This window comes from Podarcis erhardii (assembly GCF_964252035.2).
Source record: "Podarcis erhardii genome assembly, chromosome: 2".
NCBI lineage: Eukaryota > Metazoa > Chordata > Lepidosauria > Squamata > Lacertidae > Podarcis > Podarcis erhardii.
In genome coordinates this window covers 93,372,480-93,516,658 of record NC_138498.1, presented here as the reverse complement: position 1 = coordinate 93,516,658, position 144,179 = coordinate 93,372,480, and the positions used below count along the sequence as shown (strand labels likewise).

The window sequence follows — 144,179 nt, the reverse complement described above, 5'->3', positions numbered from 1 at the left end:
TGTTAGCCGCCATCTATTATTATTGTTGTTGTTGTTGTTGTTGTTGTTGTTGTTGTTGTTGTTGTAAGAAACTGTACTTCTGCAAAACTCTGGGTTCCTCTGAGTCCAATACACCCCTGGCTGCTGTCGTTTTGGCTGCATGAGTTATGGCACTCTGAAAATTTAATAAGAATTACAATATAGGGTGGTTGCCAGCTCTCAAGGACCAAAAGCGTAAACCACTGCAGCAGCCTTATGTCATTCCTCCTTCTCTCGTACTAACATTTTGCAATACAAAATGTTTGAAATGACATCCTCACCTTATGAGTTTTCCCACTCTGTGAGCATCAGCCAAGGAAATGGAGAAGGACGGGGAAGTTGGCTGTGTAACAATATCACTTTTCTGGGAGAGACAAGAGGAAATGATATGGTGCTACTGTATTTAGCAGTTGCCAGGAATCTCCCACAATGTTAAGTTATTTGGGACATGGAGTCCTAACCCCCCAGCTGTACCTTTCCATACTATCTGACTCAGGTGAAACTATGCAGATGCTGAACCAGCACCTGAAGGCAGAAACAGATGATGGCTAAAAACTAAAGGTGAATCCCAACAAAATAGATGCAGGATCTAGGAGTCTTGGTTGACCACAAACTTGACATGAGCCAACAGTGTGACGCGGCAGCTAAAAAAGCCAATGCAATTCTGGGCTGCATCAATAGGAGTATAGCATCTAGATCAAGGGAAGTAATAGTGCCACTGTATTCTGCTCTGGTCAGACCTCACCTGGAGTACTATGTCCAGTTCTGGGCACCACAGTTCAAGAAGGACACTGACAAACTGGAACGTGTCCAGAGGAGGGCAACCAAAATGGTCAAAGGCCTGGAAACGATGCCTTATGAGGAACGGCTAAGGGAGCTGGGCATGTTTAGCCTGGAGAAGAGGTGGTTAAGGGGTGATATGATAGCCATGTTCAAATATATTAAAGGATGTCACATAGAGGAGGGAGAAAGGTTGTTTTCTGCTGCTCCAGAGAAGCAGAACCGGAGCAATGGTTCCAAACTACAAGAAAAAAGATTCCACCTAAACATTAGGAAGAACTTCCTGACAGTAAGAGCTGTTTGACAGTGGAATTTGCTGCCAAGGAGTGTGGTGGAGTCTCCTTCTTTGGAGGTCTTTAAGCAGAGGCTTGACAACCATATGTCAGGAGTGCTCTGATGGTGTTTCCTGCTTGGCAGGGGGTTGGACTCGATGGCCCTTGTGGTCTCTTCCAACTCTATGATTCTATGATTCTATGATTTTTGGGTGGCCTGTGTTAGGAAACTGGGGAGCCTGAAGACAGTGGAGTCTCACTGTCCCTGAAAACAGATCTGTTGCTTCAAATTATTTCTGCATTCAATCACTGGCAAGTCATTGGCAAGTAGTCTCAATTTCCAACTCTGACTGGCATGATTGCTGCAGCTGCTCCTGGGCCAGGATATCCTTCCATCAGTGATCCACCCTCAAAATTAGATTACTGTAATGTGCTTTATATGGGTTTCTCCTTGAAGATGGTCTGGCATTGCAGCTAGTGCAGAATGCAGCTGCCAGAGTGCTGCATGATGATACGACTATCCAGAATCATATTAAACCAATTCGGCTCAAGTTGCACTGGCTGTTCATATGCTAGTGGGCCCGATACAAGGTTTTGATATTAACCTATAAAACCCTAAATGATATAAAATCCCAACGCCTGGATAAGTGCCTCTCTCTGAACCTACTATTCTGAGCTTTAAGATCTGTTGAAGGAGGGGCTCTGCTGGTGTTCCTGTCAAAAGGGAAAGGCCTTTTGTCAGGTGATGCAATGTAGGGCCTTCTCTGTGGTGGCACCCCACCTCTGGAACACTCTCCCTCAGGAAATTCAGTTGGCCTCCCCACTGATGAGTTTTCAACAAAGCCTTAAGATGCACCTCTTCCTTTGTGCCTTTGTGAATGCTTGATGTGGTTCAACATCAAATGTACTGATATGGTTCGCCTGTTGCAACACTGGTTTTTTTTAATGTTTTGCTTGATGTTTATGTGGTTTCATAGCATCTATTGTTTTAGCTGTTGCCTTTTTTTTTTTTTTTTTTGCCAATCATTTTTATTGATTTTCCAATATAAACCCAATTACACAAATTAGTTCCAAATTAATACAATTTTGTTAAGAGGCTTCCCGAGTACCATTCTTGATGGCTCTTTATAATCTAACATTACTGCATTTCATATTCTTATTTATTTCTATTACATTCCATTTTTCAAAATTATCACATAATTAACAGCTGTATTCTTAATGATTTCTATTTGTGTTATTATATTATTTAACTTCTTTTTTAAAAAAGGCTTGTGGTGAGGAACCATAGCTTTACCTTTTAATCCTGCATGTGCCACATCCCAAAGTCAGTTGTTAGTCTCTTGGCCTTATATGTCCCTCTGATGTTTTCCTCTTTCCTGCGGCATTTGGGACTATTGCCTTACTCCGACTGTTGCTGTATTCCAGCCTGCTTGGGGCAGAGCTGCAATTTCTTATTTCTCCAGCTCATCTCCTTCCCATAATACTCAAGCAGCTCCAAATCAACAACAACAGATCCCTCCCTTCCACTGGCAGAATCAACAAGTTCCAGAGATTTGCCATTTCTTCCTCTGGCTGGGAAGGGAGGAGAAAGGCAGTGCCATTCCTCTTCCAGCATCCAAAAAGCCCTCGCGGCACTTTTCCTTTTGCTGCTACCATTGCATTTATGTTGGTTATATCTCAACATCTCCATGATCTGTTTCAGTCTTTTTTAGGGGTGGTATGCCCAGCAACACCCTTCCAAACAAAACAAAAAGGCTCTCCCTTACTCCTTTCAAGCCTCATGATTGAAATACATCTTCTCTTGAATCTCAATGTTACATTGCACATCAAACCATCCTCACTTGTACGTATATCTCAAAATTCAGTATTAGGAGAGGGTTGCCAAATCATAAATGCAAAAACTTCCATAAAATATAGCAGAGAGCCCCTACTCTCCTCCATCAACCTCCAGCACAAAATAGAATCTTCTCCCAATTTCAAACCTCAGTTCCATGCAGCCGATTGTTCACAGTTATAATGTCCATCTGCTCCTGTGCCTATTCTTAATGCCAATTAAAACCCAATTATAAGGAGAACATCCACATCATTTGGGGGTTTTGCATCAGGTGAAGTGCATAGCATCCGTCCCTGCTTATCCATGTGGGGACAAACCGTTGTACCTCCCAAGAGGTTTATAGAGGATAGTTTAACCCCTCCCATCCCCTTTTTCAGCCTGTGCCTCTCTCCAATGTTGAAAGAGCCATCACAATGGCAGGACAGGAACCAGAAGCCTGTTTTAGCTGTTGTTCGCCACCCTGAGATCCTGATCAATGAAGGGTCGGCTAAATAAATGTTTTCATAAATGGTATGGGCATGTTTGTGGGACCCTTCTCGTCACACCTCACCAACCTTCTTTCTTTTTATGCACAAATCCCTTTGCTGCTGATGAGGAGATTTCACCCCTCCCATATCCAAGAATCTCCTGATGAGTCTGCTGATTCTCCAGAGGGGGGGGGGCGGTGTTCTGCTCTCTACTTATTCTGCTCCAGCACCAAATCAAAGAAGAGTCAGTCAGTCAGTCAGTGTGTCGGGGAGAGAGAGAGAGACTGAGTGTTACAGATTGTGTGTAGAGATAAGGTTGCTGCTAAGAGCAGCTGCAGACACTCAGTGTAGTGCAGCATTCATTTATGCTTAGACCTCATTAAGCTCTGTATATAGTTGTATAACAGTTGTAGATAGAATAAAGAAGATATTCTACAGAGCTGCTCTCCGAGTCGTTTATACTCTGCTATACTCTGCTGTGCGACGACTGTATTCTTGTGGAAGTGAATCCGGTGCTCACAACTCTAAGCTGTGAGTCCACAGCACTTTGACCTGTTCCTGTGCAGAAGGTGGTCTCTGGAAGTGCTACCCAGCTCGCCTAGCCCAGTCGGGGCTGAAGTGGATGAGTCCAGTTCGTGGCACTGGCTCAAGGGCGATGCTGACAGCTGAGCCACAACCTGCCAAAGGAGCATTTGATGGTTACACAGAAATGAAAATAATTGGGAATCTTGAAAAGGAATTGAAGCTAAACTGAAACACTTCTTCCTCTCCCTGCCAGTAGCATTATTCCTTTGACCAGTGCAGCCTAGTGAGTAAGATAATGGGCAGTGCGGAGTTCATCCCATTAATCACTAAGACACGACTAAGGGATAATTGGTTTAATATATGGGCCTAGCCTTCAGTATAGTCATGCAAAGCAGGATCTGAATCTCTCTCTCTGGTTTTTCAACAGAGAAGTCATCCTACAGCTCAATCCTATTACTTTCTTCCTCACCTATTGAAAAATCATTTCTTGAAAAACAATTTCAGCTAATGATTCCCAAAATCCAGGAATGAAAAGCCTGAAGAGCAAGCCATGGTTCTTTTCAGCTTGCCCATTGCACACAATAGCTCAGCAGGGGTTGGCTAATAGCCTTTTCCACCTAAAGGTAAACTGCTGCATATTGTGCTAGAAAATCTCTTTGCTTTGTGCTAGGAGAGTGAAGTTGAGGTGAAATATAAGCCACTTAGAGTGCATATAAAAATGAAGGATATTTAAGCAGTCATGGTTTAGGACCTGCTTTTAAGTTTCTCTCCTGCCTCTTTCCACCCACCCTCTCTTCTTCAGGATTTTGGATTTGCTGAAGTGTGTTAAGACGTAGTGGTAATATCAAATATTGTCTATAAAGTAAGCAAATTAGCTGACATGTAAGGGATATGAGAACAGAATTTGTTTGATGGTTTTAGAAGGTACTGAAAAGAGTGCCCTGAAGGCACCTGCTTAATAATAATAATAATAATAATAATAATAATAATAATAATAATAATAATAATTTATTATTTATACCCCGCCCATCTGGCTGGGCCTCCCCAGCCACTCTGGGCGGCTTCCAAAAGAATATTAAAATACTATGATACATCAAACATTAAAAGCATCCCTAAACAGGGCTGCCTTCAGATGTCTTCTAAAAGTCTGGTAGTTGTAGTTCTCTTTGACATCTGGTGGGAGGGTGTTCCACTGGGTGGGTGCCACTACTGAGAAGGCCCTCTGCCTGGTTCCCTGTAACTTGGCTTCTTGCAGTGAGGGTACTGCCAGAGGGCCCTCGGTGCTGGACCTCAGTGTCCGGGCAGAACGATGGGGGTGGAGACGCTCCTTCAGGTATACTGGACCGAGGCCGTTTAGGGCTTTAAAGGTCAGCACCAACACTTCAATAGGCAGGGTGTTCCGAAGTATAGGCACTGCCACACTAAGCAATCAAGTTCTTACAAATGCAGATCAGGTATTCCATCTCACCTGTGATAGTGCCAGTTCCACCAATCAAAGCAGTCAAGTGAGCACATGGAGGGTAAGGTGATTCCGTAGGCCAACTGGTCCCAAGTTGTTAAGGGCTTTATCTACTCCTTCTCTTTTCATTCCATTAGATTAGGGGACCAAGGTTGAAATGGTTCTTCCATCTAACAGCGAGATCGGTGGGGAGGGGTGCAGTTGGAAATGGAGTCAAAATGTGGCCTTAGAGAAACAAGAATAAAGTATCACCATGTCTGGGGAACATCTGCAGAAATTCTGCCCCCTCCCAAAATGAAAATCTTAGGGGGTTACCAAAAACCCAGGAACGTTGAGAAAGTTAAGTGTCAAAAAAGAAAAATGAAAATTGAGGTGGGATGGGTAATGGTCTGCCCTGCTTGAAGGAAATGGTGGGTTGGAACTAATAAGAGGTAAGGAGAGAAGAGAAAAGAGGGAGGAGTTTTGTCACACAAGCAGAATGGTGTCTTTGGACGCAGCCTATTGTGGCTAACGAGAATGTGTCTTATTAGAATAAGGCCACTAGCCAGGAAGAAGTTTATGCAACGTATCTGCTCAAATAAATGTGCAGAGGGGAATTAACAGAGAATTTCAGAATGTATTCTACGTCAATTATATTGGGGATAAATTAGCTTAATTATCCTTAAGGCTGAAATGCTGACCGTTTCACTAAAAATGTAGAAATGGTTGGCTTTCCTCCATGGTAGTTTCCTAGCTTATTAGAGCTCAGCCTTCATGGAAACAGTCGTACAGAGAAACAGATCAGCGGCCAGACACACAAGGAGCGTCCACGTATAGATGCACAGAAGAACGGGAGCTTATTAAGGGAAGTGACATAACTCTAAGCTTATCATGCTAGCCCGTAGCAGAAAACCATAGCTACCATGGTGGGAAGCAGTAATGCTTTCAAATACCAGTTGCTGGAAAACATTCACCACCATCAGGAAATCTGTCTAAAGTCGATTAAAGATGTTTTGAAAACCAGGGGTGAAGAAGATTTGTTGTTGTTTAGCCGTTTAGTCGTGTCCGACTCTTCGTGACCCCATGGACCAGAGCACGCCAGGCACTCCTGTCTTCCACTGCTTGGTCAAACTCATGTTGGTAGCTTCGAGATCACTGTCCAACCATCTCGTCCTCTGTTGTCCCCTTCTCCTTGTGCCCTCCATCTTTCCCAACATCAGGGTCTTTTCCAGGGAGTCTTCTCTTCTCATGAGGTGGCCAAAGTATTGGAGCCTCAGCTTCATGATCTGTCCTTCCAGTGAGCACTCAGGGCTGATTTCCTTAAGAATGGAGAGGTTTGATCTTCTTGCAGTCCATGGGGTTGTTGTTTTGTGTGTGTGTGCCTTCGGCTAAAGCATCACATGCAGGGCCAGTAACCCTAGCCTTATAACCTGTGGGACCAGACCAACCAGCCTCCTGTTTCACCTAGTGGCCAATCGGATGACTATTGGAAGCCCACAAGCAGGACATTAAGGCAATAGCTCTCTCTTTCTCTCTCAGTCCCCAGCTTCTGGTATCTAGAGGTTTGCTGCCTCTGAATCTTGGCGGCAGTTTCTTGCCATCACGGCAAGTAGCTGTAGATAGCCTTATCCTCTAGGAATTCTTCTCATTCCTTTTTAAAGCCACACAGTTACCACAGAGGTTGCCAGCAGCCCTCCTTCTGCCTCTCCTGCTTGCTTAGCTCAGTTCTGCTGAAAATCAAGCTTTTCTATCAAGGAACATTTCTAGAGTGGGGCAGATGGGAATGAGCTGTAAAATGAGGAGAGAGGGAGAGGCAGAGATGACCACAGCTTCTTGCAGATACTGGTTTTGAATTCTATGGTTGTTTGATCATTAAAGGCATGCTCTGCTCAGCATGTATTGACCTTGTGGGCTATTTCTCTGATATGCAGAGAATTCCCAGTGATGTTAAAATACGACCTGATTTGATTTATATTATATCAACCCCATGAAACTCATTGGTTGCGTTTGGATATTTTGCTTAGAGCACTTTAAAAAATCAGTTGTTGGCATCCATGACTTTCCCCATCCAGAGTCTTTGTAATGAATAGAGATTGCCATGAAGGACAAATAAAGGCTTTCATATTTGTGGATATCCAGGTTCTGTTTCACTAGCCCTCGACAGGCAAAAGCCTGAGCACACAAAATCTCAAAGTGTATAGATGGGGGTCAGGAATGTGCAATATCGAGGACTTCCGGGTTAGCGCGAACGCGAATGGCGGATTCCCTCCGAGCTCCGGAGGGAATCGGCTCCGCTGAGGACGGGTCTTGCCGCGCCGGCGACGCGGGGACCCTCAGAAACCGCAGGCGCGGATGCCTGCGGACCTGGTGACTGTGAGGAGAACCTGAGCTTACAGGGTTAAACAGCTCAGAGTGTACGCACTGCCCACTGTTGGGAGGAGGGAGACCCTGCGTCATTTCCGAGTGTCTCCAGTCTTTGTTTTTTTCCTCTACTTTCGCTTTTGAGGAGAGAGGACGTGTTTTTCACGATGCTGTTCGCTGTGATAGATAATGGATAGTCTGCTGTAAATAAACTGCTTCTAGCTGCTAATATCCTGAGTGGACTTTATTTTAGCACACTGAAGAAAGCTCTGAAGAAGCTTTGCAGCTTTCTCTTGCTGCTGCGTAAACTCTGCGTTTTTTTGCTCAGAGCCTTTGGAATGTGGCCTTTGAAGTCCAGCAGAGCTGCGTAGCCGAAGTGGGCTGGACGCCAGGACTTATCTGAGCAATAAATCTATCTTCCAAAGTGACTCGGTGGGCACCTTAAGCGCCCCCCCGACTCATGAAGAGCCTTTTTAAAGGCTACGGAGGGGTACGGAGGGCGGCGTGGTGCTGTGAGTAGATCGCTACCTCAGTGGAGTGAAGCCGCGAGCCATGACCGGAGAGCGCTAACTTTCTTCCTGAAATTTGGACTGTAAAACAAGCTACCTGTGAGTAGAAGGGAATTTGGACTCAAAATTTCTTGGCTTTGAATTTGGTACGACCGGGGGATGTGCTAAAGGGAAGTCCGCACCCCCCCCCTATCTACAAACGATCTAAAGCAAGGATCGGAGAACTAAGGTGGAAAAATTACTGTCTGATCAGGGAAAAAAAGATCTTTCCATGAATCTGACAGGTGAAGATTTTGTGCTGGAGAGAAAGGGAGGAATTTTGGAACTTTTAATGTAAACCCCCTCCCCTGAACCCGGGAGCGTCTTGCCGGAGGGAAAAAGAACAAAGAGTTTGACAGCTGTCAAAGGAGCTGTCAAACGAGCGGCCAAAGTTAAAATCTTGTTATCTAATAACTCTCTCTTTTAAAAGCAATACATTTAAAATGAGATGGTTGGAAACAAAGTAGTAAATAAATGACAAAGTAACAGACGGTTGGAAAGGACTATCGAGCAATTGGAATCCCCCTAGGGGGGACTAGAGGCACTACAATGGCTGCAGAGGGAAAATTACTGGCAGAAATAGAAAAAATGTTTTTTCTCGTGGGAATTTTACAAGAGCAGACTACGGCTATGAGCAAAGTACTCATGACCTTGAACTCCAAAACAAACAATTCTGCCGAATGTACAAACGACACGCCTGAAAAAGAATCTGCAGCCGAGCCACAAGGAGGGATGGAAAGGAAAGGAGGAAGGGAGACAGTTCAAGTGGAAAATATCAACCAACTAAATATTAACCAAAAGCCTATACTGACAGAAAGTAAAGAAGAAGACCTTTGGATTACAACTCTGCAAAAGATGAGAAAGATGAAGAAGGAAGCCCCTGGATTACTTGGAACACTGGAATTTAAAAGAATAAAGAAATATGACCGAGACTTTCTTCTTAAGCATGGGCCTGATCTTCAGAAACAACAGCTTTTAAACTTTTTGGATGGAAGAAAACTTGATGTGACTGTGACAGAACTGTTTCGAGAACCGAAGACCAACAAAAAAGACTACCAACAAAACTGGCAGAGAGAGACTAACAGAGAATTAAGGGCCTCGGATGTGAGGAATCCGGGCTAGGAACTCTTTTTGGGGATGCTTCTCTGGGGACGGAAGCCGGGGTAGGGAGGGAGGGGAGAACAAAAACTTTTAAAACTTTATAATCTTTTATCAGGCCAATTGGATTTATAAGTAATACTAAAGGGAGAAATTCATGGAAGGGAAATGGGGTCGACCTTAGGAAAAAGAGAATTGGAAAGTGAAAAGTTAAATGTTTTTAAGTAAAATGTTTCTTCTTTTTTAAAACAACAGCAATAATAATAATAATATGTGTAAGATAATGGATAGGAACTTGCTGAAATAATTATTGAAATTGGGATGTAGGAAGAGGGGGTGGGGGGAAGTCAGAGAAAGAGGGTAATGAAAGTAAGGGTATGAAATTACATACGTGTTTGTCTGTGTCTTTTTGTGTATGTATGTCTTTATAAAATGTGAAAACCTAATAAAAATTTATATATATAAAAAAGGAATGTGCAATATCAGGCAGGGTATTCAGGTTCTAGGTACACCAATAAAGTAACATTTACTGTGGGTTTACTGTGGGTGATGTTGGCCTGAAGTTAAATCTTTATCTCTAAACAAAACAAATTCCTTCCAGTAGCACCTTAAAGACCAACTAAGTCAGTTCTTGGTATGAGCTTTCGTGTGCATGCACACTTCTTCAGATACACTGTGTATCTGAAGAAGTGTGCATGCACACGAAAGCTCATACCAAGAACTGACTTAGTTGGTCTTTAAGGTGCTACTGGAAGGAATTTGTTTTGTTTTGACTATGGCAGACCAACACGGCTACCTATCTGTAACTTTATCTCTAAGTAGAACATAAACATGCATGGTTTATATTCCATTATATTAAGGCTGCCAAATGCTGTGTTACTGCATAGAATATGCAGGGTGCCCGCATATTCTGCCCACCATAGCTTGCAAAACTCTAAGCACTTCTGGTCCTTAGAAGCAAGGTATATATTTTCACATTTTGCAGACTTTCAGTAACTAGACATCATGGAAGCAGTTTCTCCTTGCAGCCAACTAGAATTGGATACTCCTCAAACTTTGTGGCCCTGCATTGGGCAATTCAGAGAACTGAAGTCAAGGGCAGGGGAGAAAAAGAATGTGACTTCATCAAACATTTTATCAGTGTCAAAAAGAGCAGTCCTTTTGGCAATTTTTCAGTGATTCCTTCAAAAAGATGAAATGTTTCTCCAGTTAGAAAACATTGCCCTCTCCCTCAATATGTTTCATTCACCATCAGATATGTCTGTCTGCAGCCAAATCCTTGTTGAAATCATGTTGCCACCACAATGTTGAAATCATGTTGCCACTACACTAGGGCAGGACAAGGATGTTGTAAGCAGAAGGGGGAATGATGTCACAATAGCCGATAAAGAAAAGAACAACAGTTAATGATGTGCTTTTTTACAACAATAAATTATTAAAGTCACATATTGAAGCAGTTGAGGAAATGTATCTGCTTCCCCAGCATTGTATTTTACAATATTGTATAAATTATACAATTCCAGGTTTGCACTCCTAGGCTAGCCTTCACAAATCTGGTACCCACAGATGCTTTGAACTGCAACTCCTATGGCTGTGCTGGCTGGGGCTGAGAGGAGTTGCAGTCCAAAATGTCTGGAGGCTACCAGGTTGGCAAACCCTGGCTGAGGCTCTCCTTGGTGCAGGTTTTTCAGCATCTTTCAACAAACAGAAACCCTGAAAAAACATTCCCCTGTGAGTCTTAGTGACAGTTTTGAATGTGAATGTCTCAGGTGAGCAGACGATGCCAACTGGAATTATAAGAGCACAAAAGTGGTGCGTGGAAGGAGGTGGTTTAATGAGGTGAGGAGAGCAGTTAATAAGACTTTTTCTACTGTTAAGCATATTTCATCCATGTCTAGACTAAGGCATTGTCAAACTTCTGAGTAGTGTGTGTCTGTGTGTGTGTGTGTGCGCGCGCGCGCGCGCTAAGCTTAGCCCTTTCCAAAGTCTGTGCATTTTCACAGCTTATACTTCAAAATTCATCGGCAAAGATCTTCATAATACAACCAACGTGATAGGTACCTTCTGCTCCTGTTCCATAATGAGCTACTAAGACCCAGTTGGAACTCAAGCTGTAGAGGCTCTTGCTTGGGTAAATGGGTGTCGTCATCCCCAGTTCAATCTTGTTGCAGCAATAGCGGGCAAGACTATGCCTTAAAGTGGTTGCTCTAGTTTTAATGGGATGACATTGTACTTGTATAATACTGAATGGAAGCACACTGGAGAAGAAGGTGCTTTCCCCCAGCAAAGGTGAATGATTTATGGATTGACAGATTCTCTCCAGCTTCCCCCTGTCTAGTCACAGGCAGCAGGTTTTGAAACTGCTTCCGATTAGTGAAATAAATGGGGATAACCAATGGAAATAAATGGAATGAACGAATGAATAAGAAATAAATGGGGATAACCAATGGATAACTGTGGTGACACTATAGGGTGGAATTAGAAGGCCGGAATTGTGGGATGTGAAACACAAGAGCAGTCAAGTACAACATTCCTAGAGTGAACATGTTTACACATGGGGAGGGATGTTTGTCCAGCCAGCAGGTAAACTTCCTGTTTCCTTCTGGGCTGGGACAGACTTCCTCTGCATGTGAATGGAGGTGGGTGTGGCCTCACCTGTGCAGGTAATGACAAAAGCACAGGGCAGGGCAGCCATCTCTCTTTCACCACATGCATCAAAGAAACAACATCTACTGAGCCAAAGATGCCCTCTTGGCTTCCAGCCAAGAGAGGACAAAGGGACTGTCTTCTTATAAGATAGATTCCAAGTGTATGTTACTTCATTAAGCTAAGTCTGCCTTCTGGGATCTGATTGTGAACACAATGTGAGTAAACTCTTTTTATACTTTTATAAAAGTCTGTGTCGTCTCTTATATTTTATGAGGGAATAAGGGGAAAATACCAGAACAGTTATTATAGAGGCTTTAGCAAGCCTGAGCAAACGCAGCCATTGCAAATTTAAAAGAAGGGAATGTTACTCTGCTGAAATTGTGGAACTTGTTAACACAAGTTGAATAAGGATATAATCAGACAATATATCCTCTCCTGCATCCCTGAACATTCCCACAGGAATGTGGTATACATACAACTTCATAACTGCAGTTGTGATATCTTGAGTTTGGGGTATCATTGACATCTTGGTTATAGACCATGCCTTGTATGTTAATACCAGGAGTTAATACTTAGGACCCTTCCTCTTTCAACCTCAGACAGTACAGTGGTACCTCTGGTTATGAATTTAATTTGTTCTGGAGGTCCATTCTTAACCTGAGGTATGACTTTAGCTAATGGGGCCTCCCACTGCTGCTGCTGCTGCCGCCGCGCCGCTGCCACCACACAATTTCTGTACGCATCCTGAGGTAAAGTTCTTAACCTGAGGTACTACTTTCACGTTAGCGGAGTCTGTAACCCGAAGTGTTTGTAATCTGAGGTGTTTGCAACCCGAGGTACCACTGTACTACTTACCTACAAATTCTCTGTATCACTTTTTATTAGTAGTTGTAGTAGTATTTTGGAGCATCCTTGCCTCCGAAGTTTGCCTGCTCCCACCAGCTATGAAATGAATGACTGCATGAATAATCACATCCCCCTGAGGCGTACAGTGTGCAACACTGACACTGCTTAATTGCTTTGTGTGGAATCTTGTCATAAGAATAAATCATGCCAGCATAATTGGTTGCTTAGCAGCACAGCCATCTTTCCTCCAGTATCCTGCACCATCTGCCCTTTTTGTATATGTGTATGCAGTTGAACACAAGGCCCTTAAACGCCAGCATTTCATGCTGAGACAGCACATTTTACTGTGTACCAGTGGAGACCTTGCGGCTACTAACAGCATTCAGGCAACACCAGGCTTTTTGTTCAAATGAAGAAGATTTGCATTGGGAGAAAGGGGCTGTGGGAGGAATTCAACACCACACACTTCTGATTGTTCTGTCAGCACAAAGCATTTCAGCTTGTCAGGTGGCACAATCCCTCCCCTCTTGCATGCTTTTCTAGGAGTCTCTCCTGATCCTCTGGGGTGGTTTTAGGAAAGGTGCAGGAGGAGAAAGCCCCTTTGCACAGCGAGAACCTTTGCAGTGACTTCCACTAGCGTGCGGGGTTAGTTGGATCCTGTATTCCCCACCACCACCCGAAATAAATATTAAGCAGGGGTGTTAGGCAGCATTTTTTTCAATCCCATGATATTGCCTGCTTCTCAATATTGGGACCATTTCTGGGGGGAAATGCATGGTGGATTAAAGTCATACAATAAACAGCTGAGCAATGTTTCAGCAATGTGTATCAACTCCATTCAGTGTTAGAAATCTATCTAAAATTAAATCCTTTTTTGTCACTTTACTCAGGGTTGTACTGTATGTCTCTTGAGAAACACCCACCCATGCATCAGATTTCTATGTAAACTGTCTACTGGGAGTATGACTGTCTAGATGGGAGTTCACATAAGCCTCCACACATTTTTGTGGGATCAAACCAGTCAGTCCTGCCTCCAACAAAGACACGAAGACCAGCTTTATCTCCTGCATGTTCAGGAGCCATGTGAAGCAGCCAAACACACACAAGGGCTCTTCCATGCACTGGAAAATATTGGACCAAGAAGGATTCTCCCTACCACTGATTGTTCCAGGGTATAACTAGAATTATCTACAAGCCCCTCATATAAGTTTTCAACACGTGATGGGATTTTTGTGAGCGCCACTCTAGAAAGCCATAATTCCAGCAGGCATTATGTATAGAACTATTGATGTGGGCAGGGTTGGGGAGGCATAAAAAAGCTGAGATATGAAGTGAGATACCATGCTACAATGAGCCTGGAAGTCTTCCATTAACTATACATTTTCTATATACTCAGTTTGGAAAACTGTGGTTACCAGGTGCAGAATAAGCTTCATTTTGCTCCAAACCTAGTAACCATAGTTTCCTGGTTGAAACATAGTGGGAAGCTATGGTTTCCTGGTTCAAATGAAACTATGGTGAATTAAAGGCTTCTAACGTTTAAACTGGTAGTTTAGCTTGGCAAATTAACTGCTTAATTGTGGCTATACATGTTTGTACTTTGTAGCACAAATTGCCATGGCTTTCTAGATCTTTCCATTTGTTGATTATGGTGAGCCAAGAAAGGAGAAGGGAAAGGGCAGTACATGGTGCCAAAAGGCTAGTTCATATCTTTGCTTATTTAGCTGAGATGCGTATGTCCAAACCAGGCCAAGAATATATATCATTTTAGAGAGCTTTTCCAATAGTGGATGAGATCAATATCCATCACTGAAATACGAACTGCTATTTGTCTATTTGTTCACTTAAGTTCTTTTTTTAATTGTTTTTTTTTTTTTTGTTAAAGCAGAGCAACAAAACAACCTGGGGCTCTTCAGAACTCTGCAGGCAGCATTTTACACATCCTCACATTGTTAAGTCTATTATAGACATGTAAACATGTATTATAGGGACGCGGGTGGCGCTGTGGGTTAAACCACAGAGCCTAGGACTTGCTGATCAGAAGGTCGGCGGTTCGAATCCCCACGACGGGGTTGTTCGGTCCCTGCTCCTGCCCACCAAGCAGTTCAAAAGCACTTCAAAGTGCAAGCAGATAAATAGGTACCGCTGTGGCGGGAAGGTAAACGGCGTTTCTGTGCGCTGCTTTGGTTCGCCAGAAGTGGCTTAGTCATGCTGGCCACATGACCCGGAAGCTGTACGCCAGCTCCCTCGGCCAATAAAGCGAGATGAGCACCACAACCCCAGAGTCGGCCACGACTGGACCTAATGGTCAGGGGTCCCTTTACCTAAACATGTATTAGGATCAGTACTATTTTTCTAGAAAAATTGGTTCCAGAACTCACCATGAACGCCTCCCTTGTTCTCTTATAATGGCAATGGCACCCACCTGAGAGGTGCCAGAACTGATTTCCGGCTTGGAGGGGGGGGGAGCCTTGATTAGGAGACATGTAAAGGCATATTAAGAGGTCTGTAAAGCCTGTCAGAGGGCACAAACAACCATAAGAAAGAGAGTGTGAAACCACTATTTAAAAAAATGCACAAGGCAAGAATTCACAGCATTCAGTCAACTCTTAATTATTTTAAGGTAAGAAAGAAAGAAAGAAAGAAAGAAAGAAAGAAAGGGGGCCACTAGGGGGCGCATCGGAAGATGGCTGACAATAACATCTCTCTGACCCACACGAGGTAATTTGGAAGCTATGATGGGAGTAATTAGCCTCCCTACCCCGCCCCCCAGGATGGTGGTGGGGAGACTGTCTTGCCTGCTGTACCCTTTACCACCCCCGAATTTGTGGGGATGGGGGCACTAGGCACAAAGCCCTCCTGTGGGATTCCAGTGCTCCTGGACGCCGTCCCTGATCCGTGCCACTAGCTGCAAGAACTTCAAAAGAAACAATTTGGATGAAGGAATGCACATATCTCAAGGAAGAAGGGGGAGTAAAGACTGCTAACAGAAGAGATCTCTGATAAAATAAGACAAGTCGGGGGAACAAGAGAAATCATGAGAAGATACGTCAAGACTCGGTATGGCAAATGACTGATGGGGGAGGGGAAAAAATCTTTCCTTTCTTTCCTTATGTGATTAAACAAGAATCCCCTCCCCTCTCAAGTCAGAAATGTCGTTTTAAGGACTTAAGCTGTGGATTTAAGGCTGTGTGGAGATAAACTTTCGAACCAAAGCATGTTTTAAGAAGAGCGTGGAATGTATAAGAGCTTTGGAATGACGCAGTTAAAAATGCCGTTGCCATATTGGGAAGTTCTGTCGGAGGACTTAAGTCTAAGAGGAGAAATAGAGAAATAGAGCTGTTTTTATATTGTGGGTGAAACTCCTCAGTGGGACTTAAGAGTGACAGTTTTGCGAGATTAATGATGGAAAGAGCGATGTTATCTATGAAGGCGATGATATATGGAAACCATCTCGATTTGAGGATTGGAAGAACGGAAAAATTCACACAGGATTATTATTAGTGTTTATTGTCTTAAGGAGACTATCAGAATAGATCATAAAGAAAAAAGAGAAAATATATGAAGAAGATGTGATGTGGAAACAGCAAGATAAGACTGGATAGAATTATGAACTCTGTTTGGACTAATTTGGACATTAACGCAGTAGCAAGAAGATGATCAGAATCCCCTTTGGATCTTGAAATATGGGTCCCCCCAACAAAATTTAAAATTCGGCTTTGTAATTTGGAATTTATGTGATGTGATTTAATTTGATTTGATTGGCTGGTTAATAAAAACTTATTGAAAGAAAGAAAGAAAGAAAGAAAGAAAGAAAGAAAGAAAGAAAGAAAGAAACCCTCGCATCCACTCTGCTTATAAGGGAATATGGAGAAATCACTCTCACACACACAAAAAGCCACCAGACCTATTTGTCTGCTATTTGGCAAGCTTAATCCATTCTGGGAGGGCTCCTTTTCCTGTAAAGTTCATCTATTTTGGCCAAAAAGGAGGGAAGTTATAGACATTTTTAGGTTCCATGTTGTAGTGATTGGAGATCACAGAGCTTCATTTTACACAGAGCAGCTCAGAAACTGAAACACAGATTGAAGCAGAGAAAACACATAGTGACTGGATTTCAAAACGTGTGTGTGTGTGTGTGCACACATGCACATGGAAACAGAGAGAGAGATACAAGGCAAAGCTTGGGAGCCATGCACAGTCCTGGTAAATGTACAAGGAAAACCACATGGGGTGCTCTGCTGGTATATCTACCATAGTGGCAGCAAATAATAGCCTTCCTCTGCGGTAGCAGGGGCTGGCACAAACCCTAAAAGAAAATCCATCAGGATTTCACCCCATAAAGCCTTGTTTTAAAATATCTATAGAAAGATGAAATTCTCTCCTGGGTTGTGGAGTTTGAACCTTTAGTTGGATAAATCAAATAATCATTTAAAAGGCATCCAACCAAATGTTATAGTTTGTTTATAGCTTAGACAAATCAAAACTTCTCCCTAATCAGGGGCAAATTAACCATACAGAAGAACATCCATAATTCATTGCATTTTGCTGTTACTTAGAATGCTGTGAACTTCATTCTGTGTACCTCATGCGGTCCTTGACTCTCTTCCCTAACTGATGCCTCTATCAGCCAAAACAAACAAACACTGCTTTGAAAACCCAAGGGAATTGCAAAAGTGGCTTGCAGTGCAACACAGGGGACTGATATTCAAAAGTAGTGGGGGAAATCAAAAGCTTTGCTCTGTGTCTGAAATTTTAGGGGTGCCTACAAGCATAAATGATGACCTCTAGACTGAGGGGTTTTTCCTTAATACTGTAACATAATATGAGTCCTGCTTAAGCAGACCAAATGCCTATCTAGCCAAGCACCCCAGACCCTCCAAGTGTCCCTATTTTCCAGGGGGCGTCCCTGATTTAGAGAAGCCGTCCCAGTTTCTGATTTGATCCCAGAATGTCCCACTTGTCCTTAGGATGTCCCAATTTTCATTGGAGAAATGTTGGGGGGTATGGAGTTATCCAATCCCTGAGCCATCTGAAGGCAATCCAGTATAGGGAGGTTTTTTTAATGTTTGATGAATTATTATTATTTTTATACCTGTTGGGAACTGCCCAGAGTGGGGTATAAATAGTAAAATGGGGTGTCCCTATTTTCATCGGAGAAATGTTGGAGGCTATGAGCATCCAACCCAATGCCTACAGAAGTAGAGTGCAGATAGTCTTCTCCTAACTGTCCTATGCAACATGTTATTCAGAGGCACTTATAACAACTAGTCATGGATAGCTTTATCCTCCAAGAATTCATACCACCCCCTCTTAAAGCCATCTAAGTTGGTGGCCATCACCATATTCAGTGTGAGCCAAATCCATCATTTTAACTAAGTTTTACTTTGGGGAGAGGAATATCAAATAGATATCGCTGGACTACAAATTCTCCCATCCCTGACCACTGATTGCTGAGGCTGATGGGAGTTCAACAACAACAACCATTTTTTATTTATACCCCATTTATCTGGCTGGGTTGCCACAGTCACTCTGGGTGGCTTTTAACACATATAAAAGCATAATACATCATAAAACATTAAAAGTAACAATCTGATAGAAATAGTAACAACGTCCTGGAGGGTCTGTTTTCAACTACGATGGGAGCTGCAGTTGGAGAGGTCACCACAGCAGAGCCACGGTCAAGCTGAGGTTTGAATGCCGTTCACCTAAGTCCAAGTAGAACACTCTGCCTTGCCCTCCTCTCCAATTTTCTGTGCTATTCCTGGAGCATCTGAGTTGCTCTCTTTCTTTAAAGAGAGTGTTCTTTACAGCAGAGTTAAGTACACCTGTGCTCATTCTGTTGACAGCAGAGAGGAAGTGAAAGGAGGCGAAATAAGGTTCCTTTAACTGGAGTGAGCATTCCTCTGTGTATCTGTACTCCAGGGGACCCTCAAAATTATTGCTGCCTCGGTGCCCCTATCAACTTTAATTTAGCCTTGTTTGACAGCCATACTGGGAGTGAAAAGGTAACTCTGAATGCTTGGCAATTCTGATTTGATCTGAGCTGCAACACCCTTCTTTTGACTGCATTGTGTCTTTCAGCATTTGAAGACAGCGCTTTTTGGTTCCTTAAGTTCCTCCCCACATCATCATCATCACACACACACACACACACACACACACACACACCCAAAGCAGCGTCTGTATATAGGTGCCTTTGTTCTATAACCAGCATGTATCTGCCTCTCTCTTAAATTCCCCACAGTCCAAGACAAGGCTGGCTGAGTCTATTGGAAATTAGCATTGACATGCAAGGAGAAGTGTGACCTTGGTGACTTCTATGCAATTAATGACTACTGTATTCATCTGGGTAAGAAAATGTTTAACCCCTTTTGCACTGGCAGGACTCTTCCCACCCCCCACCCCTTCTTCTCTGCTAGGCAATGACCTATAAATAATGCATTAGCACACTGGGCAACCAAACTACTCTAGTTCTTGGTACCAAGAGGTTAGAGAGCAGATTGTAAGGTAGCATTGATTTTCTAGAGGTTAGTGACTTAATCATTAAGAGGAATCTCCACACTGACAGTATAATGGAGTGCAGAAAGTGGAATGCATCGCAGATTCCTTCATACTGTTTTTCACCTTGCACTGCCAGAAATACAGACCACTGGCTGTTTGTTACTGGAATATTGTAAATTCTGATTTTTTTTAACCTACTTATCCAGCTTCCATGGCTTCATAAATGAATGACTAAAACACAAATTAATACGAAAACAGGGGAACAGCTAAAAAGGAATTTCCAGTTGCTTTTGTTATCCAGCATATATGTGATTCTGAATCAGAATTTTGCAGACTCAGTACTACATATCTATCAATTGTACATATTAATAAAAGACAAAAATTATTTTAGTGAGCAACCTAGAGGGGCATATTAGCTGTGAATGTCTGGCTCTTTGTGTATTTTCAGTGTAGCGTTTGGAATTGAATATCTTTCTAATCCTTCTTTTAAGAAGAAAAGACATTTGCTGGTCAGGTCTTTCTCAAGTTTAATCAAGTTGGATCGCTTCTATACAGATTGTTGATGACACCAAATATATAGTTTGTCATTTAAAAAAGATCAATGTTGGGTATTATTCATTGATGTGGTGCTCTGTCTTTTTTTCAGGCATCCAGCCTGAAAGAAACCATTAAACACCACCAGACTCACAAGCTACTTGACTGATTGATTGTTTGACGTTCAGCGTTGAGTTGGGCATTGAGCCCCTTACACAAAGGCTATCATGCATCATATCAAGGTGAAGGAGGGAAGCCATAATGAACTGCGAGAACCAGTAAATTCAAATGTTAAGCTTGCAAGAAATTTGCTGTAGTGAAACAAGTTGTTTTGAGGGTTCCTATAAGAATGGAATGAGGTTATTTGGCTTAGATGTCCAGATATGATTCAAGTCTTTTGCTGGCAAAATAATCCACTAATAAAGTGGGTATCACATACAGCAAAGAGAAGTCCTGCTTGTGGTAACACAATAAGAGGTCAAATGATTGCTGACAGAGAGAAGGGGGAAACGGCAAAGGAAATTCAGAATACTTTCTCTGAAAACTCAGGGCAACACTTCCATCTCATTTGGACCAAAGGTCCAACTAGGACAAAAGTCCCAAACTTAAACATTTCTCATGAGGCAAAGTAATTTCAGGAACATGGAATCTTGTACCTCTAAAAGTCAATATTAAAGATGGGTTTAGGGGGAATCGTGATGTAATATTCCCTCTGTTTCTGATGTTCAGACTTGCAAGATGAGATCCAAAACAGCCCAGTGAAAACGCAGGGTGTCGACGATTGGGGAGCAGAAAACTGATTGTGGATGGGGAGGAAATGGCTTGGCTGAAATCCTGAAGAGGATACCATTCCACTTCAACATTTTATGGCCGGTTCCACTGATCTGAACATATAAGAAATTCATCAGATGTATACAAGCTTCTCTTGTGATGATGATTAACAATATCTGTATGTTGAATGTTTAGCAGAACACCCACATCTGGCACCTCTAGCTTACAGTTTTGATGGGAGAGGCAATGCTCCTTACCTGACCTCCTGTTACCACCATCGCTATGGTGTACCAGCAGCAGGAGGAGTGAGACTGGAGTGCCAGATTAGCTCCACCGGTGCATTTGAACTTCCCTACCAACTCACATTCCTGGTATGCCACAACACTGGAGGTGACAGGAGGTCAGGTAAGCAGTGCTACCCCTGCCAACTAAGAATCATATGCAGCAAGCGGGCGGGGGTGAGACCTTGGAGACGCAAGCACCAATCAGCACTGACAATAATGGGCTAGGTAGACTCTGTCAGGAGCTCGTCCTACACTCGAGTAGGACCCTGGTAGAGACACATGCCCGACTGGCATGTTCTCTCCCTCCTGGTCATTCATTCGGGAGTTTCAAAAGCTTTCTTCTGCACAAACATCACAGCAACCGATGCCATCAGACACCAGCACACTTAGGGATCTGCAGAGTCTTTGCAGCTTGCGTTACAGACCTCAGCAACTCAGCATTTTGGCTAATCTACTTATTTACATATAAACACACACAGAGCACTGCAGCATGGCTCCCTCTCTCTCTAGCATCAGACAGCAAAGAGAAAAAAGAACAAAGGACAATAGTCCCACTTCATGGAACACAAAACAAATTCCTTCCAGTAGCACCTTAAAGACCAACTAAGTCAGTTCTTGGTATGAGCTTTCGTGTGCATGTACACTTCTTCAGATACACTGAAACAGAAGTCACCAGACCCTTCTATATAGTGAGAAGGTGGGGAGGGGTATTACTCAGAAGGGTGGTGGGAATGGGTGATTGGCAGATAGCTGTGATGAGCCTGTTGACGACTCTTAACGACTGCAATAGGTCTTACATGGAACACAGTAACATAAACATCCTGTCTCCGTCACTTCCCACTCTGTGGAGTCAAAACATACACCATCATGTGATAGACAAATATCCCATGACTGCAATCATGGAGCAGGAATTCTAACAGACTCAGCATAAAGAAGCTTTGTGCATTCATATGAATTCTTCCAAATCTGAAGCATCAGCAAGAGAAAAGCTGCAAATGATCAGTCTGGTGTCCAGGATATGGGATGCAGGAAATACAGGCAGATGATTAATCCAGGAAAAGAAACTAAATTCAAATGTTTAAAAATAGAAAACTCAAGAGCTGTACAAAAAGGATGTTGAAAACTCAGCACAGAAAAAAAAACCTTAACCAAGCGTAAAATTATTCCAAGCAGCAAGAATGCAATCTAAAAGCAAAGTTTACTCTGTGTGTGTATTCCAGAAAAGAAACATTAGAACAATAGCTAAAGCTGCTTGTATAGAAAAAAATGGAGCCACTACTCTCTCTTCTCCAACATCCCACAAACCTTTTCCTGTTCACTGATTGGCTCCTTTCTTAACACACACACACACACACACACACACACACACACACGTATACACTACTATTGGTTCTGTATGGATAAATGACAGGCCACAAATTCAACACCTGCAAAAAAAAGTTTTCCAGTGTTTGGGGTGGGTAATGTGATCTCAAGCCTTATTGGAATATAGGGAGTCTAATGAAGGTGCCAGCAGTGTTAGCCATACGCAGCAACAAATCTATCTTTTTCACACTGATGCATTGTCTTAGCTCGATTAAGGCCTTGTTAGCATTTCTGCTTCTCACACACTCCAGACAGATAAACATTTCTGCCCTCAGGACAGACATTCTGGGCTACTTACGTCATGCACAAGAGTCTCTTGACCAAAGTTTTCTTCCATGCAGAAATACCTCCCCCCCCCCAATTGAGCTTACTGATACATATGATCCTGGGTTCCAGGGCATATCTAGACAGATATGCATTTTTCCCTTTTGCAAAAGAAAATCACTCTGCAAATGCTCAGGATCATTGTTGACCCTTTAGTCTACCTGGATGAAGAAACTCTACATGTGATAGGAAGTGCACAATCTGACAAGTCAGAATTGAGAAAACAGAAGCTGGGATACCTGGGCATCCAAATATCTATAGTACTGTTTTTTTCAGAACCAAAGAAAAGCATGCCTTCCACCAGGTCACAATGAATAATCAGGGTGCCATTTTCTGGGGCTGCACTCCCTGCAAGTCATGCTTTTGGGGGTGAGATCACAGCCCCCAAAATGGCTGCAGTGCTCTTGCAGGACAGATGAACTCTTTCTATGTCTGCCACTGTCCTGACAAAAATCACCCCTCTGAAGCTGCTATTTGGATTTCAAAGAAAGCCACCATTGAGGCCATTAACTTTGGAGAGGCCATTTTTCATTGGGACCAGAACTTGACAGAGAGAGAAAGAGTTAAACTCTGCACATCAACACAAACATTCTGAAGCAGCTGAGATTCCTCTGCAGCTGCTGTTCTCGTTACAAAAAAAGGCTGCACATAAACTGCATTCTTGCAAATAACATCGTGCCTAGTTTGACCCAGAGCCTGGATATTCAGTCCAGGTTACGGGGGCCAGGGGGCGGGGATCACTATTATTTGTATGGTCCAAGTTGAGATTGGCTGGAGAAATGGAGTAGAATTCTGAACTGCAGAAACTTAAACATGTTTGGAATTAGGACAGCTTTTCTCCCCTGAGTATTGGGAGGTTGCCTTTTAACTTGCACATTACAGTGTAACAGACAAGTATTTTGTAATATTACAGTATTTCCAACATTTCCTATGAGTAGGCAAAGTTATTTAGTCTGTCATTAACAGAATGGCTCTTTAAGGACCTCAATAGTTTCAAAAAATGAAATATGAATCCTCATCAGGATTATTCTTTTAAAAAGTCTAACTGAACTCAACAATTAACAGAAGAAACAGTGGGATACTAATCATCCAGAGGAAGAAAACTACATTGCACAGCTGATGAAAACAGTAGGAAAGCACAGGAGAAACAAGAACAATGCATTGCCAATGGCACTCTATCTTTGGGTATCCCAGCACTGTCAAGAGTCTGCCATAGACTAAAAAGAGAATCACTTTACATTGTCTGTCAGAAGGCTGGAATATCTGCCACCTGAGAAATCCTGAGTCTCTGAAAACTAATCATATCCAGCTTAGCACAACAACATTGAGAAAGAGAGATAACAGAGCTTCTAAGAACTCTTAACTTCTTGGGGTCACTGTATCACAGAAGGGCTTAGCCATACTAAAATTCTCATTCCCCAAGCCAGTCTAATGCTTAGCCAGAAGACATACCAGAGCACTTCCAGCAGATGTTACCTAGAAACAATTATATGTGGCTGACAGGTGAGATGCCCCCTTGTAGAATGGGAAGTGTTGCAACTAAGCACAAAGCCCATTGAAAGGTATGTCATGTTAATAAATCCATCACTAGTGACCTATTCAGGGACTAAACTATACTATAGCACACAGGATTTTAAAAAATGCAAATAGTATCAAATGGGGGCAAAGCGTCCTGGAGGTATGAATTAAGAAGTTATTGAGTGGTGAGTTGTTGTCCCTATTTTCAAAAAGGGGAAAAGAGAGGACCCAAATAATTACCGCCCAGTCAGTCTGACATCAATACCAGCAGATCATTAAGCAAACAGTCTGTGAGCACCTAGAAAGTAATGCTGTGATCACCAATAGTCAGCATGGATTTCTGAAAAATAAGTCATGTCAGACTAACCTGATCTCGTTTTTTGACAGAATTACAAGCCTGGTAGATGAAGGGAACGCAGTGGATGTAGCCTACCTTGATTTCAGCAAGGCATTTGACAAGGTGCCCCATGATATTCTTGTAAAGAAGCTGGTAAAATGCGGACTTGACTATGCTACCACTCAGTGGATTTGTAACTGGCTGACTGACCGAACGAACACAAAGGGTGCTCATCAATGGTTCCTCTTCATCCTGGAGAAGAGTGACTAGTGTGGTGCCACAGGGTTCTGTCTTGGGCCCGGTCTTATTCAACATCTTTATCAACGACTTGGATGATGGACTCAAGGGCATCCTGATCAAATTTGCAGATGACACCAAACTGGGAGGGGTGGCTAACACCCCAGAGGACAGGATCACACTTCAAAACGACCTTGACAGATTAGAGAACTGGGCCAAAACAAACAAGATGAATTTTAACAGGGAGAAATGTAAAGTATTGCACTTTGGCAAAAAAAAAAAAAAATGAGAGGCACAAATACAAGATGGGTGACACCTGGCTTGAGAGCAGTACATGTGAAAAGGTTCTAGGAGTCTTGGTTGACCACAAACTTGACATGAGCCAACAGTGTGACACGGCAGCTAAAAAAGCCAATGCAATTCTGGGCTGCATCAATAGGAGTATAGCATCTAGATCAAGGGAAGTAATAGTGCCACTGTATTCTGCTCTGGTCAGACCTCACCTGGAGTACTGTGTCCAGTTCTGGGCACCACAGTTCAAGAAGGACACTGACAAACTGGAACGTGTCCAGAGGAGGGCAACCAAAATGGTCAAAGGCCTGGAAACGATGCCTTATGAGGAACGGCTAAGGGAGCTGGGCATGTTTAGCCTGGAGAAGAGGAGGTTAAGGGGTGATATGATAGCCATGTTTAAATATATAAAAGGATGTCACATAGAGGAGGGAGAAAGGTTGTTTTCTGCTGCTCCAGAGAAGCGGAACCGGAGCAATGGTTCCAAACTACAAGAAAAAAGATTCCACCTAAACATTAGGAAGAACTTCCTGACAGTAAGGGCTGTTCGACAGTGGAATTTGCTGCCAAGGAGTGTGGTGGAGTCTCCTTCTTTGGGGGTCTTTAAGCAGAGGCTTGACAACCATATGTCAGGAGTGCTCTGATGGTGTTTCCTGCTTGGCAGGGGGTTGGACTCGATGGCCCTTGTGGTCTCTTCCAACTCTATGATTCTATGATTCTATGATTCTATGAGTTCATTCTTGATTGTTTCATCAAACATGAATTAGCTTGGGTGACGTTGCATATATTTTAACCCAGTCAGAGACATTCTGGCACACATAAACACCCCTTGGACATCACCGCTTCATTCTCTCTCTCTCCCCCCCCCCCCACTTCACTGACTAAATGTTGGCTTCAAGGAAAAATAAGGGTCTATAAAAGGAGAATTCCTGGATACCAAGATCCAAGTTTGGGGCAAGTACTCTTTGGTGAGAGAAGCCCAGCAGAACTTTTAAATCGCAAGATATGCAGGAAAGTAAAGCTTGGAAATATAGGCTATTAGTCCCTTTTCCAAAAAAAACCCTCCCTCTTCCCCTAACATAGAAAATGACCACATGTTTGGTAAGTTAAACATGGTTTACTTACAACCTCTTCATGTGGGTTTCCATACATCAATCAGAAAAGTTGCACAAACAGTAAAACTTGGCTTAGTTACAGTGATGAAAGTTCCTAAATTATTGGCATAGAAATTCAAGAGTGGCTTGAGTGGCATCTACCAGCTCAGACCTTGTCACATGCTGAACATCTATGAGGGGTGAACAATAGGCTTGATTACCATCCTCTCAGGGTGAGGGGAAGTGACCTAGCTAAGCCTGACAGGACAGCTTACTCTATGGTGTTAACCCCTTCATGCATTAATTAGACTTAAACATATTGGTTATATGAGGCTGGTTAAAGGTAAAGGGACCCCTGACCATTAGGTCCAGTCGTGGCCGACTCTGGGGTTGCAGCGCTCATCTCGCTTTATTGGCCGAGGGAGCTGGCGTACAGCTTCTGGGTTGTGTGGCCAGCATGACTAAGCCACTTCTGGCGAACCAGAGCAGCACACAGAAATGCCGTTTACCTTCCCGCCAGAGCAGTACCTATTTATCTATTTGCACTTTGACATGCTTTCGAACTGCTAGGTTAGCAGGAGCAGGGACTGAGCAACAGGAGCTCACCCTGTCACGGGGATTTGAACCGCCGACCTTCTGATCAGCAAGTCCTAGGCTCTGTGGTTTAACCCACAGCGCCACCCGCATCCCTATGAGGCTGGTTATCCCACACTAAATAGGATACCTGGAAGCATATATGGAACTTTTCACAGCTAAGCAAGGATCTAGATGAAGACAACTTTTTCTATCAAGGGTTGGCTTCCTCTTGGGGAGCAGGGAATATCATCTGTTGCATGGAACCAAAAACCAAAGATCTCTGGAGTATAAACTGCTCTGTTTCAGTTTACATGATGGCCGGCTCCCATTAGAATTCCCAGTCCTATATTTGTCTAGTATAAAAGATATATATAGTGGTACCTCGGGTTAAGTACTTAATTCGTTCTGGAGGTCCGTTCTTAACCTGAAACTGTTCTTAACCTGAAGCACCACTTTAGCTAATGGGGCCTCCTGCTGCTGCCGCGCCACTGCTGCACGATTTCTGTTCTCATCCTGAAGCAAAGTTCTTAACCCGAGGTATTATTTCTGGATTAGCGGAGTCTGTAACCTGAAGTGTATGTAACCTGAAGCATATGTAACCCGAGGTACCACTGTACTAGACTGTATTGGTGTATGGTGACTATTTTGGAAAGCAATTCCTTCCTTTCTATTCCCAAAACATTACAACCAGGGTCTGCAGGGGGAGGGGGTTAGGTCTTCCTTCCAATTGTTCTGAAACTACATAGAAGGGGGTCATTTTAAAAAAGCAAGGAAACATAAGGCAGAAACAGGAAAGAAAGAACTCTGATGGGATGGAAGAATGGGCTGCATAAAATGAAGTTGCAGACCGCATTTGTCTTCTGGGCTTCAGCTTAAGACCAAGTCCACACTGGCTCTCAAGACACCACCTGCCCCATTAGCCCAGTTCATTTCCCAAGCCCATTCTTTTTCATTCATTTTTAACCCCCTTTTCTCATGGTGGTTTATGCAGACCGTAAACCACAATTCTGCAGAATGAGCTCTCAGCTCTGAAGAGCTATTACTAAGAATGATTATTATTAAATTGCTATTGCTAGTATTACTGTTATCAAATTCTGTTAACTATATGGCTGTCTTAAATGAAATTGAAGATGGGGCAGCTCCACTGCACTTGCTGTACTAATAGCTAGGATGCTGACAGCCGGCTAACAAAAGTCCTCCTGGCTATGCTTTTCATCTTGTGTGATCAGCTGTTGGAGTTAGGGGGACAATCTTTCAGAAGTCTGCTTCCAAACGCCTCTTGCCATATTTTCCAGCTGTTCTTTTCTCGTTTTCAGCATTCTAGAAGTTCTACAGAAAGGACTGATCATAACTAAAATCCAGCCTTATCACTACTTGGGGGCAGAATCTTTGTTGACCTCTCATTCCAGAAAGGTCTTATTACTGGGCAGCACCACATCATGTAGAAGAGAGAGTCCCAGCCCTACTCCACACATTGCCAGTGCTTCAGGGAGAATGGTAACAATTTGTTGTGAAGCCTTCTCCTTTTTGCTGGATAGATGCAACTTTACATAAATAGCTTAATGGCTGGAAGTATCAAGGACCACCTCCTGCGTCATGTGGGACATTCAGATTCCCTGTTCCACTCTTCTCATAGGTGGGACACATCAATTTTGATCCCTTCAAGAGCCACCAGTATAGACAAGACTCTAGACTGAGCAAGCACTGGTGGTAATGTTGCAGAACAAATGATTTTCCTGTGGGAAAATTATTGTATGCATTGAATAGCTTGGCTTAGTTAGCAGGGGGGGGCAGAGTTTGGAGATGACAATATTTTTGCCTCTGAGTTGGCATATGCAGGCCACAGTTTGCATGTAATGCAAGTCAAAGCATGGCTTAGCCTTGGGTAGTGCCACGGCAGCAGGACTGAAGGAGTGCCACCACTGCAATCTTTGCTCCAAGAACCTGAGTGTTCCCTCATTCGTGCCAAACCAAGATTTGGTTTAGCATTGCGTGCAAACCAGGGCACAGTCAAATATGTCCTTAATTGCTGAAGGGTTAATTGCCTATGTATATGTTTTCCATTGCTTTCTTGTGCTGTTGGGTCCAAAGACATGTGTGGACTGTATTTCAGCAATTGGAACTTCGGAAAAGCTTGCCTAAAACTAGTATCCTCCTCAATGATGACCAGCAAAGAGGTCCATATCATCAGTATGACTACTAAGAGGACTAAATCAGGCAACAAGATGTTAGCATTGCAAGTCAAGCTGTGTTCTGTCCTGCTGCTTGCTTCTGAATGTGTGGAGTGTGCCCCAAGGTGCTCCTGTAACTGTTTGTCAAATATATATGCACATGTATCATCCATAAAACTTTTGCCTCTAAAACTACTTTACCTTTCATCCGTACTTGTCCCAGCACAGGGCCTTTGAACACCAACATTTTAAAAGTCGTCTTTTTAAGTGGCAATGATTGGTGTGAAAGCCAAGTTGAAGAGTAGGGGGATAAGTGTAATGTGAAGAGAGAAATGGGGACTTAGAACTACGCCTCCTTTGACTTTCCTAAAGCAAATTGCTCTGTGCCAATCAGAAAAACCCAATATGACTTCGAAAGCAGTGGTTCTCAAAGGGTGTGGCAGGAGAGGGTGGCAAGTGTGGCAGGTAAATTTGAGGGCAATCAAAGAAGCATTTAAACATTTCAGTGTAGTATGGTATAGTATGGTTTCATTTTTTATTTGGGGTGGCAGTATATGGATCTTTTCAATATGAGAGCAAGAGCATCAAGTGTGGGGGGAATGATTCTGGTTCTTATGTAGCTGCATTGTTTTGTGCTTTCTGGCTGTCCCATAATCATACTATAGTGTTCTATGTTATAAATCAAACACTGCTAGGAGTTGTTTCTTTCTGTTTTCCAATGTAAAAAGGTAAAGGGACCCCTGACCATCAGGTCCAGTCGTGGCCGACTCTGGGGTTGCAGCGCTCATCTCACTTTATTGGCCGAGGGAGCCGGCATACAGCTTCCAGGTCATGTGGCCAGCATGACTAAGCCGCTTCTGGAGAACCAGAGCAGCGCACGGAAATGCCGTTTACCTTCCCGCCGGAGCGGTACCTATTTATCTACTTGCACTTTGACGTGCTTTCGAACTGCTAGGTTGGCAGGAGCAGGGACCGAGCAACGGGAGCTCACCCCATCCCAGGGATTTGAACAGCCAACCTTCTGATCGGCAAGTCCTAGGCTCTGTGGTTTAGACCACAGCGCCACCCGCGTCCCTTTGCAATGTATTTCTTATCAATAAAAAATTCAATGTGGCACAAGCAAATTTTTTATTCTGAAAGTGTGGGAGCGTACACACAGAGAGAGAGAAAGAGACAGACAGACAGACAGACAGAGAGCCCGGATGTTCTATAAAAGACCTCCGATTAATGCATTATCGTCCCAAATCCTTGTGCAGTTGTACCCAATAAAAAATCAAAAGGGTGGTTGTGGTGTGTTTGGGAAAAGAAAATAATTCCTTTTGCCCATTGAAATATACTCAGAGTCGAGAGTGGATTTCATGCTCTTTATTCAGCTCAGAGTGGGAGGAGGAATGAAAGTTCCCCCAAAGTATCTGCTTTATATACATTATTTACACAATGGGCTGCACGTGATTGGCTAATTCCAGAATTCTCCTGTAGGTCAATCAGGTTGTGGATTCACTTGAATCTGGAGCCGGATTGGGTGGCTCCTGCAGACCAATCATACTGCTGCATTGTTCTAGGACCAATCAGACTGCTGCATTTTGGATCCTATTCAACCCAGTACATAACACCCATTAAAAATGCACAGCCTCTCCAAGGGAAAACACAACAGATTGTGCTCCTTGAGATTTCTTCAGGTTGCCAAATTCTTCTGCATTCTTCCTATTTCCCCCTTATCAGGCTTGTGTGACGTTATCATCCAGAACACAAACTACCTTCAGATTTGCAGCACAGGAGATGCTCTGTGTGGCAAGCAATGGAAGAATTTCCCTTCCAGTCACTCTCTGGGCAAAAAGTATATCCCTTTTGAGCTAAGAAATCTCTTTTCACAGGTACACAGCATATCCCTTTCTCTTTTGTGTAATCTCGTCATTCAATGCTAGTGTCAGTGTGGGTTTTCACTATCCTCTCACAGTCATGCTCTGCCACTGCTTTTAATAACATCTGTCACTTCGTTCTTCTGTCACCTTCTTCCACAAGCATCGGTGCGGAGGAAAGCACTCAAGACGGTGGTGTGCAAATTCGCAGAGGCACAAGCAGCTGTCGGCTGTCACAGAGAAGCAGGGAGAGAACAGTGCTAGCTTAGCACAATTCTCTTCACCCCCTTGCTATGCAGCAGAACTTAAAGTTGCCGTGCTGAGCTGCTGGCTATTTCAGCTCTCCAGGAACTAAAATGTATGCTGCAAAGCATTATCAGCAGAAGATGTTCTTCCATGCACGCGTATATTTCAGGAGGATTTTCCACATGTAGTAACTCAAGCTTCAGGAGATCATGTGCAAAACAGCAGGACTCTCTATTGAAACACAAGGGGGTGTAGTGGTTAGGATGTGCAGTGAAGACAAGAGAAGTCCAGGTTCAAATTCCCACCAAGCCAACCACTTGCACCCAAGTAAACATGCATAGGATTGCACAGTAAGTAACAGACTTATTAAGGCATTAAGAATTTGAGGACTAGTGGTTAGAGTGCTGAACTAGGACTTCGGGGAGCCAAATTCAAATTCCCATTCAGGCATGCAACTTCCTGGGTGACCTTTTGTCTCAGCCTACCCCACAGAGTCATTTCAAGGATGAAATGGTAAGGGACACACCATGGATACTGCTCCTGGCAGAACGGCAGGATATAAATGTAGTAAACGAATGTATGAAATAAGAAGCTTCTTTGTACCAGGTCAGACTATTTGTCCATCCAACTCAGTACTGTCTGCTGTGACCAGCAGTAGCTCTCCAGGCAAAGGTCTTTCACATCACTGGTTATCCTGAGTTCCTTTGTGTGAACTGAAGATACAGGGCAGGATTCAACTAATGAGTCTGCTGCTAGAGAAGGAGCTTTTACAGGCTGAAGTCCTAAAACTTATTTCTCAGATCTTTCTGTCACATATATACACACACAGAGACAGAGACAGAGACAGAGACAGAGACAGAGAGAGAGAGAGAGACAAACAGACAGACAGACAGACAGACAGACAGACAGACAGATGATAGATATAGATGATGATGATGATGATAGATAGATGATAGATAGATAGATAGATAGATAGATAGATAGATAGATAGATAGATGATAGATAGATAGATAGATGATAGATTAGATAGATAGATAGATAGATAGATGATAGATAGATAGATCATAGAATCATAGAATCATAGAGTTGGAAGAGACCACAAGGGCCATCGAGTCCAACCCCCTGCCAAGCAGGAAACACCATCAGAGCACTCCTGACATATGGTTGTCAAGCCTCTGCTTAAAGACCTCCAAAGAAGGAGACTCCACCACACTCCTTGGCAGCAAATTCCACTGTCGAACAGCTCTTACTGTCAGGAAGTTCTTCCTAATGTTTAGGTGGAATCTTTTTTCTTGTAGTTTGGAACCATTGCTCCATGTCCGCTTCTCTGGAGCAGCAGAAAACCTTTCTCCCTCCTCTATGTGACATCCTTTTATGTATTTGAACATGGCTATCATATCACCCCTTAACCTCCTCTTCTCCAGGCTAAACATGCCCAGCTCCCTTAGCCGTTCCTCATAAGGCATCGTTTCCAGGCCTTTGACCATTTTGGTTGCCCTCCTCTGGACACGTTCCAGTTTGTCAGTGTCCTTCTTGAACTGTGGTGCCCAGAACTGGACACAGTACTCCAGGTGAGGTCTGACCAGAGCAGAATACAGTGGCACTATTACTTCCCTTGATCTAGATGCTATACTCCTATTGATGCAGCCCAGAATTGCATTGGCTTTTTAAGCTGCCGCGTCACACTGTTGGCTCATGTCAAGTTTGTGGTCAACCAAGACTCCTAGATCCTTTTCACATGTACTGCTCTCAAGCCAGGTGTCACCCATCTTGTATTTGTGCCTCTCATTTTTTTTTTTGCCAAAGTGCAATACTTTACATTTCTCCCTGTTAAAATTCATCTTGTTTGTTTTGGCCCAGTTCTCCTCTAATCTGTCAAGGTCATTTTGAAGTGTGATCCTGTCCTCTGGGGTGTTAGCCACCCCTCCCAGTTTGGTGTCATCTGCAAATTTGATCAGGATGCCCTTGAGTCCATCATCCAAGTCATTGATAAAGATGTTGAATAAGACCGGGCCCAAGACAGAACCCTGTGGCACCCCACTAGTCACTCTTCTCCAGGATGAAGAGGAACCATTGATGAGCACCCTTTGGGTTCGGTCAGTCAGCCAGTTACAAATCCACTGAGTGGTAGCATAGTCAAGTCCGCATTTTACCAGCTTCTTTACAAGAATATCATGGGGCACCTTGTCAAATGCCTTGCTGAAATCAAGGTAGGCTACATCCACTGCGTTCCCTTCATCTACCAGGCTTGTAATTCTGTCAAAAAACGAGATCAGGTTAGTCTGACATGACTTATTTTTCAGAAATGCATGCTGACTATTGGTGATCACAGTATTCCTTTCTAGGTGCTCACAGACTGTTTGCTTAATGATCTGCTCCAGAATCTTCCCTGGTATTGATGTCAGACTGACTGGGCGGTAATTATTTGGGTCCTCTCTTTTCCCCTTTTTGAAAATAGGGACAACATTTGCCCTCCTCCAGTCTGCCGGGACTTCGCCTGTTCTCCAGGAATTCTCAAAGATGACTGCCAGTGGTTCTGAGATCACATCTGCCAGTTCTTTTAATACTCTTGGATGCAGTTCATCTGGCCCTGGAGACCTGAATACATCTAAACTAGCCAAGTATTCTTTTACTATCTCCTTAGTTATTCTGGGCTGTGTTTCCTCTGCTGAATCATTTGCTCCAAATTCTTCAGGTCGGGCATTGTTTTCTTTATCGGAGAAGACCGAGGCAAAGAAGGCATTGAGGAGTTCAGCCCTTTCTGTGTCCCCTGTTTGCATTTCACCATCTTCTCCTCTGAGTGACCCCACTGTTTCTTTGTTCTTCCTTTTGCTACGAACATACCCATAAAAGCCTTTTTTGTTGCTTTTAACCTCTCTAGCAAGCCTGAGTTCATTCTGTGCTTTAGCTTTTCTGACTTTGTGTCTACACGTGCTGGCTATTTGTTTGAATTCCTCTTTGGTGGTTTCCCCCCTTTTCCATTTTTTGTACACATCCTTTTTTAATCTTAACTCAGTTAAAAGTTCTTTAGATAGCCACCCTGGCTTCTTTAGGCACCTTCCATGTTTCCGTCTCATTGGTATTGCCTGAAGTTGTGCTTTTACTATCTTCCTCTTAACAAAACTCCCAGCCATCATGAACTCCCTTTCCTTTTAGTATTACTGTCCATGGGATCTCACCCAGCACTTCCCTAAGTTTTGTGAAGTCGGCTTTCTTAAAGTCAAGAAATTGAGTCCTAGTATGCTTGGCTGCTCCTTTCCGCTGTATAGTAAACTTCAGAAGAGCATGATCACTCGCGCCTAATGATCCTTCCACTTCTACCCCACTAACCAGGTCATCAACATTGGTTAGGACCAGATCTAAAATGGCTGTTCCTCTTGTCGCTTCTCCCACTTTCTGGACAACGAAGTTGTCTGCAAGGCCAGTGAGGAATCTGTTTGACCTTATGCTCTTGGCTGAGTTTGACATCCAGCAAATATCCGGGTAATTGAAGTCCCCCATTACTACTATCTCCCTTCCTTTTGCATGCTTGGCCATCTGTTCCAGGAAGGCATCATCTATGTCCCCCATTTGGCTTGGGGATCTATAGTAAACTCCCACAATGAGGTCCCTGTTATTCTTCTCTCCCTTAATTTTGACCCAAATGCTCTCACTTTGGCTTTGAGGTTCTAAATCTTGGATCTCTTCACAGGTATACACATCCCTGACATATAACGCCACTCCTCCTCCTTTCTTGTCTGGTCTGTTTCTCTGAAATAGATTGTATCCCTCCATTATTACATTCCAGTCATGGGACTTATCCCACCAGGTTTCAGTGATGCCTATTATGTCATATTTAGTTTGCTGTACCAATAGATAGATAGATAATAGATAGATAGATAGATAGATAGATGATAGATAATGATGATAGATAGATGAGACAGAGAGAGAGAGATATCCTTTGAGGCCTTGTAAGGACTGTCCACTGCACATAAATGTGCAGAGCTTGACAGATTGCCACTGGCCACCAAACAGTCTGACCAGCAGCTCAGCACTGATGACAGACCATTGTCACCTGCTGCACCTGAAGGCAGCAGGCTAGCTTAGTGGGTGCAGGGCAGGCCTTGTGGCACACACAGCTCAGCCCATTCCTTGTCTCCCAGCATATGTTCCCTGAGGGCTGTCTATACCCCAGACACAGGTTTATAATTTCAGTGAGATCAATCTCCTCTTATTCAGCCTAGAAGCAGATAAGAATGGCAGCTTCACAAACTCTCAACTTATTGTAGATGCAGCATAAACTGGAAGCATGGGCAGATAGCCACCCAAAAATGTGTGTACTGACATACCATGATTCCTACTATGTGAATTACATGACGATACTTGTTCTGTGCTTGCTACTGCCCTGGGTTCTGAGGTACCACTGGATTACGGAGATAAGTGGCAGGCAGGCTGAGACTGACAAGGAGAGGAGCAGGAGGATTGTGGGGTGGGAGGATACTGAGGAATAGAGACTGGAGCAAGCAGGTGCTTTGGCCTTCTTGAATCAGGCTGCCCTGGCCAGGGAAGGAGGGCTCTCATCTCCCTTCTTCCTGCCCAGGGATAGGAGTATAGCAACAGAATGCAGAGTGGGGATCAGCCCACCATGGGAAGAAGGGGAGGCACAGCCTGGAGGTCCAGTAGCCTGTGGCACTCCTATCACTCGGAACAGATGCATCCTCTCCAATGCAGCGAATGTCCTCGCAAGGTACAAGAGTCTCATGAGTGAGTGCTCCTTGCACTCGTTTAAAAATATGGTGGGAGGGGATGCTAGCTCATTGGGGCGACTCCTTTACTTCCATGCAGGTCTGACCTCCTTGCCTCCTTAAACTTGGGCCACTGCTTCTAGAGTGGCTAGCCTTGTCTTTCCTGTCATCTAACTTGACCATAGCAGTTTCTGTGACTCATGACTTGCTGCTGAGCCTATATCTCTTCTCTGCCACAATAAAGATTTCTTCCTTACTCTCAGGTCAGAGCCAATGTCTTTATGGGCTTGACAGGTGCCAGAACATCTACCACCAGCAGTAAGGAAGAGTAGGGACAGGCAGGGATTAGGGGAAAGGAGTCTCTGTTACATGCAGACTTCAGTGGATAGATATATGCTGGGTGCACAGTTTCAAATCCACTGTCTGGTGCATCGTTAGATCAGCCATGGTCCATTTTGTCCTTCCTAGTTATATCTGTTGGATATTATAAATGAAAGGGCACATTTCATTCCAGAAACCAGTTGGAAGGGTATGGCCTCATCAGTATGTTTGGTGTCAAGTCACTCTGCAAAAAAAAAAAAAAAAAAGTATGCAGACATAATTGAAAAATCTATAATACGTGTATGAAGACTACAATTATTATTATTTGAATTAAGGATGTTAAAGGTATAGGTTAGCTAGGACACAGTGTGTTGTTTTGTTGGTCCAGTCCTTAAGGATAATTCAGAGACGATGTGAGCATCCTTAATGGCCTTTTAAAAGCCACCAATATAATTATTTAAAAATGATGTCAACACAATTTAAACATGTGCTTGCAAAATCCACATCTCATCAGTTGTTCGAGCAACTTTCCATAAAGGAAATGTGTGCATCAGTAAGAATGAGAAAAATAAATTCAAAGGGAATGTTAATAGTGCCTGGCAGGGTCTCTCTGCATCCCATCTGGAGAACATTGATTCAATGGGCAATAATAGGCATAAATGTTAGAGGAATCCTCATTCTGAGGGTCAATGAAATGCTAAATCATAATAGCATCCTTATCGTTGCATCAAGGAGTCTTGGTCTACCGATTATATCACAGGGGATGTCATTATGTTCAATCATGTCAATGGGAGATGGCACATTTGAAAGAGAGTATACTTGGAATAATCTTGCTCTATGAGCAGAGAGCCAGCCTGCATACTAAAATGCCTAATAGACTAGTTGTTACAGAAAAGGCATCTTAAATCTCAATATTTCCATTACCTTTTGGTTAAAACTAGAGATATACAAACAATAGCAGCAAAGGAACCGAGAACCTTTGCCAGCCTTATCAAATATCCTTGAAATCCTTAAATACGTTTTAAGCAAAATTCCTCCGCATTTAGAAAAATCAGTGCCAAATCTTTTTGTAATCTCAGATTATAGTTTTTCATGGCACACAGATGTAATGGTTCAATAATTCATATGAAAATCAGCACAGGAAATTACTGCAATAAAATGTGCCCCCTCCCCCAATGAACCAGATGCCTGCTTGCTTTCCTTTCTCTGTTTTTAGCACACACACAAACCAAAACCATTCAAGTCTTTGTTGATCTATGGTCTTCAAAATTGCAGAAAATAATTCAGATGAAGAGAAACTGATTGATTCCTGTGGCACATCCCACATTCAGGCAATTTTAAAGGGGGTTCTCCTTATCTAAAACATTCTGTTCAACGCAAGCTTGATTTGCTGGTTCCTTATGCATTTTTCTCAAAGTGAAATGAGCTCTTGTGAAGTTTCACTTGAAACAATTTTGGAGAATTCCTTCTAAAATGCTGTTTTCAACCATGCACAATATGGTTTTGAATATGGAGATAAATTACTTTTCTAAGTAAGCCTCTGATGTACTTGGAGATTGGCTTAAACAGACAGACTTTCAAAAGATGATGAGTGCCTAGGAACCCTCTGAAATGAGTCACCTTCAAAGCATCTCATACTGAAAAAAGTTCCCAGGAACTTCAGTAGGATTTTTGCCAGCTCAAACGCTTTGAGGATTACACTGCCTAACATGACACTCAGAGGTCAGCATTTATGTGATTAAGCCATGGAACATGCCAAATAATGTATTCATAAGTCCCGAAGAACCTTACAAAAACTGCATTGCATGTATAATGTGACTTTAAAATATAGGCAGCATTGCAATATTTTCCTGTTGGATGTAGCAACGATCATTAACTTGAATTATGACTTGATTTTCATATTGTGTGTGATTACTCTTAGCGGTTCATTTAAAAAATTACTTATTTCAAATCTAGTAAAATTACTTGTTTAGGGAATAAAGACTACATAGATTTATTTAGAGTGGAAAAGAGCATTAAGCTGCCAGTGATAGGAAATCATCAGACATCAGGCGTGCCGAGTTGTGCCCAACATTGAGGGCCCCCTTTCCACATGTATGACATCACACACACAATCCACACCAGCCCATCCCCCAGCCAACACCAGCCACCTTACCTTGTACAAGGGACATGCGGGGCGAAGATGCTTCACTCTGCGTGTCCCTGGAGGAAATCACCAGCACGCCTTTGGGAAGGTGCTCAGGTGATCCTCAAAGAGATCTTGCCGGAACCTGCCACTGCCGCTTCACAGCGCCGCACAACCCAAGTAAGGGAAGCTCCTTTCTGTTTTGCCTCAGATGGGCTGCCCCTGCTCATAGTCAAACCTGTTCCCATGTAAATCCATATCCCTAAGAACTTCAGGAATAAAGATTTAAAGGGCTAGTAGTAATATCTCAGCATCTTCTGTATACAAGCTACAAGCTAGCTCTACTAGACAAATTGATCGTTCCCCTAAACATGGTGAAGACTGGGAAGCAGAGTGTATATTTTATAGCCCACCTCTGCTATAAATATACATTTATGCTGGAACATAAGCATGTGAAATCCAGTGCATATAGGCCCAGATAATGCAGCTGGATTTTATCTAGAAAAAATTAGCTGCATGATCTGGGCCCATGTGCATTGGATAAAGTGCAACCATATCATATTAGCTGCATAATTTATAATTCAGTTTAGCGTATAAAAACAGGAGAAGAGCATTGCTATATATCACATTAGAGGATTCTGCAGCTTCTCCTCCTTAAGCAGCAGCTAGAGCTTCACAAATTAGCAGGTGATTGTGCTTATTTCCATGCCTTGAAGAGTTTCACTTGCTAATGTATAGAAGTGAAAAGCGCAGGAACAATGCAAGTCATGAGTTTGCATTTGGCATTTCACCACTTAACTTGGTGCACAAAAGTTAATACATTTCAATGGCAGGTCTCATCTATAGAGTTGCCTCCTTTTCCAGGACATGTCCTCTTTTTCATGGGTATGTAAAATGAGTGTCATCATAGCGATCCACAGCTTCTACAAGGACAGCCATCAAGTGTAGGATTTGGAAAATTCTTTTCTCTCTCTCTCTTTAGTTTGGCTACTGTCTCTGATCTGGGCTTTCATTTTGGTACTACCTATCTTTGCCAGATAGAATTGACAACATGCTTCATCATCACAAATTTGTCTCTTGTTTGTTCACATCACAACCACAATAGCATATGGGCCCTTCTGTTAATTTTCCTTGTGGAGGGAGCACAGGGACTGTTGCTTAGAAACCAGGCATGGAAAATAACAAAATGGTGGACAGGAATGTGTTTGTCTTACCAGCTGCTGTCAGTCCTTCAACTTTCATGTGTATTGTGGTACCTTTTATCAGCTTTGGAAAAATGTTAGGGTATGAATGAATTCACCCATCAGTGTGTATTAGTTGGGCTAAGCAAAATCTTAACTGCCAAAGACTTTGGGATGGGTTTTCTGTAGCCTAGCCTAAGAAACAAGCCATTTTAAAAACACAAACCAGACCTAATTTGAGCACTCCTACGTGAGCATAGGATGACCTCAAAGCCAGAGTCTGCCAAATGTAAGCTTGCAGAGCAGCTAGGGTTTAAAGAGCCATTCCTAAGAACAGGATCTGTGTGGATATCTACCATAAATGTAACAGCCAAAAATTAACTTGTGACTAAAGAAAGTTTAAGGTAAACAAATCAGCCTTCAAGGAAAATAAATTGACTCCAGAGTCAGTTGTTTTCTTTCCCTTTGCAGTCTGTATGAACAAAACAAATTCCTTCCAGTAGCACCTTAAAGACCAACTAAGTCAGTTCTTGGTATGAGCTTTCGTGTGCATGCACACTTCTTCAGATATGGTATCTGAAGAAGTGTGCATGCACACGAAAGCTCATACCAAGAACTGACTTAGTTGGTCTTTAAGGTGCTACTGGAAGGAATTTGTTTTGTTTTGACTATGGCAGACCAACACGGCTACCTATCTGTAACCAGTCTGTATGAGTTGGGTTGCTTCTGATAATCAAATATTAGGGCCTTTTATTATATTCTTAGCATAAGTATCAGAGTAAACAAAACCTATGGCTTATGTCCCAGTACTAAAAATTTGCACTGGCATTGTTTTGTAACACTAGTGTAGCTGTTGCTTCTCAACCACTCTAAGAACTTGCATCAACTGCTGAAGCAGGTATTAGGTCACTGTTTCCCAAACTTGGGTCGCCAGCTGTTTTTGAACTACAATTCCCATCATCCCTGACCACTGGTCCTACTAGCTAAGGATGATGGGAGTTGTAGTCCAAAAACAACTGGAGACCCAAGTTTGGGAAACACTGCATTAGGTGATGGTCTAGGCCAGGTGTGGGGAACGGTTGACCCTCCAGATGTTGCTGAAGAAGAATTTAACTGGGAACTATTATTATCTTGCAGAGCTTGTCAAAAATCCTTAAAAGCTGCTTTAGCATAGAGGACCATGGGACCACATTTCTCATCTAGAAAATAAATAACTATGGCTGAAACAACAAATTTGTAGCCCTTTCTCAGAAGACTCTGGGGAAATAGATAAAAAGTATCGCTAATTGCAAGCTCCATAAGCAGGATTCTGTGAAATACAATGATAAGGTAAGCAGTTGGAAAGACAAAGCAAATGAGTAATCAAAGTATTTGTCCAAGAGGGAAAAACACCAATAAGGTATTTGGGTTTTTCAACTCATTAAACTATAAAACAGGACAATGGAATATTTAACCATCGAAATGCTGCCTTTCACCTTCTCTGCATGGTGTTAGTTGTACTTCAGAACCCCTCTGAGGATTTATTTTCATTTCTTTTACAATTTGGATGCAAGATATATAGCAAAAGACTGACGAAGATAAAAGAAGCCTCATAGCAGCTCTGTAATAGCCATATAACCAGCCTACTCACATGAACAGATAAACCTCTGGCTTGATACTGCTGAAAAATGCTGTGCTGTTCAAATGCCAGTACAATTCTGAAGTTTGTTTTCTTAAAAGAATCAGTTTAAGAGAAGAGTTAAGGCACAAATTAACTCACGTACCAAAAAAAGCAGGGAATTTGTTAAGTTAAGATTAACTCCCCTGCCGTGTAAAGAGCAGTAACACATTATGCAGGCACATATTGTGCTTGCCACTTACAACTCAGTCCCTATTCATTTTTCAAGCCCTGTCATATTCTATTGCAGGTCAAGAGCAACACTGAAGTGGAGAAGGGGCAATAATATGTAAATCTTTAATAAACTTTTCAATACTATTTTTTCCTACTGCCTACTTCTGAGTAAAACTGCATATTCTGCAAGCTTCACTGCTGCAATGCTATGCATTCTTAGTTTGGAGTAAGCCCTGCTGGACTCAGTGGACTCACTGAAGAGAAAAAATGCTTAGGAGTGGGTGGTTTGTCATTCTAGCCTTTTTTAGAGAGAAACTGAGCACTTGGCGTAAGTTCAGCAGTCTACCCAGATCGCCCGCCTACCCTATCCCAAATTCTTCATCACTCAGAGAGAAAACCCCGTTTATACTACAGGCATACCTTGGAGATATTGCGGGCTTGGTTCCAGACCACCGCAATAAAGCGGATATCAAATTGCCAAGACTGGTAAAGTCCATACCATACAGAGTAGTACTGGGAAAAGATGGAAGTGTGGGGAGCGAGAAAACTCTAGAATACACCAAGCTACCAATGAGAGGTGAGAGAGTGCAATGGTGAAACACACAGTCAGAGAGAAAGCAGATGGTAAAGAACAGAGAATGAACAATGAACATTCAGGGAGAAAGAATGAGGAGATGCGAGAGAGAGAGAGAGAGAGAGAGAGAGAGAACACAACAGCAAAACATTCTGAGATAACAAGGAGAAACCTACACAGAGACAATAAATTGGTTTCATCTCAGTTCAAAGCCAAACAATGAAAGTCAGCCACACAATTTACTGTCTACAGAAAGAAAAGACGCTTCAATAGGGGTGACTCCTAGCACTCTGCAATCATTGCTCTTCCTCTTTATGTAAGCTACAATCAGAATTGAAATTTACTTCCCCTGCCCTTGGAAGTGTTGCCCTTTTTCTCTGTGTACATCCATTATGGTCCATTACCCAAGTGGCCATTCGAAGCTCAACATGCATTCACTATTAGGGGCGTGCATAAGATGCAGATGAATCCTGGATGAAGAATGAAAGCTGAGCCACTTCTGACAGAGTCAAGGCTGTCCAAGTGAGATCTATCTGAACCTCCCCCAAACAAAGTGGAGACCTCTGAACTTCTTCAGATGTTGTTGTTTGCAGGCAGGAAAAACATTTCTCCACAACTCAACATATGAGTAAACATTCCAGGGAGGGAGACCTGTTTTGTGACTGATAGATCCAGCTTCTAAACAAAGGAGATGATTTTACCAGTGCTTTGGAAAAAGGGGGTGCTGAGTTCATGTCCTCTTGTTCTTGTTTCTTCCGTGCTCTTTCCTGGTTCTGTTAGCAGTGCTTGTTTGGAAAATGCTAGGCATTCAAAGCCTTCTGCCTTTGTCACATGACCACACATCTACTTTTGTCAAATAAGCTTGGCACTCACTTTATGATGCCATTTGTGGCCCGAAGCTGTAGTTTTTTTTTAAAAAAAAAAAAATCACCACAATTCCCTAGCTGTTCTTCTGAAATTGGATAGGTTACGTTCCTAGGGGCACCCACACTGTGCATTCCATTTTCACAGGGAAACTGTTTTCCACAAAGCATAAGGAGGGAAGCAAATCCCTTTTAAGTCTCTCCTTTATTTAACTTTAAAAGGTGCCCAGCACACACACACACACACACACACACACACACACACCCCAACTGGACCTGTTTGTCTCTAATGAGAAACACTTGGGATATAATATTCCATACCCTCCAAAATCCTTCTGATGAAATTCAGGACCTTACCCTGAATTCAACACACTTGAAATCATGCCTTCTCCCAATGCCTCCCTGCTCCTTCCACAGATACATCCACCCCTCAGTGATGCCCCCCCCCTTCACACAGGACACCTCAACAGAGGCTCCACCTCCTCTCACCCAGGCCCCCTCCTTTCCTCAGAGCTCACCACTCTCCCCCCCCATCCCACTGATGGGCCCCGCCTTTGTGCACTGCTGCCACCACTTCACCACTTCACCTCTCCACCCCAACAGTCTCTCGCCAGCCCCCTCCACCCACCCCACCCCCAACACACCCACACACTCATGCACATGAGGGCCGCAGCAACTCCTACGCCCTCAGTTTGTTTTGTTTTAAGCCAAAGTTCCAGAAGCCAGCACTGTTTGGCACGTGACACAGAGGAGGAGGAGGAGGAGGAGGAAGAGGAGGAGGAGGCAGTGCACGGGCAGGCTCAAACCAAGAGTGTGGCACCCAAAAAGTGTGTCTTTGGGTCCCACACTCTCATGGGAGCCAGCTGACTCATACAAGAGTGCAGGACCCAAAACTGGGACATTCCAGGTTCCCAGCAAAAGCTGGGATGGCTTGTGCAGTTCTGGGATGTCCCAGTCAAATTGGGATGGTTGAGGGGTATGATGTTCTGCACCCCCTCCATTGAAGACTCCAGGTGTAAATATGTGTACAATAAACCAAATTTCTTAACTACACTAGCCTCCCCTGTGCCTTGATTTTCCCAATGGAAACACAACTATGGAACCCCCTTGAATCTTGCTACTGCTTGGCGGAAATTGGGGGTTAACAATATTCTCTGGTACTGCAGTCATATCAGGCACATAGACACCTAGACGTGGTACTATCCTTACAGAATAAAAGACCAGTCTCTATTCTAACAAAAAGATGAGAGGGTGGGGGTGGTTTATGAGCTCTCTCTGCTATCCTTGTTTGGCTTACTGCTCTGCGTCAAAGTCCCCAATTCAATCCAAAAGTCCTGGCCTCACCTTTGTAACAGAGATGGAGATGTCATTATCTTTTATCTGTCCTGTGTTCATGTTCTTTTCCCTCTTCATGGTTATTAAGGGCATGATACGTTTTTGGAGTGGGAAATACCAAGATTATATTAAGGGCCTGTTATACTGAAAGAGCTTTCTGAGAACAAGTTTGTGAATTATTCCCTTGATGTGATAATTGCAGCCAATGGACTCCACTTCAATGTTTTTTTGCGTAGTCAAACAAATCATTCTGTGGAAACAGAGGTCATCTACAGTTGCACATTCCATGCCTCTAAATCAAAAATTATCCAGCAGCCAATTGGCCCTCAACTCAAGCTACTCACACATTTTGGCTGGTTCTGCGGCACACACTGCCCAGAATGGCACAACAGCACTATTAAAAATAAACTGCAACAATGACAAATAATAATGACAATCCATACACTAAGAAGGAAACAGAAACTGTCATGATCAAGCAGGGCAATAATTGTCATCCATAAAAAGGGACTTTGCTCGCACCATTAACATGTTTATACCACTTTAACAGTCATGGCTTCACCCAAAGGCTCCTGGAAACTTTAGTTTACCTCATAGTGTTACAGTTCCCAGCACTCTCAACAAACTACAGTATTATGTGGATGTGACCATAAAAACAAAGGTTTGACTGTGACGATGAACTCACTGCCTGGCCAGAAAACTCAAGTCCAAGACTTGAGGAAAGCAGGAGCATTTTCTAGGATTTCGGCTCAAGAAAATAAAACCAGTTACTCTGCACTTGTCCCTGACCTACATTTCCACACCCATTTGCAGCAGCTGATCATCATGTAACTAGTGAGAAAATAAGGAACATAACCAGTAAATGGTACACAAAGCAGCGGGAGGAGAAAGCTGGATAAAATGCTAGCCACAGATTTGTGGTCTGACCACAATTCCTAGTATCCTGGAATACGCACTCCATGTATAGCTGTGTTTTGTGGCAATTACCTTATGAATATCTGTGTACCCAAAGGAGAGTGACTCCACTCTGACCCACTAGGCTGGAAAATTGGTTTATATTATGTTTGAGTTGAATTTAATAGGATGCAATGGCTTCTAGTTATGTATAATGATGTTTATTAGTTTTCCAGAAGGAATAAGCATCCATATTTTCCAGAACCTTGAAAACGAAGCAGATCTCACGGTGTGAGTGCAACAAGCACCACTTACATTTTGTGAATAAGGCAGACCTATTGCTTGATAAATATTGTAGCAAAGAAACATGCTGAATCTAAATGTAAAAGTGAATATGAAAGTCTTCAAGCAGCAACAAGAACTGCCAAAACACCACCAGTAAGCAGCTGCTAATCAGTCTAAATAAGAGGTCTATTTTAATCTGATGCTTAGTCCTATTTGATGCTTAAAGGTAAAGGGACCCCTGACAGTTAAGTCCAGTCGTGAACGACTCTGGGGTTGCGGTGTTCATCTCACTTTACTGGTCGAGGGACCCGACATTTGTCTGCAGACAGTTTTTTCCAGGTCATGTGGCCAGCATGGCTAAGCCGCTTCTGTCGAAACCAGAGCAGCACATGGAAGGTGTTATGTACTGAAGTTCTCACCCTGGGCCAGCAGGGGGATACTGTAGATAGTTTTCACTCAGGTCCACGGTCAGTTATTTTAAGCGGGAAACCCTGGGTTGTTGTTGCTACAATGTTGACAGCCGGCTGCCTATAAAAACAGGCCGGCTGAGCTGTTTGCTGTTCAGTTCTGCCAGCGTACAAATAAAGAGCTGCTCTGGAGAAATTGCTGTGTTGTCTGCTATGTTCGCCCACAACTTAACAGAAACGCTGTTTACCTTCCCACCAAAGCGGTACCTATATATCTACTTGCACTTTTTTTGGCGTGCTTTTGAACTGCTAGGTTGGCAGGAGTTGGGACCGAGCAACGGGAGCTCACCCCGTCGTGGGGATTCGAACCACCGACCTTCTGATCGGCAAGCCCAAGAGGCTCAGTGGTTTAGACCACAGTGCCACCCGCATCCCTATTTGATGCTTACCTGGCCAATAAAAATCGGGAAATTCTCTACACCAGGTGTAGCTTCTTTTGCCTAGAAATGCTTGTTCAATTCTTTTTCATGATCATGTGGGTTTTTTTTAGCATTATATCTTATAAACTAAGTACATCCTGACCTTGTTGTTGACACATGTCAAGGTAATAGCATTCAGCTGTGGAGACACCTTTTGGCATATTTACAAATTTCTGCTCTGTCAGGAAGCCAGTGCAGTGCAGAGGCTAATGTTCTGTTTGGAGATGATAGATAGATAGATAGATAGATAGATAGATAGATAGATAGATATATGATTGATAGATAGATATATGATAGATAGATATATGACGTGTCCTAACTCCCAGTGACTCATGAAGTTCACTTAACACTGTAATCTTCCTCGTTTCTACTCAAAAGCAATCCCTGAGTTCAATGGGATTTACTGCTGGGTAGGTGTATATAGGATTGCAGCTTGAGTGACATTGGGCAAGTCAATTGGTTGGTCCACACAGTCATCAGTTCTCTTTACCTGAAAGAGGAGACGGTGGGTGTACGTTCCCTCAGTCATGAACATGTGGTGATATGCTAGATAAGAGCTTTGTAGTTGGAGCAGCCCGCTTCTCTGTTTTTCATTTATTTAAAAGAATAGCTGCCGTTTGTCAGAAAATTCCAGGGGGGTGTACAAAAGGGTGAAAAAAATTCAATCCCTCGCCACATTTCTTGGGATGCAAGAAATTCCATGAATCAGACCAGAAGCAGCTCTATGGCAGGGCTACAGAGCTGGCCTTCTGACAGTGCTGGGGCTGCCGCTTACTGGGATGGGGCTATGGCAGGATAGAGCAGAGGCATGGTTGAGGATGCCCAGATTATCTCCACCAGTGTGTGGAGCACCCTGAACATCACCACTGCCTTGCCCTGTCCGAGTAAGCTGCAGTGATGTTGGTGTCTGGAGGGGAACTCTGCCATACCCACATGGGCAGCTACTGACTCAGAGCCATGTCTGTCTGGCTTCACACATAAAGTCCCCAAGTCACACAGTAATGTCCATGCCCTCCCATTTATCTGTCGCACAAAGCAGTCTGAAAGCCGTGTGCTCGTATGGCATGGATTGCCATCCCTTCGTGTGCTTAGTTACAAAGATAAAGTGAAATAAACTTAGCTGTGCCACTGCAAGGTCCCTGGAGGAACACCAGGATGGAAACATAAGAAATGACTTCAAAAAAGAAAAGGATAAAAAGTGGAAGGGAGAGAAAATATGATAATGTATGTGTGGCTATTAATAAAAGTTGCTAATAAATGCATTCATAAAATGAGACGAGCCGCAAAAATGTTTGTTGATGTCACTGACATTTGGGCAGACCTAAAATGATGAACATCAAAGAAGCATGAAGGATGTTCAGGAAAGCAAGGCATAATGAGGCACAGTTTGTTTTGGAGACTGCAGGAAACTGCAAACATTGTTTTGGAGGCCACAAACTCCAGCTCCAGGTTTTAAGAGCAGTGAGCATGTTAAATACTAGAATAACATATTGCCTAGTATGGGCCCCGACTCAGAAATCCAACTAGCTGCAATTAACACATTCAAACTCCAGCATACTATCAAATGTGTTGTAGAAAATTTTCTCAGCAATCATCGTAGGAACATTTGATACTTTCCTGAAAGCCCAATGTGGTGCATTTGACCCCAAAATAAATTTGTGGTTTTTAAAAATTTCATAAAACTTATACACCACTTGATTGTGACTTACAAAGAGAATAAAACAAGAAAATTATCAGTATAAACAATTAAAAACAGCTACTTAAAATATTCAGAAAATAAAATAAATTTGGCAATAACCTAAAAACATACTTATTGAGTTGTCTGTGGCATTTCATGATGTCTTCTTTTAAGTTTGCATTTGTGAGTGTATTCATGAATGCAAACTGCTGCTTGACAGATCCATTTGTTATGACTATACTTTGCCTCAAAGTTCCCTAGGCCAGGTCCCAAGGCCCATTTTTAGAGGAACAGAGGGAAGACAGTGCAAGGGTAATGGTTAATTTTAAAGTCTATATTGAAGGTCACCACAAAGTGAGTGTCAAGAAGCTGTCTAGCTGTTAAGGGAGCCTTTGAAGATTCCCCCCCCCCCCCATTTTTTGTATAAAGAGGTAATATCTCCAGTTGAAAGGAGGCACAGTAAGAGTAGTGATTCATGCATACGCAAACCTCAGTGAAGAGTTTTTAAATCCATATAGGACAAATAGGTCCAAGCACCCTCCACCCTTGAGGTAGAGTAGTCACCATCTGTGATTTTAACTCCCTGCCCAAATGCGCAGACAGTTCAGGCTGACAGTTTACACTTTTAAAGGAGAACAAGGCGCTGTTTTTGCAGGGCTTGCTTCAAAAATCTGTGAAACCACCCTGGTAGGAGCACCAAGAGGTAGTGGTGGGGAGCCAATTCAGCCTAAATAAACAACTGGGGTACCTTCAGAGTCCGATTAAGTACATTTATTTGATAAACAGGAGATTCAGAAATGGGACATTGTTTTCAAAAGAAAATAAAACACAGAAGTAACTAATTGACTGTTTACGTGTAAGGAAACCTTAGAAAAACATAGCAACTCATGTTTCAAAGCAGCTTAAAGGCAGATCATATTTCAGATCAGCTTCCAGGTCTCTTCCAGAGACAGGCAAATCCTGCAGATCCATTCCAGCCTTTTCCTTCTGCCTGTGTATTTTTGTTTCATAGCTCTGTCTTTGTCCAAGCTCTGCTCACCACCTCTTTTGTGAAGAGAGGTCTGTGGGGGTAAGGGGCTGCTTTTGTGACACACAAGCAAGTAGGAGGACCCATCCTGCCCTCGGCCCTCCAGATCCAACCTGCCTCTAATCAGCTTGGTGTGGGTTGTCTTCCCTGCAGGAAAAATCTCCTGTTTTGGCTTCTTGACCACTCTTGTGGTTCTTTTGTTTGCTTTCTGCCTCTTTACTTATTTCTCGTCCTTATTTTTTCCATCCTGTTGATTTCCAGCCTTTCTTCTTCCTTCGTTCATAATTTTGTATGTTGAACAAGAACTGGATTCATCAGCTAATTAAAATGATGTGATTGAGGAATTTTAAGTCCAGAACACCTGGTGAGCAATGTCTCGTTCTCCAGGACAGGAAGATGAAGAAGTATTAATCTAAAACAGATTAACTCATTATCTGCTTAACAATACAGTCAATTTTCATCATCTTTATCTTTGTGTACTCTTTTACAGTGCTGTGCTGTTTTTATTATCTATACTTTAATAGATCTTTTCATATTTTAATTCTATTTCAGTTTAATTACTTTTTAATCTTTTATGTTTTTCTTTAATCTTTTATGTTTTTGCATTTTGTATTTTAACTTTGTTACAATTTGTTGTAAGACACATTGAGTCCCAGTCTAGAAAAAGGCAGGACAAAAATTAATAATATGCCTGGTAAACAAAAAAACAAAAATCCTGGTATTTTGTGTCTCGTTTTTTAAGTTTGCATTTTTTAAGTAAAGTTGTTAATCTGAACAAAGTTAAGTTAATAAATAACAACAGCAGCAACAACAACAGCACATGCAGTGTGTCATTGTCTCCTCATTAAAAACATCAATTATTTTCTTCACATCTATGGGTAAGGGAAAAGAGGTCCAAGTATTATTTGCAGACAAGATTGGCTGCATGCCTCTTAGTTAGAAATTAAGCCATGCCACATGAGAAGTTTTTGAATTCATGCACTGATTATACCTACACATCCACTGCCAAAATTGAAACACAAAAACTTTAAAAATGTGAGGAACACTTCGCTTCCTGTTGCGTGCAGTTTTCCTTCCCACTTCCAGTCCAAAATCAATTTAACTTTTCATTATCCAAAACACCCTTTTCTCTAAATTAAAAGAACAAAGCGTTCCAACTCATAGACAGAAAAAGTCATTAAACATTTTATTGTATTTATTTATTTGCAAGTATGTTCTGTGGTGTTCTGATACGCCTTGGCTCAAATGAAACAGCAGGGTATTTCAGATTTTCATTAGTAGAACAAAAGAGAAACAAATAATAAGGAAGAGGAGGCAAATGAGCTAAGAAATGGTAAGGTGTGGGTAAAGAAAAGAAGCCATAATTTTGTGACAAAATATTGCAAAAGAATGTTGGCAAAACATAACTAACTTGATCTTGGAAGAGAATGAAGCAGTCAAAGAAGGTGGTTGTGAACCATCCAGGAAGTTAATCAGTTTCTTGTAACGAACATGGCTTTACTGCCATCTCTTGGTCAAGTGTTAAGATAGCAAGAGAGGTTGGGAGGTTTATTATGGTTTCTTTTTGTTTTGCTGATACTGCAGTGCTAGAGGCCTTTGGACTGGAAGAAATTGAACTTCTGCTTTGCACAGATGTAAAAATGAGAACTATAGGGATGGATAAAGGAGATGATTAAAATGGCCATTACCTACAAAAGCTGATGTCAGAGTTGCCTCCAGGTCCCAGCTCACAGAGGACCAACGCTAGTCAGTAATAACGTATAAAAGTCTTTATTGAAGATTAGTTTCCATTTCCAAACCGCAGCGTGCAACTCTACGTCTTAGAACTTAGACCGGCGAAGCTCCATCTGAGTCTCCGCCTCCTAGACACCAGTTTAAGACTCTAGCCTTACTCCACCTCTTCCGTTGTTCTTTCCTCCTCTGGGTCCTTCTGCCCCCTGGGGTTTCCTCCTTTCTGGACTCTTCTGACGCTGACCCCCCTGAGTCTTGCCCCTCCTTCCGGCGGGCTTTAGGACCTGGCTCCCTATCCGGGCTACCTGCTGTGCCGCTCGCCTGTGCATTTGAACTTGGCGCGCGCGCCCAGCCGGTAACTTTCCTCTTGACCGTTTCCCCGCTCTCCGATGGAGGCGTGGTCAATCCTGACTCATCTCCTCTCGCTGGTGGTGAGAACCCTGGTCCCAATGCCTGGGACTCCTCCCCCCCACTGTGCTCTGGTGGGGAAGCTGGTCCTGATTTCCAACTGCTGCTCTGGGAGTCCCCGCTGGCCCCTACCTTCTGGGGTTTCCCCCTCGGCACCCCCCTTGCCCTGGCCATCGGCGCTCCCTTCTGTGAATCTTCCGATTCGCTGGAGAGGCTCATGGAATCCCTCTGACCACTGTCACCGCCTACGCTCCCCTCGGATTCCTCCCCCTCGCTCTCCATTTCCTCCCTCTCCTGTGCCTCTGCTCCTGAGCCCCTGACAGCTGATGACAAACATGGAGATGAATGCAATTACAGAAAGCGGAAGCTGTGTACGAACAAATGTTTTTAACAAGCAACAAAATATTTTTAACTAGCTACCACCATGTTAGCAGCAGACCTGTCCAGCAATGGTACATTTACCACTGTATTGGTGTAACAGGTGCAAGGAAAGGCAAACTTCCCTTTTTGGGGGAACAAAACAAAAAGAAACCTTACGGCTCTGCAGTCCTGATCCTATACCCTCAGTAGAGTACTGAAAATGATCAGATAGACAATCACTAGCTTATCAATTTCACTCTTAAAAGTTTTTTAAAAGAGAGTGTTCATGAATTCTATACTGTAGCAATGCCCTAAATCAGTTTATAAAGCTGAAAAGCTTGCTATTGTAACCAGAATTTTAATGAGTTGCAAATTATCCATTTCTACTAGGTGACAGAGTAGAGTAGCAATGTTTACTTCACCTTAGAGTGGTCACTAATGGTTTCTCGTTGTCCTGGTAAACAGTGACAAGTGGGGTGCCACAGGGTTCTGTCCTTGGCCCATTCTTGTTCAAGCCATTATAAATGACTTAGATGAGGGAATTGAGGGAATGCTCATCAAATTAGATGACACTAAAATGGGAGGAGTAGCTAATGCTGCAGAAGACAGAACTGGGATTCAAGATTACCTTCACAGATGGGAGAACTGGGCAAAAATTAACAACATGAATTTCAAATGGACAAATGTAAGGTTCTGCACTTAAGCAGGAAGAACCTGGTGCACAAATATAAGATGAGGGACACAGTTATACTTGTGAAAAGGATCCAGAGGTCTTAGTGCTGACCTTTAAAGCCCTAAACGGCCTCGGTCCTGTATACGTAAAGGAGCGTCTCCACCCCCATCGTTCAGCCCGGACACTGAGATCCAGCGCCAAGGACCTTCTGGCAGTTCCCTCATTGCGAGAAGTGAGGTTACAGGGAACCAGACAGAGGGCCTTCTCGGTAGTGGCGCCCACCCTGGAACACCCTCCCTTCAGATGCGAAGGAAATAAGCAGCTATCCTATCTTTAAAAGACATCTGAAGGCAGCCCTGTTTAGGGAAGTTTTTAATATTAAATGCTGTATTGTTTTTAACACTTGATTGGGAGCTGCCCAGAGTGGCTGGGGAGACTCAGCCAGATGGGCAGGGTATAAATAATAAATTATTATTATTATTAACCACAAATTTAAAAATTTAACATGAGTATTCAAGGAAAGTCACAGTCTCCGCTCTGTTCTGCTTTGGTCAGACCTCACCTGGAGTACTGGGAGCCACAATTTAAGAAGTATATTTACAAGCTGGAACTTGTGCAAAGGAGGATAAGATGATAAAGGATCTGGAAACCAAACCTTAAAGGAATGGTTGAAGGAGCTGGGCATGCTTAGCCTAGAAAAGAAGAGACTGAGAAGAGATACAATAGCCACCTTCGACTATCTTAAGAGCTGTTACATGGAAGATGGAGCAAGCTTGTTTTCTCCTGCTCTTGGGGGGGAGGGGATGGGTAGGACCCAGAGCAATGGCTTCAAGTTACAAGAATGGAAATTCCAACTAAATGTCATGGAAAATAAGATTGATAACCCGAAAGGAAGATAAAAAGATTGATGACCCGAAAGGAATAAGGAAAGGATTTGTGGACTTTTATAGACAATTATACAAGAAGAAGGAGAAAGATAATCTAAAGAAAATAGAAAAATACTTGAAAGAGAAAGGGGTGCAGAAAATTCTGACGAAAGAGAAAAGTAAATTAAATGAAAGAATAGAAATAGAAGAAATAAGAAATGCAATTAAAGAATTAAAAAGTGGAAAGACCCCAGGGCCGGTTGGATTCAGTGCAAGATTTTACAAAGAAATGAAAGACATCCTAGTTGTACCACTGAGAGAAGTAATGAATGATATATTAACAAAAAGAGAGATACCAGAAACCTGGAAAGAAGCATATATTACCTTAATACCCAAGCAAGATTCAGATTTATCTCAAGTTAAGAATTATAGGCCGATTTCGCTTCTAAATAATGATTATAAACTGTTTGCCAATATATTAGCAAATAGGATGAAAAAAGTGTTGAAGGGTTTGATACATGAAGACCAAGCAGGTTTTCTTCCTGGCAGACAAATGAAAGATATTGGGAATGTAATTAAGGTTTTGGAATATTTGAATGCCAGGAATGATAAGCAAGCTATGTTGATATTTGTGGATGCGGAAAAGGCCTTTGATAATATTTCTTGGGAATTTATGTTAAAAAACTTTGAAATGATGGATATTGGACAAGGAATTATGAATGGTATTGGGGCAATATATAGAGACCAAAGAGCAAAATTAATAGTTAACAATGTGGTAACAGAAAACATAAAAATAACTAAAGGAACTAGGCAAGGATGTCCGCTTTCACCACTGTTATTTATCACGGTACTGGAAGTCCTTTTAAGAGCAATAAGAAGCAATGAACAGATAAAAGGGATAACGGTAGGAAATAAACAATATAAGGTTAAGGCCTTTGCCGACAACTTGGTACTAACTTTGGAAAATTCGACAAATACTGTAACAGAAGTTTTGAATGAAATAGAACAGTTTGGCCAATTGGTGGGATTTATTTTGAATAAGAAAAAGACAAAAATGTTTAGTAAAAATATGGATCGAGAAACTACCGATAAAGTGCAGCAACAATTAGAAATAGAAGTGGTAAAGAAAGTTAAATATTTAGGAGTTTGGTTAACCCCCAGAAGTATTGATTTGTATCAGAATAACTATATACCAACTTGGAGTAAGATTAAAAAAGACTTAGAGGTGTGGGAAAGAATGAAATTCTCATTTGGGGGAAGAATTGCAATAATAAAAATGAACGTGCTACCAAAGATGTTATTTTTATTTCAAACTGTTCCAGTAATCAGGGGGGCAGCTATCTTTAAAAATTGGCAAAGAGAAATTTCAAGGTTTATATGGCAGGGTAAGAAGCCAAGAATAAAGTTTAAGCTACTGACTGATTTAAAAGAAAGAGGAGGCTTCGCCCTGCCAGACCTGAAATTATATTATGAAGCATCTTGCCTCTGCTGGTTGAAGGAATGGATGAAAATAGAAAACACTGATTTGCTAGATCTAGAAGGTTTTGATAATAGATTTGGGTGGCATGCTTATTTATGGTATGACAAAAAGCGAGTACATAAAGGTTTCGAAAACCAAACCATAAGAACGTCTTTGACAGAGGTTTGGGAAAAGTATAAAAACTTGTTGGAAGTAAAAACTCCGTATTGGTTGTCACCACTAGAGGCGCTGAGTGTGAAAAAAATCAATATGAAAGGGGGGTGGGCAACATACCAGAATTTAATAATAAAAACAGAAGGTAAATGGAGGTTGAAGTCGTTTGAAGAAGTTAAGGAACATGTTAATAATTGGCTGCATTATTTTCAAATTAATGAAATGTTTAAAAAAGATCTAAAACTAAGAGTTTTTGAGGATAAAGAGTCTAAATTTCAGAAAGAAATAATAAACAGTGATATTAAAGTTTTGGCTAAAATGTATAAGATATTATTAGAATGGTATATAAAAGATGAAGAGGTAAAATCGGTTATGATTGACTGGGCCAAAGATTTTGGATATAATATACAAATGGAGGATTGGAAGAAATTATGGAAAGAAGGTTTAAGATTCACTGCATGTACAACAATAAAAGAAAATGTGATGAAAATGATGTATCGATGGTATGTAACACCAGTGAAGTTAGCAAGGATGTATAAAGGATGTAACAAATGTTGGAAAATATAAAGAAAAAGAGGGTACATTCTATCATATGTGGTGGGAGTGTAAGAAAGTAAAAAGCTTTTGGGAAATGATATATAATGAATTGAAGAAAATGTTTAAGTACACCTTTGTTAAGAAACCAGAAGCGTTTTTACTTGGTATTACAGGGAATGAGATAAATAAGAAAGAAAGGAAACTATTTTTATATGCAGTGACTGCAGCAAGAATACTGATGGCTCAGAAATGGAAGCAAGAGGAGCTACCTACATTAGAAGAATGGAGATTGAAGATGACAGACTTTGCAGAACTTGATAGACTGACGGGAAGGATCCGAAATCGACGAGACCAAAGATTTATAGAAGACTGGGAAAAGTTTACAGAGTATATGCATAAATTAAGTGATAATCAAATAACGCTTGTAAGCTTTAATGAAGCTCTGTAAAAAGAAATGCTAGAATATGAGTAAAATAAGATTTAATTTATAAAAATAATAGAAGTAAAGTTTTAGAAATGTGTAAGAAATCAAGAAGGGAAGGAGTATCAGTCAAGTTGAGGGAAGTCAAAAAAGAGAATGGATATAAAAAAATGTATGAACTGTATAAATTTTATATTGGAAAAAATTGAATAAAAATTATTTTTTTAAAAAATAAATGTCATGGAAAAAGTAATGATGGTAAAAGCTGTTTGACAAAGGAACAAACTCCCTTGGAAGGTAGTGCACTCTTCTTGGAGGTCTTTAAGCGGAAGTTGGATGGCCATCTGTCATGGGTGGTTTAGTTGAGATTCCTGCATTGCAGGGGGCTGGGCTAGATGACCCTCTGGAAACTCCTCCAGCTCTACAATTCTATGGTTCTATGACTTCCTGGCACTCCTGCCAGTGTGTTTGCACAGCACTGTTCTCCCTGTTGCTCCTCCCACCCTCCCTCCCCATAAGTAGCAGTGACTACACTGTGGGGAGGCCAGCTGGATACCACCACCCCATCCAACATTCACTACTGGTATTATTATTAGATTTCTTACCTCCCCTTCATTGTGAGATCCCATGGCAGGTTGTAATAATTTAAAAATGCAATATTAAAATCTGTTAAAATAAATGGGGTTTAATAAGCTTTTCCTTTTCTATGATAGTATTAAACATATAGTACAGTATACAAGCAAACTATGCTGCCAAGCATAACATCTGGTTTCATTCCAGAAACGTCCCTTTGGTGGATGTCTTTTACAAGCCACTTCTTCCTAATAGCTGAACTTGTAACTTGCTAATTTTGCTAAACCGTACCATTAAAAATATGTATTATAGTCCTGCCAAAATTAGCATGGAGCTATAAGACACTATCTATCCATAACTTACTTCACTTTCTTCAGTTGGGTCTAATCAGCTAAGGAATTTGGAAATCAGATACTGTATCTTGTAGATCTCCTACAGCATTCTGATATAATGTACCACATTCATCACTAAACAAAGAAACAAATCAATCAGAGCTGCTATGGGAGGGGGGGAGAAGGCAGGCACGCATTTTATTTATTTATTTATTTAGTCCTGCATGAAGGGCTGATAACAAGATGATATTCAACATCAGCCCAAGAGAAATGTTATCATTTCACATAAGGCAAATAAATTAAAAACTGAAAAGCATAACTGGAAGTTTTTACAGCATATCTGTGCAATGATAGCAAAAATGAGACACCAGGACACAGAATGTCAGCTGTTGAACAGTGCATTAGGAGTATACAGACCCATAGATCTATAGGTTGTGTTTAAAATTCCCAGACAAAATTAGTTATCTACTTCTTTGTTGTGAACTTTATCTAATACTAGAATAACCCAGAGGAGGTCTAGCAAGGCTGGTATCAAGGCCCTTAGACTTGCTTGTACTCTCGCTTATTCACCTGACAGTGAGGAAGAAGATTCATTCAGGGAGCCCCTAAAGGGTTTCTCCCTAACAGCCTTGGAAAATCTGGTGTCCATAATGAGATTAGATTATTTATTAGAGAATAGTTTGTCGGAGGAGGTATGTGAGTTTAGTTTGCATCACATACCACTAAGCTTAGGGGTGTTTTTAAGCCTGGTGTTATGGACTACTTTTGTGATGTTATACAGGATTTTCACTCCCCCCCCCAAAAAAACCCCCCAGTGAATTTCAATAATTCATGCATCCCCCATTAGTCAGCCTTGTCTGGACTACTGAACCCTACTAAGTACAGTAGTAAATGCTTTGCTGGTATTACAGTGAAAATTTGAGATATACTGTTACTATGGCAATAGCAACTTGCAGAATTCAAGGTTGTTGAGTGTTGTGTTAAAAGAAGGAGATCCAGTTGAGAAAAACACAACATTTGGGGGAAGAAGAGAGTGGGGAAAGGGAGTGAGATAGTGAAACATATTCTTTTATATAGTGTATGTGTGGGGTTTTGTGTCTGCGTCAAGTGAGTAGGTTCTCTTTCTATTCACTTATTACACTTCCTTGACCGTGAGAGGGATGGGGGGGGGTAGTGCTTGGTTAGTTGTCTTTAGTTGGCTACAGTGAGGTTTGTTTGCATGTGTAAGGGGGATATTGTTCAGTCCAGTTAGCCATATTGATTTGTTACATTCGTATGCTGTTGGTGGTTTTCATTGAAGAAAATCCTTACCACAGGAAATATAATTTTAAAAAAAATGATTTCTCCACATAGGCCTATGTGATTCCAGCTTTCCTCCAGAGCAGACTGCCCAGTCTGTCAGCTAAACTTCATTATGCAATGTGTTTGCTCCAATTTCTTGGGCAGGGATTCTATCTTATGTCAGACATTCTTAAATATTCAGTGTCTATTAAGCAATGTGAATGAATGGATTCACAAAAACGAAACTGTGGCCTTGGGGAAGAACCCTCAGGGAAAGTAACAAAAAACCTCACCATATTATCTGCAGTTCTCACCTGAAATTTCTCCAATGTATTCTCAAGAAACTGCAACCCATCTTGAAAAGTGATGCCTCCATTGGGCCTTGATATGCACACCTGTCTTTCTCCTAGGCAGACCCTCAAGTTGAAATGAGTACTTGCCACCAGCAATGGACCATCAAAAATGAAGCAAAGGGAACCAAACCCTGAAACAACTCCCAGTGCCAATTATTACCCCATAACAATGCTACATTATTGGACCAGATAACACTAGAATTACTTTTGGATGCTTTTTCAGCTGCAGAGTCCTCTAACGTGATCTACAACAATGGTCTTCTGCTGCTCACATAAGCCAAACTGAATTATAAATTGCATAGATAATCTGATATGATTGCCCTCAGTTACAACTGGGACGAGTTTCTCACGAGAGGCAGACATTCTTCTCCATCAAGTGTTAAGATTGTTGTGAGTGTTTGCTTTAAGCAAAATGAGGCAGCCAATAGTCTTGGGCTGCAATGGGGACACCTAGTTGGTTTAGGGGCTAGTTGTGAGTGGTTAACCTAACTATCATTGCTTTTGCCTTTGGACAAAGAAAAGTCAAGTGACATACTGACTTCTTTGACTTTGCTAGATTCCATTAATTTGATTGTGGTTCCAGCTCTAGTTTTGTTCATTAGGGCTGCCCATCTCATTAGTAAACAGCAGGAAAGCCCTAATGCTAGTGAATGCCTTGGAAGTGATCTTTGACTTCCTTTTTGCTTCTCAGATCAGGAGAAGCCAGCTGTGACCTACAGATAATGAGCTTGGCCTTTCAAAAGAGGGGCATGCTGACAGCCCAATGGCTCTGCAACATTTCACAGTAGAGGGACTATACAGAAGTTTATAAAATGAGCAGCTATTAAGTATACTTTCAGATACTTTGTGAGCTAGAAAATAATTAATGGAGCTAAAGGGTTGACTGGGATTGGCTTTGCAACTGAATTAATGTTCTGCATTAATTTAGCTGTTAGAGAGAACACACATCTAGCTGTGCTGGGAGCAAGAAAATGAAACTTTGAAACCTAATTGTAATAGCTGAGGCATCAAATAGCTGAGGCATCAAAAACTAGTAAAACAATTCTTTCCTGTCATTCATCCCCCTCTCATCTTCTCCAACATCTTTTCAAGGTCTATGCAGTCTCTATCGCCTGTACAGGTGGGTAACCACTCACCATTGCCGGAAGGAAGGAAGGAATTTGATACATCACCAAAAAAAGGCAAGTATTTTGCACACCAAAAATGCTAATATATATAGATGCAAAGTTAAAAAAATAATTGCTATAATTTTAATAGAAATACAATGTATCTTGCCATAGTGAAGAAGACTTTGAGTAGGCAGCCTGTGCGCCTGTTCAGTCTGCTGTCTAGGTGCTCCTTTCAAGGCCCCCCCTCTGCCTTCTCATGTTTCTTTATCTTTAATTTAGATTTAAACCAGACAGCACACTTTTTTTGATTAGGCTCACTACAAAATTTGTATGGTAGTTTCCAGAGGGTGATGCTTGGGGAATGTTCTCCAGGCCCATGGTACCCCAGATCGGATGGGAGGTTGCTTGCTCTTGATGGGGTTATACTCCCTTTGAAGGAATGGGTACATAGCTTGGAGCTTCTTCTGGATGCTTTGCTGCCACTTGAGGCTCAGACGACCTCAGTGGTGCAGACTGCCTCCCATCAACTTCAGCTGGTGGCCTCTGTCTGGACAGGGATAGCCTAACTTCTGTTGCCTATGCTCTGAAACTGTTGTAACAGAGAGATGCAGAGGGTGAGAAGAGGAATGGGGTTACAATAGCCCTAATATAGCCAAGTAAGTAATCCAGTAAGTTTACAAGGTTTGGCTGTGGCTGCTTTGTTCCCCCCACACACACACACACACAAAAACAACCACCACAAATCCTACACACGGCCTCTCAATTTGCACCACAGGAAAAATGTGACCTTGTTCTCTCCTCTCAGCCTAAGTTCAAAACATGCAGACCCAAGTGGTTAGCAGACTTTTCTGAAGATGCCTTATTCCTCCACTTTAAAATTTGTTTGTTTGTTTAAAAACACCTTTTCTTTTGGTTGGTTGGGTTCTTTTGGTTTGCTGCTATGCTTAAAAAGTATGGTGTTTTCCTACACACACGCAGAGTTTTCTACGGGTAGCTCTCAAATGCCTTCACTGTACTCTTCTCAGCACCTGCAGAAAACATTCTTAGAAAGCCAATGTAATTTTAATTGTAGAATCACAGAAATGTAGAACTGAAAAGGGGTCCCGAGGGTCATTAGTCCAGCCCCCTGCAGTGCAGGCATCTCAACACGCAGTCACCCATCCAATTTGAAATCAACCCTGCTTAGCAAATGTGACAGCAGTTTTATTGCTACTTTGTAATGTTTTAAAATACAGCTATGACTTTTTAATGTTCTTTTATCGTTTTATCTTTTGCAAACCCACTTTGAGCGTTTGTTTTTGTTTTGTTTTACAATCAAGCGGTGTGCACATTTTACAAAATAACTAAGGAGAATGCCTTCCTGCAACTTAGCCCGCAAGCTGTATTCCATGCGCGACTCTCAACTCAAGTCTTTGGCTCTTTCTTCTAGCGACGCTTCCGGTGTCCATCTTCAGCTTATCCTTCATTGGTGGCTTGGCCTTTCATTGAACGAATCCTTGCGCAGAGCTGACCAATCCTAAGGGAGCAGGGCGGGGAAAAGAGTAGGGTTTGGGGCGGGGGGGGGAGCCCTGGCCGTATTGGCTCTTCAGGTTGACCCTTAGAGGCGAAGCATGGACGTGAGTGGAGGGCTGGAGAACTTCCCCGTGGCTGTGTGGCCGCGGCTGGAGGCGCCGCCAGCGTTCCAGGTGAGAGCGGCGACCGTTGAAACGGAAGGGCGGGGGACCGAGAGGGCGCAGCCAGTTTCAGCAGCTGTGCGAAAGCTGGTGGGGGACGGCGGCCATTTCTCTCTCTCTCTCGCAAAGGTCGCTGGGAATTGTAGTTCTTTCCGGGTCTGCCACTTACCTCTGGTTAGGAGAATTTCCCCAGGTCTCTCAATTCTCCAAAAGTGGAGAACCGCTGGTCCTTCTAACTGCTGTTCCTTCGGGGGGGAGAGTTCACAGGGGATTAAAGGATGAGGGTGGCCGAGCTGTGTATGCCACACTGAGTTCCTTTGGAGAAAAGGGGGGTTGTATAATATTTTATTATTATTATTATTATTATTATTATTATTATTATTATTATTATTAGTGCTTTTTTTCTAAAAAAAAAATGTTTAGGGGTATGCTACCCCCCCCCGAAAAAAGCACTGATTGTTATTATTCACTTACACAGATGTACTCGGAGGTGTTGCATAGGAATGGGCTGCGCATGTACGGGTGTTGTACCTGCAATGTTTGGGACTGAAGCCCACGTAATATATCACCCATCACTGCAATCATCATTTAATCGGTTTATTGCATTTGCATGCCCTCTTTTCCCCCAGCTCCAAAGGAGCACCAGGTGGCACACGTGGCTCTTGTGCTCTCCCACCCTCCCCATTTAATCCCCCCCAACAACCTTGCAACGTGAAACAAATAATAATAATAATAATAATAATAATAATAATAATAATAATAATAATACCTTCCAGTAGCACCTTAGAGACCAACTAAGTTTGTTATTGGTATGAGCTTTCGTGTGCATGCACACTTCTTCAGATACACTGAAAGAGAAGTGTGCATGCACACGAAAGCTCGTACCAATAACAAACTTAGTTGGTCTCTAAGGTGCTACTGGAAGGAATTGTTTGTTTGTTTGTTTGTTTCGACTATGGCAGACCAACACGGCTACTACCTATAACTTGCAAAGTGAGTTAGGCAGAGACAGAGAGATCACCCAGGGAACTTTGCAGGTGAGCAGGGGTTTGAACCTTGATCTTCCAAGTCCTAGTCAAGTGCTCGAACTACTTCACCACACATATATTTAGGTAGCACATTTATAACTTGCTTTTCTTTCACCATGGAACTCAAGGCAGTGTGTATTTGTGGGGGGGAGGGCACTGCTTGGCTTCCCACCCAGGCCCCGAGCAGACCCACACCTTCTTTCAGCAAGGTGTCCACTTCCTGTGGCCTCTCTAATGTCAAGTGTGAAGTCAAAATTTGTTTTACTTGGAATACTATTCCACCTTAGTCCTAAACATATTAACTTATAGAATCATAGAATGGTAAAGTTGGAAGGGACCCTGAGAATCATCTAGCTCAACCACCTGCAATGCAGGAATATGCAGCTGTCCCATATGGGAATAGAACCTGCAACCTTGGTGTTATCAACACCAAACTCTTAACTGAGCTATCCGGTTGGTCCCAGTTAGAAAGATTCCTGCATAGCAGGGAGTTGGGCTTGACCTTCGTAGTCCCTTCCAACTCTGCCATTCTGTGATTCTAAGTAGGGCTGAGTGATGTACGTTTAATTCACTTTGGTACAGTGGTACCTTGGGTTACAGACACTTCAGGTTACAGACTTCGCTAACCCAGAAATAGTACCTCGGGTTAAGAACTTTGCTTCAGGATGAGAACAGAAATCGCGCGGTGGTGGCAGCAGGAGGCCCCATTAGCTAAAGTGGTACCTCAGGTTAAGATCAGTTTTAGGTTAAGAACGGACCTCCAGAACGAATTAAGTTCTTAACCTGAGGCAGTGGCGTAGCGTGGGTTGTCAGCACCCGGGGCAAGGCAAGTAATTTGCGCCCCCTAACCCGTGGATTTGCGCCCCCTAACCTGTGGATTTGCCCTAACCCCAGATGTTGCGCCCGGTGCGGCCGGCCCCCCCTGCACCCCCCACGCTACGCCACTGACCTGAGGTACCACTGTATTGCAATCTCCCCTGTCTTTTGAAAGTATAGAAGTCTTCTGGCAGGTCTCCTATCACTTTAATCCTCCTGTTAAGGCAGGAGTTCAAAAGTTGAAGGTATTTGCACTGCTATTACCTCCAGTTCAATTTCCAGCTCTTGTGCGGATGCTAAAGCCACTGGAACCCTTCCAGACACCAGCCCATCATTACGTGGAAAAGCAGGCAGGTTTCCTTTGCTTCCTCCAGTGAGTGCTAAATGACCCTGCACTATCAGTTACATCCATGAGATGTCACTCTTATCTTTGGCAAAACCGTTCCATCTTATTGCTTAATAGTGTTCTTTGAAAACGTAATTCACAGGCAAATGTTTAGATTTCCTGTTGCTTTTTGATTTTAAAGTTTGTTAATATTAGATGTGTTGTTTGTATGAATGCTGACCTTATTATAAATTGATTTAAAAAAGGGTTGCAATGACATGTTTTTCCAATACGTGTGTACACTGTGTACCAAATAAAAATTTCTTACATCAGTCGTCAACATGAGATGCTACAAAAAGTGGGTGAACTTTTGAAATGTATTCTCATTGAAATATAGTTTGAAATTACATAATCTTAAATTTTGGAATAGACATGATACATCAGAAATTTATTCCTCCCAGTCAATTTGTAGTGAAAAATCATTGCAAATTTAAATTTGGATTAAATATGGCAGGGAAAGGGGAAAAGAATAAGAGACTTATGGAAATGTTTTACTTTTCAACATCAACACAATCCCTTCCAGAATATGTGTCATCTGTTTCAGGGGTGGGGAAACGATGGCCCAGTTCTCTGAACTGTTAAGGTCATAGTGAATATGAATCTGCGGTATTAGCTACCCCAACTACACTCAGCTTTCCTTTGTCTCTGAAAATGAAACCTAAGAGGATATGATCACTTCCTCCCAAGGTTCCCAGTACTTACAATTCGTCAATCAACTCCTCCCTGTGGGTGAGCACCAGGTCCAAGCTAGATGATCCCCTTGTTGCTTCTTCCACCCTCCAGGAAATGAAACTAGCGAAGCTGTGATAAATCAGTATGTACATTATCACAGCCACGTGTTGATGAAAATTAAATAGGAAATGCATTAAACTTCAACCATCTCCTTTCTGTATTCTGTCATGTAGAAATAAAGCAAACTTTATTTCACATTCTTCTAATGTTCTTAAAGGATCCATTTGCCATCCCAAACACGCTGAATCATGGCTGGTCCCTTCAGATAAAATTAGAAGCATGAGATTTGTGTGGGTTTGGCAGGGTAATTTTATCCTTGCTTTGGCTAATGAGCTACTTTAGAGGAATTAAATTATTAGTGCATCCTCAGCCATTCCATGTGGACTAGCACCTGCATTGTAAAAATAGATCTCTGCAGAAATCCTCTAGGGAGCAAGGCAAAATCAAAAACGCAAATGCAGAAAAGCATTTAGTTGTGTATGCTTGTAAACATCGGGATGTTTACATTTCATATGTTGATGTGTATTTCAGCAAACATACTGAGAACCCTGAATGGAAAATTCAGCAGTAAATGTATTTACCCAAAAGTAAGTCCTGTTGAATTCAGTGGTTCTTTCTTTTCAGTAGACATGTATAGGAGTATGCACTATTTGTACCATATGCTATGGCTGATTTGGTTTTTTTAATGTAGAAGACACTACACAATGATCTGTTTTCTTTTGCAGTACAGCCCAGATCATGTGGCTGGAGAGGGAGGAGGACCAGACCCATCTGAAGTCTCCCTTAATGGCTGCAGCTGTCACTCCTCTTCCTGTCTTGCCTCCACGTGTTCCTGCCTTCATTATGGGAAAAACTATAACAATCAGTGCATTAACTGTGAAGGAAATGAACTAGATTTTTCGAAGCCTGTTTTTGAATGCAACACTATGTGCCATTGTGGAGAGTTGTGCCAAAACAGGGTGATTCAAAGGGGCTTGCAATTCCGGCTTGAAGTCTTCAAGACTGCCAAGAAAGGATGGGGTCTCCGCAATCTGGAGTTTATACCCAAAGGAAGATTTGTTTGTGAATACGCTGGGGAAATACTCAGCTTCGGAGAAGCATGTAGAAGGATACAATTGCAGACATCAAGCGATTCAAATTACATTATAGCAGTAAGAGAACACTTCTGCGATGGACAGATAATGGAGACATTTGTGGATCCCACTTACATTGGTAATGTTGGTAGGTTCCTGAACCATTCCTGTGAACCAAACCTCTTTATGGTCCCTGTCCGAGTAGACTCAATGGTACCTAAATTGGCACTTTTTGCCAACCGTGATATTTGTGCCAATGAAGAACTTTCATATGATTATTCAGGTAGATACTATAATTCCTCGCCTGAGAAAGATCAAGAAGAGCTGCAGCAAGTGGAAGTATCTAAGAAACCCTGTTATTGTGGGGCCAAATTATGTGCAAATTTTTTGCCTTATGATAGCTCATTATTCCACAAAGATGACCTAAGAAGCCGTGCTGTAGAAACACTCTGAGAATAGAACCAGTAGCATGTAATGCTGTATATATACATTGCAAAAATACTAATGCCCTATTCTGGTATGAGGGATCAGTGCATGGAATCAGCATTCCACACAGGTAGATGATGGAGGTGTGTTTCCCTGTTCAGCAATGCTGATTGAAGTGGCTGGATATACCTTTTGATGCACATGGAACAAGTGACTTCCCAGGCTACTACTAGCTGTCACATTTGACTAATTGCACTTAGCCAAAGCTGGATCAAGGCCTCTCTTCCTGAAATAATCCTTTGGGGACTTAATGAACTTTCAAAATATATAACTATGGAATGAATGACTCACCATATTTATATCCAGAACCCAAACCTAGAAATGGGACATGATGATTTCATTAAAACTTGCTTTTGTGTACATGTGATTAGCAGTACATACGTATAACCAGTAATTTTCTGGTCTTGGATTGTACAGCAATAAGTTATTCCCCTTCTATATCTTGTTCTAGTCATAAAAGGATAATGGATGGATGGATGGAGAACCTATGGCCCTCCATAGGTTGCTGGACTGCAACTCCCATGATCCCTGAACATTGACCATGCTCTCTGGGGCTTATGAGTCCAACAATATATGGATGGCCACAGGTTTCCAACCCCTGTGGTTAAAACATTAGGGACATAACAAATGAATGCCAGTGTGACTAGATTCCTCATCAGACCTAAAATCTATCAATACATTAAAAAATTATGAAACAGTCTGTGTATACTATTAACCGCTTAGCATAAGCTGCTGTCTCATACCTTTGTAATCTGCCTGGGGTTATCACCAGGCCCCTTGGTAATCTCAAATGACTGTCTAATAAGCAGTCCACTGAGTTCACACCCATCATAATATCTAAAGTTACCTCTATCACTACCTCCTTTAAATATCCTTTACTTTGCTGATAAAAGCATGGATCATAGAATCATAGAGTTGGAAGAGACCACAAGGGCCATCGAGTCCAACCCCCTGCCAAGCAGGAAACACCATCAGAGCACTCCTGACATATGGTTGTCAAGCCTCTGCTTAAAGACCTCCAAAGAAGGAGACTCCACCACACTCCTTGGCAGCAAATTCCACTGTCGAACAGCTCTTACTGTCAGGAAGTTCTTCCTAATGTTTAGGTGGAATCTTCTTTCTTGTAGTTTGGAACCATTGCTCCGGTTCCGCTTCTCTGGAGCAGCAGAAAACAACCTTTCTCCCTCCTCTATGTGACATCCTTTTATATATTTGAACATGGCTATCATATCACCCCTTAACCTCCTCTTCTCCAGGCTAAACATGCCCAGCTCCCTTAGCCGTTCCTCATAAGGCATCGTTTCCAGGCCTTTGACCATTTTGATTGCCCTCCTCTGGACACGTTCCAGTTTGTCAGTGTCCTTCTTGAGCTGTGGTGCCCAGAACTGGACACAGTACTCCAGGTGAGGTCTGACCAGAGCAGAATACAGTGGCACTATTACTTCCCTTGATCTAGATGCTATACTTGATCTTCCCTTGATCTTGATGCAGCCCAGAATTGCATTGGCTTTTTTAGCTGCCGCGTCACACTGTTGGCTCATGTCAAGTTTGTGGTCAACCAAGACTCCTAGATCCTTTTCACATGTACTGCTCTCAAGCCAGGTGTCACCCATCTTGTATTTGTGCCTCTCATTTTTTTTGCCCAAGTGCAATACTTTACATTTCTCCCTATTAAAATTCATCTTGTTTGTTTTGGCCCAGTTCTCTAATCTGTCAAGGTCGTTTTGAAGTGTGATCCTGTCCTCTGGGGTGTTAGCCACCCCTCCCAGTTTGGTGTCATCTGCAAATTTGATCAGGATGCCCTTGAGTCCATCATCCAAGTCGTTGATAAAGATGTTGAATAAGACCGGGCCCAAGACAGAACCCTGTGGCACCCCACTGGTCACTCTTCTCCAGGATGAAGAGGAACCATTGATGAGCACCCTTTGTGTTCAGTCAGTCAGCCAGTTACAAATCCACTGAGTGGTAGCATAGTCAAGACCGCATTTTACCAGCTTCTTTACAAGAATATCATGGGGCACCTTGTCAAATGCCTTGCTGAAATCAAGGTAGGCTACATCCACTGCGTTCCCTTCATCTACCAGGCTTGTAATTCTGTCAAAAAACGAGATCAGGTTAGTCTGACATGACTTATTTTTCAGAAATGCATGCTGACTATTGGTGATCACAGCATTCCTTTCTAGGTGCTCACAGACTGTTTGGTTAATGATCTGCTCCAGAATCTTCCCTGGTATTGATGTCAGACTGACTGGGCGGTAATTATTTGGGTCCTCTCTTTTCCCCTTTTTGAAAATAGGGACAACATTTGCCCTCCTCCAGTCTGCCGGGACTTCGCCTGTTCTCCAGGAATTCTCAAAGATGACTGCCAGTGGTTCTGAGATCACATCTGCCAGTTCTTTTAATACTCTTGGATGCAGTTCATCTGGCCCTGGAGACTTGAATACATCTAAATTAGCCAAGTATTCTTGTACTATCTCCTTAGTTATTCTGGGCCGTGTTTCCTCTGCTGAATCATTTGCTCCAAATTCTTCAGGTCGGGCATTGTTTTCTTTATCGGAGAAGACTGAGGCAAAGAAGGCATTGAGGAGTTCAGCCCTTTCTGTGTCCCCTGTTTGCATTTCACCATCTTCTCCTCTGAGTGACCCCACTGTTTCTTTGTTCTTCCTTTTGCTACGAACATACCCATAAAAGCCTTTTTTGTTGCTTTTAACCTCTCTAGCAAGCCTGAGTTCATTCTGTGCTTTAGCTTTTCTGACTTTGTGTCTACACGTGCTGGCTGTTTGTTTGAATTCCTCTTTGGTGGTTTCCCCCCTTTTCCATTTTTTGTACACATCCTTTTTTAATCTTAACTCAGTTAAAAGTTCTTTAGATAGCCACCCTGGCTTCTTTAGGCACCTTCCATGTTTCCATCTCATTGGTATTGCCTGAAGTTGTGCTTTTACTATCTCCCTCTTAACAAACTCCCAGCCATCATGAACTCCCTTTCCTTTTAGTATTACTGTCCATGGGATCTCACCCAGCACTTCCCTAAGTTTTATGAAGTCGGCTTTCTTAAAGTCAAGAAATTGAGTCCTAGTATGCTTGGCTGCTCCTTTCCGCTGTATAGTAAACTTCAGAAGATCATGATCACTCGCGCCTAATGATCCTTCCACTTCTACCCCACTAACCAGGTCATCAACATTGGTTAGGACCAGATCTAAAATGGCTGTTCCTCTTGTTGCTTCTCCCACTTTCTGGACAATGAAGTTGTCTGCAAGGCCAGTGAGGAATCTGTTTGACTTTATGCTCTTGGCTGAGTTTGACATCCAGCAAATATCCGGGTAATTGAAGTCCCCCATTACTACTATCTCCCTTCCTTTTGCATGCTTGGCCATCTGTTCCAGGAAGGCATCATCTATGTCCTCCGTTTGGCTTGGGGATCTATAGTAAACTCCCACAATGAGGTCCCAGTAAACTCCCACAATGAGGATGTGGGTTGAGATTTATCCATCCTGACCTGAAGGCATCAAGTATATGAGCCAGGTATTTTATTTTATTTTGGCAACAAAAGCAACTCTGAACATAAACAAGTGAGAATGTGCAGCCATTCAGAAAAGTATAGGAAATAATTCTACCCAATAAACTGGCACAGTATATGACTCTCCTTTCCACTCACCATCTTGCTCATCAACTTTCCCCCCTGCCCTTTTTTACTGACTTGTTTAACTGTCCTCAACAGATATTCTCCACTGATCACATTTTCTGATTCTTCCCACCATTCCATCTTGCTCTCTTTGTTGCACTTCTACAGTCCTGTTTTCAGAAAGACATACTGCCCTTGCTTTTTCTTGTCTCTGTTGCAGTCAAGTCAACATAAATTATACCTAGTGATTATTCTAATAACTCATTCAGTGGGGACTGGAGGCAGAGCTCTGCTTCTGTCTTAGCCATTTTCCTGCCTTCTTTGAATCTCACATTCCTTCCCAGAATGGAAATGTGTCAATCAGTGCCCCGACCTTGCATACCAGTAGAACAAATACCCTGTTACTGGTGTCGAATACACAAGAAGGTGTATTATTATGATCAAAAATGGTTTCCCACCCCTTCAATTTCAGCTCTCTCTAAGCAGAAAAAGGAAATCACTGTAAGAAATGGCACTGCTGTACAGCTATTTTTAGGAAGTGAAATATTCAATCTCGTCATATATATATATATGAGAAGCCTTGTTTCTGTGATCATTCAAGTCTGCCTTCAACAAAAGCCAAGCGGCCCGTTTTCCTCTTATGTGAATTTTTCAGTCTGACTTGGAAGCAGCAACAAGCTGAATGTGCTCCTGTCTTGCTAAATGCAAGGAGCTACACAAGTGAGTGAGAAGATTAAATATTTTATTCTAAACAGCAAACATTACCAAGCAAGCACTTCGATCTGCCACTGGGAAGCCCTCAAGAAGTGGCAAAGTGACCCCCAGGTAGCCTTCAGTTTTTGCATGACCCTCTGGCCATCAGTTCATGCATGAGCTTCTCAGAACTATGCCCCCAAACCATCCAATTTATAGATAGCTAACTTGCTAGCCTACATGCCTTGCCCAACTAACTAGTGCAGATTATTAATTAGCTAGCCCCCTCTTCCAATACCATATGTTCTTCCAAACCGTGTCTAACATCATAGAAGGTATTCTGCGTTACCACTTTTTCCTTCCACCAGATTATACATTACAGTGGTACCTCGGGTTAAGTACTTAATTCGTTCCGGAGGTCTGTTCTTAACCTGAAACTGTTCTTAAACTGAAGCACCACTTTAGCTAATGGGGCCTCCTGCTGCCGCCACGCTGCCAGAGCACGATTTCTGTTCTCATCCTGAATCAAAGTTCTTAACCTGAAGCACTATTTCTGGGTTAGCGGAGTCTGTAACCTGAAGTGTATGTAACCTGAAGCGTATGTAACCTGAGGTACCACTGTAAAGGCTGATCTCAGCCACCAAATAACTTTAACAAGAGATGGGGGACATAAACAGAGGCAGGAAGAGATGACCATGTCAGATCACTAAACTCAAAATACAAATATATTTGTATACATGATCCCTCATCCATATAGCCATCTGTTAGCACGTCTAGTTATTCCTGAGACTGAGATACGGTTTATTATAAGGCATTAAAAAAGAAATGAATAAAATATTATGCTGTGATGATGCCCATGTTTAAACCATCTGTGTTTCAAGCCTTAAAGACATGAGCCCTGGTGGATCAGACCAAAGGCCTCCCTCATCTAGTATCCTGCTTCCCACAAAGGCCAAACAAATATCACTGGGAAGCCCACAAGCAGGACACTGGGTTGATAGCTCTCTTCCACTGTTTTCCCCAGAAACTGTTAGGAACATTATACTGAGTCAGGCTCTTTCTCCACCTGGCTCTGTATTGTGTACACTGACTGGCAGCTGTTCTTCAGGGTTTCAAATAGGAAATCTCACTCAGCTCTACATGGAGATGCTGTGGATTGAAATTGGAGCCATTCTGCAAGTAAAGCAGATGCACTGCCTCTGAGCTATGGTAGGGTTACCAGACGTCCCCGTTTCCTGGGGACAGTCCCCGGATTTCATCTAATGTCCTCGGGAAGCGTGGCAGCCTCAGCAGCCCAGAGCCAGCCTTGTAGCGCTGTTAGCTCTGGCTAGCTTCAGGAGCTGCCCGCTACCGTGTTGCCCGCCATTTTGCCTTGCTGGAAGTCCCCATATGATGTGTTGCACACAAGACTCATCATATGGGGACTCGGAGTAGGGGCTGAAGACATGATGCTGGGTGCTGTTGGCGGGGTCGTTGAGCTTGGTGTGCTGCTGCAATTTGGCGCTCAGCTCGTCGGCGCCGCTTCCCAAGGCCATCGGCCTGGGCTCCGGTTCGGCCTCCAGGTGGTGCTTGGGCGGGTGCGGCTGCTGCTAGGCTTCGTCATTGCGCCCCTCGACTTGCAAGTGGTGGCTCAGCTTGTTGGCGGATGAGAGGTGAGCAGGATAAGAGCTGATCCGGCCCAAGCGTGCCTCCTCCTGCTCACTCGCTGCCGGCTCTGTCCCGGACCCGCTGACTGGGCATGCCATGACATGGATGGGCGGCTGCTGGATGATGCCTGCGCAGGAGACGCCCAGACAGACAGGCAAGGCAGCAGCAGGAGGAGGGGGTTCTGCTAATGCTTACTCCCAAATAAGCCTGTAGGGAATCACAGTGCAAGGACGGAGGGGGGAAGCACGGCTAGCGCTCCAAGAAAGGCTAGGACCCAGAGGAAGGCCGTGCAACAGAGGAGACCACAGAAGAGAATATAGCATTTCTTCATTTTTTAAATAACTTTTCCTCTTTTAAAAAAACATTGATTGATTGTGTCCCCGGATTCATTGAAATAAATCTGGTAACCTTAAGCTATGGCCCTTACCCGCCAAGAGCGATGCTAATCCTTGCAATGACAAGCATCATAACTAGCTCGGCATCTATCTGACTTTGTAAGATAAGTCTGTCCCCTTGATCGCATCTCTGCTGCAAAAGCTTGGGTGGGGATATGAGCTTGCCAACCTCCCACTTTTACCACCAGGCTGACTCCTGAAGCAAAGCACTCCCACACCAGCAATTCATAACAGCTTCATTACTGCAAAAGACCTCGTGTTTCGGTGGATGGAAGTGAAGGTGGAGGTGGGCAGAGGAATCTCATTTTCATTGCAACTCCATATTGTAGATTTTTTTAGCTGGGAAAATACAGTTCCTCAGAAGCAGAGTTCTGCTCTTCAAAATGTCATCTGGATCAGCTGTGCATTCCAGTTAGTAAAGGAAAGTTCCGTAGTCATTAACGCCATGCTTATACAGAGGAAACCAGGAACAAATTGGGGGGGGGGGATGTTGGGGTAAAGAGAGAAGTTTGTTCTCTTTGATGATAATGGGTGTTGCTCTCATTTCCGGTCTGCCTGTGACAGGTTTACTTTACCCAGTACACTTTTTTTTCTTTTTTGCAAGACAAGTTTGGGAAACCAACTGGGTCACAGTGGACAGATGAAGATTAGCTAATCTTATCGTAACATAACTGCTACCATTGCCTTTTGAGGCGCCACATAGGCAGTCTGAAATTCAGTGCCCTGTCAGACATTTCCCTTTTCATTTTATACACGGACATGTGTCTATTGTATTACTTCAAGTATTAACCACTTTTGGGGAGGGACCACTTCCCCCTTTAAAAATGAATGCTCACTTACAATGTAACACTTCAAACTTTTCCTCTTCCCTTTTTGTGTCCAAATCCACAAGCAGAAACAGCTTGCATCGTCGTTATAAAGGCATTCAGAAGTATTTTATCTGCTTAGATTTCTGATACAGAATTATTATAATTATTACAATTGTGTGTATGGGTGCTTGTGGTGGGTGCACATTTATACCTTTAAGAACACAAGAAGAGCCTGCTGGGTCAAACCTTTTAGTCCACTGTCCTGTTCTCACAGTCACCAAACAGATGCCTGTGGGAAGCCAATTCCAAGCAACTAGTGTTCAGAGGCATGCCCCTTTTAATAGTGGAGGTAGCCATTGTTATCATTGTCCACAATTTCTTTCTAATCCTTTTCAAAAGCCCTCCTAGTTTGTGGGTGGCCCTTCTGTGGGGGTGAGTTCCATAGCTGAACTATGCAGTGTGTGACATGATTTATTCTCTCTGTCCTGAATCTTCCGACAAATTGCTCAGCCATGATCGAGAGTGGCACTTTGGAAGTACTTTTCAGATAGCCTCCCACCCCCCACAAAGTGCAGAAACTCAGAAGACGTTCCAAAAACATGTGTGTAATATGCCAAATATAATAGGCCAATGTAGCAAAATAAGTTAACATACAGTTAAAGGTAAAGGGACCCCTGACCATTAGGTCCAGTCGTGGCCAACTCTGGGGTTGTGGCGCTCATCTCACTTTATTGGCCGAGGGAGAGGGATACAGCTTCCGGGTCATGTGGCCAGCATGACTAAGCTGCTTCTGGCGAACCAAAGCAGCACACGGAAATGCCGTTTACCTTCCCGCTGGAGTGGTACCTATTTACCTACTTGAACTTCATGCTCTTGAACTGCTAGGTTGGCAGGAGCAGGGACCGAGCAACGGGAGCTCACCCCGTCGCGGGGATTCGAACCGCCAACCTTCTGATCGGCAAGTCCTAGGCTCTGTGGTGTAACCCACAGCGCCACCTGCGTCCCTCAACATACAGTTAGGCAGGTCTAATGATTATGATGCCTTTTCTGGAAAAACTGGAGCTCCTTAGTAGGTGGGAGCATCCCAATGGAGAAATGCAACTTGTCCGCAAATAGTTCTCTCAACTACACCTGCTTTGCCCTTAAGGGTGTAACCTATGACTGCCACTGAAATGAATAATGGTTTTGTGCCAGGACCAAAGCCAAAGCAATTAGTTTCATATAGCATTTGTAGTTGTGGTTTGGATTTCATTTTTTATTGACTGTGCTGTTTGTACCTGCCTTGGGATCTCTTCATAGGCAGGAAGAAGAGATCTTTCAAACAAAGAAGTGATATGAGCAGTGCAGAAGTCATGTACTTCACAGATAATGTTACAGTTGCGGTGAACGCAGCAAGCGTGATGAGCAGGGAAGGAAAGCAGCAGCAGAGTCAGCTGTAACTCTGCATCATATTCAAGTGTGAGATCAAAAACACCCCCTTTATGAGCTTTGGATTTAAGCAGCTAAGAGTCAGTAACAAAACTGCAGTTCTTCTGTGGTGTTTACTCCAGGCTTAGTTCTCAGCAATGACGTGAATTGCCTCTTCTAAACCACCATAGTTTTCCTAAAGTTTCTTTACTTCTGAACCAGTCTTTTAAATGTGTAAAAAGAGAACTGTTCTTTCCAAGTACAATTCCAAGTGTTGGTGCTGACTTTTAAAGCCCTAAACGGCCTCAGCCCAGTATACCTGAAGGAGCGTCTCCACCCCATCGTTCACCTCGGACACTGAGATCCAGTGCCGAGGGCCTTCTGGCGGGTCCCTCGCTACAAGAAGTGAAGTTACAGGGCCTTTCCAGTAGTGGTGCCTGCCCTGTGGAATGCCCTCCCATCAGATGTCAAAGAGATAAACAGCTATCTGACTTTTAGAAGACATCTGAAGGCAGCCCTGTTTAGGGAAATTCTTAATGTTTGAAGTTTTATTCTGTTTTTAATGTTCCGTTGAAAGCCGACCAGAGTGGCTGGGGTATGTATAAACAAACAAACAAACAAACAAACTTATCATCATCATCATCATCATCATCATCAGTTCAAAGGCCCATCTGATCCATCTTTCTGTTATCCCATTGGCCAAACAGATGTCTGAGGGAAGCAGCTCTTAAGCCCAACAGCACTTGTGATTCCCAACAGTCATTCAGAAGCTTACTGCCTCCAATACTGGAGATTTGCTGTGACACCTTAATGCTGCCATTCTGCTACAGGGCAGCAAGACAAATAGTGCAATGCACTCCTGAGTTCCTCACCTCCGTATTCCTTTCCAAACATAAGGAATATAGCTGTATCTTTCATCTAAAAATTGCAGAGGTCATCAAATGAAATCTGAGCTAGTGGGGCTGAAAGCTTTCAAAACAGTAATTTCATGACCCTGCTGATATTTAAACATAGTATACCAGGGGGCAGTTCTAGTGGTATCCAAGGATGACAAATCACTTTGTTTATACATATCTAGCTGTTGTTGCTTTTTAATTCCTGCTCTGCAGAAGACTTCCTGTATCAATGAACATAGTTTACTGAAAAACCATATGAAAGAATTGGCTGCACTATCCTTTAATACCAGGTTTTGATTTGGCCATGCAGAGCTGGGTTTGTTCTAGTAAGCAAATTTTTAGCAATCTTTTCTCTGGTATGGACACCAGTCAGAATCAACAGTTAAAGAGGTGCAATGAAACTCCTATTTCTACCATCTGGAAGACTTGCATATAGGTGCAGCTTAGCATTTGCTCTAAGCATAATAAATCTATTTGGAAAATACAAAATAAATAGTGGAATAATCTTGTGGCAGAGATTCATGAGAAGCAGCTGCAATCTCTCTTATCCCTGCCTCAAAATCGAAATCATGGCCCCTTCTCACACATCTCTGCTGCAAGCCTATTCCACACTTTCCCATGTATGATCTAAGATTTATCATGCTTAGATAACTGTTGTCCTCCAGATGTTGCTAGACTCCAACTGTTATTGGCCTTTGGCTAATTAAACAATCTATGGCCTTTTAAACTGGGGGTGGGTATGGTTTTTGATTGTTACTATGGTATGTATTGTTGTGTTTTTATATTGCGATCCCCTGCGATCCTCGGATAAAGGGTGGTAATAATAATAATAATAATAATAATAATAATAATAATATCAGTCCCCGTCTTATGGACAACAGATAGGTTATGGGATTTGCACTCCAACATCTGGTTCCTCACCCACGTTTCCACTCATTTATTCCTAAAGTGTGATCTTCTTATTTTCCCTACCTTCCACAACCCTCAGTGCTACACTTTCATCTTCCATAGGATTTTTTTTTTTTTTTTTTTTGAGGGGGTAAAATAAAAATGGCATTGAAATGTCATTTATTGCTTATAAATTCTAAGATGCATGGAGGACAACCCAGAAGGATAGAGACAAATCAGCACTGCTAGCCACTCAACCAAAAAAATAATGGCCTAGTCAGGGCTTTGGGGTGTGTTTTTTACCCACTCAGATGGTTCTTTCATAGCCATTTTCCATAGGCTCTGTTGAGCTGGGATAGCTAGAGTAGTAGACTAGAACGAAGAGAGGTTTACCGCAGCAGCTGATTTGCTATACATTCCTCCCTGAGTTAGAACCTAAGGGCAGACTCATTCCTTCACAGCTGCCAGCACCAGCCACAGGCAGTAGCGGTGTGTGTTTCGGGGTGCTATTGGAGTTACTGCTGCATATGGGGTGATGGGGAATGATTGCTCCTTCCTGTTCACCCACATGGACTTGACCTCACCACCCTGCTGGCCCAACCGTGTCCAGGTAAGTATCAGCAGGGTACACCACTACTGGCCACAGGAGTCTGCCAAGTCCTGCTCCTGGCTGGACTAGCTCAAGATATTTTGCTGCCTGAGGCAAAGGAGCAGATGGTACCCTCGCCCAATCCACATACAGAATTCAAGCAGATCAGCATGTTGATGTGACCTGGGTGATCCTCCATTGTACCTGAGGGCAGCTAGTTAGCTCAGGAACTGTAGAGCAGGCTAGCTCAGGGGGAAAGAATGGCAAGCTGCTGTGGTCCACAGAATCAGCTGTCTGTCTCATGGCCAAGCTAGCCCTGGCTCCCTTCCTTAGTATCAGAATGCAAGTTTGCAACCTTAGCATACAGCAACAACCACAGAACGGAAAGAAGGATGAATTACCAACCCGTAACAAGAAGATTTTCAAAAAGTTCATTACTCAGATGTAAAATGTGACAAATGTCTTCTAGAATACTCATTAGAGAATACTCTAAGCAGTATCTAGGTGAATGAAGTGTCTTTGTTCATTCCATCCCCACCAGTCTGTACCCCCTAACTGGTCCCTAGATGTTGGACTACAACTCCCATGATCCACTTCCAGCTTAGTCAATGATCAGAGAAGGTGGGAGTCCATTAACATCTGTAGACCCAAGGCTGAAGAACAGCCCTGACCTACCAGGTGCTGCCACAAACTAGGAGTTCTCTGACTGTAGGATCAACAAATGCTGAGGGACTAACTTGGTTTCCTTACCTACAGTTTCATTCTATTAAACATACAATTTTTCAAGAGATGAAGGTTGCAGTCCTATATTCCCCCTAGGGTAAGTCAGTTTCCAATGTAAAACTTTCTGCGTAAAACCGGAGCTGGGAGTTCCAGGATGCCAGAGAATCTGCTATCTTGAACGCCTCTGCTCACCCAATACTTACTATTACCAATACCTCTTTAAAAGCAAGATTGCAACCGACAGACACCAGAGCAAGAGAGAGATGTCATGCTTACCAAATGCATAGCTCTACAGGCATGAAATCACAAGCTACTGGTTCAGATGCCATCCATTTCACTTGTGTTCTGATTTTACAGATGAGTGGGTAGATCCAAGAGCAAGGCTTTTCAGACTTGTTAATAAATATATTCAAGAGCCTTTAGTCCCATACAAGAGATTTGTTCAGCCATATGTCAGGAGCTTGAAGGGAACATTTTGTTTTGTTTCATACTGGTGGAATATTAAACAGCAGAAAGTACCAGGAAACCAATGCTTTGAACTATCTATAAATGTTCTAAAGTAGGATTTAGTGACAACTGCATTTCTTTCAGCACCCCTGCTTCCCAACTATCTTTCAAAATTAGATTTATTTGAAGAATTAATATTCTGCTCTGTTAAAAAAATATATCTTCATAGTCTTGAAATCTACTAATTGTAGGGATTAAGCACAAAAAGGCACATAGAAATTTAAGACTAGATATGATTAGATTAAATCTAAGATTGGACCTTTCAAAATACTTAATTGACTTGGGTTCTGCTTGTGCATAAACACACACTCAATTTTAAGCATAAACGGACACAGTGGATCTAGAGATTACATTCAAATTGGCTCATGCACTTCTCTTTGCTCTCTCTTACTGTGTGTGATTAGTACATAACCTTGTAAACTGCTTTGAAGGGGTTTTTTTTTTTACATTCCAGCAGTGTATAATTTTTATGAAATAAATAAATGGCACACCAATATCCAGACTTGTGCCAACAGTAAGGCAGACTTTCTGGCTTTACATTGTTAATCAGAAATGTCCACCTGCTTTGATCGTCCCCTGTCAAGAATCAGATAAACCAGGAAACCATGGCTTAACACAAACTAGGGATCATGTATTGTTGCTCCTTAACAAGTCACAAGAAGCCATGGCTTGTTGTTGGTTTGCTGATGGTGGCTTGTTCAGGAGCAGCGAACCAAGAATGCTGGTTTGGATGTACTACAAAGCCAAGGCTTCCTGGTTTGCTCATCTCACTCACAACCGGGGAGGAGGGAAACGGAAGGAATCAAATACACTGTTCATTCCTGCTAACCCAATATAAGGCAGAAAATCTGCATTATCATGGCATACAAAGGAACCAAGGTGAGAAAACGATCCCTCTGTTTAAGGGTCTCTTACACCTAAATGATTTGCATATTAAATAGTCAGATTGAGCCACATCTGTTTTCACAACTGGGAAATTACTTGCACAGTGCAGGAGTACTGTCCCCCACATTGTTGCCATTATGCTGGTACATTGTAGCCATCTGTGGTCTAAACCACAGAGCCTAGGGCTTGTGGATCGGAAAGTCGGCGGTTCGAATCCCCACGATGGGGTGAGCTCCTGTTGTTCTGTCCCAGCTCCTGCCAACCTACCAGTTTGAAAGCATGTCAAAGTGCAAGTAGATAAATAAGTACCACTCTGGCGGGAAGCTAAATGGTGTTTCCGTGTACTGCTCTAGTTTCGCCAGAAGTGGCTTAGTCATTTATGGGCATACACAAGTAATTGCTAGATACACCAGCAGGAAAGACCAAGGAATGGTTTTAAGCTTGTAGATATGTTTTGCGTTAACTGAGACAGGTTGCAGGTTGTGGGTGTAGTACAAAGGATCACTGTGCCAGTGGAGAAGCAGGAATTGTAATTTTATCCTGAAATCCTATTCATACTTGAGAGCAAGCCCCACCGAACATAGTGAGACTTATTTCTGAGTATGCATGTACAGGATCAAGTGGTTTTCTCAGATTTCAGGGTATAGCTGAATGAACTTGAAGGATGGGAGTCAAGGTTCTACCCCCCTAGTTGCTTCTCAGTTACTGTCGCACAAATCAGGGTTCATAACTAGAGAACTGCACTGGGGCACACTTCCCAACACAACTTGCCTCCTGCAGTGTTATGCCATAGCACAAACAGGAAAGCCTTTGATGATAACTTTAGACAGCAAACTTGTGCAATCAAAGGCTACGGGATGATACAACAGCTGAGCACTTTCCGTTATGATCAAAACAACTCCCTCTGACATAATCTAACACAACAATCCCCATCTCCATCTTTCCACGTCTCCAAATCTTGCTGGGGCACTTCTTCCCTAGTAGAACACAGGGCAATTTGCTAAATTCACAGCTGGACTGACAACAATTACTTAGGACAGGAAATGCCACAAACGCTGAATAGCTAAGCAAGCAAAACACTAGCCCAATGCAAGAATCACAACTGGGAACAGAGTGTTTAATTAGAAGCCATGATTTATTTATTTTGATTTTGTATTTTTAAAATAAAATTGCAGGACCAGGAAGAAAAAGGGGAAGCACTTTTCTTGCCCAAAGAAACATGGAAAACAAAATGCATTGCTTGATCCAGGCAACAATCTTGACTGGGTTGTCAACCTTTAAATGTATTTGCTAGAAAGCTGAAGATGGGTGAAACTGCGAAATAATTACCAATGGATTTCAATATGAGATCCAGTATAGCGAAGAAATCCCTGAGCATTATAGTGGCAGGAATGAGCAGGAATGAGTGCTGGACATGTTCAAATTTCTATGCTAAACTGCTGACATGAACTTCTAAATGCTTTTCTTAACAAGACAATTAGATACAGAAGTGTGTTACTAATTTCTCAGTGTGTATTTGTGGTAAAGGTTTGCTTCATATTCTGTGCATTTTGTGACAACTGGCATCTGAAGATGCCCTTGCAGAGGTCGTTGTGGGTAGCTGGTGGCTTTAGTGATGATTAATACGAGGTATAAAGCAGTGCCACTCTTGCAAAAAGTCATCTGTTGCAACACAAGCTCATGCTAGTCTTATCTGCTTAATAAGCTTCTCGGCTAACAATGTAGTCTAGACAGTACCAGATAGTCAAAGCTATTTCTTCTTCAGTTTTCCAGCACTTTGCTATAACTTGCCCCACTGTCAGCAAAACAAATACAGGGCTGGCCCTACCATTAGGCAGAATGAGGCTGTGATGATTGTTAATCCTTCTATCACTTTAACATCCTTGTCTCATTCACCCCAGTGAAAATTATTCTTACTTCCATTTTACACATGGGAACCAAGGCCAAAACTATCCAAGTGTTTGCTGTTGATTAACTTAGTTCGTCTCAGTTTTGTGCTATTTACTAGTCCACACCACGTGCAGGTATATACAAGCTAATACTGGCAGTTTCCATTACACAGAAGTCATTTTGATGGTTTGGGTTGGTTATTCTGCCAAGGTCAAAATCTGTACACTTACTACCCAGAACTCCACCCTAAATGGTTTTACAGTGAAAATGTCTCTGTGGCATCCAGTTCTATTGTATCAAAACACCAAACAGCTACGATATCTTTCTTTGGAAGAAGAATGGAAAACAGTAGAATAGATAGGCAAAAATGAATATGCTACTTGAATTAAGTGAATTTAAAAACCATGTATTTTACAGCATCATGAAATGTGAGAAGCTTACAGCACACCAGCTTGCTTAGCATTAACAGATGCATAATTCATATGATTAGAAATATTTTGTCAAAGGTGGGGAACTTGTGGCCCACCAGATGGACCCCCAACAGCCAATGGTCAGGCATGACAGAAGTTAGAATTCAACAACAGCTGAAGTGCCATAGGTTCTCTATCCCTAAGTAGTAATGGCATTTCAGGGGTTAACAACATGGTGCCCACCAGATGTGCTTAAGACTCCAACTCCCATCAGCCCCATGGCCAATGGTCATGAATGTCATGAGTTATAATCCAGAAACATCTGGAAGGTACTTCATTGGTTATGACTGATTTATTTTATTTCTTACCCATCATAAGGTTCCTGAGTAGGTTACAACTACCTGTATATAAAATGCAGAATCAAAATAAGTTAAAAGTTAAAACCATTTACAACCAGAAGACTAGTGTGTACACACACACTTTATAGTGACTAGAAACAAGACAGAAATTTTAAATTCTTACAGCAAAACATTGTGGCTTCCACCTTTATCAGTTCTCAGACCGAATGACATCAAAGATATTAGTTAACTACTTCAAAATTCTATAGCTAGGTCTCAGTATTAGCACATTTAAGCCTCACAACTTATTTTCATCTTCATTTCCCCTATCATTATTTTTTATGTATTCCCCCCCCCCCCCTGACTAGAGAAAGAACTTTTTGCTGTTCTGCAAAAGGAGAATGCTTAGTATAAGTCAGTGATGTGCAAAAGTTCAATGGCAGTTTGGTAGGAAATATCCAAAGACACCTAGAGGTTTCCCACCTCTGGTGTACACTGTGTCTGATTTTCACCCTAGCCCTCCTCATTCCACACACCAACACTTCAGATGTCCCTTTCATTCAACCAACAATCACATTTGGTCCAGAAATGCCAACGTTACTCCTAACTAAATGTATATAGGTTTCAATCCTTAGTGAAAGTACCTTAGATTTGGCAACAAGGATAAACTGGAAACATTAAATGCATTGTTTGTGCACATTTTTCTAATTTGGGTCATTTGTAGCTTCTATAAGGATTCTACGCACTCTGTGAAAACAAATTTGCAACTAATTCATACTGTATACACTGATGCCTGCATCTTTAGGACTGTAATCCACAAGGCTAATTAAACCAAAGTTGATTCCAATATTGCAGGAAGTTGGCCATATCTGGTATTGGGGGGCCACTTGGAAGCCACACACTGAATTGTTATTAAAAGAAATAAAGCAGCATTTCACTTCCTGCTTTTGTAAATCCATCTCCTAGTTGAAGCCAATTGCCTCTAAACATTTCTTTTCCTTATTAAGAGAGAACCCCCTCAATTCATGGCCATAATTCTTCTCGGTTCTCAGACGTAAAACAATCAAAGTTAATACTCCATACATCAGTGCTAGATTTCCAGAAATACAAATGGAAATCCAGCCCATTTCCCCCCTCTCGCCAAGGTTCATTAAAGCAGAAAGTTCAGCATTTCAATTTTCATCTTTCCAAGAAAGACATCCTTCACTGAGCCACGGTCCTTCTCTTCCTTCAGCGCTTCTCACCTCGGGTGAGATCTTTCGGTCCTCCACAGCTGCCAGCCAGCCTTTGTCACTTTAAGTAGTCAGGCAGAGTGTCAGCAGCGCAGCGGAACCCCAGGTTCGAAGCAGAGCTGTCAGGGGTGTTTTGGCTTCGGGCTGTGCATCGATACCTATAGCAGTAGGACTGAGAGGGACAATAGTGACATTACCACGGGTGTCAATTAAAGGGTGCCAATTCATTAGCTGAACATGGCAAAGTAGCTCTGCCCTGGGGAGATCCTATATCAGCAACAAGGAACATGTGCGGTAGCCTCCTAAAAAATTGGTGCCTGCCTGAAATGAAAAATAATAAACTAGATAAATTAGCCTGTCTTCTTAAGGGATGGTCTTGACAGCCTGCCTCTTTAGGATGAGAAGAAAAATGGTTAGGTTTTCTCCTGTGTACTACTGATGTAAAGGCTTGGCACCAGTTTCACATTTCATGGCTTTTTCACTCAGGCAAATATTACTGGAGCTCAACTCCAACAAGCAAAACAACACCTTCTGACTTTAAGAACATCCTCCAACTCTACAATTTTAGAAAAGTTTGGATCTGATATCCTGCTTTATCACTCCCCGAAGGAGTCTCAAAGCGGCTAACATTCTTCTTTCCCTTCCTCCCCCACAACAAACACTCTGTGAGGTGAGTGGGGCTGAGAGACTTCAAAGAAGTGCGACTGGCCCAAGGTCACCCAGCAGCTGCATGTGGAGGAGCGGGGAAGTGAACTCGGTTCAACAGATTACGAGTCCACTGCTCTTAACCACTACACCACACTGGCTCTATTTTATGGTTCTATTTTGGAAATCCTTCCAGATCATCCAGTACCCTGACTCTCAAGTAGTCACAGATTGGACCCCTTCACTTTTTCTGCCATAGGAGACTATCAAACCTGTAACGTTTTCCTAGGTGTATGATTCCCCTTGCCTAGCAGCATCTGTGGGAAGACGTAGTCAAGCCAGGGCTGCTTTTCATGCGTCTCTTGGCGCGTGATCTGAAACCCCTTTAGTAGTCAGGGGTCTTGGTGCCAATGTTTTACCACCTTTGAATGAGCCTCTAAGAAGAATTGTCCCTTTCTCTCCACTTTAGCTTCTTTTAAAATCCTCCTCCACACTTTTTGCCCTTTTAAAAAATTTTTATTCTGTCATGGACTGTGCCTCCCTAGCAATCGTTTCAATCTCCTTGGGGAGGCCTGCCTTATCTTTTGAGAAGTGCAGCTCTAAGAGAATGATAGGAATTTTGTTGCCATAGTGATCTCAGCCCCTTGTAATCCTTTAGCATATCTGCTGTGGCGATATGTAAGGCAGCAGTATCTGTGTGATATATTTAGAGATGGGGAAGTGGTAACAGAGAAATGCTGTTGGTGTCCATACCTGATGTCCACAACCACATACCTAGTAGAGATTCTGGGGTTATGGGGTCTATCTGCAATATACATACATATACATATACATATACATATACATATACATATACATATACTCCCTCTAATACAGCTAATGGGACACAAATTCCTCCCCCCCCCCATAATTTTGCAATTGCCTGTTATCCCTATTATCTGAAAACTTTCCAAATTGCATCCAAATGGATTTGAACTAGGAAAAAAAACCCTCATGCTTACAGAGCACACAGTTTCATATTTGTTACCTGCTCACCCCCAATCCACTGCAACCCTCCAAAAGATGTGCTGCTGAGAGTTGGGGGACCCTCTAGAATAGTTTGGGAAATGATACTGAAGGTGGTAGGATTGACTGGCGAAATGCTTTTCACTAGTGCAAAGCACCCATTGGATACAACCCATTGACTCGAAATAAATCCCAATATCTTGTTTACATATTTATTAAAACACATTAAAGTCAACAAAGTTGGCAGTTTCAACAGGTTGGAGTGTATTTATCTGAGAATACTGCCAACACATCTGTAAGTGTATCTGTAACCCTACTGTAGGTATGTGCTTTAAGCATTTGCAAGGCTGGCTCAGCATGAACAGATCCACTGAAATAAACTAATTTGGACTTTAATAGATAGCTGCGAGCATTGGCTTCAGGTTGCACAAGGAAGAAAACCTTAGTTCATGGGGCAAAACTCAACCACCTATTATACAGCCAAACTCTTTCTATTGATCCTATTTAGAAGCTATGTGATAGTATAGCAAATTTTAAAATCCAATTATCCATTACCATTCACAGAAAGACATAAACCTGCATTTCTTGTATGTGTTTGCCACAACCACCGACACACCAATCTGCATTTGATGCAAAGACTAGGCCTGCTGTCCTGGGATTCTTGGGAGGAAGGGTGGGATACAAATCTAATAATATAAAACAAATAATAGACCACTGGTTTGTTTGTTTTTTGCCAGCAGAGGCTTATCTCAAAATAGTACACACATTATCACAATATACCATGTGAGATCTTGATTAGAAGGGCCATCCAGTGCCTAATCCTGCAGCACATAATCACATGTGATCACAGCTGGATCACTCATAGTCTATAGCCAGTAACCCCCAATGGGATTTATAGCTTAATAAACAGATTCAACCTTTCTGTCTGAGCTGTAGCCCAAAATGTTTACTTAATGACAGTGATTAATGATAATGACCTGATGCACTCTGTAAGGCAAATCCATAAGTGGATTTGGTTTGCCTGTGGCCACCCTATTAATTTGTGGCAGAAGACAGAAACTTACCGAATAAGGCAGAGGGTTCTGCTTTCGGTTTTTCGTGTTTGACTATCTGAGCAGCACTACATTTAGAAAAGCCAAACATTTCCTTATGTGACTGATTAAATTGATACAGTCAGCAGTTGTTGGGAAGCATGACATCAAGATGACTTTTCCCATTAAACGAGATCAGTCATCAACACTGACTACTCATTTTCCTTCTGCATTAAAACTCGGCTCATGGGTCAACAACTGCCTTTGAATTAAGATGACCTGGAACAGAGAGGTAATGACATATGTCTAGGAGAATCTTATTTAATTGACTGAAAACTTAAGAAAGAGGAAGGGTGGACCATACAGCTGTGCCCTGGGATTTCAAAAATTGCCAGTCAGTGTAGAGATTCAATTAATTTGATATAGCAAGGATGGGCTAAAAGTGACATGCCAGAATATACAACACAACCATGAGCTACAAGACACACGTCAGTGTAATTTCATATCCTCCTCTCAGCTACTGTTGATGCTGAGAATCCTCTTTCCCTCCGGAAGCTTCTCTCAAACTCATCACGGTCCCAGTTTTCTTCACTCCCTCTGCCCCTGGTCATCCACTGCTTAATCTAGTTCTCTTTCCTTTCCACAATTCCCGCAGCTGGGCCTGTAGCCATAAGGTTACTGCTTGCATTCCTTCTTCTAGCTTTAATATTTCTGTACCCAGAACCTGTAGGCCGTTCACGTACCTCAATAGGCAAACTCTGTGTATTATGGTCGTTTCCTTTCCTGACCAGCAAAACCTAGCTTCCCCTCAACAGTATCACTGTTGCTGTGCTCTCCTTGGACGCTTCTGCTTCTCCAACACACCCTGCCCTGGATTATTGCTGCTGCTGCAATGGCAGCACTGACGTCCTTGCATCACCCTGCCACTTCAAGCCCCTGGTCGCTCCCTCTTCTCACTTACAAGTTCATTTTGGGCACTTCCCTTTCCATCTCTGCGTTGCTGCGATATGTTGTCATTGTGCCTGGAACGGCCTCCCGCAGTGCCTCCAAGAGACCACAGCCCCTATTTCCCTTAAGTGCCTCCTCCATGACAAACTGGGGGGCAGCTGCAGGACTGTAAGACCCCAGGGCCTCCATGAATTGGTGGGCAGAAGGGAGACTGTAAACCAACACACCACAATTGGGCAGGTGCTTTACCCTCACATTGAAACAAACAGGACGGGCAACCTAATCATATTCATGCACTGCAGAGGGCTTGAAGTAGATCACCCTTGGGATCCCTTCCAACTCTATGATTCTATGCTTACTCTGAACAAAGTCGCAATGAATGAGTTCAATAGGCCCTTAAAAATGTGTAACCTTCGTCTAGATCGTGTCTGACCTTTGTGTTTTGCTCTTTTTTCCAAGCTATAATTTAAAAATCCTGGCACAAACCGCATATTGTAATGTTAAGCTTGGGACTGGCAAGGTATAAGGTGGGAAAACACAAGGCAATACAAGTGCAAGGTTTGTGTGGTGCTCCTTACAAGTAGATCACTTTGATTGCTTCATAAAGGCAGGTCACTTTGAACTGTTAAACTTGCGGAGACATCTTTGGACAGCAAGGAAAAGTGTTGTGTTAGTATGGCTGCTTTCTATCATAACACTTTGTCAGTTTCTCTGTTTATAGGTTCTTTTATTTTCACACCCAAACACTGTTTACTGACAGGCAAAAGACAAAGAACAAATCTGCATATAAGATCTCTAAGTAAGCTTATGCCATTTGACCTCGAACATTTATTGTTGGGCGTATGAAATCTTTTGTACAGTTGTCGTGCTGAAACAAAAGCGGCTTTGAAGAGTATTCTACTATAAGTAATAGGAGGAAAGGGAGGTTGGGAGTTTATGGGCTCAGGAGGGGATAATTCAGGTTGGTACTTTCAGAATTCAGAGAAAGTTTCTTGGCTTATTTCAGATAATCTCCTGCAGATTTAGTCTCAGTTACCTTACCTATGTCTAAATCCTAGAAATGGATAGACAATCCAGAATTGAGGTTTAGTAAATGGACTGCTTCGTTATACTGTGCTTTCTGACCCTGAGATAACAGATGACTTTTCACATGCTTAAAAAAAAGAAAAGAAAAAAGACTACACTATCTTCAGTAGACTCTAAAATGGGCCATATTACTCATCTGTAAAGAAAACTGCAATGCCGCTGTTAATTTAATCAAATCTGCTAATTAATGTGTGACATTGATTTCACCCCAAAATAAAACCTGGAACATGTGATCTGAAAGTAGGAAATGTAAGCTTCCTATGGAGGATAGGTTACAGATGAGAATCTTAAAGTGTGTTTTAAAACAGGACCTTTCAAAGCACCCAAATGAAAAGATAAACACAGCAAGATTAATTTTTAATTAGAATAAATAAAATTGGGGTCATAGCTGTGACTTAGGTGGTGTTTTCCCCCCTAAGAATTATGCTGTGTGGTTCATTGGAATTAACCAAATGATGGAGATGGAGGAACATGCATTTCCTATTACAATGCTGTGCAAGAAGTGTTTCATATCAATTAGTGGTTGCTAAGAATGTAGGATTTATTTCTTTATCATTAACTTCTCTTATATTCTCGAGTTTTTTCCACAATCTATTTAACAACTTCTCCCAAAACTTTCATATTTAAGATGAGAAGAATGCAAAGATATTTAAGATGAGAAGAATGCTTGTCTGTCTTGTCTCTGTACTAAATTCTTCATCATAAGGCAAGGAGGGGAAACCTGTGGCACCTCAGATGATATTTGAACTACAGAGCCCATCTTCCCTGACCATGCTGGCTGGGACTGATGTGGTTTGGAGTTCAACATCATCTTGAGGGTCATAGGTTCTCCTCTTTTTTTCCTTTGAAGGTGAGTAGTCCAGCTCTAGCAAAAGTTAGCTTCATAAAAATTATTGGAGATCCCACAATCTCAAATATAGCTTTGTGGCTGAGGTGGCTTACATTCCTACCTGCAATAACTTTCCAGGCCAGAAAGCGTGCTATTTTTAAAAAGAAAAGAAGGGAAATTAAGCATTTAGCTAAGATTTTCTCTTGGTTTCCTCTTAGGTTAAAACACATCTCAACACCCAAGGTTGGGTGTGAACTACTGTCGGGTCAGCTGAGGGCTCTGTTTAATTACATAGCTCCTGCAGAATATAGTTCACTATCCTATAAAAACAGCTAGCATCTTTGATATTGGAGGCCTAAAAAGTACACTATCATCAGGCTCAGCAACTGAGAGTCTCAACATTAGAAAACCAATCGCTCGGCTGTCATTCTGGCATTGTAGTGGTGACAGGAGCCAGAATCCTAACTGGTTGTAAGACCATGTTTTAAAAAATAAAGTACAGGTGTCCTGGGATCTTCAAGAGGTGGTAGGTACATATACACAACCCACCAATAGCTTCTTCCCTCAATAGTGCACTCCTCTTATTCCAATCAAGGGGCGCAGGTGGCGCTGTGGGTTAAACCACAGAGCCTAGGACTTGCCGATCAGAAGGTCAGCGGTTCGAATCTCCGCAACGGGGTGAGCTCCTGTTGCTCGGTCCCTGCTCCTGCCAACCTAGCAGTTTGAAAGCACATCAAAGTGCAAGTAGATAAACAGGTACTGCTCTGACAGGAAGGTAAACGGTGTTTCTGTGCGCTGCTCTGGTTCGCCAGAAGCGGCTTAGTCATGTACTCCGGCTCCCTTGGCCAATAAAGCAAGATGAGCGCCGCAACCTCAGAGTTGGCCATGACTGGACCTAATGGTCAGGGGTCTCTTTACCTTTACATTATTCCAATCACCATAGCTCTAAATCAACCTGCCAAAATAATAATCTTCTTCTTCATCTCCTTCTTCTGGGGATGCGGTTGAGGACTTAGATTTGTCAGCAGTAGGGAACCTCCAACCCACAGGCCTAATTAGCTGGCCAGGCTTTTCCAGTTCGCCTAGAAGCCCGTTTTGGCCAAGCTACACCCACCTGCTCTACATCTGATGTAACATCAGGTACGAGGAAAGTGCAAGCATGGCTGGGCCATAAGAGCTGCAGACAGTGCTGATCAGCTGGAGGCACCTGCAAAGCCCAGAACTTGCGTAGATCCACATGCTATGCAAACTCTGACAATCAGAGGGTTTTTTGTGGGGAGGGAGGCCTGCAAACTACTGCACAGGCGAAACTGAGTTGCCTGACACCCTTGTGACATCAGGTGACTGACATCAGGTGGCCATAACTAGTTGTCAAACTGGGGCCGGGAGCTAAGGATCTGGCTCACCCACCAGATCCACTTCCTCACCCCTAAGAGTGAGATGGGCTTTGTTTGTGATTCATCATCGTTCTCCTTATATCCTTAACACACAGTTACACTTGAAGAGGCCCCGGTAGAAGCTCGATTTAAAGAAGCACTTGTGCCAGCACTTGTGTGGGTTGGCCGCTGGAGTAAAAGGAAGATTGTAAAGTTCCTTGCTGTCTTAACTATGCAAAAGTGGGACAGCTAAATTGCCGTCAAGCTAAAATTAGGAGACAACTGATATTTTATCTCAGCTTAGATAAATGGGAATTCAAATTAACAGTTCATTGTTTTATCTCTCCACCCCATTTGTCCACCCAGAAGTGCTTCTTTTCAGATATGCACCACGAGATGCAATTCTCTCTGTGTGTCATTTTATGTCACTAATTCTCAGGCATACAAAATAAGAGCCTATTGCACAGCAGAAGATTGACAACTGCCTTTTAGCATTACCTTGTGGCACATATAGGATCCTCCTTTCTTCACTCGGTCAGTCCCGGTCGGGGGTCCTTTCTGTGGATGGAAAAATACCAATGACTGATCATCTGTACAAAACTAGGAGCAAACACCACCCAACAGAGAGGTAGAAAGGAATTAAGAGATGTTCTAATCTATGTGTAAGCAAACTACAGCTGCTTGGCAGGCGGGAGGGGGAGGGGGTTTGAAAAAGCTTGAAAATAATTACATTGCTCAGGACTAGAAGACAGTCCAGCGTAATTGCTCCAGCCAAAGTGCAGCAGTGACTGCATCAGTGTCTAATTGCTGCTTTCTTCTGTCAAGTCTGCAGCAAGCATGTTATTTTGGTTTCCCTGGGTAAGTTTATAACATGCTACTCAGAGCTCAGTGCCACTAAAGAAATTGTGGTGATGGATTGAAAACGTATTAACAATTAGTATAATTCTGTCCAACTTGCTGTGCTCCTGTGGCATATGGCTTTAAGATTTGTGCCAATTTAAGAGATGCATCACTGTGATACATTCACCTATTTGATGGTAGTCCATATTCCCATTGCCGATCAGAAGGTCAGCGGTTCGAATCCCCGTGACAGGGTGAGCTCCCGTTGCTCGGTCCCTGCTCCTGCCCACCTAGCAGTTCGAAAGCATGTCAAAGTGCAAGTAGATAAATAGGTACTGCTCCGGTGGGAAGGTAAACAGCATTTCCGTGCACTGCTCTGGTTTCACCAGAAGTGGCTTAGTCATGCTGGCCATATGACCCGGAAGCTGTACACCAGCTCCCTCGGCCAATAAAGTGAGATGAGCGCCGCAATCCCAGAGTGGGTCACGACTGGACCTAATGGTCAGGGGTCCCTTTACCTTTAACATATTCCCATAATGTGTGCCGCTATCAGCATATCTCTCGGGACCTGAGAAGCATATAGATCTCGCCCCACTCCTGCTTTCAGACAGGTAAAAACGACACACATTAACTATCACATGGTTAAACAGATATTGTACAGCCAGAAAATGTTCTATGGTGGAAAACTAAAATGAACCATGCTCCTGCGAGGAAAGGTTATCACATCTGGCGCTTTTAAGTTTGGACAAAAGGTGAGTAACAGGGGGCATGGCAGAGGTTTATAAAATCTTGCATGGTGCGGAGAAAGTGAATTCTCCTTTTTTGTATCACTAGAAGTCGGGTCATCCAATGAAGTGGAGTGTTGGAAGATTCAGAACAGACTTCTTCACACAGTACATACTTAAAACTATGGATTTCTTCCCACAAGGTGTAGCGATGGCTACCAAGTTAGATGGCTTTGAAAGAGTATTAGACAAATTCAAAGAGGATAAGGCTATGCCATACCTCAACTGACATAGGCAGTGTACCCCTGAATACTAGTTTCTGGAAATTGCAAGGGAGGAGAGCATTGATGCACTGAGGTCCCCCTTTCCTATAGGCCTGGTTGCCCACTATGCTGGACTCAATGGGTCTTTGGCCTGATCCAGCAGGTCTCATCCTATGCTTAAACAGCATGGCTCTGGGGAAATTTTGTTTGCTTTTGAAAGTACTTGCTTTCTGAGATACCACAAATGGTTGAAGCCCCGGAAAGCCAGTATTCTACTACCAACACAACCTTGCTTGCCAAGGCACCAAATAAAAGGCCTGGAAAGAGATTATTCAGGAAAAATTGCATAGCTGCTAATCAACCCAATTTTGAATTGACAAAACACGTCATTCCTCAAAGAGTATAGCTGGGTAAGAATCATTCCCTTGAGATTTGCCAGGTGCACGTACTTTAGCATTTTGTGATTTAATAAAGATTACAGTAGATAACAAAACCCTGTGTGGAGTTTAATTAATTAAGAATTAAGGTTTAAAAGGACTCATTCACCTCAAAAACATACTGGGCAGAAACTGTAATAACCAACTAATTCTGGAATTAATCTTCAGCTACCTTAATTCTGTCATTTGTGCTATGACTAGGCTATGTGCTCTACTCCATTTTTTAAAAAATTGACATTCTGTACTAAGGTAACCCAAATGATGCTCCAAGAATAGCCGAGCTTTACAACCTGTATAAACAAGGCAAATTAATGGAACTGGTAAAATTATGTTGTTTTTTGGTTTGTTGTTTTAAAAAAGAAAATCATTGCTATCTTGAAGATCGATTCAGTAGAAACTGCTGGATATAAACCTTTTAGTAAATATATCTGATCATTTATTTATTTTTTGTTTATTTGGCTTCTGCTAGTCAATGTAGAAGTGGGAAGAGGTACACAAAGGACTAAATCCTTAAGCAGTGGAAATCTGACAAAACAACAACTGGCCCTTTCCTGCTTTGGCTCCTGGGACCCTCAGAAAGCTCTGCAGCCCTGGGGAACAGCAGCTTCCCAGCAGCTGCCAAAAGGTGATGTCTAAAGGAAATTACTAATGCCAGGAACCTACAGCTTTGTGTAAAAAGAGTGCTTTAGAGCTGAGGGGGACATGGTGTGCTAAAAAAAGTACCAAACGGGGCCAACAAAAATGACCAATGGGCTGCAGGAACTCCTCTATGAGGAAAGATTAAAACATTTGGGAGTTTTTAGATTTTAAAAGCTGGGGAGTAAGGTGAGGACAGGATAGAGGGTGAATAAAATTATGCATGGTGTAGAGAAAATAGACAGAAGTTTCCTCCCTCTCCCATAATTTTGGAACCCAGGAGCCATCAAAGTGAAGCTGAAGGGTGTAAGATTCAGGATACTATAGAATTTTCTACCACAAGATGTATCTTACACAGCTTTAAAGGGGGATGGTGGTGGGGGGGAACATTGAAGGCAAGGCTGTTCAGGGATACCAGCCATGATGGTTGTGTATACGTCCAGTATCAAAGGTGGCACGCCTCTAAACACCAGTTTCTGGGGAGCACAGGGGCAGAGAGTGCTGTCATGCTTCAGGACTTCCCAAAGGCACCTGGTGGGCCACTGTGAGAACACATGGAATTCTAAGACATGGAACACATGGGCCTTTGGCCTGATCTACATAGCAGGGTCCCTTGGGAACAATTTGCAAAATGGTGACATGGGGATAGGGTTTAAGATGCTGGCAAGGCAAGGACTGTAACAGAACCATACTCTACAGTGCAGGCTAAGGTGTTGTTGGGAATAGCAAGGAGGGAGAAGTAAAAAAAAGCTTTCTAATATTACAAACTTTGGGAAACTTATGGGTGAAAACGATCAGTATGAAGTTATTTCATAATGTCATTGGAATTATTAGTAATTAGCATTGTTAGTACTACTATGTGTTCTAAATGCATTCAGGGTCTGAGGACCAAAAGAATCTCATGAAAAGCTTGTAAGCAAAAAAAAATGGAGAGAGAGATCTATGCAATAATAACTACATACTTCTCTCTTTTCATTTTTTACTTATAGGCATTTAAAATGCAGAAAAATAAGGCAGAGGGGAAAAAATATGCACCCCTCTGTTTCTAGTATTATTTGGGAACTCCATTCAGGTCCTTTAGCTACATGCAAGTAGCTGGAGCATCAAGTTGGTGATATATATATATATATATATATATATATATATACACACACACACACACACACACACACACACACACACAAAAGTAAAATAAAGTCTTGAGTCAGAAAGAACATCAATGCTTGTCTCGCTTCTGTTTTTGTTTGTTGATGCTGCTGAATCACTGCATCCGTGAAGTCCTTGATTTCAGAACTGTAGGGAATGAGCATGATTCATGCTGCGGTTCCACCAAGACTGAGCTGGTGTCCTAAGAGTCAGAGGAGGGGACAGAGATATACTGGGACAATGGTTTCACCTTGAATAGGTCTCCTGGTTTGATATGCACACCTGGGGCTGGCCTTGAGGACAATTCCATCCTCCCACTCTGAATCCTTGGGCTGAATCGCCTGCAGAATGCCAGGATCACAACACCATTCTTGCTTCAAAGGGTACTGCCCACACACTTTCAAGCCTACCTTCAGTCAAATGCTCTATATACAAGAATTAATACACCGATGTGTGTTTTATATAAGAAGAACCTGCTGGATCAGACCAGTAGCATCCTGGGCATCTAGCCCAGCATCCTGTTCTCACAGGGGCCAATCAGATGCCTACAGGAAGTCCACAAGCAGGAACTGAGTACAACATTCCCCACTTCTGTGGTTTCCAGGGACTGGTATTCAGAAGCATAATGCCTCTGTCAGTGGACATTTTGATCCCATCTTTCCTTCCTTGTGACTGGCCCAAGTCACTCAGAAAGCTTGATGGCTGACTGAGAATTCAAACCTGGGTGTCCTTTGTTTTCGTTTGGCACTGTAAGCAGAAACCAAAGCAAACTGTGTAGTTCTCTGCCTGCTACCACATCCCAATCTTTTTCTCCCCTGTACCCACTCAGAAGAACGGCAGTTTGTTTGTTTGTTTGTTTGTTTCACTGGATATGCGGAGGGTTGCAAGATAGTCTCATTGTTCCTTACAAAAGAGTTAGTTTAGGATTGTATCCAACATACAGTGGTACCTTGGGTTAAGTACTTAATTCGTTCTGGAGATCTGTTCTTAACCTGAAACTGTTCTTAACCTGAAGCACCACTTTAGCTAATGGGGCCTCCTGCTGCTGCCGCACCGCCGGAGCACGATTTCTGTTCTCATCCTGAAGCAAAGTTCTTAACCCAAGGTACTATTTCTGGGTTAGCGGGGTCTGTAACCTGAAGCGTATGTAACCCAAGGTACCACTGTACTCAGAGTAGACCCAATGAAATTAATGGACCTAAGGTAGCCATGTCCTTTAATTCCAATGTGTCTACTCCGACTAACATTTGGCTACAACTCTTAATGTCACCGAAGGTTTCAGGTTCATCCTACTGGTTTCAATCACAATCTGCTGAGATACATGAGCCAGGCAAAAGTCCTTCTAGAGCTACTTGTAGTTCTCAGGGTCTGTGTCTTTTAACTCCACTAATATAATTTCCGGGAGTTCTATTGCCAAAAGAACTCCCACCTCTCAAACTGTGTACAAAATGTGGAAAAGGACCTGCCCATTCCCTGAAAAGGGGTTCCCTGTAGAAACATTGTGCCGTCAACAAAACATGTGACTGAAAATCCAGAAAGCATGTCTATCAACAGCAACACTGAATGTGACCCGATCTTAAGGTAGTCAGTCTTTTGCTGGTGGAAGAAGAGCAGCCGATATGAAAAGCTTTGTAGTCTCTGATTCCACAAAGGGCTCAATCTCTCACAAATATGGTATGTGCTCAGGATTATAAAAGGATAACCTCTGCTACTAAAGCACAGATACAATGAGCAGGGGGTTGTTTGGATTAAGTGCCCCCTCGAAAGCTATTAATTATATGAAGAGAATGCAAGAGAAGAGTGTTTTGGCAGCAAAGCAAAAATTAAAGTGAAAACTGCCTACTGCAAAATAGGATTAGTACATAGCCACGCATTACTGAGCCACTTGAGCTGTACCTTCTTCAGGCTGCCTATTGCATTACACAACATTATCCCCTTAATGGAATCCCCTTTCAAGTACAAACAGTATTTAATACAGTAGAGGGAATTCACTGGTAAGTAGAAAATATCCCATCCTAACAGATCCGCTCCCTCTGCTTGTTGGCCTCTATTTATTTAGCCGCAAATATGCTTCTGTAATTCATTCTCTCTTCACACATACCCTGACTCTAAAAAGAACAGTTAAGGGCTGGTTCTGGAATGGCTTACCTTTTAAAAATAAAAATACCCTCAATCATACATGTGAAGAAATACCATGCAGAATCTTAAAACACATTCTGGAAAAATCTAGGATTAAGCTAAGCCTTTAAAAGTTCGCCTAAATTTAGGAGTGTAATAACCACAACTGATTTATTTTTTAAAAAACAAAGTTATTGTTTTATTTTTATTAAATAACAACAACACCTCTCCCTTTCCAAAGACTGCCATTTCTCCCAGATAACACTTGCAGGTCCTCTAGTGTCTTTGGCGACATTTGCATGTAATACTGCATCATGGTTTAATGGGAGGAGCTGCTGCTAGCCTCTCATTCTCACGCTTTCCCTCTCCTCTTCCTGCATGGCCAGGAGAATGGCTGCAGCAGAGTTTCATTTCCATTTCCACAAAATCTGGCTCGTCGTTAGAAATGGGACCATAAATCGTTAGAAATGGGACCATAAATTGTGGCTTAAAAACTTGCCGGAGCTTGCTTTAAACAAGCCAAAGCATGAGCTATGAAGAAGGCATGTTGCAAGCCTATTAAGGGCAGGCTTGTCTATGTAGATGAATCGCTGGATCTCCTGTCACCCTGACTGTTCCTTTGACTTGCTATCCATTATACCATAGTTCACCCGAAGGGGTAGCCAATGTGGTACTCTTCAGACGTTGTTCAGCTACAACCCCCATCAGCCCCAGTCAGCATGGCCAGCAGTCAAGAGTGATGGGACATGTAGTCCAGTTACAACACATGCAGTTAGGTTATCCGCAAGGTCACAAAAGTAGTGGCCTGAATACAGAATGTATTTGTTTTTCTGCTGGTTTTTATTTAAATTGCGGCGACAGATGGGCTTCATATATCAGTCATTCATATCAGGATGATCTGCCTGTGGTTAAAAGGAACCTGAGTAAACAAGCTGTTTCTGAAACATAATTTGCAAGGAACCCTGACAGAGTCGTTTAGATAAACAATCCTTGAACTGAATTGGCCTTTCCTTTTTAAAAAAGAGAGATTTTTTTTCCTTTGTTATTCTTTTATGCGGATTTTTTTCTTCAATATTTACTAAAATTTCCACCAAAACTAGAAATCAGTGAAGACTCGGAAGCAGGACTGCTTCAGAACTGCAATGTGATCCAACAGATCCAGCAGGAACCCCCACCACTGGACTGGTCCTATATAGAGGCCCCAGCGTGCCATACGGGTAGTATATTATTGTTAAAACAACCACTGAGTCAATTTCCCACCTAAGTTTATATGCAGGTTAAGGTCATGAAAAGCTAATATTTACTTGTGCTTGCATCTTGCTGCTTGTTTGCCTTCAGTCATAACGAAAGCCTGAAAATCAGCCTGGCTGATTTGAAAGAGACAAACTAAGGGCCCTATCTGACACCTCCCGAAGACCTTCTGATTATATGTCATTATGCATGCACTGTTATTAATTACTTCCAATTATTAAGTGCCAGCTTGCCGCTGTACAAGCACAGACTTAAAAATAGTTCCCTGCCTGAAAGTGGCTTACAATTTAGCTCAGAGGAGAGAGACCAACACTGGAGGGACAGAAGTTAACACACACCTTACAAGTACAGTACAGCTCTGCAATAATCCTGGGAGGAAAGAACCATGGAGAGACTAAATTTTGGGTGGGGGGTGGGGAGATAAGGTGCACTCTAAGGGAAGATCTGAAAATAGATACCTAAGTGGAGTTGAAACACTTTTAAAAGTTAGAAAGAATTCTTGGATGAAGAAAGAGTAAAAAGATAAGAAACAAAAGGTTGGGCGGGTAAGGAAAATGAAGGAAGAGTTTTGTTGAGTAAACATAAAGAATTTATCCCAGAAAGGAAAGCTGGATAGAAAAATTCCACAGGCAATTTACTGTGGACTGGGTTATTTTATTTTTGGTGAAAAGCGAGGTATAATTTAAAGAAGAAGAAGAAGAAGAAGAAGAAGAAGAAGAAGAAGAAGAAGACTGAAAATGCCATCCCACTCCCCTATCCAATTTGGGGGGGGGGTAGTTTTGCTGTTTTTTCAATTATGATTTTCTTATGGAAATGGTAAACCTGGATTAAATGGGGAAATTATGTGAGATGGCATGTCGATGAGGACAGTGCTTCGTGGATGTTGTACAAAACTTGCATGCATGTGGTACGCCAAGCCCAAAACAAAACTGCTGCGTGGAAGTGCATCAAGTGAAGGAAACCAGTGAAGGTAGAATTTTATTGTATTTTTTATTGATAGAATTTTATTCCTCCTTCTGGTAACCCAGAAACTGATTCAAGACTCAGGTGGCAATAAGAATACATCATCCAAGAGGGAGAGCTCCCCAGAATATATAGCAAGGCTATACGGGAATTATTCCCCCTCTTGGGAATAACTCCACCCACGATTCCAAGGGTGGCTGGGTGGCACTCTGGCACTCTGGTTGGCTTGCTTTGAGGGAGGGATCCCATTAAGAACCTAAGAGGAGCTGGCTGGCTCAGGCCAATGGTCCATCTAGTCCAGCATCCTTTTCTCACAATGGCTAACCAGAATCCCCAAGGATGCTTGCAAGCAGGACCGGAGTGCAACAGTGCTCTACCCACTTGTGACTCCCAGGGACTGGCATTCATCCGAACACTGCCTCTGTCAGTGGAGGGACTGCACAGCCACTATGAATAGTAGCCAGTTCACCACTGGGATCCTACAGGACTGGGGAGGATTCCTCTGCTTTTCCCATATAGAATCTTGAGGCAGGGCAGTGCAGCTTTATCTGTCTGGCCTAGAGTTAGTCAAGAAGAAGAAGAAGAAGAAGAAGAAGAGGAGGAGGAGGAGGAGGAGGAGGAGGAGGAGGAGGAGGAGGAGGAGGAGTTTGGATTTGATATCCCACTTTATCACTACCCGAAGGAGTCTCAAAGCGACTAACATTCTCCTTTCCCTTCCTCCCCCACAACAAACACTCTGTGAGGTGAGTGGGGCTGAGAGACTTCAGAGAAGTGTGACTAGCCCAAGGTCACCCAGCAGCTGCATGTGGAGGAGCGGAGACGCGAACCAGATTACGAATCTACTGCTCTTAACCACTAGACCACACTGGCTCTCAACAGGGTGCTCTTCAGAAATTGTTGGACTGCAACTCCGATCGTCCCTGACCTTTGGCCAGATGGCCTGGACCTGGTGGGATCTGGAGCCCAACAACAACTTGAGGGTATAACATCAGCTACCCCTGGCTGAACCCTAGGAGAACCCAACAGACAAAATGGAAGCAGTGCAGAGCCACAGAAAGAGTTTTCTAAAGATAATTCCACACAGGGAGTCTAAGCAGCACTGCTGAGAGTTGGAGCCCAAAATAGATTGGGGGGAGGGGAGGTATCAAGTTGAAGCCTGGTCTAGGGGAAACAAAGCCGGGGTGGGTGGGTGGGTGAGAAGGCCAATAAGTATGTTTACTACAGAAATTAGGCAGGCTGTGGCCCTTGTTGGCAGACTACAGCCCTGCATCTGCTCGGCTTCTTTGCTGGTCACAGTGCATCTTGTCTGTGAGCACACCATGTATTTAAAACACAATTAAAGCTCTCTCAAAGAATTTGGGAACTTCATCTATTAAGCAGGCTGGGTATTTTAGCTCTGTGAGGCATAAATTACAATTCCCAGGATTCTTTGGGGGAAAGCCATGTGCTGAAAATGTGCTGAAAATGTATGGTGTGAACGCAGCCCTGGTTTCTGTGGGCATTGTATCCCTTCCATTCAGAACCTAGGTCCATACCTGAGGCCTAGACCCAAGAAGGAAAACTGAGAGGAAAGTCTTCAGGCCAGAAGGTGGTACAATGGTACCTCGGGTTACACACGCTTCAGGTTACATACACTTCAGGTTACAGACTCCACTAACCCAGAAATAGTACCTCGGGTTAAGAACTTTGCTTCAGGATAAGAACAGAAATCGTGCAGCGGTGGCGCAGTGGCAGCGGGAGGCCCCATTAGCTAAAGTGGTACCTCAGGTCAAGAACAGTTTCAGGTTAAAAATGGACCTCCAGAACGAATTAAGTTCTTAACCCGAGGTACCACTGTACTCAGCCTGGAAGCCTGCTTCTCTCCATGGACCAGGAAAGGCCTGGAAAGAACTGGTTGAGGTGGAATATGCAAAGACAGATTCAAGGGAAAGCAAGTCTCATTACAGCACCCATAAAAGCTTGTTTTACAAGTGCTTCTTTAAACATTTAAACTGTCCCCCATCTGCTAACACTTATGAAACAATCCAAAATGCATTTCAAAACACCAATCTGTAACTGTCCACGTATAAAAATGGAGAGCTCTAACTTGCTGTGGCGCCACAAAGCTAATTTAGCTTTTCGGTGCTGAACTGCGTACAGTTCTGCCCAGCAACCATGCATTTCCAAGAGCTGAAAAGGGCTGGAATTAAAAGCCATCTCTAGATTAAGAAGTACGGTTCATTTATCACATTCATGCTTGGCTGCTTCTCTGCAAGCTGATAAGTTATAGTTGACAAAACAGGAGGAGACAGTCGTTCAAGTCCTTCCTTTTTCTCACATACAACGGTACTGTTAACCAGCCCTCGCTCCACTGGAACTATCAGGGGAAATGGCTTGGTTTGCTACTGATAATTCAAAGAAGCCATGCTGTTTCATTCACAACTCTGTTAGCAAGCATGATCAGGAAACACCAGATACTGAAACAATGCCATGTCAAAATACTAAATTCCTAAAGAAATAACCTAGGGTCCTTGGAGCTATCCCAGCGGGTCTGCAAAGCTTTGCAACTAGCACTCCTCAGCTCATTTTCCCCTCAAGGGGAAGAGATAAAGGCTATCCCATTGAGACTGCCAGCTGTGTTTCCTGTTGTCCTTCCCCTCAGGGGGAAAATGGGTGGTTCAGAGTTGGGCAAGGGTGCCCCAACTGCCTGGGGGGAGCAGCTGACCCATCGTTTGAAAAGGAGAATGGGGCAACTGGTTGGCTGTGTGTGTGTGTCAGGTAGAGTGGCTCTCACTCCTTCTGTATGAGTGGGTATGAGGAGCAGGAAAGAGAAGTGAATGGGTTTTCCTTGCACAGGCATCCACATACATCTGTCCGTCCGTCCATCCCCTTCTCCCTTTTCCTCCTCCCTGGTAAAGTGACAGATGCAACCCCTGTGAGGTTCTGCAACTGTATGATCCCAATGAGAGCTAAAGTTACTACAGTGGAGGTGGCCCTTCACAGTTAGTACTATGGCTCCCTTCTAAAGAAAGAGCTGCGTCTCATTTGCAAGGGATGGGGAAAGAGAGGGAGAGAAAAAGAGAGTGTTCAGAAAACCTGGAGAAGGGGAATCAAAGCTGAAAATCTGAAAGTTCTGTTGGCATTAGGAACCACTGATCTAGTCCACTCCCTGTCAAGGAAGTTGTCATGGACTTTGAAGATACTCAAACTCAGAACGCAAAGGAGAAACGTGCTAAGAGGAAGGCACACTGGGCAAACCCACACCGTGATCAACTCCCACCTGGGAACCAATGTCCCCACTGTGGAAGGACGTGTGGATCCAGAATTGGCCTCCACAGTCACTTACAGACTCATTGTTAAAACCGTGTTTATGGAAGACAATCTTACTCGGCTATGAGTGATTGCCGAAGAAGAAGAAGAAGAAGAAGAAGAGGAGGAGGAGGAGGAGGAGAAGGAGGAAGAGGAAGAGGAGGAGACTATGGAATCTCTCATAGGTGGCCATTCAGCCTCTACTTGAAAAACTAACTCAAACAAAGAAGATTGCACCACCTTCTGAGGCAGCCTGCGTCATTGCCAAGCAGCTTGTGCCATTAAGAGTTGTTCCAAATGTTTAGTCAAAAGTTATCCTTTCTCATCATGTGAACTCATTTATTCAGGGTCCTACCCTCTAGAGCAGCAGAAAACATAATTTGCTGCATCATCTAGGTCACAGCTCAGTATCTGACAACAACTACCTTATCTCTCATTAATAGTAATCTCTTCAAGGCTAAACATAATTGGCTCCTTCAACCTGTCCTAAACTGATAACTTGGACAAAATAAAAATAAAAATAAGGATGTAAATCTCCTCCACAGCAGAAAGAGAGAGAGAGAGATGTTGCTCTAGCCAAAGGCCTTAATCCCATGCGCCTTGCTCTAATACCATACTCCAGGGCTGCCTACTAGCCTAGTGTCATGAGGAGAAAACCAGCATGGGGTGGTGGTGGGAAGCAGAAGGAATCGCAAGGGGGATGTTAAGAAGAAAAATAAAAAGAAGAAAGTCTTTGAAAGTGGGAGATGTGCATTAAATTTGGAAAGATATGCCTGTATTTACACAGCTGTGTGCTCCCGGTCTGTGCCGCAGCAGCCTTGCACCAAAATGAAAAGAGAAAAAAGACAGAAAAAGCTACTGTTCAGGATGGTGCTCAAGAGCCCAACTTCTTCCATTCCTCAAGCTCTGATGCCTTGACCCCAGCATGAAAACAGAAAGCCTTACAAAAACAAAGAAGCGGCCTGATGGAAATCTTAATTAGAGTAATGAAGAATTCTTGATTATTTAGGCCACCCGGAGAATTTGTGTTTACTACTTTACGGCAATAGTGTTTTGTAGGTCTGAGCATTAAGCTTTGCTTGCGCTTTCCGATTCAGTGGCTAATTAAAAGATCCTGTTCCAAGCTAGCAGATCTGCAGAATCTTCACACGTTGAAGAGGAACATGGCACGGCAGGCTCCTGTTCCTTTGCAAGAAAAAACCCATTTTGAGCACCAGCTCAGCTAGATAAAGCCTATCTAGTTTTGCATCCTGTTTCCCACAGAGGCCAACCAGATGGCTCTTGGGAAGCCTATGCGCAGGGCATGAGGGCAATGTAGAGTCTTAAAAACTCGCCCTCAGAGGAAACAGCAACCCCAAGGACAGACAGACCCCCCATGACAGGAAGGGTGAGGAGGGATGCCGCCCTCCATCCCCAATGTGTTTCAAGAGCAGCTCTTGACAAATGAAAAATTCACTCATGAGAGATAGCTGGAAAATCAGCTAGTCCATCTCACAGAGCCCGATTTTTTTTAAGTTTGGTTAAGTCAACGTGTCTAGAATCTGCAAATTTCTTCAAAACCGTTCTTAAGCAGATAAATGAAACAGGCTGGCAACTTCAGATATATTTTCAGAGATAAGCAGATTCTAAGTGCCTCAAATTCAAACAAGCATATAAGGCTCCTGTCTGTGGGGATTCAGACTGTTTTCATGAGTGAACCTGTTAAAACCTTAACCCTGGGGGAGAAAAGAGAGTTGACTCTGAAATGCATCAAGAATAAGGGATGTGTTCTATACAGCTGTTTTAACATTCTTTTCCCCTTGGATGCTTCTACAGATGTTTGTTCTCTGCTTTGTCTCTGCAGTGTAACACCTTTGCAGGAAGGAAATAAACCCAGACAGCTGCCACATCCACTATTTACTGCAGGACTAGCCAAGGTGGGGTGCCCTTCAAATGTTGGCAGACTACAACTCCTATCATCCTTGACCACTGGCCATGCTGGAGGGGGGCTGATGGGAATCCACGTTTGGAGGCCACCCGCTTTCCTAGCTACTGCTCCGCTGGTGTTCCACCCCCAATACTGGGCTCAGGCAAACAATGCAGCTCAGAGCTGCAGGGAGGTAAAGCAGCCATAAACCCAAGTTGAGGTGATGAGGATCTTCAAAAGTATTCAAAAATGGTGCTTCTTTCAGATAATTCCATAGCATTAATAGGACACGGGTGTATCAACAACAAAGATAGGCGTCTAATGCAACAGCCATGTTGAATAATATGAGCCTGCATATATATTTCAATTCAATGGCTGCATATCAAACAAAACAGTACAAAGGAAGAATGGGAGACTCTCTACATCGGGGGCTGCCAAGGTGGTACCCCTTAGATTTTGTTGGACTCCAACTCCTATCAGCCCCAGCCAGCACAGCTGTAGTCCATAGTTGTAGTCCAACAATATTTGGATGGCAACACCTTGGCTACTTTTGCTCAATACAGATGTGGGTTTGTGTAGATACTTCCCTGCCCTCCTGGTTTGCCCTTGCTACCCACCATTGGCATGTGGCCCTGGGAAACTTGCCCAGCAAAGAATGTGGCCTTGAGGTTGAAAAAGGCTACCCACTCCAGATGTATAGGAGTCCCTGTGTGACCTTCTATGCAGCTATATTTGAGCCTGCTGACTTCTTAACACACCATAATCTCTAGAGGTGAAACATGACAAGGATGTGCTGCACTCGGAACAGTTTTTCCAACACCTTCACTGCTGAAAGCTTTACACCCTAGATAGTCATCTGTCAAATTTTAATTCTGTCAGAGATTTCATGCAGGAGTACAGACAGCAGGCTGGTATTTATACCACATTTCCCATCCAAGGTTTGTGAAGCTGCTTATAACTAAGCATACAAAAAGTGCCCTTTGTCCTCAAAACCACCATAGAAGGTAGATTAGGCAGAGAGAGAGAGAGAGAGAGAATGAAATGTATGCCAAGGTCATCCAGTCCAGCATGCAGGTGGGCAAGGATCTGAATGCTTGTTTCCCTGGTCCTTTTCTCACTATCTGTGGTACCACTGGTCTTTAACTGATGGGTGCTGACTCGTTTTCTAAGGCAGTGATGGGGAACCTGTGGTTCTCAAACAACCTTTTGAGGACCACAGGTTCCCCACCACTGCCTTAGAAACGACACCTCCCACCCATCACCTATGACCATTGGCCATGCTGGCCGAGATTGTCAATCAGAGTATTAGGCTAACAATCTGTCTCACTGAAAAGAAATCACCTAGAGACACTCAAACCTGAGGCTGCAAAGATAGGACAATTCAACAGAGCCGTTTTGTGCCAACTCAAACATAAAAGCAGACAGACAAGTGATAAAGGGGTGTTTGTGTGTGTGTGTGTGTGTGTGTGTGTGCGCGCGCGCGCGCACAATCCTTAAAAAGAAGGCACATGTATGATTGTTATTTGACTGCAGCAGGTTTCTAAAAAATAAGAGGAAAGTGAGCATCCTTTTGGTAAACCATTCCACAACCTCAGGGCTACGAATGTAAATTAATAAAAGGCTTTAAAGGTCAATTCTAGCACCTTGAGTTGGGTCCCAAAGCAAATTACATATGGAGTGGGTGGCTGTGGAAAAGATCCTGGGGCTCCTAGTGTAGACACAGCCATTGTATTAGGTGCAACCTGTTGGGAATTTTCCATTCCACCTTTAGTTACAAACATGGAACTGTTACATGGCACGTGTCTGTTTACAATCCAGCACTGTTTTACAAGGCTTTACACCGGAGCAGGACCTGCACTGTCACATGCAGAGATATAATCAGAAAAGGAGCAAAGCAACAGATGAGTGCCTTCTGATATGCTTATCAGTAACAAAATGCTCACCGGATTGTATGTTTCATCTGCAGAATGCCTAACACCCCACCAATCCGAGGTCCACTCCCAGGCATTTCCCACAATGTTGTACAAGCCATAACCATTAGGAGGGAATGATGTTACCTGCAAAGAAAAGAAAAAGAACAAAGGGTACTGGAGAACTGAGAGGTACACAAGCCAATACAATATTGTTGTTTTTATTTTCCACCTTTCATTTTAGTTCTCCCCTGATCCAGAAGATAAGTAAATCTGATCCCTGTTTGAAGACCTCATACCTCACTGGCCATTTCACCTTTCTGTATATATGGCACTGGTCATTAATAGGCAGAGCTATCCAAACCCACCATCCGCTGGGCAAGGTGGGGTGACTGGGGAAAGCTGTCCCTCCAGCTAGCCCTACTGGGCTTTACTGGCATCTTATCGGTTGCTGCCTGCCCAGTGGCACCAGTGGCACTCTGCTGGTGCAGAACTCTCTCTTCTACTTGCCAAATGTGTGGGCAAGCGTCTCCTCTAGACCTGGGCAATTTTTCAATATATCGTTCAAAATCGGTTATGCAGTCCACAGCACGATAACGGTTTCATAAAATGTTATCTGGCAAACAGTGCAATTTTGAGAAAAACTGTGCAGCCGGCCAGTGCTTCTTAGTGCTTCCTCTGCCTCCTGCAGCGAGCGACTCACAAGAGCAGGCATGGCAGCCGTCACTTTTCGATTTTGCAATGAGCCCCAGCTCAGCTCTGCTGCCTCTGCAAAAGCACGTGATGATTATGAAAGGAGCTGGGAAAGCAGCAGCCAGCCAGCAGCAGAACTTATCCACCCTCACAATATACTTCTTTCGATTTTGCAGCAAGCCCTGGTGCAGCAGGCTAGTAGCCTGCGTGACAGGTCTGTAGGTATGGTTTACAAAGACGCTGGTCTGAGCCTTTGCCTCTTCCTTACCCCTGTGAAAGAAGAAACTGGGGTTGCTTTCTTCCGAGTAAAAACAAAAAATATTGCCCTGTTAAAGGTAAAGGGACTCCTGACCATTAGGTCCAGTCGTGTCCAACTCTGGGGTTGCGGAGCTCATCTCACTTTATTGGCCAAGGGAGCCGGCGTACAGCTTCTAGGTCATGTGGCCAGCATGACTAAGCCACTTCTGGTGACCCAGAGCAACGCACAGAAATGCCATTTACCTTCCCGCCCAAGCAGTACCTATTTATCTACTTGCACTTTGTTGTGCTTTCGAACTGCTAGGTTGGCAGGAGCAGGGACCGAGCGACGGGAACTCACCCCATCGTGGGGATTCGAACCACCGACCTTCTGATCAGCAAATCCTAGGCTCTGTGGTTTAACCCACAGTGCCACCCGCGTCCCTTCTTGTACTGTTACTTAACTCTTTTTCTTTACTCCCATCTCCCCTTCTGCCTATGTTTGTGTGTGAGTGCATGTGCTAAGCGTCTCCCCTCCCTGATGCCTTTCCTGCCCCTTCCCACCACTCCCGTGTAAAACGACAAGAAACCAAGTTGCCCTGTTATTTAAGGCTCTGTATATTCCCTTCTCCCCTTCTGTCTATGTGTGCACGAGAGTGAGAGAGAAGCCTTTCTCTGCCCTCCCTGAAGCCTTTTGCTACCATCAGAGGCTTTGATGGAGCCGCTTTCCCCCGTGTAAAAGTAAGAACAAAAAACCAAGCTGCTGTGTAAGACATTGTTGGTTCGCCTTAAATAGCTTCCCTCATATAAAAAAGGAAGTCAACAAAAATATTATCTCATTGCTTGCTTGCTCCTCCTCCTTCCCTTTGATAAAAAGGGAGAAATTGGTGGGATGGGGGCTTTGGGGGGGGCCCTCTGGGGGTGGGGGGAATGGAGGAGGCAAGATTTAAGTTGCTGCCTTATGCTGAAATGGGAGATTGGAAGATTGTTGTGAGGTGAGAATGATGGGGAGGGTGGGTGTTTATCTTTAAGCAGTGCAAGTAAATGTGTGTCTGCTCAGAAGCAAGCTCTACTGAATTCAATGGGGCTTACTCCCAGGAAAGTAGAAGTAAGTTTAGTTTAGCTGAGTGGGGCTTACTCATGCATAGAACTGCAGTTCACCCTCTGAGTGGGGAAGGAGACACTAGTAAATTACTGAAATTACTCTTAAATTAGTAGAAAATCATATTCATGTTAAAGTAATATTTTTACTAAATCTTCTACTTCTGTAAATTTTAAATTTGCCCCTGAAACTGCAAAGAACATTAATATATTATCCATAAATCTTTAATGGTTTAGTTGACGCATACGATTGTTGAGTTAATTTTCATATAATTATATACATCAAATTTAGATTATTGTTGTTGTTGTTGTTCAATATTTTCCCAGATTATTTGTATTCACTATGACTCACCACTGTATTCTGGATTGTCCTGGACCTGAATATGTATTTGGTCCAAGCCCCAAACCAAAATCCTGTCTGGATGCATTTTGGCTTGCCTGCTGATGAAAGTGATGATTTCATCAGTATGTGGTGATTTAGACCCGTAACTTAGTAGGAGTTCCCAGGACATTAACATGTTCGCCTCTACAAAGTTCCATCTTATTTCAGATACCGTGATATATCAGTATATTGTGATGTTTAGCTGGTGATATATTGTGATACTGAAAACCAGATATCGCATCAGTGGCAGTGAGAGGAAAGACCCAAACGGGGACTGAACCAGCCTGGGATCTGCTGGATCCTGAGCCAGCCTCGCTGCCATCAAATGAAAGAATGAGAGCCAATCTTGGTCCAATCACTGTGCCAGTTCCAGGCTGCCTACCTGCTTTCCTGCCAACTGCGTATCTAAAAACCAACATTTCCAGATTGGGCCTTGGCAGAAGGTTAGCAACAGAAAAGCAGAATGAAATATGCAGGGTCATGAACAAGGACACCATTCAGGTGCAGACTGATGTCTAGGCGTGGGTTTGGCAATGTAAGAGCAAAACAATCGAATTACAAAATCCTTGACATTTTTTCTTGCTAAGCGACAATAGGCATAAATCACCATCATGGATTGAAACAACTTGTTCTCATTGCATTTACAAGAACAATTGTTAAGTTGTCAATCGTCTACTTGCTGATCCTGACATTTGTGACCAGGGAATGATTTGTAGCAAGAAAAATGACACCCTGCATAGGGCAAGCAGACAGCCGGATGTTTCTCATCAACAACCCGGTTAGTAATTTCATTTGCAATGTAATAGGAATGAGGCTTCAGTCATCAGTTCATAGAGCCAAGTAGCCTACATCTTGAATACATGCCTTTTCTACACAAAAAGAAAGGAAAGGAAAGGAAAGGAAAGGAAAGGAAAGGAAAGGAAAAGGAAAGGAAAGGAAAGGAAAGGAAAGGAAGAGAGACTACCAACTTCCTGCTTCTCATCTTGTTCCTGTTTTGTCTCTTCCTGCATTCATACTAAGGATTAGTGCGGCATGTGGCCATTTTTTTAATGGAAGAGTCACCACAAAGTGACTTTTCCCCATTTTCAGGTGGGATAGATGTCATGGGAAAGAATTTGTTCCTCAGCTTTTCAGCAGCAAAAGAGAGAAAATGGCCAAATTGCACTCTATGCCCTTGCCTGAAATTGATTTATGTTTCCCATGATCTCCCAAGTTTATACACCTTTGCACTGATGCTTCTAGTTTATTTCATCCACCACACTTACGGGTGCAGTTCCCTGGTATCCATCTTCCCCAGTGTTGCTTGTAGGGAATTCTCCCTGCCAGATATTAGCATAGTGCCGACCACTTGGGTGAAGCTTGTTTCCCCAGGGGAAAAGTCTGTTGGAAAAAGCACAAGCAAGTGTTATTCAGGCCAACAGTAGGCTGCTTCTGGCTTGGAGATGAGAGAAGGTTCAAAAATGAGATAAAAGAGTGGCTATGAATTTCAATGATAGTTTTATAGCTCCCAATGAAGCACAGAGATAAGTGCTTTTAATCCATAAGAAGTAGGTCAAAAACATGTACCCAACATTTTCTACCTTTGTGACAGTTTTTGCAAGGCAACATTTTAACATATCAAAAAGCAACACTGTTGATCCTATTACCCAAAACGTATCTCTGAAAAGAAACAAGAACTGGGAATCTAGAACTCTTATATAGTTAACATCCTGGGGGTCCAGATGAACAGGATATACAAAGCAGAATGTAAGTCATACGAACAGGAGATTAAGGCTGCGCTCTTGTTTACAAAAAGGGGACACTGTATTATCCTTCTGATTTAAACACAAAGTGGCTTTAAGAAACAGAAGCAATAATGGGATTAAGTTTGGAGATTTATACATCATGCCTAAACGGCAGAATTTAACCACTCCCTGGTATTAGGAAATGTTAAAATGTGTATGAGGAAGTCCCTTCACAGTTTAAAGGAATATGGGAAGGGACTGGGCCTCGAATGACAATCCAATCCAATTCCTTTCCTCTTTCCCCTTTTCACAGATCCCCATGTGCATTTATTAAAGTTCTATTATGTTGATGCTTCTGCATATAGCTGTTTACCATCAAATAGAAAAGGCCATTTCTAATATGGCAGCTACTTCTCCCCATCCAGGTTTTCCAGGAGCTAGAATAATCAAAAGTCCCTTCATCACAAGGTGATAGGTGGGAGGAGTCTTCGTTAGTTACAAGATTTGTAGGACTCATATTTAAACTTAAACAATCTAAGTTATTAGGGGGCTGCATGTTGTCTATTTAGAAGGTGAGACTAGCAAGACTTAAAGACCAAAGGGAATATATAGGATCAACTTAAGGAAGCATATACAGTGGTACCTCTGGTTACGTACTTAATTCGTTCTGGAGGTCCCTTCTTAACCTGAAACTGTTCTGAACCTGAAGCACCACTTTAGCTAATGGGGCCTCCTGCTGCCACTGCGCCGCTGCTGCATGATTTCTGTTCTCATCCTGAAGCAAAGTTCTTAACCTGAGGTAATATTTCTGGGTTAGTGGAGTCTGTAACCTAAAGCATATGTAACCCGAGGTACTACTGTATAGGAAAGGGCTTTCTTTGTTGTTTTTGCTTCCACTTGCAAAAAGGAAAGGATCAAAAGTAAAGAACCTATTCTCAAGGCCCCCTCGACAGCTATATTCCCATTCAGCCTCCGTTGGTAGCCGTTTTCCTGCCCAACTGCAAAATGCCACAGCGTCATTCCAAGAAACATGAAGAACTGGATGATCCATTCTGAAAGACAAATAAAACAAAAAACAAAATGGTGTGATCAAGGGCATCAGAGGTGCTAACTAACCTCAGCACAGGTCCTACACAGTGAAACACTAAGAACGTCACACCAAACCATGAAACTGCTTGACACAAAAATGTACGAGCCCACCGAAGCATATTAAACAAATGCAACCTGCCTATTGCTAGTATTCCCCCTATTAGGCTCAAGTGGGTAGAACGACAGAAGACAACACGAACATACAAAGATGACTGGAGGAAAAAAGAAAGTGAAGCAATGGCTCAGAAAAGCGTGGAAGGTGGAAATGGCAAGGGAAGTAACAAAACTGATTTTGGCGTATATATGAGCAAAGTAGAGTCACTGAAATACAAAGGAGATCAGGTACCTAAAGACCAATATGGTGGCACTTTTTTGAAGTGTTATTCAGACCTTTGGAAACCACTTTCATTTTGTGTGCACAACATAATGTCTAAAACGATATGGCAAACAATACTCTGATGAGTTGTAAGCAATCTTTGTTGAATGCTCATCATTATCCAAAGTTGCTAGAAAAAAGAATGGGACATTGAAAAATTCATTTTGGGTTGAATATACGTAGCTTAATAAAACCATAGTTAATTAAGCCAGGAAATACAGTGGTGCCTCGCAAGACGAAATTAATTCGTTCCGCAAGTCTCTTCGTCTTGCGAGTTTTTCGTCTTGCGATGCACGGTTTTCCATAGGAATGCACTGAAAATCAATTAATGCGTTCCTATGGAAACCGCCTTCCCCCGACCTCTTCTGGCTGGTGGCATTTTAAAATCGCCCGGGACAGCGGAGGACTTCTCCGTTGTCCGGGCGATTTAAAAGCCCCTGGGAAGGCAAGCAGGGGGGACAAAGACTTTTGCCCCCCGCCTGCCTTCAGAAGAGGTCCAGGACAGGCTTCGTGGACCTCTCCGCAAGCAGCGGGAGCGCTCCTTGCGGAGAGTTGCCAGCGCGCCCAGGCTTCGCGGCCCCGCCGCCCAGCTTCGGGACATCGTTCCGATGCCAGGCGGCGGGGGGAGGCTTTCTCGCCCCGCCGCCCGGCATCGGGACGATGCCCCGAAGCCGGGCGGCGGGGGGAGGCGTTCCTGCCCCACCGCCCGGCATCGGGACGATGCCCCGAAGCCGGGCGGCGGGGGGAGGCTTTCCCGCCCCGAAGCCGGGCGGCAGGGGGAGGCGTTCCCGCCTCGCCGCCCGGCATCGGGGCATCCTTCTGAAGCCCGGCGGCGGGAGGTGTCCCCGCCCCGCCGCCAGGCTTCGGAGGAGGTCCGAGGACAGCGGGGAAGACGAGCTGCGCTTCCCCACTGTCCCGGAGATTTCCCTATGGGCTGTCGTCTTGCGAAGCAAGCCCATAGGGAAATTTGTCTTGCGAAGTGCCTCCAAAACGGAAAACCCTTTCGTCTAGCGGGTTTTCCGTCTTGCGAGGCGTTCGTCTTGCGGGGCACCACTGTAGAAGTGCACACTCCCCCTGTCATCCCTCACCTGACTTCCTTCATTTGTGCTCTCACGTTGGCCCAAATCTGGTTGATCTGCAACTCTACATGATGTCCCAAATGGAGATTTGTGGTTTAATAATGTCCTGTTTAGTCCTGTTTAACAATGGTCAAATTGCGGTTTGAGATCCTGGTTTAGTAAGCAGACATTAAACCACAGAGGAGGCAGAGGGAGTATGTGTGGCATTCTGACACCCACTTCTAGCTTAATAGATTATGTTTTCTTCAAGAAGAAAAGCAGGAACATTACGTCCAATCCAAGCCAGAGAGTTGCACCGCTAACTTGATTCACAGAGAGCAATGACGTGTGCGCATGCCACAGGACCAACCAACAGTAACCAAAGTGCATTTAGCAATGCTCACTCATCTCTCTCCTCTGATTCTCCCCCCTTCTCCAACGCACACACACACACACCTCCCTCACATGCGGACTACATGTTGTGAGTTTTCACCAATAAGATAATGGTCTTGCCGAAATAGTTTGTCTGAATCTCCCTTAGCAAACAACATTCTCTACACGTCACAAATTCAGCAACCCATTTTATTCATCTGTATTTGGCTTCTCCTTTTTTCAGGTTTTTATAAAACCTACAAAGGAAAGTATCATAGAACGCTGCTCTATAATAAGAAAGTGTCCTACACTTCTTATTATAGAATACTATTCTGGAATAGCATGCCTTTGACCTGTCCTAGGTCAGGATGACAAACTTCCAGAATGCAGTAGGAAGAAAGGGAGCAGCTTTCTAGAACTGTTATTTAGCACTAATTTTGACCTCTTTTTTTTTTTTAATTAATTATCTCCTGGCAACTGGTGTAACTATTTTTGATGTCAGTTCATTCTCATTCCGTCCCATCGGAGAGCAAGTGACGGAATTGTCCTGAGGAGCAAGCATCAGATGATATTACAGTGATGTGGTTCTTGTCTTAAAGGATTTGAAGAATACGCCAAGCTTTGCCAGCCCTGAGGGGGAGAATCTGATTAATGCATGCTAATGACAGACTCAAGGCCACTTCATTTGTTGTAGCATTCCGCAAAGCGATTCAGGTAAGAAAAATAAAGGGTGCACATTGTGGTTACACATAATAATAATGGAAAGGGGTGCAGGGAGGAGGGAAGGCCTAAATTTTGATAATAAATGAAGTAGAACAAAGCTTTCCATGAATGTTTGAGGCCTTTTAGGTCATTTTCTGCTCTTCCATCCCTCTTCTCCTGCCTTGCAGAAGCCACTTCCAGCTCCCTTGGCTTTTTGTATTTTGACAATATAAATGAGATTTGTTACATACTTGATTTAACCTAATAAAATAGTCTAACAGAAAATGTACCTGTGAGGCAGCTTAACAGCTCACATTAAAATTGACAAGCAAAAACTAATATAAAAATACATACAATAGAGCAAAAGCATACCATTCAAAGTAGCAAATATGAAGAACCCAAACAACTGTGACACAACTTTTAACATATTCTACAAACAGCCCAAAAAAATCTCAAATATGTGTTCTTGGTGCTGGGGATTAGGAGTGGCCTTTTTATTTTATTTTAGTTACAGATAGGTAGCCGTGTTGGTCTGCCATAGTCAAAACAAACAAAAAAATAAAATAAAAAAATAAAAAGATTCCTTCCAGTAGCACCTTAAAGACCAACTAAGTTAGTTCTAGGTATGAGCTTTCGTGTGCATGCACACTTGGTATCTGAAGAAGTGTGCATGCACACGAAAGCTCATACCTAGAACTAACTTAGTTGGTCTTTAAGGTGCTACTGGAAGGAATCTTTTTATTATTTTATTTTATTTTATTTTTATTTTGTTTTTATTTTATTTTATTGATTGAATGAATTTATATACCGCCCTATACCAGCAGGTCTCAGGGCGGTTCACAGAATAAAATCAGAATATAAAAGTTTCTCTTAGGGTTTGTTTTTAAATGTCCTCTTTTTATCTGAAGTCGTATACATTTTTAAGTATTTTTTGCAGCCTTTCCCAGTTTGGCATTCTCCAGATGTTTTTGGCTACAAATCTCATCAGCCCCAACCATCACACCAGGGCTGATGGGAATTGTGGTCCAGAAGGTCTGGAAAGCCCATGGTCTGCTGTTTTCATAGCACACCAGAATCCTTCACCATATTACAGTACTCCCTGGTACAATATGGTAGCTTTATTGGGGAGAAATGAAAAGAAACCCTGCATGCCCTCCTCAAATACTCTGTAAAGAACATGAGAAGGCTATAAACAGAAAATAGGTTCACAGATCCTATGGTACTCATAATTCCTTGCCTTGTGCATCTATAAAGCAATGCGTATCAATAGGTTAATGCTGTTTACTAGCCATGGCACCATGGTGCCATTTTTCAAAGAAGGTTTTAATAACACACAATGAAATGTTTTGTTTATGTTTATTATTATTATTATTATTATTTAAGCAAAGAAACGCTTCTACCAATGTTCATGGGGGGGGATGGAAGAAAAACATGGAAACCTGAAAGGAAATTGATAGGTCAAATAGCAGGAAACCAAATACCCTAGAGATCACATTACTCACAGGGAGATGATGTACTTAAGGGCCCTTTCTCACTAAGTGTTCAGTATCTGGGCACAGATGTCGATGAGCAAAGTATATGTACCCTACATCAATTATGGGTACAAATGGCTTTCAAAAACTGCTGCTCTTCCTTTTAAAGGACAGAGCAAAGCCCTCTACCTCTCTTTAAAAAGCTGCATTACACTGACCATTACACTGACAATTACTCTGCATTACTCTTTAAAAAGCTGCATTACACTGACAAACTGGAACGTGTCCAGAGGAGGGCAACCAAAATGGTCAAAGGCCTGGAAACGATGCCTTATGAGGAACGGCTAAGGGAGCTGGGCATGTTTAGCCTGGAGAAGAGGAGGTTAAGGGGTGATATGATAGCCATGTTCAAATATATAAAAGGATGTCACATAGAGGAGGGAGAAAGGTTGTTTTCTGCTGCTCCAGAGAAGCGGACACGGAGCAATGGTTCCAAACTACAAGAAAAAAGATTCCACCTAAACATTAGGAAGAACTTCCTGACAGTAAGAGCTGTTCGACAGTGGAATTTGCTGCCAAGGCGTGTGGTGGAGTCTCCTTCTTTGGAGGTCTTTAAGCAGAGGCTTGACAACCATATGTCAGGAGTGCTCTGATGGTGTTTCCTGCTTGGCAGGGGGTTGGACTCGATGGCCCTTGTGGTCTCTTCCAACTCTATGATTCTATGATTCTAAATAATGTGGCTTTCATAATTGCTGAAATGTAATCCTTAATTCAAAATATCCAGTGAGAAGCAGCCTTAAATACCACTGCTGAAACCCAATACCTATCTGAGGCTCACCTGTTTGAGATATTAGAATCAGGACCCTCAGGGTGCTTCCAGTTAGCTCCTTTAACAGGCAGCCACCAAGGAGCAACAGCCACCTAAAACAAAACAGGCAAAGAAAGTGTTGGCAGCCTATCAGAGGTCATTCAATAAGGAAGTTATCATTGGCAGTAAAAAGAGGGGTAGGAAATGACTGGTGCACATTTTTGACTTAGTGGCAGTTAATGGTCCGTTTCAGATAAGTGTACATGAAACGGCTTTCGAACAAGCACCTTGCCTGTATGCACAATTACTTTATGGAAGCTGTGATTTGTCCAGGAAGTCTCTAATTAACCATAGTTTCCTGTTTCATCCAAACAAGGAAACTATGGTTACTAGCTTTGGAACAAGCCAGGATCATAAAACCGTACTTTGATGTTAGACTATTGTGTGGCCTCGTATAAAACAGCTTCCTATGTTCCATTATCCTCTTCCGTTGATCACCTTTGGGTTTCTTTTCCGCCTTCCTCTGTCTGAAATGCTACACCGCGAACGTTTTCTCCCATTTGGAAAGCTTCCAGCAGCAGTCCCAAGAACATGGCTGAGTATACGTCATCCAACCTAATTCCAGTTGCAAGGGCTCAGAATATCCATAAAGCCCTGCCTAGGGATTTCTTACTAACCTTCCCCACCCCCAACATGTGTGTAAACATCACAACAACGTCCCAGTTTAAAGTTTTAGGTATTCCACCATTGTAAAAGCTTCAGGTTTTTCAGTCATCAACAAGGATTAGAGCTTTAATCTCTATTGCTTTCGCCCGTATTATGTTTCTAAAACTGAGAAGAAAGCAGAAACAGGGGGAGGGAGCATGTTAACTCCCTGGCTGCTGGGCTTCTTGTTGCCCAGGGCCTGTTGTTTCCCAACCCGTGCTACTCCAGATCTTGTTTTTCCTTAAATAAAATTTGAAAAGTGCAGGTGCACAAATGACAGGGGGTGATGGGAGTTGTTTTCCAACAACACCTGGAAAATTCCACATTGGCTATCCATGCTTTTTTACATGTGGGGATGCTGTGATGAGATCCAATTCATACTCTGCACTGCAATAAAGAGAAAATGACAGTCACCCATTGCAGGTAAGCCAAGTTCCAACGTGAGGTACGTCCACAATTCACAGGACAGTGCCTCTGCCGAAACAATGTCGCAACCTCAGAATGAAAGCTTCCAAGTGCCTATTAAGTCAATTATTTTCCAGCATCCTCTAAGTATGCTTCAAGCTGCTCTGTTCAAAATAGAGTGAGCTGCCTAAATCTTACATCCTTCCCCAAAAATTCTCAGAATGCTGTAAAGCTTCTAATTGTTATAAATCTAATTAGCCTTTGTACTAATGAGGTAAGAGATATAAGAGCCCCAGATCATTTAATACCACAATCCTTCTCTTGCAACCAAGGGGATTAATTGCTTTCCTAATACCTTGCATTCTCATGCTTCGGATCAAAGGAAATGTGTTCTACAACAGAAGCAGCAATACGTCGGAAAGGGAAAGGGTTGGGGCAGAAACCCAGATGTAGGGAGTATTGACTAGAGAGAAAAACATGGACTTCACTGTGTTCGACTCTCTGTAGAAGGGCTCTATAGATCAACAGACGCAATCCTCTGCTCCAAAGATAATGTATTCTGCACCTAAACACTTTCTGCCTTTGGTACTTTTTGAGTAGTTTTGGATGTTGCCCTTTCTGTATTTGCCCTAATCATTCAGTCACAAAATAACAATTGCAATCTGGTTAATAAGCAGATAGATTTTTTTATTTTCCTGCAGCAATAACAAAAATCTTGGCCCTGTAGGTTTATATGATGATGTCTTGTAGGGTCAGGAATGATGTCATTTAAGGCAGGGGTGGGAAGCTGTGGCCCTTCAGGTGTTGTCAGACTCCAGCTCCTAACATCCATGAGCACTGGCTATTCTAGAAAGGGCTGATGGGAGTTGGAATCTGAGAACATCTGAAGGGCCCCAGGTTTCCCACCCTGGCCTTATATAAACTTAAGAGCATTGGGCTGTGTAGTCTAGTGCTGACTAACAATGGCTCTAAAGCAGGGGTAGTTAACACATGTCTCACAGGCTATATCTGTCCCCCCCAACCCCCAAACTTTGTGCCTGGTCCCCTCAATGTCAAATAAATAAATAAATAAATAAATAAATAGCAGCCTTTCTCAACCATGGGCCCCCAGGTACTGGACTACAACTCCCATCATCCCTGACTCTGGTCCTGATAGCTAGGGATGATGGAAGGTGTAGTCCAACATCTGGGGATTGAGAAAGGCTGATACATGTGATACTGTGAGGCCAAACCAGGTTTTGTGGCCTTCAAGTCTCCCACCACGTGCCATTATGTTTTTAATTTTTTTAGAAAACTTACTGCTTCTACAGGTCCCCTACTGGGATTCTATGACCCAAAAAAAAAATTTGTGACACTCCCAAACCCCATTCAAAATTTGTCATTTTACAAAATGGGGGGGGGGCTCTGTTTAATAATGAATACATGATAGAAATATTTAATAATGAAGGAATGATAAAGACATTATTTAAAATACAGTGGTACCTCAGGTTAAGTACTTAATTCGTTCCGGGGGTCCGTACTTAACCTGAAACTGTTCTTAACCTGAAGCACCACTTTAGCTAATGAGGCCTCCTGCTGCCGCCGCGCCATCGAAGCACAATTTCTGTTCTCATCCTGAAGCAAAGTTCTTAACCTGAAGCACTATTTCTGGGTTAGCGGAGTCTGTAACCTGAAGCGTATGTAACCTGAAGCATATATAACCCGAGGTACCACTGTAATTGGAAACCTTTGGAAGACAGCATTCAGAACTGCAGCTTTTGCCACGCCCATAAGTACACTTTGGCTACACCCACTTTTGATATGCAGCCTCTGGAGAACCACATCTGCCCTGAAGATCTCTCATACCCAAAGTGAGAATCAGACCACCAAGATGGGCTCTTTCTCAAGATTTAGCAGTGAAACAACCTTCCCAGGAAAAACCGACATCAATGTGCAGTTACAACAGAGCCTTCCAACAGACCCACTCTGACCCAAGTGGAGCCTGCATTTATAATCAACCTGTTTTAACAACAGTGGGAGCATCAGACAGCAACATGGTGATAGCACAGTGGCAGAAGTGGCGCATCAATTTTGAAAGAAGTAGATGGAAGACTACAAAAGAAGCTGGGAAACACAAAGAACAAGGTCCCAGATTTGGGGGGAAAGGCATACGATGGGAGTCACTTGTGGGATTCTGTGATAGGGAAACTGGAGCACAGATGGTGCTTTGAAGATGCTATGGGGTTGCAGTAAGTTTTGACATGTGCTTTGGATTCTCCACTTGGGTTCAGGGTACCAAGTTTGAAAGGAAAGTAAGGGTAGATACCGAAGTATAGAGGAGGCTTCCGGTCTACCTCAGCGTCATGCTTTCTGATTTAGTGGTCTTCTCTCTTTACCCCAGATTTTCAGAGACTAGGTGTGACTACTGAGTGGTGAGACAAAGGAACTTATCCATACTCAGTTGCATTCTCTTACTCCTTCATGTAGACCCCACAGCTGAAACTTGGCACTGAAACAGGTCCTGCTACTTTGCCCTGGCTCAAATTAAACCCTGCCTCTGTTCGGGTCTTGGCATATTATTGTGACCGAGTCCTGATCCATTAACAAGCACAGGCTCAAGATCTCGGAGGGAAATGCTTGCATAATTGCAAATGCAGAGATATGGTGTGATGCGTGGAAAATACCAACCAGAAGCCTATATCGTCAGAAAATAATGAAGAAGATCTTTGGATTACAAATCTGCGAAAGATGAGAAAGATGAGGAAGGAAGTCCCTGGAGTACTTGGAATACTGGAACTTAAAAGAATAAAGAAACATGATCGGGACTTCCTCTTTGAGTATGGGAGAGCAGCTGACCTTTTGCAGCAATTGCTTTTAAACATTTTGGATGGAAGAAAATTTGATGTGACTGTGACAGAACTCCTTCGAGACCTGAGGACCAACAAAAAGGATTACCAACAAAATCGGCAGAGAGAGACTGACAGAGAATTGAAGGCCTCGGATGTGAGGAATCCGGGCTAGGAACTGTTTTTGTGGACATTTGCTTGGGAAGGGATGGAAACCGGGATAGGGAGGGAGGGGAGAATAGAATTTCAAAATTTTATGATTTTTGTATTTGGCCATTGTGACCTATAATTAATATAATAAAGGGAGAAATTCGTGGAAGGGAAGTTAGGTCGACCTTAGAAAAAGGATTTAATGTTTATAAGAGAATTGGATAAATTAAATGTGGACAAGTAAAAAGAGCTAAGTTTTAAAAATAATAATAATATGTTTAAGATTATAGATAAGAACTTGCTGAACTAATTATCGGAATTGGGATGTATGAAGAGGGGGTGGGGGGAAAGAGGGGAAAGAAAGTAAGGGTATGAAATTGTATATGTGTTGTCTTTGTCTTTTTGTGTGTGTGTGTCTTTATAAAATGTAAAAACCCAATAAAAATTTTATTAAAAAAAAAAGAGAGATATGGTGTGATGTATTTCACAGGCAGAAACCTCCAATCAATCGTTTTGCATTCTTGTGCGTGTGATCAGCTTACAAAACCCACATCACCATGACCATAGATTAGCTCCATCACTGCGCTCGCAAAGAAATCTGTGTTCTGTCGACAAGGCATTATTAGCCTTGCCAAGTCATCAGGTCACGGCCAAGCTTCCTTTAAAATGTTGAAACATAGCAATCTCACTTTTCCGTAAAGGCAGTTTATTTTCTGAAGTTACATAATGCCTAAAGCTGGCAGCTGCATACCAAATACTTGAATTCAAAGCCAAATACAATACACACTTGGGGTAGAGGGAATTGTGGAGTGGGGCAGGGGAGGGAGAAAAGTCACAATTTGTTTCCTCAGTGTCTACCCCCACCCCCAAATCTCATTTAGGGTTTGAAACTTCTTCCAGGAAAAAGAAGTGTGCCCAAATAGGAATGATGGGTAAACAGTGGCGTGTTTGTGTGATTACATATCCATTTATTTACTTCCCACCCTTTGTCATAGTGTCCCAACATGGGCTACAACAATAGAATGCAATATTAAACTCAGTTTAAAACAACTTACAATAACATCTGTCATGGATGCTATAACTGAGATTCCTAGGGATGCAGGTGGTGCTGTGGTCTAAAACCACTGAGCCTCTTGGGCTTGCTGATCAGAAAGTGGGCAGTTCGAATCCATGTGGTGGTAGTGAGCTCCGGTTGTCTGTACCAGCTCCTGCCAACCTAGCCGTTTGAAAGCACACCAGTGCAAGTAGATAAATAGGTATCACTGTGGCGGGTAGGTAAATGGTGTTTCCGTGTGCTCTGGTTTCTGCCACAGTGTCCCGTTGCATCAGAAGCGGTTCAGTCATGCTGGCCACATGACCCAGAAAGCTGTCTGTGGACAAATGCCGACAAGCGCTGCACCCAAAAGTCGCCTTTGACTGGACTTAACCGTCCAGGGGTCCTTCACCTTTACCTTAAATGAGATTCCTGTATTGTAGGAGGTTGGACTAGATGACCCCCAGGATTCCTTCCAACTCTACTCTTCTATGATTCTTCTATGAAATAGAGACTTATTCCCTAAACACCTAAGCCAGGGGTAGCCAATGTGGCACCCTCCAAATGTTATGCCCAGCCAATCCCCATCATTCCTGCCCATTGGGCAAGCTGGCCGTGGCTGACAGAAGTGTGTGTATATCGAGCTTATAACAAAGCACACTTTAATCTGCACTTGAACAACCCAGGCTATGTCTCAGAACAAGATCTTTAATTCTTTTGTGGGCCAGGTTCCACACAGCCTTTGCTTACTGTGAAAGGTCTCAAAACCTCTTTCCTCTCAATGAAACGTTTGTGATGATGGAATGTACTAATGGAGAGACTGTTGCTTGTGCAACGCAATACTTAATCTGATAAAAAAGCTCCATCGTCCTATACGAGGAGAGTTCCTGCTCTTTTATTTAGAGTCAGGACTGCAGCTTGCTCTCAACAGCTGCAAGAATGAGAAACCCACAGGTTGGAGCCTACAGCTGAGGAGACCGCACCTAAAAGCTAAATGAAGGACTCATGTTGCTCTAGCAACTGAGCTATTGGCCTTGGTGCTGAGGCCACCAAAGTATGGACCTTTTCATGTGTGAATTAATACATCTTTGGTGTAAAAGTGTGCATGCAGCAAAACATGTCTACAAACACCAGTCTCCTACAGAGATGCTAGTCAGGGAGGCAGGTGATTGGCAGCAAAACTGGGTTTGCTGCCAATGCAATGTTGGCCGGAGAGGGAGTGGATCCTTTTACGCTCTCTGTTGTCCACCTACAAAATAAGTATGGTAGTAGCCAAAGTTCTTGGGAAAACATGGGGCAAAAAACCCTGCAAGAACATTCCATAGCGCTTTGCTAACTTAAAATATGTCATATAAATCATCAATAGTAAATCTATTTTTTCCCTACAGGTCTTGGGATACTTGCCACAGCTGCATGTTCAAGCTTTACTCTGCCAGAGGTAGGGCTTATAAATTACAAAAAAACAAAACAAAACATTTTGGTCCCTTTACCATTGCTAACCTGTTTACTTTGATAATTTCGATTCTTACTAATGCAAAACTGTCATGTTGTTGCATTAAAAGAATTATGGAACATCGCTGGGGTACATTTGTTTTGAAGCTGTTTACAGACTGGTTATTTACAAAATCATGAAAATACTTCTAATTCCCTTAGGTTGGCAAGACTGCGTGTTCTAAAACTGGAAATGGTTCCAGATTTGAAGAGGAAAATGTCCATTTAAAGAGACATTGTTGCTTTGTTTACCACCCTTTAACTCACAATAGCACCCATGTAATACATAGCAGCTAATGTTTGGAAATCCAAGGGAAGTGCATTTAAGGATTGAGCACTCTTCTCCCTCCCACCCAAAACTGCCATCTTATGCATCAGGAATTAGGCATGCGCACACACACACACACACACACACACACACTCTCCCCACCCACCCACCCACCCACCCATGCACTCCCTTGCAGAAGTGACTGTCTAAACTGCGGTATCTCTCAAGAATGGATATCAAACCTTTTTAGTTTATCAAAGAAATGTAGGCTTTCTCAGTTCATGCATTTGTTCTGATTCAATATAAGATTCATACATGTTGGTAAATGCATGAGCCTGAAGCACACCCAGGGTAGAGTGCGGAGATAATAGCCAAACAGCTTCTTAAGTCTTTTCACTTTGACATCAAAACCAAAGACAATTTACAGAAAATAAAGCCAATAAAATGAGGTCCTATACTCTAATGCTGGACGTGCCTAACAGTAGAAAACAATCCATTAAAATGCCACTTTTTAATAAAAGAAAACGAATGTGGACATTCTGTTTGTCCTGTTTGTTAGGAAACTTTAGTGCCTTAACTTTAGTTATTTCCCAAAAGCTCAATTAACCAAATTGAAGTGAATTCTATTCTCTCACGAAATTTATTGTATTGAATGTTACCTATCAGAAGTAGCACAATCGACAAAAAGAAGAATGAAAGCTGGACTTTTGATTAATGTGACATGTTTTGGCAATTTTTGTGTATTAAAAAAAAACCACTCACAAGGGATCCAAACTTAGATTTTGCAGTTGAAGCAAACCAGAAGTGACCCTGGAAATTATATGACTCAGTTTTTGGTTGCTGATATCAATGGACACAGAAACAGTGCATGGAGAAGACAGTGAAACCACATGTTTGCTTGTGGGCTTCCTAAAGGCATCTGGCTGGCTGCTGCAGGAAACAAGAAGAGAGGCTTAAAAAGGCTTTTGGTCTGATCCAGCAGGGCTTGTCTTATGGCTAATTATATCAAATCAACCTCTTTCATACAAAGAGGTGTTTTCTTCCCAAGCTGCAGAGCTAGCCGCTGCTGCTAAGAAAACCACTCCCTAGATCCAGTGGTTGAGAGGGCCTTCCCCCCCTGCTCCATTTGAAGTTTATCATTAACCACACACTTGGAGCAAACCAAGAATTGTGCCCCCCCCCCAATTACTATTTACAGCACCCTTAATGAACTATGGTTCCCAAAATTGTTTTGCTGGAGGGTGGGGGGGGGGAGTCATGAGCTTTAAAAGTGCGCTGAATAGGCTTTAAATATATTCTGTGTTATCTGCTTACAGTTTCATTATCTTCAAATTCAAGGGCAGCAGCGTTGGTTCTGAATTAGTGCAGGCTGTTGTGGAGCGACTGAAGATGAGCAAACCAAAGCTGGATAAAACAGAGGTTATAATGGTTGGGAGCCCCACAATCTAGGGGGAAAGACTGCCTGGTTCTGGTATCTTCCCGAAATAGTGAGTCCATAGGCCAGACGGTAGCTCTAGGCGAGGGATGGGGAACCTCAGGCCCAGGGCTCAAATATAGCCCTCCAGGCTCTTGGGACTCCCCAGCCACACCTCTCACTGGCCCTCTGTTGGAGCCTCCTTGAGCCTGGATGGAATGCACCCATGAACTCTGACAATGCCTCTTGCTCTGGAGGATAGAGAAGGCTGCATGTGTGGGTAGAAACTAGCCTACTACGGAAAAGGTAAAATTCACATGTATTGCTCTGCCTGCTTTTGCCTCTGGCTCTACCCACAACCAGCATTTGGCCCTAGATGGGTTGCCCAGATGGGTTTGTGAGTTGAAAAATATTTCCCACCCTCGCTGCATGTGTCAGAAATCCAGCTTGTCAGAACACACCACTGTTCGCCTCCTCATTAGCTGGAAGATGAGACACTGCAGTGTAACCTTAGGGTAGCACCCTTAAGGACAATGCCCAAACTGTAGATGTTGTACAACGCAGCTGTCAGCCTCCTAGTAGGAGCAGGGAAGAGAAAAGATAGAAGACCAGAATTTTCTCAGACGAAGGAACATCCCAAGATGTTTACCCATGAAAGGTGGTGGGGTGCCCAGCTTTCAAAGAAAAAAAGAATGGGAAAGGAATCTAAATTGATAGGGAAATTACTGGGGAGGGAGACAGGTAGCTTTGCTGGTGTTGTGTATTCAGCATTAAGCTTCTTTAGTACAGTGGGAAAGCATCCATCCTTCTGGGCAATAATATGGTGGTTTTTTTTAATGTACTAAAAATGGTGTGGGCATTGGGAGAAACTGTTGCCATGAGCACTACCCAGCTGGTTTTAGCATCACTGACTCAGGACAACCTCCACTCATGTCTGCCCGCTTGTCCTCTAACACTATGGAGAAAATTTGGCGAGCATGCTGGGGGGGGGCAGGGAGAGGAAGGTAGAAGCTCCTTTAGTCAGCAGATACCAGTTCACACCATACTTTATCTCATCCTTGGGCTTCCACCCTTTGCTCCCGAAGAGTGTGTCTTCATTTCCTGTGAAGTGACAAGCACAGCATTTTCTCTACTCAGGAACAGGATCTGCAACAGGCAATACAATTATCCAAGTCTCATCTGTTGGATGACACCTCAATAAGTACCTGCCTGTCCTTTTCACTGCCAACCTCAATTCTGTCTCTGACCCCAAAGTAAATGGGATCAGCTTGCACATTATCATCATCCCACATACCCGACAAAGCTTCCCTGTCACTCTGTGGGCAACAACCGATGTGGCAGCTATTTTATTTTCAGTTTTCCTCTTCCAGAAGCCGGAACGGAGACAGCCTGCACAATTCCCATTGCTCAACCCCACCTCTGTCAACTAAGACAACAACAAGTCTTCTTAGGATTTCAGGCCCGATTTATTTTTCTACCCACGCAAAGTAAACAAGACAATCAGACCACCTGTCTCACAGCACGTTCCCTGTCCACTTCAGCGTATTTGACAGCCCCGATCAGAAAGATATGAGCTTAAATACAGGTACATGTGATCTTCCAAACAGACTGTCCACAAGGCAAGACACCTTTGGTGCTCACCTGATCCACATTTCTCTCCAGCTAAGCTTCTCTGCTTCCCAAGCACATCAGACCCTGTACTGAATTGACCTACTTCTGTTCAACGTTCTGCCTCCATAGCAACAGAATTGCGTTAAATTTGAAAACAGCAGCCACCGACCATACAGAGATACCGCAACGCAAATAATACCAAGAGGGAAGAGTTGCTCAAGACAAAAAGAAAAGAGGGCCTCCTCAGGTTGCGCTAACCTATGCGGATGAGATATTTCCAAGAGATTTTATAGAACATTGTTCATCAAAAAAAAGGGTAAAGACGAAAAAGTTACAGTCACACAAACCAATACACACATGCTCCCCAGACCTCTAGTTCAAATACAGCAATGGAGAAACCAGACACATATCCCCATGTCCCGTTATTGGTTGATATGCAACTAGTTCATCTTCCCAGTGGTAGGTCTTCTTCTGCGCAACAGGACTTCCCATGCAAAGGCATACAATGACACCATACAATGGGTTGGTGCTGAGTTGGTTTGGAAGTAGTGCAGGACAAGCAGCATAAAAAAGGCCATGCAAAAGCCATCATGGAGAAGTGTATACAAAAACCCAGCATGTAGGGAAGTAGCAGCCCAGGGGATTATGGCAGGCAGGTTTCTAGGCTAGAATAAAGATCAGAAGATCTAAGGGGGCCACATTTTATAAAGTTTTGATAAACTGCTGTCGTAACCACCTACTTAGAAGAATAAAAACAAACATGTCAAACTATCCTCCCTTTGATCCTTATTGGTCTGTATTCTTGTGCTCTGCAATTTTTGATTATCCAGTGCCAAACGAATTAATCCTGCCTGCTTTTTGGATCCAACTTTGCATCCTTGGACTGGGAACCTGATGCAAAGTTGACTTGCCTTTCCTAACACCTGTGCAAATCAATATTTTTAGGTATGACCCTTGTTAGTTCCTTAGATGGCGTCAATGACTGCGATTATAAAGCCTGAATGTCAATTGTGTGAATTCCTCAGCCCTGGCCTTGCCAGCACCATCCAATTTATACCCAAGGGAGGGGGGGTGTACGCGCAGTATTAAATTACATACAACTGAGCGCTCGAAGTTTAGAAAATTAGCAACAAAACTGCATTGTATTTAATGCTTTAAATGTAAGGATATTTAAAAAGAAAAAGACAACAAGCAGCAAATATTCCTCCAGATGTTGCTTTTGTATTCTCCATTCCAGCCTACATACTTGAAAAGGGAAACACTTTGGGGTGAACTGTTAAATAACAGGTTAAGAATGCCAAACCACAAGAAAAGCAAGTCCCTGCATCACTAGGCTGCTGGCCAAAGTCATCAGAATAATATCATTTTTCCATGCCTACCCAGATGATGTTCTGCATGCCAGGATGTCCTAATAATACATATTGAAAAACAAGGCAAAGGACAGTCCTCTAAAAGTTACTCTAACCAAATAGGGGAAATCGCTGGAAAGAAGCAACAGCATTTTAACACTTTGGGCCATGAGCCAGTTCCAACTCACTTCCAATTGCAAGCATCAGGGACAATGCTGGTTGAGTTAGGCCAAGGACCGTGACATACAGAATAGCTGCTTTAAAAAAAAAAAAAAAAGGCATTCTGCCATTTGACTCAGGGTAGTACAGTAATATGTGGAGGCACAGATTAGCAGCAAAACAGAATGTTAAAATGGTTGTTTCCTGAATAGCTCTCTAAGGGAGAGATGGACAATCTCCCAATGTTTATTGCAAGGTTTGGTGCTGGTATTTCACATGTGTTTGTTTTTAAGGCATGCAAACAAATGCTGGGGGGGGGGGCGTTAATTACAGCATTTCTACTTCCCTGCCAAAACTGACAGTTCCTTGAGGGGGGAAACAATATGGCGGGGCAAATATTTTTAGAGAGACATGCATTCCCTGCCTGCCTTTGAGGGGATCATTTTGTTGTCAAAAGGCAAATGTCACTATCACCCCTGCCCAACCAGTACAAAACAGCAGGCCTTGAAGTGCTGGCCTTTGTAGTAATAATCAGTTTTGGGTTCAACAGGCCATGCCATTTTGAAAAACTAAAATGGTGCTCTAGATACAAATCCATAACCTTGAGTCTATGCAGCCCTCCCCTATTATGTGCCTGTGAGATGCTGAGAGTCAGGCGTAGGGACCCTTTTGACCTGCCAGAGGTTGCTGAACTACAACTCCCATCAGCCTCAGCAAGCATGACCAATGGCCAGGGGTGTTGGGAAATAACTGAGCTTGAACTCCCAACAGATTTAAGCTCCAGAGCCCCATTTGGAAGCAGTGACGCCTCTTCAGGCTTCTGAAAACCAGAGCTTGACACTTAAAACTAAGCATTCCTGGAACACACACACTTCCCAGCTTTACCATATGTCTATCAGACTTGCCCAATTCCCCTCCATCCCACGAACAGGAGCAGAGTCTGGCAATCGCAGAATCCTTTGCCATTCAGCATTTATCAGAATCCTTCATCTTCAAAGGATGCAAAAAAAACAACAACAAAAAACCATGGAGGCTGCTGAACAAGATCCTTCTAGCTGAAATTAAAATAGGCCATCTATCTTGCCCTACAAGCAGCAAGCACATCACCTCAAAGTTCGTCAACAGCAGAAGAAGGGCCCATTTCCCCAAAGAGTTGAGGGAGGTGAGGGAGTTTTGTTTTGCCACACGTATCGGGTCAGAGTCAACACTCCGTTGGTTTCTTAAACTGTGGCTTAACAGATTTGTTAAGTTTCCTCTCTCCCCTTTTCTTCACAGCTTCCACTTTCTTCAGCGACAAAGAATAAACCCGGCGAGGTCTAATTGCACCTAGAAGCTCTGCACACAATGTGCTCCAGTGTGTGCTATTATTTATCCAATGCATAATATTTTCCTTTGAGAGCACAGTGGGAGCATGGTAAGATGAATCACTTCTGCGAAAGCTAAACTGATTAAGGTACAAAAACACTAAGTCACCTGGCGCTCTCCCCGAACAGCCAGCCAAAATGCAACTGAAAGCCCACAAGAGGCCCCCTACATGTGTTTAAGGGGAAATTAATGTGTTCTTGCCCCTCTCGGCAAACTGTATTTCTCAGGTGAAAAGCAGAAGCAAAACAGAGGGAAAACACTGTATAGCACTGCAAGGCACTTATCCTGACTCTGAACAGCTTATCTGCTCTGTAAGCCTTCAAGTCACCTTCCAAGGTTTTGTTTTTGTTATACAGGTATAACCACCACCACCTTGAATCTTAGAGTTTTATTCATAGAAATGTAGAGCTGGAAGGGACCCCAAGGGCCATCTAGTCCAACCCCCTGCAATGAGGGAATCACAGCTAAAGAATGACAGGTGGATGACCATCCAACCTCTGTTTAAAAACCTCCAGTGAAAGGCAGTCCACAACCAAGGTGGTAGCATTAAACAGCTCATTCACCAGTGCAGGGATTTCTCCTTGTGCAATCTCCCCCCCCCCAAAAAAAAAAATCTGTTCTGGGAGTTCCTACAACCCTCTGGAGGTGATTTGTGGGCAGCAGTGGCTTCACATGGGGTTGGGGAAAGAGAGGGGGGAAATTGTATCACACTAGTTCTATTCCTCGAGACGCAGGTAGCACTGTGGTCTAACCACTGAGTCTAGGGCTTGCCAATTGGAAGGTTGGTGGTTCAAATCCCCGTGACAGGGTTAGCTCCCGTTGCTCGGTCCCTGCTCCTGCCAACCTAGCAGTTCGAAAGCACGTCAAAGTGCAAGTAGATAAATAGGTACCACTCCAGTGGGAAGGTAAACGGCATTTCCTTGCGCTGCTCTGGTTTCGCCAGAAGCAGCTTAGTCATGCTGGCCACATGACCTGGAAAAACTGTCTGCAGAGTGGACAAATGCCGGCTCCCTCGGCCTGTAAAGCGAGATGCGCGCCGCAACCCCAGAGTAGTTCGCGACTGGACATAACTGTCAGGGGTCCTCTACTTTTTATTTTTATTTTTTAGTTCTATTCCTTGCAACAATTTAGTTGAAAGCCACTCTTAGTTTTCAGTATCACAGCCCATTCCCACACCACATGTTTGTAGATGCTGGCCTATAGGGATGTGCTATCTAGCATGGGCTATCTAGCGGTGCAGCAATAACACTGCTAGCACATTTGCAAAGATAAGCAGTGTCTGGTATAGTTTCAAACTGGATAGGGGAGGGGCCATGTGTTGAGATTCCTGCATTGCAGGGGGTTGGACTAAGATGACCCTCTGGGTCCCTTCCAACTCTATGATTCTATGATTGGAAGTTGGCTTCCTAATGGTAGCAACAGCTGGGTTCACTGATGTCTCTGTGGATTACCCAGACAGTGTTGGGAAGAGACAGCAGCAGCATGGAGGCGGCATGCACACTTCAGTAGAGTCGGTCCAATGCAACTCCAACTTCACCACTGCCCCAGGACAGTCTACGTAAGCTGCAGCGATGCTGTTGTCAGGAGGGTGGCTCCACCACACCGACTGCTACAGCATTGTGCAGCTCAGGATACCAAGAGCCATCTTTCCCCACATGAACACATCCGGACCCTGCAATCGTCATCTGAGGCCCTTTTCCATAAGCCTCCTTCATGGGAGGTCTGGAAGCTGGCTACAAAAAAAAGTGCCCTGTCAATGGCAGCTCCTTACTTCTGGAATGTTCTCCCCAGCACCAAGCCAAAAAAATTCTTTTTTACTGGGTTTTTGGCCCTTAACTTTAAGTGTTTTTAAGTATTTGTAGCCTCTTTTAGACCTCATTTATATAGCTGGTTTTCTTTTTATAAAAGTTATTATTCATTGTGTCTTTTCTAATTGGTTTCAGTATTTCTATTGTGTTTGTAGATCACTTTGAGTAATTTCTATGAGTAAAATGATCAATAATTTTGCACACAAAGCTGATGCTCTACCACTGAGCTACATTTCCTTTCTAGGAGCTCTCCAAAAGCACCTTGTAGGTGTCAACCAACTAATTTGCAGGCATCTTCAGAGCCTGTGAAAGCCAGATGGACAGAGATGACAACAATAACACCACAGGCGGTTGGACTAGATGACCCTTGGAATCCCTTCCAACTCTACAATTCTATGACTCATATTACTGCTTACAAGGAAAGGCACAGCTCTGTTTGCATGGGTCACTGCATCAACTCCTAGAAAGGAGAGAAAACCCAGCCACTGTTAGAATTCCTGCTCCATGATTGCAGTCATGGGATTGTTGTCTACCACATGATGGTATACGTTTTGACTCCACAGAGTGGGAAGTGACGGAGACAGGATGTTTGTGTTACTGTGTTCTGTGAAGTGGGACTATTGTCCTTTGTTTTGTTTTATTTTTGCTGTCTGATGCTAGAGAAAGAGGGAGCCATGTTGCAGTGCTCTGTGCGTGTTTATATGTAAATAAAGTAGATTAGCCAAAATGCTGAGTTGCTGAGGTCTGTTGCGCATGATGCGCAAACTCTGCGGATCCCTAAGTGTGCCGGTGTCTGTTGGCATCAGTCGCTGTGATGTTCGGGCTGAAGAAAGCTTTTGAAGCTCCCGAACGATCGACCAGGAGGGAGAGAACGTGCCAGTCGGGCATATATCTCTGCCAGGGTCCTACTCGAGTGTAGGCTGAGCTAGAACGGAGAGAAAACCCAGCCACAACCTCATTTACTTCTGATATACTTATTCCTTTGTACCTGTATTTGCTCTTCTCCCAAGGAGTTTGAGGAATACAATGGACAAAATTAACATGAACTAATAATCCTTGAAAATAATTATGATAGTGTTTCCTGTATTGAAATCTAACACATCTTTGCAGGTCCCCACATACTTTGATTACAACAGACTTATTAGTATTATTACTATAAAATGTTCACAGCCTTGAATTATCAGGCCAAAACACAATAGCTAGGAAGGTATGTGACTCACAGCTTGATGAATTCCAGTCTTCACTTGTTCACTCAACACACCTTCAAATACAAAGGAATCGCCAAATCTTTCTGCCTGAGAAGAAGAAAGGGGGAGGGGGAGAGAAGAAGAGGCGACTCTAAGTCAATTGGATTTGCATGCTTGCAGCACCAGTGTTTTCATTTCCAAAATGCCAAAAGAAGAAAGCATCAAATCAGACAATTAAGCGCACAATGGCCTTTACTTAATCCTCCCTAACAGCAATTCAGATTTTGTTGTTAAAGGAAGTAATACGCCATGCGACAGACTCACAGGGAGATGACAAGATCGCTCTGCTCAAGGTCATGATCCTTCCTAAAGCTATTTTTCTCCCTCATAGACTACGAAATAAACCTACCCAGTGAACTAAACTGTGGTCTAAACCTCCCTTTAAATCCATCTCAGCCAAAAGAAGGGAGCTTAACACCACAGAAGTTGGCACTGATACACCCAGGAACTTCCTAAAGCCCTTGTTAAGGTATAAAGTGACTCAGACCCCGAGATCATCTTCTGAGGCCCTTCTTTGTATGTCTCCTCCACAAGAGGTCTGAAGGCTGGCAACATGAGAACGGGCCTTTTCTGCGGTGGCTTCCTGCTCCTCGAACACTCTCCCCAGGGAGGATTGGCCCTGGCACTTTTGTACCAGGCAAAAACATTCCTCTTTTCTTAGGCCTTTGGCTAATTAAACAATCTATGGCCTTTTAAACTGTGTGGAGGGAGGGTATTGTTTTTATTTATTACTATGGTATGCATTTTTGTGTTTTTCTGTTGTAAACTACCCTGTGATCCTTAAATGAAGGTCAGTATAGAAATAATAGTAGTAATAATAAATAATAATAATAATAAACAACAACTGTTGGTTCTGATTAGAAGAGCAGATGGCAGCTGCAGCAAACATTTCTACTTCCATTGGTTGGGAATACTATTTTATAATATTTCAGATTCAATTATTATTATTATTTAGAAGTTTATTTTTAAAAGCTGAAATGAAACTTGAGGGATACAATCATGCTCATATCAGAGATATTATTAAGTAAGGGAGAAGCTGAAAGAAAGCAGCCTGATCAGAAGCATCTAATGAACTTGTCATTAAGGTGGGATTTGAAGACCAGCAAATCCATGGAAAATGGTTCACTATGCAAAAACATTTTATATTATTATTAAGTAGAGTGCATCTTCTCAGGGCAGGACCAGAAGTCAGCGGCTATCACGTATACTTGTGGCGCCAGAAAATCAGTCAAGCAAGCAATCCTGGAAATGGCAAGAAAGAGCTGGGAAGTCCTCAAGGCTCATGAGGAGTCTCTCCTCAGAGCCCGAAAAGAACGTCAGTGAGCCAAAAGTATTTGAAAGGCTTTTTAAAAAGAACCTATGGGCTCCCAAAATGGCGCACGGGACCTCTCACTGCTGCAGCGCTACCCTGCTCAACAGCTGTTGGGCAGGAAACTGTATTGCAGCAGGATCAGAAGGGCTGTTCCCTGCCCTTTCTGGTGATCGGGAGGCAAAGGTACAGTATAAAAGAAAAAGTTATTTCTAATGCCTCTTCAATTGCCCTAGTTCCCTGCTCTGACGAGGCTCCCCATTTCCACACATTTTGCTTATGTGCACAGGGGCCCGGAACGTAACCCCCTCTTAAGTGGGAAGTCGCCTGTATTATATTATTTATTTTATTTTAATCCATCACATATGATTGCTTTGTAAGTTACTGTTTTCCTGCAACGTTGCTGTGAAAAAGCCCCCCAAGCATTTCTGTTCCCTACCTCTGTGAGGTAGCCAGTGGCATTCACAAACTTCTCAAATTCTGCATTGCTGACTTCATAGCGATCCATGAAGAAATGGTCAATGTGGACTCTCCTGGCGGGTGACTCTCCATCTTGTTGTATAGCAGGCTCATCAGTTCCCATCGTGAAAACTCCGGCTGGAATAGAGGCCATCTGCAAAATGAAGAAGGCTGTTTCAGTACATATCAACAAAGCTCCTCATTTTCCTTCCATGCTGGATGTGGAAAGAAGCAATTGCTGTACTTGTATGGTCGCCGGCGTGCCATTGACCAACAACTTTACACTGAGGTCATATTGGGTAATCGTCAATGTTAGTGCTTCTCACAGTAGACCCATTGAAATCAATGGATTTAAGTTACTTAAAGGGGCTGGGGGAGCTTCAGGTTGTTGATAGTGGGGATATCTGAAGCTTTACTGTATTACACAGGCAAAACAGAGCGGGATGGGGAATCAGTAGACACTGAATGCAAAAGAGGTAAATGACAATGGGGGTATATATAAAGGTGTGCTTCAAAGAAGACTGAGATGAAGTTTGAAGAACAAATGAAGACAAAATAATACAGACTATCCTGACTGCAGGGAGGCAGAAAGTCTATTTCTGAATAACATTTGGATGCCATCTTGAATCAAGATGGTAGACTGGACCGTTCAAAACAGCACTAATATATTTGGTTTATTGTAAGTCTCAAGCAAGAAGGCTGTCAGTGAACAAAAACTGCAGTCTATTTTCAAATAAACCTCCAAACTGTTGTGCTCCAAGACTGGATCATCTTTTTATTTTCTATTTCTTTCTTTATCCCTCCTGTGCCTGGACACAACCACCTAGCAGGCAAAAATCCAACAGGTAGAACATTTCCCAGCACAGAGATTTAGCTCCATTAGATTTCTTTATAATCAAGCCAAATACAAAATGGGCACAAAAGTTAGCAGCGCACCCAGAACTGGGAAGCTCCCTAAAGAAAAAGAGACACACATGCTTTCAACAGAATTCTGTTTATTTCCTAAGCTTGGGCTGGATTTAATATTAGCAATACCTCCTGCATCTCTCAAGCACAGCAGTTGCCTAAATGCCTTGTGATCATCATCAACAGAACCCATCAGCTGAGGAGTTCTGTGTTCTGTCTTCCTTGGTTTATTGCTTGGCGGGGCGCAATTATTTGTGTGTACGAGTTTCTTTTGATCTAAATAAAATGCAAGACTATGACGAAGGTATGAACTGCAGCTCTGCCTATCTTCCCATTTCTTGCTGACTCACTACTGCTAAGGTAGCTGTTCCAAGTTGGCTCAGAAATCACAGATTAATAGCTCACCCCTCGGTTATCTCTGGAGCACACACAAGAACAGGAGCATTTCAAAAATTAAAGGCAGAAGAACAAAAACCCTTCTTTTATGCTTCAGCGACTGAATCATCCCACAATGACGTATGCAGGCAGATTCTCGCCCGTCAATGCACAGTTTAAAACAAAAACAAAAACAACAGCCTCTCAATATTGTCCTTGAAGCTAAATTTCAGCATACCTTTAATTATGTACCTGCGTGGATTATTTTCAGCCTTAGCTGTAAAGGAAATATAGCTCTTAAGGTGCATGCTCTTCATTTCAAAGAATCACAGGACTGTAGAGCTGGAAGGGACCGCGAGAGTCACCTAGTCCAAACCCTTGCAAGGCAAGAATCTCTACTAAAGAATCCATAACAAATGGCCAACCAACCTCTGCTTAAAAACCTCCAAGAAAGGTGAGTCGACAACAACCCAAGGGAGTCCAATTTGTATTGCTATTTAACATCAATGTTGGTTTTCAGTCTCCAGCAGAATTCAAACTTGTTTATGTTATATAGAGGGGTGAGGGATCTGCTTGCAGGCCAGATATGGCCCACCTGGCCTCTCCCCCTTGGTTTGCCAGGTCCCCAAATGTCATCCACCTGTCACACATCTGGCATTATAGTGATGTCAGGTGAGGGGGGCAGGTAAGATCAGCTGCTTGTGTAGCACACATACCCATTTTGCTTCTGCCATCACATGAGTGGGTCAACTAGCCATGAAGCATAGTACGACAGCTGAACCTCAGACCAGGTTTTGTTTTGCTCCAATGAAATATGATCGCTGGGCGGCCTGAAATCATGGCTTGCTGTTGAATCCATGGTTGCAGCCTGTTAAGGATGGAATAGACCACGGGCCCTGGATTCAGACGTTACACTGAGATAAACTGCTTATGGTTTGTTTACTTGCTCGTGCGGAGCAGAAACGCTGTTCACAGCTTCTGAACAGCGTGGTGCAATAACACACTTTACGGCCCAGAGCAGGGGTAGCCAATGCGTCATCTCACTGTTGTTTGACTCCAGTATACCTGAAGGAGCATCTCCACCCCCATCATTTAGCCCAGACACTGAGGTCCAGCATCAAGCACCTTCTGGCGGTTATCTCACTGCGAGAAGTAAGGTTACAGGGAACCAGGCAGAGAGCCTTCTAGGTAGTGGCACCCACCTGTGGAACGCCCTCTCATCAGATGTCAAGGACATAAGGCATCTGAAGGCAGCCCTGTTTAGGGAAGTTTTTAATGTTTGGTGTTGTATCGCTTTATTATTATTAATATTCTGTTGGGAACCATCCAGAGTGGCTGGGGAAACCCAGCCAGATGGGCGGGGTATAAATAATAATAATAATCATCATCATCATCGTTCCCAGCAAAGCCAATGATCAGGTATAATGAGAACTATGATCTAACAACATCACAAAATTGACCCTGTCTTAGTGTTAACATGTGAATATATATCTATATAAATCATTAGAGATGCATTCTGGACATTTCACTGATCATCCTTCCCCTCCCCTCCCCAGCCTTATGTCATTACAACAACAAGTGTCAACTGTTGAATGCCTGCTGAAAATTTTTCTATTCCAGCAGGCCTATGCAGGTGATTATGAGTAATCCCCCACAATGGCTTACTGATTTGTTTGTTTTTCTCCCATTTTAATTTGTTTTTAACTTTTCATGTTTTTCACTGTATGGTTTTATACTGTTGTAAACTGCTGTGATATATTTTTTATGACACAGTGGTATATAAATACTTTTTTATAAATAAATGAATTTTATGAGAATTGTAAAGGGGACGGATACTTGGGAATGAATGACTGCAGGATGCCAATTTATCGGCATGCCATTCAGCCATTTCCAAGGCAGCCACCAATCATTCTGAGGTGGAAAACCATACAAGAGTCCAATTTTTAGCAGGTACAGAAAGAGAAGTTTCTTTTATAAAAGCTTCGGGTACAGGGGCAGTGCCAACAATATTTATTTATTTATCGTAAGAATTTATATACCACCTTTCATTCTGACAGGATAAACCACAAACTAAACATCAACAAAAATTTGGATGACACATGATATAGACCTACAAGTGTTACTAATGAATTAGCACACTTAAGATATTCTACCTGCATGTAAAACACAACAGCTGGGGCAAGCACAGTTTGGGAATGGTTTTTTCTTTCTTTCTTGGAAGGCAGTATACCAATTGATTAAATAAATAAGTTGGAAGACCAAGTTTCTAAATTTTGCAGGGAAGTTCCTTGAGTGCACATGTTTTCTCGCTTCAGAAATTCAACCTCCAACACGAGGAATGGTCAGAGCTCTGCATGCTTGTCTCCAAACTGACTGTAGGTTTAACATGTGATTCACAAGAGACAAGGGCCCTGCAGGACTTGACATCTTTCCACAGGGCCTGCAAGACAGAGCTGTTCCACCAGGCCTTTGGTCAGGGCGCAGCCTGACTCCCTCCTTTGGCAATCTTTACAAAACTTTAGTTTATGGTTGCCATCAATTTTGATTTTAATTAATTTTTATAATGTTTTTATAATGTTGCACTGTTTTAGTGTTGTTAGCTGCCCTGAGCCCGGCTTCGGCTGGGGAGGGCGGGATATAAATAAAATTTATTATTATTATTATTATTATTATTATTATTATTATTATACTGTAAACTGCCCTGTGAGTGAGTGAATGAATGAATGAATAAATAAATGTGAGGAGGGTGCCTGAGGAGAGCAATCATGGAAGCCAAATATGAGGGAACAGCAACCATACCACAAAGATAAGTTACTAGAATAAGCTCCAGTTCAAAATTTCAGACACATTCCAAGACACAGGATAAAAAACTGGAAGTGTTATCAGCACAAAAGCAAAACATGCAAGCATGCAGTTTCATATATTAGCCCTTCGCAGAAGAACTTGGAGTCTTTAAACTTCTTAATGGTGAAATTATTTTCTTTTTAGGTTGTCCTCGGCATTCTAAGGTTTGCTGCCAATGTCTGAAAGAGCTGAAATGAACGGAAAGATCGCTTTTTATTTTATAGCCTCTGACTTTTATTTGTTTTCCTATCAAACAAACGATAGTTGTGTTCAATGTATTAGCCAACATGCAAATATGTAATGTACAAATGGGGGGGGGTGTAGGGAAGGATTATGTTCACAAATCATATTTTCCTCAGTAAAAATGAGTTTTAGGAGTTGAGACATCCAATTAATTAATATCCTCCTGGCACAATGCCACAATGTGCTGAGTTTGCAAAGCTCTTTGCAAATGGAAAATTGCTTTTGCTCAAGCCAAAGTTGTTCTAAAGTCACGAGGAAAGGTTAGCGAGATAAATAATGGTAGCTCAAAGACACAACAGTGCTTTGTAGTTCACCCTCCATTCACCTCATAGTGTACTCCTTTAAAAATAGGGTAATCCAATAGACAGTGACTTGTCTAAGTCACTCAGTAAAAGGCCACGAGGAGATTTGAACCTGCGTCTCCCACAACCAAGACACAACATGGGGAGCCAACACAATGTATCTCACAAAGTGACCCTGGACCAAGTACTATCTTCACAGGGTTTTCACAAGGATAAAACTTGAGGAGAAGAGGATGGACAAAACCATGTACGCTGCCTCAAGCTCCTTAGAGGAAAAGCAGGATAGAAATGCAATATATGAATAAACAAAACACTCTGATCACAGCACCACACTGACTTAAAATGTTGTTTCTATCCAGTATTATGTAACATAAAAACACCCTTGAGTATTATTATGAAGTATACTTGTGTACTTTGTTGCGTCTTTAATAAGGAATCAGCTACATATTTCCCTAAACCAGGGACTACAACTCCCATCATCCCTAGCTATTGGCCATGTCAACTGGGCTTCATGGGAGTTGCAGTCCAACATCCTCCGGAGGGCTACAAGTATGAGAGGTTGTGTGCAGTTCTGGGAAGCATTTATCAAAATGCTGCTGTGCAACAAAAGAAACAGCCAGGGGCATTCAGCAAAGAGTAATGACATGAAGGGGCATGCTTGTAAAGTGCTTGCCACAAAGCCGCTCAAATTAATCAGGACAGAATTGGCAGAGCTGAGCTAAGCATCAAATATACTGCCCAATTACACAATTCATCCTCTTGCATGGCGTCAACCCCCTGATTCTGATAACTCCAGCAGCACGCAAGATCCATCTACCAGTAGCTTTGCAGATCCAATTCCTATTTAGCAAAAGGCATTGGCAGGCATACGCAACATTCTGTATCGCATCACCCAAAACAGTCCTCCATTCTGCACCAGAGCCCTGCCAGAACAGGCGCTTGCTCCTTCAGCAGAGCAAAGGCAGCAGCTGGGCTTTTGCTGACAACCTGAGATTGCTGGTTTACTGATCAAGTGTCTTTTCACTGTGTCAACTCTGTACTTCAATTTGAAAAAAGTTTTCAGTACATTCAGAAACACACCCCACTATCTGTATCCGAGATATTAGGACAGCACATGAGTATGAGCTGTCCTAAAATCTTGGATACAGAAGATAACAAAATCTAGAAGGTTCATGGAATGCCCGGGTTTTATTTTGCTTACCACTAAAATTAACCACTAGAAACCCAGACTGCACAATTCCATGCCATCTTTCCTGAAGATAATTTGCAAACCACTTAAACCAGACCACAGTGTGGTTTATAAGGTCTTTCAAGCTAGTAACTTTGCAGTGGCTTCAAATTAGTTCTATTGATTTTACAGAAGCATGATATTGGAAATGACCTATAGGTAGTAGGAAGAAGGCCTTTGCCCTAAACTGGGGGCACTAAGCTGTGGTCCACCAATGGTCCACAAACTTCATTCAGCTGGTCCACAGCTTGTCTGTGGATTTCTGGTTAAAGATGGGAGATGGCACATAAACCATATTAAATGTTCACGGAATTCAAACTGTAATACAATAAAATATAAAGGTATATAAATATACCGGGACGCGGGTGGCGCTGTGGTGTAAACCACCAAGCCTCTTGGGCTTGCCAATCATAAGGTGAGCAGTTCGAATCCATGCGACAGGGTGAGCTCCCATTGCCTTGTCCCAGCTCCTGCTAACCTAGCATTCGAAAGCAAACCAATGCAAGTAGATTAATAGGTACTGCTGCGGCAGGAAAGTAAGCAGCGTTTCTGTGCACTGTGGCACTCAATACGGTGTTCCGGTGTTCTGTGCACCATGACCCAGAAAAGCTGTCTACGGACAAACACTGGCTACCTCAGCCTGAAAGCGGAGATGAGTGCCACACCCCATAGTCAAATTCAACTGGACTTTACTGTCCAGGGGTCCTTTACCTTTACAATAATAAATAAAATAAAATTCCTTTACAATAAGAAATAAAAGAAGCAAGAAAATACTATTAAAAATCATATAGCATCTCGCATAGTGCATTACAATTGCCACCCCAGGCAGAAAATCCATTGCATGGTCTGCCAAGACCCTTAGCAATTATTGGGATGGGGAGCATCTTCAAGAAGCACTACCAAACTGTTCTTGAAACCCTTTAAGGAAATAGATTCCAAAGCCCTACTTAAGTTTCTTCACTTGAATTGCTCTTCCTTAAGTAAATTCAGAACTGCTGCGCATTGTATTCTCCTCAGTAATGCAAAGATGAGTAATTGTAAGGTAATAAGGCAAGCACTTATACCTCTTCTTCCTGGAAGCCTTTTAAGTATTTGAAGGCTCTGCAAATAAGATGCAGAGTGAACCCTGCAATTTATGAACGTATTGTACATGTGAGCTATGTAATACATTCTGCCTCTAGCAGAAATTGCCCACCAGCTCCTAGATAACTACCCACTGCCAATACTGCAGTTGGCACATGCCCTCCCAAAGACACCTACTATATGCAAAAAAGCAGCTGCAGGCTAGAAGACTGATTATATAATATAGTAAGTAAGAAGGTATCTTCAAATTGCCAGAAGCCCCAAGAATAGGACAGCCACTGACTTAAAGGTTTGCTTCCTATCTTGATTTAGTGGTCTTAGGAAGCACTTCAATGACTTCAACCATGGAAACTTGGGAAAAGCTAGGGCACCACACCTATCCAGATGCCACGTTCAGACATCATGAGGAGACATCAATGTCAGGACTCTTTCTTTGCCAATGTTGTGTGAACGAGTCCTGGGATTCAATTTCACTTCTTTTGCAATCATATGGTCTTCTAGAAACTTGCTTAAAATCATACCCACACAAAATACAATCATGCCAATAACCTTAGATTTACCATGCTCCTTCCAGAATCCTAAAAGAAAGCTGGAAATCTAATTACCGGTACCTTACAACCAACCCAAAAAAGACTGGCAGAACTGTACAAGCATTCTCAAAAGTGAGTTCTATTTAGCACTGACAGTGGTCATCCCACACCCAGTCATGCCACGTCTTCCCATTAAAATTAACAACACAATCATATATCTTTTCATTGGGATAGACTCTTTATCAAGCTGCACTTAGTACCATGCAACCAGACCTTTATTCTACTAGACAGTTCGAAATTCAGTGGTCAAGACAGCAACAGCATCAAACTCTAGGGTAGCTGTGTGCAGATCTGAAGACAGTTTCATATCTTATGTGTGGGCTAACATATTTTTAAGGATCTGAGCATTCCAACACTGGACTGCATGCATGTTCTGCCAGAATGAAGGAATCCCATTTGCAATCCTCAGTTTCAGAGTCCTGGACTCTGCATTCATCATATGAGGCCGTTCATCCTGTGCCTCCTCCACATGAGGTCTGGAGGATGGCAACACAAGAACAGGCCTTTTCTGCAATGGCTCCCTGTTTGTAGAATGCTCTTCTCAGGGAGGTTTGACTGGCGCCTTCATTATATATATTTTAGGCTCCAGGTGAAAATGTTCCTCTTCAACCAGGCCTTGGACTGATTAATATTCTACAGCCTTTTAAAGGTATCTGTGGGAAGGGGAGTATTATTTTATTGTTTTTGCTTTATTTACTTGTGTTTTTATGTTGTATTTTATTCTGTGAACCACCCCAAGATCATGTGATGAAGAGTGTATATAAATTAATTAATTAATTAATAAAATAAATAATACCCATTGAGGGCTGAGAAAGTGATTTGCCTGAGATCTTTGAATGCCATCACATTAATGGTGCTCCTGTTTCAAATCAATGAGTTGTTAGGCATTATTACTATTATTGTAAGTATTATAAGGCCTGATTAAAGGGAAATGTTTTCACCTAGTGCCTAAAGATATGTAATGAAGGTGCCAGACAAGCCTCCCTGAGGGCGAGAATTGCACAAGTGGGGAGCCACTGAAGAAAAGGCCCATTTTTATATTTCCACCCTTTGGACCTCTTGTGGAGAAGGCACATAAAGAAGGGCCTCGGATGATGATCACCGGTTCTGGTTGGTTCATCTGGAGAGTGGCAGTCCTTGAGGTATTGCAGTCCTGAGCCATTTAAGGCTTTATAGGTCAAAAACAGCATTTTGAATTGGGCTCAGAAATTAACTGACAGCCAGTGCAGTTGGGCAGGCATGGCTATACCCAACAACGAACAGGAGAATCTAAATTCCAGACCAGATCAAATCTGTGAAGCAATCAAGCTCCTAGGATCGTCATAAGCTGCGAAAAAGAACTTGTACAAATCATTCCATTTCTGCTTTCTAAGGTATAGAATGGTGATATTATTGATAGAAATAACAAAAAGTCCACAAGATGTTGTGGGTGTGGGTGTTGTCACAGGAGAAAAAGATACTTAACTTTATTAATGAGAAAATGTGGCCTCTCCACAACAAACTAAAGAAAGGTAGCTGGTGAAATGGCATTTTGATCAACCCAGCTCTCATGTGATACGTTAGCTGAAGAGGAAAACCTATGGCTACCTCCACAATAAGGGCTTATCCACATTTCTGTTTGCCCCATGCCTAGAGAGCATAGGTCCAAGAGGTTTTCCACTCGTCGTGCTTTCTAGGCACAGGTCTGAGTGATTTTGCCTTTGGCCAGCCACTTCCCTAGAGCTCCTCAGTCAGCCTGGCAGGCAGGAAGATATGATGTAAATTGTAGCCCTAATTATCTGGATGACACCAGGCTGAGAAAGGCCAGTGGGTTTTTTCCGGGGGGTACTCAAGGGTACACACAGAAGAAGGCTATAATATGCCTTAGACTTAAGCACACAGCCACACCTGTTCACACAGCACTTTTAAGGATACCTCCTGGGTAACCTTGCCTGAGGTCCTATTAGGATCATATTGTAGAGTTGGAAAGGACTCTGATTGGGTCATGTAGCCCAACCTCCTGCAATGTAGGGATCTCAGTTAGATCATACATGACAGATGGCCATCCAGTCACCAACGAAGCCCACCACCTCTTCTGAACAGTCAGAAAGTTGTTCGGTGGTACTCTCCTTTCTTATAGCTTGAAGCCATTGGTTCGGATCAAATGCCATCCGCAGAGTCCACTGGAACAAGTTCTCCAAACTTCGCCGTGCTCCTAATCTGGTCTCTGCGGTGCCACCATCTGTACCGCCCCCTTCTTCTCCCCACAGCTATCCTTCGACCGCTTTCGCTTGATCCACCTACCTGCCTGCCCTCCTCTTTCGATTGCGGGCTTTCCGGCCCGCCTCTTGGCTGATGGGCGACATTCGCCTCCAGGGAATACTTCCTCGCGGCTGCTTCTTCGCCGCTCGCCCGGTTGGCACTGCTGCAGCCACAAGTGCCTTGGCCTCCCTCCAAGCACACGGCGGCGCGGAGCCACACAACCCAGCAAGCGAGAGCGAACCAAAGCGGCCTGTGCCTGGGCGCAGCCATGTTGACTGGGACGTCACGTGAAGCCAAAGCGGTCAGCTGACTTCTCTCGGCGTCTCTTTCTCCCTCCTCCTCCTCTGGCTTCCCTCTGAAACTTTAAGCATCTTTCTTCGGGATCACGGATTCCAAGGGAACTGGCTCCCCGTGGTTTTCGTCTCCCGCGGCAAATGATTGGGACGGGGGTGAGAAAGAGAAAAGTAAAAGAAAGGGCTGGGAGCGCGAGCCCCGCTCCTCAAAGAAATGCAAACCTATTCCTTCTTAAACCCATTTCCTGCTTTCATTCTCGCAGTCGCGCTTCCTTATGCATTTCCCTCCTGACCATGTTATTCGCCTTCTCTCTCGCTGCACTTGGCACTTTGAAATCATACCCATGCGCGCAGGTAGCAGGCTGGGTTAAAGCATTCGGCAAACGGCTCTAGAGGTAAAAGAAGCTGAACACCTGCTGAATTTTGTTCCAGGTTAATTTGAAGAAGCGCAGGAGACCGTCTTCCGTTGCATCTGGCTAAGTATTGCCCTTGCCACTTTAAAGGCTGCCCTCTTTTTCTCATTAAATACGAACGCGTGAAGCGACCTTGTAATTAACCACTGGTTCCCGCTGCCCACGTTATCCGGGCTCTATGAGCATCTCATCTGTTCCCTCTCTTACGACCCTTTTTGACAGCATCGCTGAGAGCAGAGTATTGCGCCTTGTGAATGCAAAGCACGAGCGCTTTCACTGACCTGTGGCTCTTCCCGGAAGCTTCTGCTGCATAAGAAATGCATCAGATGCCACTTAACATTCTAACCTCAGATTAAACCAGATTGCGTACGATACTCACAAAATAAATACAGAGAGGAATTAAATATTCCAATCTGTTTAAAAACTGCATTATTAACCTGAGCTGGATCCTTTGCACAAGCTAAAAAGAAAAAGTAAGCCCTACCTCCTTTGCTTGTCTTAGAGTACCTAGCTGACAGATATTGATTCAGTAATACAAGTTTGGTCTCTAATATTGATGGAATATTGTTAGATTTAGACATGGGTACTATAGAAAGTCTCAGGAAATTATGGGAAACTGATTGTGGTAAAGAAATAGAGGAGATGGCCTAGAACTAATTGCACGATCAGTCAGTCCCAAAATTAGTTTCCTCACACACCCAATAAATTGGCATGTTAAAGGTGACACATGGATGGTGTGGTACCCACTAAAACTCCAAAATCAACCAGGTTTCTCATAACTGCCAGCCTAGGGACATAGCAAATCTTTTGGTCTCTCTCTTCCAGGAATTAAAGAATAAAACTAATCAACACATAGATCCAGACCCACAGTTCCAAATATATATTTTTTCTTAAAACAAGATCAAATGCAGATCAAAAAAGTAAAGCCCCGATCAGCCACTCAGTGATCACAGTTCAGAACAGTATGAAAGGGGCCACAAGGGACTGTTAACATAAACTTTTTGGGGAGTATTACAGTTATGGGGGAAACTAACACACAAACAGAATGGCCAAGGGGAAGATAAATGTTACGACTTGTAGAAGTCAGTTGGCCCATGAACCTGTTAGAGCAGGCTTCCTCAACCTCGGCCCTCCAGATGTTTTTGGCCTACAACTCCCATGATCCCTAGCTAGCAGGACTAGTGGTCAGGGATGATGGGAATTGTAGTTTCAAAACATCTGGAGGGCCGAGGTTGAGGAAGCCTGTGTTAGAGAGTTGGGCCCACCATCTGTTGTGGATATTACACCGCCCCATCTCTCGCCTCCCATTGTTGCAATGTCTCCTATGGCACCCTCTCAGCTTGGTGTCTCAGCTCAGTGTGGGAGAACTGGTTGTGTTCCCCTAAATCCATCTCGGAGCAGAGTGTTCCAGCAGAAGAGTTTTCCTGCTCTCTAATAGTCAGCCTTTTCCAGAGTTCCCAGTTAAGAAAACTCCTATCTCAATCAGTTCAGTTTAGAATATAAAGTCTCATGGCACAAGCATAAACACGCTAGCTACATAAACTTTAGGAGATGCTGACACATCATGAACTAATCT

The 144,179-nt window shown here is 42.9% G+C and overlaps 2 protein-coding genes and 2 long non-coding RNA genes across 5 annotated transcripts; 2 read left to right on the top strand and 2 right to left on the bottom strand.

Moving 5' to 3' along the window:
• Positions 1-60,328: 60,328 nt before the first annotated feature.
• LOC309337418 lies at positions 60,329-63,672 on the bottom strand. Its single transcript, XR_014154277.1, has 3 exons — positions 63,551-63,672; positions 60,789-60,934; positions 60,329-60,462 (listed from the first exon to the last, which is right to left on the bottom strand). It is a non-coding gene; the product is annotated as an uncharacterized lncRNA (long non-coding RNA).
• On the top strand, positions 60,495-65,577 carry LOC309337159 (histone-lysine N-methyltransferase SETMAR). Its single transcript, XM_081853884.1, has 2 exons — positions 60,495-60,631; positions 64,306-65,577. Exons 1-2 carry the CDS (start codon positions 60,557-60,559, stop codon positions 65,104-65,106), a joined length of 876 nt encoding a protein of 291 aa, XP_081710010.1. The 5' UTR covers positions 60,495-60,556; the 3' UTR covers positions 65,107-65,577.
• Positions 65,578-69,481: 3,904 nt separating this feature from the next.
• On the top strand, positions 69,482-70,302 carry LOC309337469. The gene is made up of 2 exons (XR_014154332.1): positions 69,482-69,847; positions 70,092-70,302. It is a non-coding gene; the product is annotated as an uncharacterized lncRNA (long non-coding RNA).
• A 1,180-nt stretch (positions 70,303-71,482) lies between these two features.
• Positions 71,483-142,205, bottom strand: SUMF1 (sulfatase modifying factor 1). 2 transcript variants are annotated; one of them, XM_081853735.1, is made up of 9 exons: positions 141,940-142,205; positions 132,066-132,239; positions 130,291-130,365; positions 114,518-114,600; positions 109,540-109,662; positions 108,152-108,266; positions 104,507-104,620; positions 89,489-89,548; positions 71,483-71,944 (listed from the first exon to the last, which is right to left on the bottom strand). In XM_081853735.1, exons 1-9 carry the CDS (start codon positions 142,165-142,167, stop codon positions 71,909-71,911), a joined length of 1,008 nt encoding a protein of 335 aa, XP_081709861.1. In that variant the 5' UTR covers positions 142,168-142,205; the 3' UTR covers positions 71,483-71,908. The 2 variants fall into 2 exon arrangements, with proteins under 2 accessions (XP_081709861.1, XP_081709860.1); XM_081853734.1 differs by lacking the exon at positions 71,483-71,944 and adding an exon at positions 79,317-82,242 and having other exon boundaries at positions 141,940-142,199.
• Between the last annotated feature and the right edge of the window lie 1,974 nt (positions 142,206-144,179).

Coding starts and splice junctions, on each gene's coding strand:
- LOC309337159 (XM_081853884.1), top strand. CDS start 60,557: ATGGACGTGAGTGGAGGGCTGGAGAACTTCCCCGTGGCTGTGTGGCCG. Junction 60,632..64,305: donor AGGCGCCGCCAGCGTTCCAG/GTGAGAGCGGCG, acceptor TTTCTTTTGCAG/TACAGCCCAGATCATGTGGC.
- SUMF1 (XM_081853734.1), bottom strand. CDS start 142,167: ATGGCTGCGCCCAGGCACAGGCCGCTTTGGTTCGCTCTCGCTTGCTGG. Junction 132,240..141,939: donor CGAAAGAGGAGGGCAGGCAG/GTAGGTGGATCA, acceptor TTCATTTTGCAG/ATGGCCTCTATTCCAGCCGG. Junction 114,601..130,290: donor AGACTGGAATTCATCAAGCT/GTGAGTCACATA, acceptor GTTTTGTTTTAG/GTGGCTGTTGCTCCTTGGTG.